Source organism: Phyllopteryx taeniolatus, chromosome 1 (genome assembly GCF_024500385.1).
Source record: "Phyllopteryx taeniolatus isolate TA_2022b chromosome 1, UOR_Ptae_1.2, whole genome shotgun sequence".
In the NCBI taxonomy this organism is placed as follows: domain Eukaryota; kingdom Metazoa; phylum Chordata; class Actinopteri; order Syngnathiformes; family Syngnathidae; genus Phyllopteryx; species Phyllopteryx taeniolatus.
Genome location: NC_084502.1, coordinates 38,935,043 through 39,079,221, shown reverse-complemented (window position 1 = coordinate 39,079,221; position 144,179 = coordinate 38,935,043). Strand labels below are relative to the sequence as shown.

The window sequence follows — 144,179 nt, the reverse complement described above, 5'->3', positions numbered from 1 at the left end:
TTAATGCTCTTTTTCGAGAGTCCAGTCAGAAGACCATTACAATAGACGAGTCTACTTGAGATACAAGCATGGATGAGCTTCTCCTGGTCTGCTTGACACATGAAAGCCTTCACTCTGGATATGTTCGTCAGATGGTAGAAGGCAGTTTTAGTAATTGATTTGATATGACTGTTGAAAGTCAGGTCGAAATCTATCAGAACACCAAGGTTTCGAGCTTGGTCTTTGGTTTTTAAAGCGAGTGAGTCCAGGTATTTACTAAGAGCAATCCTCTTTTCTTTATTGCCAAAAACAATGATCTAAGTTTTGTTGCGGTTTAATTGAAGAAAATTTTGGCTCATCCAGTTATCCGTTTTAGACAGTGACACAACACCTCAATTGAACTGTAGTCATCTGGAGACACTGCTAGACACTGACTGTTTATTTTTTTGTCAATGTCTTTATGTCTCAAAAGTGTTCTCTGTCAATTGACTGTCTGTTGTCGTACTAGAGCGGCTCCAACTACCGGAGACAAATTCCTTGTGTGGTTTTTGGACATACTTGGCAAATAAAGATGATTCTGATTCTGAGGTATAAACGTGTGTCATCTGCATAGCGATGATAGTCAAAATTAAAGCTCTGAAGAATTTTACCCAAGGGTAGCATATACAGGCTGAACAGGAGTGGTCCAAGAACTGACCGTTGAGGGACCCCATAGGTCATTGCCATTTGATGAGATTGAACACTTCCAATAGTTACAAAATAACTCCTTTCCTCCAGGTGGGACCTGAACCATTTAAGGACTGTTCCATTTAGTCCTACCCACGTTTCCAACCTGTTCAGCAGTATATTGTGAGCTACCATATCAAAGGCCGTACTGAGGTCCAACAAGACCAAAATTGACACATTTCCCGAGTCAGTATTCAACCTTATATCATTTAGCACTTTGATAAGAGCAGATTCCGTACTGTGATGAGTTCGGAAACCTGATTGAAATTTGTCAAAAAGTCCATTAAAGTTCAAGAAATTGCTGAGTTGATTAAAATAACTTTCTCAACAATCTTGGCTATGAAAGGGAGATTTGAGATGGGTCTATAGCTTGTTAACATGGAAGCGTCTAGCATTCTATTTTTTAGCAGAGGCTTAATGGCAGCTACTTTAAGAACTTTAGGAAACTCGCTTGACTTAAGTGAGCAATTGATTATTTGCTGAAAATCAGCTAGCACAGACTGTGCAATAGCTTTGAAAAAGTCAGATGGTATTGAGTCAAGACACCTCGTTGATGGTTTCAGCTGCTGAATTGTTTTCTCTACAGTTTCTTTGGTCAACTGTATCAAATTCTGACATGGTAAGAGAGTTTTTCCTGGGTGGCTTCAGATGTAGTATCATTTTATCACTTTGCTTATTTGTGCTCATATTTAACCTGATAGATTGTATTTTTTCACTAAAATAACAGGCAAATGCATTGCATTTATCTACTATTAGGTGTTCTGGAGCTATTTGATTCGGGGGGGGGGAGAGGGGGGGTGAGCTTGTCAACCACAGCAAACACTGTATTATCAAACGCTGCAGTTAGGTCCAGCAGGATAAGACACACATAGTCCCTGGAGTGGTTAGACATTAGAATGTATTTTACAACTTTTAACAAAGCTGACTGTGCTATGAAGTGTTCTAAAACCAGATTGAAAACCCTCTGGGAAATCAAGCTCATCCAGAAAATTGTTGATTGGGCACAACTTTTTCGAAGATTTCTTTTTAAATAAAAGGAAGATTGGAAATAGGTCAAAAGTTGGCGAGCACATTACAATCAAGAACAGGTTTTTTTAGCAGTGGCTGCACAAAGGCATGTTTAAAACTTTGCAGAGGACAGACTGCCATTAATAATAGTCAAAACCTATACTCGGGAAGGGCGGCACAGTTTACGACTGGTTAGCACATCTGCCTCACAGTTCTGAGGACCCGGGTTCAAATCCGGCCTCGCCTGTGTGGAGTTTGCATGTTCTCCCCGTGCCTGTGTGGGTTCTCTCCGGGTACTCCGGTTGGCATTCAGTAGTTTAGTTTGTCCTCCCACATCCCAAAAACATGCATGGTAGGTTGATGGAAGACTCTAAATTGTCCGAAGGTGTTAATGTGAGTGCGGATGGTTGTTTGTTTCTATGTGCCCTGCGATTGGCTGGCGGGGGGTTAAGGACAGAATCAATTATTTTAAATAACACGTGGGTTTTGGTACTTTTAACTGAATAGAATAAAAGAATGTTAAAAGTCTGTGGTCAACCATGTCAAATGCCTTTGACAGATTAATAAAAGTAAAATAAAAAGAGCTGCACACTTTTTTTAAATGAAGAGACTATAAAATCATCTAAAACTCTCAGTGTGGCAGTGATAGTATTATATTGTTTTCTGAAACTTGACTGAAATTTGGTTAAAATGTGATTGCAATTTAAGAATTAATTCACCTGATCACTGATTAGTTTCTCATAGATCCTTGCCAGAATATATATTTTTTTAGATTGTCTAACGTCAGATCTTCACCCTGTACCACGGGAAGTACAAATGCAGTTATACCAACTTTGGGAATTTCATTACAATCAAAATTTAAAATAAAAAAATCGGCCAATTCCTTGACCATATACATCCATCCATCCATTTTCTGAGCCGCTTCTCCTCACTAGGGTCGCGGGCGTGCTGGAGCCTATCCCAGCTGTCATCGGGCAGGAGGCGGGGTACACCCTGAACTGGTTGCCAGCCAATTGCAGGGCACATCGAAACAAACAACCATTCGCACTCACAGTCATGCCTACGGGCAATTTAGAGTCTCCAATTAATGCATGTTTTTGGGATGTGGGAGGAAACCGGAGTGCCCGGAGAAAACCCACGCAGGCACAGGGAGAACATGCAAACTCCACACAGGCGGGGCCGGGGATAGAACCCGGGTCCTCAGAACTGTGAGGCTGACGCTCTAACCAATCGACCACCGTGCCGCCTGACCATATACAGTAGTCAGCAATTCTAAGCATTTGGTGCACAGGATCTCCTAGTGGGAACAATGTTCTCTATATGTGTATGAAGGGTATCCGTTTCAATTTAAAAGTGGCCTCTTACACAAGTGAAATGCTCTTACAGGAACAAGTGAAACACTCTTACATACACTACAGAAATCCTTTATCATACTGGAATGTGCTCATACACTGGTAATATGCAAAAATTTGCGTTTCAGTAGTGTGCATGAGAGTGTTTCACCAGTCTGTGCAAGAGAGTTTCACTTGTGTGTTTGTACAAAAAAATAAAAAATAATCTGTTGTGTGTACGAGAGCGTTTCTGTGGTGTTTATGAGGAGTCATTCTGAACTGTCCCTGATGATCCCTCATAGGCATACCTTTGTGACAGTCAAGTCAAAGCACTCAAACTTTATTAAAAAAAATATCACTGTGGTCTGTGAGAATATTCTGGGGATCACCATGGCAACAGACATCCCAGTGCCACATGCACGAACATGCACATCGGCCTGACAATGTTCCAGTGTGTGCTGCTCTCAGACAATATCTCGTTGCTGTTTGCTAAATGTGGCAGGACGGAGAGACTACAGCGGTGATGCTTTTGTTCTCAAAAAGAGGAGCGCACTGCACCAGCAAGACGTTAATGAGACATTGTGAGATGTGGAAATTGGCTTTGTGTGTTGTTGGCAGCAATTCTGAATTACACACTTTTTTTTTGTGAAGCATTCTTTCTTACCCAGTTTTGTAACCAGTGCTACAGTGCTCCTTTGAGAGAATTCAACACATCGTTTGACCTTGCCTCTAGAGTGATGACTATAAGTGATATAATTAATACTTTACTCTGTGGCTGACATGTCTGGTAAGCTGTAAAGGAGCATTGGGCATGCGGTGAGAGACAGATTACATGATGTGTATTTGTCATGTCAGTTTTGCAAGCAAGTTTTTCTGTGTCCAAATGTGATCTCGTGACTAATGTAGGGAGAGCAGGCTGCTTGAACTGGTTGATTAGTTTTATTTGGACTCATCACAACAGTGAACTTATCTTCCTGTGCAAATCAGTCAAGGCCAGAGGTAGGTCGAGTAGCCAAAGGACAAACGTGTATTACTGCACTACCAGGTTGATGTTATTATCCTTATGTCTAAGGCATTAAATTGTATACAATAATTCTTGCCAAGAGGTAAACTAACTTACCCTAACTTACCGAACTTTCTAAATAGAGACACAAATTGACCAAGAATTATTGTATAAAATGTATTGCCTTAGACATAAGGACAATAACATCAACCTGGTAATGCAGTAATACACACGTTTGTCTTATGTGCAGCCAGCATGGGATTTGATTCCCACTCAGTGACTGTTTGTGTGAATGTGAATGTGGATGGTTGTCTGTTGCTATATGCTTCGGGTCTGACTGGCTACCAATACAGGATTTATTTTGCCTTTCGCCCAAAGTCAGTAGCACTTTTTTTATTATTGTGGATGTATTGGCGGCACGGTGAACGACTGGTTAGAGCGTCTGCCTCACAGTTCTGAGGACATGGATTCAATCCCCGCCTGTGTGGAGTTTGCATGTTCTCCCCGTGCCTGTGTGGGTTTTCTCCGGACACTCCGTTTTCCTCCCACATCCCAAAAGCATGCATGGTAGGTTAACTCTAAATTGCCCGTAGGTGTGAATGTGAGTGCGAATGGTTGTTTGTTTGAATGCGCCCTGCGATTGGCTGGCAACCAGTTCAGGGTGTACCCCGCCTCCTGCCCGATGATAGCTGGGATAGGCTCCAGCACGCCCGCGACCCTAGTGAGTAGAAGCGGTTCAGAAAATGGATGGATGACAAAAACCTTTAATAAAACACATTGTACTCACCCGTACTCATAAATGCGTATTATTTATAGACAAACTCCATCCTCTTTTGCTAACTGTGTTGGGTCTGAGCCAGCTACATACAGTAGTTGTTGAAGAGGCAAATAAATCCTTTACCAGGTTGAAACATTCCAGCCAGCTAAAAGCATTGTCTGACTTATTGTCACAATGTCTGGTGTGTCTTGAGTAAGTCCACCTTGAAAATGAATTTTTCACCATCATTTCCGTCATGCTCGTCATCTTGCTAAGCTGCTGGCTTCACGTCACGTTATGTAGGGAAAAGCCACTCGAGTAGCTCTAAACTAATCAGAGGACGGAAAAATTCTGACGCCAGCAAGCTGAGGCTGTTTATTGAATCTGAAATCTGATTGGTTCACATTGGTAAAAAAAAGAACAAGACACTTTTATTGTGTGTATTTGGCATCGGGCAGCAATCTTGGTTCTGAATCCCCTTGGAAGATTACATTCATAAGGCAACACACATAGAAGCTGAAATCTGATTGGACCAAAAAAAAAAAAAAATAAAGAAAATCAACCCTTAAAGACTGGAGGCTGCTGAGCCAAGACACAGGCAGTGAAATAAATACAAAAGACTGTTGGAAAGTATTATTATTAAGTATTATTGATTTTGACCAATATTTTGATAATTGCGAAAATGCCTTAATGAGGTTAAAAATTTTTGAAGTGATGCCTTGGGTTCTTGTAAATAAAGAAGGATATCATATGCGTAAAGACTGATTTTGTGTTCTGACACAGGAGAACAGATACCTTTAATATTATTGTTCTGCCGTGTTGCTATTGCTGTCATGTGTGTGTTCCGGGTTTTGTCTTCCCCCCCTGTTTCACACACACCTGCTCCTGTGAGCATCTTCACCACCTGTGCCTCGTTCACCCTAATTACCTATTGTATTTAACCTCGTGTCTCATTCCCTCTCGTTGCTAGTTCGTTGTACCTTGTCGTCGCGTTCCAGCATTCCTTGTTTCCACGTCATAGATTCACAGTAAGACTTGACCCTGTTCCGATTATCGACCTTGCCTCTTTGCCTCATGTTTTTGGATACTGTTGCCTCTCTTGGATTGCCTGCCTGTGTACCGACCTATGCCCGTCTATTAAACCTCTCTTTTTGGAAACTGTCCATTTGTTTTGGAGTCGTGCATTTTTGGGTCCTATCCTCTGTTCCGTTCATGACAATTGCCAGTGGTTCGATAACTAGTGCGAATAGCAGGGGCGAGAGTGGGCATCCTTGACTAGTTCCTCTTTGTAAAGTGAAATTTTGTGATGTGACCCCATTTGTGGTGACAGTTGCTTTGGGTGAGTTGTATAACGTTGCAATCCAGTTAATATATGAATCACTGAAGCCAAATTTGTGAAATACAGCAAAAAGGAAAGACCAGTTAACTTTGTCAAACGCTAGATCTGCGTCTAATGACGACAATTGTTTTTAGATTATTACGCTGAGACATATTTATTAGGTTTATCAGTCGCCTGACAATGTTAGTGGAGCTCTGTCCTTTAATAAAACCTGTTTGGTCACGATGTATTATCGACGGGAGAAGTTTTTCTAGTCTGTTGGCTAAAGCTTTAGAAATGATTTTGATATCCGTATTAATTAGTGACAGTGGTCGGTAATTAGCTGGATGAATGGGGTGTTTCCCTGGTTTCAGTAGTAGTTTTATTGCGGCTGTGGTCATATGGCTTCTAATTAGGCCTTAATCTTTTATCTCTATCACCGTTTTGAAAAATAGTGGTTCAAGTATAGACCATAAATGTTTATAGAACTCTGTGGAAAATCCATCATTGCCTGTTGGCATATCGCTTAAGGCCTTATGTAACTCTACGAGTGTTAATGGAGCATCTACAAACTATTTACTTTGTGAAGTTAATTTAGGGATGTTTAGGTTATAGAAAAAAGTTTCAATGTCATTTTTATTCGGCTTACTGTGGGATGAAGCTACTGTAGTAGCTGTACAATATATCATTAACATCCTGCGCTGATTGAGTAAATTTGCGATTTGAATCTTGTATGGTTGTAATTTGTGTTTTTTTTTTTTTGTTACGTTGACGTTGGTTTGCGAGAGATTTTCCTGATTCATAATGGGTCTCAACCAGTTCAGGGTGTACCCCGCCTCTCGCCCGAAGATAGCTGTGATAGGCTCAAGCACGTCCGCGGCCCTAGTGAGGATAAGCGGTACAGAAAATGAATGGAATGAACATAATTGTGCTCAAAATTAGTGTATCTTAGCTGTTGTAGTAGGAGCTCTGTTCTTTTCGATAATATGCAATCAAGTTGTTGTTTAGCATTATAAAGTTGGTTTCTAAGTAGGTCTGTCGGATTCATTGCATATTCTTCTGTGAGTTGTTTGATTCTAACCTCCAATTCACTTTCTTAATTATATATCGAACTCTGGATCTTTCAGTAGAGAAGTATTAAAGCACCAGGTTGGATAAGGTATCATGTTTGATTCAACTTTGAGGCAGAGAGAAATTGGAGCATGATCGCTGATTATTCATCCATCCATTTTCTGAACCGCTTCTCCTCACTAGGGTCGCGGGTGTGCTGGAGCCTATCCCAGCTGTCATCGGGCAGGAGGCGGGGTACACCCTGAACTGGTTGCCAGCCAATCGCAGGGCACATAGAAACAAACAACCATTCGCATTCACAGTCATGCCTACGGGCAATTTAGAGTCTCCAATTAATGCATGTTTTTGGGATGTGGGAGGAAACCGGAGTACCCGGAGAAAACCCACACAGACACGGGGAGAACATGCAAACTCCGCACAGGCGGGGACGGGGATTGATCCCCGCACCTCAGAACTGTGAGGCTGACGCTCTAACCAGTCGGCCGCCTTGCTGATTATTATTGGATGTATTTTGGAAGTACTTTTTTGAGCAACTGAGTTATTTGTAGGCGGCATGGTGGACGACGTGGACGACTGGTTAGAGCGTCTGCCTCACAGTTCTGAGGACCGGGGTTCAATCCCCGGCCCCGCCTGTGTTGAGTTTGCATGTTCTCCCCGTACCTGCGTGGGGTTTCTCCGGGCACTCCGGTTTCCTCCCACATCCCAAAAACATGCACGGTAGGTTAATTGACAACTCTAAATTGCCCGTAGGTGTGAATGTGAGTGCGAATGGTTGTTTGTTTGTATGTGCCCTGCGATTGGCTGGAAACCAGTTCAGGGTGTACCCCACCTCCTGCCCGATGCTAGCTGGGATAGACTCCAGCGCGCCCACTACACTAGTGAGGAAAAGCGGCTCAGAAAATGGATGGATTGATGGTAATCAAACATATGAGCACAACTGTGTGGTTTCTCATTTACTAAATAAAAGTAGGGCTGTAAATTTCAATATAAGAAGTAAATTAAAAGAATTAGGTGTTCAAATGCTTAAAAAAAAGTGCTTAACTTCAGAACATTCTTTGGAAAAAAGTAACAAAATACAAATAATACTTTGTTTTGATCATATGGGTAGAAGGAAAATAATGTATTGTAAAAACGCATTATACATAGGTAGAAGGGTTTTCAAGAATTTTGAGGTCAACATTGGGGGTGCGTATTATACATTGGTGCGCATTACACGTGAGAAATTACGGTAGCTGACACAAGATGTGAAAAAAGTGTGTGAATAAAAGCTGGCTCATCAATATTAGAGGCGCATACATTAAATGTGTATGATTTGTTAAATATAGTTGAATAAACAATTATGTATCGGCCTTCTGGGTCAATTATTGCGCTATTTAGCGTAAAAAGTATTACTGTATTATAAGGACAAAATGGGGAAAAACGTGTGTTGGTGGTCACCGGTGCTCAGGACAGGAGAGGACGTTCATATAAGGCTTGCTTGAGGTATGTTCACGTACGTTTAATACGAAACGGCTCACAAGCAGGCAACAAAACGTAATGAAGCCTAGCAAGCTAGTGCAAGCACTAACGGTTGTACGTAAACATGCCGCCGTTCTGCCGAATCATGCTCTAAAGTTTCGGTGTGGGTGAACTAATTTAATTACAATCAAGTAATTTAATTACAGTAAGTTAGCACAAATTTTTTTTTTTGTCATATTGTAATGTTGGTTTGACCTGACTGATTAGAATACAGGCAGCACGGTGGCCGACTGATTAGAGCGTCAGCCTCACAGTTCTGAGGGGTTCAATTCCCGGCTCCACCTGTGTGGAGTTTGCATGTTCTCCCCGTGCCTGCGTGGGTTTTCTCCGGGCACTCCGATTTCCTCCCACATCCCAAAAACATGCATTGATTGGAGACTCTAAATTGCCCGTAGGTGTGAATGTGAGTGCGATTGGTTGTTTGTTTGTATTTGCCTGCGATTGGCTGGCAAGCAGTTCAGGGTGTACCCCGCCTCCTGCCCGATGATAGCTGGGATAGGCTCCAGCACGCCCGCGACCCTAGTGAGGAGAAGCGGCTCAGTAAATGGATGGATGGATGGATGGATGGATGGATGATTAGAATACATGATCTGACTAGACCAGTGATTTCCAACCTTTATGGAGCTAAGGAACATATTTTACAATTGAACAATCTCACGGCACACCAACAAAATGTCACAAAAAGTGGTTACATTAATTACTGTATGTACTTCCTGTCATCTAATAGACCATTCATTTGTTCTGGCTGTCACTATGCCTCACTGGCATAAATAGATGAACAAAGATACATTATTTATTGTAAATATAATTTTTTGAGCAATTAAGTATACAAGTATATACAGTAAATTAACGGTTCATTTAAATAGTTCATTAATCCATCTTGTGATCGGATTGGTGATCAGTTATCTCTTTTCTAAACTCACTGATTGGTGATCGGTGATCGGCCCCAAAAATCCTGATCGTGTTAAGCCTAATGATCAGCCCCGCAATAAGAGGAAAAGAAGTGGATGAGGAGGAAATTAAGTCTCAGGGTTGCTAATCTGATGTTGCAGCGTACCCGGCAAAATTTCGTCTGGGAAATCTCGCTGACTCTCGCAGTGTCAGAGCATGTCGTTCCTCGCAGTGTTAAATTTGAGTGGTTATGTCATATTTAGTGTCGTTATACTGCATTATTTGAGACCCTTTAAGAAATTATTAGTGCAGTTGCATTCATGGCTATGACTCTGTTAACCTCACTAAAATGTGTGTGTGTGTGCGTGTGTGTGCGTGTGTGAGTGCGCTTGCTTGTGTTTGCGTCTGTTGCTTGTCTATTTTGATTTTGATTTACCTTTAATTATTATTTTGTACATTGGTGATTATACAGTATGTATGTGTTGAAAGGACCCGCCTGAAAATGAGATGATACATCCCAAGGGGCCATCCTTGAAATTCATAAATACATAAACAAATAATGCACAATATAAATATAAATGTTTTTATTTATAAAGGCAACAGTCCTAAAACCTAGCTGGGATAATAATCTGGCGATGAAGCTTCACTTTGTGTCGCTGCCCTTATTCTATGCCGCCAGTCAATGGTCCCGCTGCCAACGTTAGCTTTTTTAGCTTTGGCTATCATCTTGAGGCTGCCACCCGTCTTTTTTTTTTTTTTGTCCCGTTCGGCTGTTAGGTCAAACAGAAAGAAGGATCTGTATCTCTTTAATGGTGAAACAGTTCTACTGTGCCATTGTGGAGTTTTTAGGCTGCCACTTTGGTTCTTTGTATTCTGATTGATTTTTATTGAAAATTTCAGTTGGCCAGAACAACGTTTTAAGGGGGATTGACGGGAAAAAAAGGGGAGAGACAGTGAAAAGATAACTAAATAACCGCAAAGGACAGGGCATTAGTTGTAATAATGATGAGGAAAGTAAATCATTATATGCCTAGTACAATGACATATTACACTCAAGTGTTGTATGGGGCAGTAGTGCTACACCCTGTGAAGAAAGGACAGGACAATGTAGAACAGGACTGGACAGGACACGGACAAGAGGGGAAGCATGCAGGACAGAGGTAGCGGACCCGGTTGTACAACTGTTGTGTGGTGGGAGTGGCTATGTAAATTCTTAAAATCTTTAAAAAATAATGTGCAAGTGAGGGGATACCCAGGAAGTTCGCATAGTTATGAGTTGTTTATCATAATGAGTGAATGGCCCCACACCCAGCGAATAAGTCCCAGAGGTGGGTATCTGCAGACACATGCAGATGAATTGTCACTCTCGCATGCACAATAACCTTCAGAAGTGACTTGTAATTGCTGTCCCTGCAAGGCAGGGGCTGAGTACCCCACCCCACCCAGTCGAGGGGCGGGGCCAGGTCCAGGAGTCTACCCAGGAGTCCTTGGCCCGGCCCGGTGGACTGGACACCACCCACACCGAGGGACCCAGGGTGCTACACCAGCCCCACTGAGGCGCCCCAAAACTGGCTACCCAGAGGAGGCCGCTGGGGCCCAAAGCCACCGCCCCAGGCAACCCCTCCCCCCAACCGTCGCATGTGCCCCACCGCCGTCACCCCAGGAGAGCATCCCCCGCTTGGTGGAAAGGAGGGCGGATAGAGACGCCCGAGAGGGAAACAATAAGGGAGAACCCAGGAGAGCAGTGGTGGAGTGCATTCAAATCTGGAATGGCCCAAGAGGATGGGGGTGAGTGTAGAGCCTTCTGGGCACTGCTGACCCAAATCCAACCACCTCCCAGAAATCAGTGTATGTAGTGCTTTAAAAAATGCATTAAAAGTCCTGGGAGCAAGCAGGGGGGAACCGGGAACCAGCACTGACATACTGAATCCCAGTCCGACACCCGCATCCTCCTGACCAGCCCCCCAAGAAACCCTGAGTATGTGTGCACACCCGGATGTGATTAGTGCAAAAAATATTTACAGTGAATGGTGTGAGTGTGTGCTAAGTGAATGATTAAGCAGCATGGCTCCTGTAGGTTCAGCATGTTGGGTGAAGAAGGGTGACCAGCTATCTGTGTAAAAAAGTAATTGATTTTTTTCATCCCACAGGTATTTTTTCTAAAGCAATATATTCTATAATGAGATTTAACCAGTGATGAATATTGATAGATTCTTTTTCCAGTTTCGTAAAATTGTTTACTAACGAAACGAGTATTGATTGTGAATATTTATTTGGGTCGATTATGCTTAAGTCACCAAGTATGCACAATCTTTGGGAAAGTAGAACTCCGCCAGTTCAAATATATACCAGAGTTTCTGTGTAACCGAAGTCCAAAAGCATTGAGGTTGGTGTGCATTCCCATATATCATAAAAATAGGTGTCTGTGGTATTTTTAGTGCATATGTTAGATGAAGAGAAGCCCATTTTATGCATAGTGTATTGAGTAAAGTGTGTTCTATGGAGCACTTTATATTGTATAAGCTGTAAACCTTTTTCATTTTAAATTACATTTTTGTCATGCTAGACGTAAAAACTACTGGGTGATACACAAAATAACAAAACAAAATTAATGCAAATTAAATTAAATGGATAACCAGTTGGTCCCAGGCTGGTCAGAATGCAAAAAAAACATTGGAAGTTTTGTACAAACAAGTAATTAAAGTGATGGATAAAAAACCAAGGCACTATCATCACTGTGCAATTTTAAAAAAATAGTCTTCTAAACTGGGACAGTCTTCACATATTTGCAGATTTAAATTTGATTTATAAAGTACTACATGATTTGGCCCCAGCTCCTCTGGCTGAGTTCATCAGCCAAAGAAACAGCTCTGACCGTGTCACTCGAGGCTCTGTCAGAGGTGACTGTCTCATTCCTCTGCGCAGGAGCACTTTCAGTAAGTCAGCCTGGTCAGTGAGGAGCGCTGGTGAGTGGAACTCAGTACCTGAGGTTAAACTGCTTACAACATACAAGGCCTTAACAAAAAGGTGGCTAGTTAACACCTATAGCTGCCAACACTAAAAGACAAGTATGTTATGTTGTTTTTTTTGTTATGATCAAAAAAATTATGGTTTTATTCTCTCTTAATAGTATAGTTTGATTATGTATCCTGTATTATATTGTCTTGTAGATGTATTTTACTGCTTTGTTACATCATGGCCAGGGGACTACAGATGAAAACTAGCCTTCTGGCTAATTCTGGCTTTTTGAACCATGTGTACTTCATGTGTTTTATGAAATTGCATTGTCCCCTTTCAAAAATAAACTGATTACAGATTGTTATATATCTGCATTCAGTAATTTCGGTCAGCAGACATAGAAAAGTCTTCTTCCCATTTAGTGATTGGTAAGTGCATTGATTTTGTACTTGAGATTAATTTATAAACTTTTGAGAGTTTTTTTTATTTTTCTCTCCTTTGTGGGAGAAGCGTCACTATTTGCTTAACAAACTCAGGCAGTTGAAGGGTGCTCTGAAGTGTTGGAATTGTTTTTTTTGTGTGTTTTTTTTTTATTGCGGTTTTTAATCTATTGTATTGTATTATATCTTATTTGAAATTCTTGGAACAATTCATCGCGTGTCATAAAAATATTGTTAAGTAGTTGTTCTAGGTGGTCAATTCCACATTGTTCCTATGTGCTAAAATAAAGGGATATGTTGTTAATTTCGAAATCTGTATTGTGCCAGATTGGGGAGAGCATCCTGGGAGGTAATTGAGATTCTGTAGCTTCTAGACTTTTCCACCAATATGTTAAGGTGTAAGTGAATGTTCTTGAAACAGTAATGGCGTTTGAGACTTCCAGAAATAAATGGTAGTTTTTAGAGTTTGATGTTATTGGAGTCTATCTTCCCAATTTTCGCCAAGAATGATGCTCCTCATTGTGGTGCATTAATTTGATAAGGTATTGTAATTGGTTAGCTGCACAATAGTGTTTAAACTTGTTAGCATTTAGGCCTCCTTCCTGTTTATTTTTCTGAAGAGTGGATAAACTAATTCTATTTTTCTTATTCTTTGAGTAAAAATTTATTATGGCAGAATCTAAGGTTTGGAACCGTTTTAATGCGGTCTTAAAGTGAATCATTGAGAATAAATAGTTTATTTGAGGTAAGTTTTTTATTTGTTATTGTAGCTATTTTTCCCAGGAGTGATATAGTTGCTGTAAATTATTCTAGCGTTTTAAGTCAGAAGTCTTTCCAGACGTGGTGTGTGATTTAGACAGGTTAGCTCTGTGAGTTTTGGCGAAATATTAATACCTAAATACCTAATGTTTCCTATAGGAATGGGATGGATGGATGGATGGATGGATGGATGGATCTATTCATTACTCTCTCATCTAAGATTATTAGACATTCAGTATCTGGCTGTTAGGACGCAGTACAATTTTAAACTACTTTGAACTACAACCACAAATATGAACATATAGTTAGATGAATACCTTTCTGCACACAATAGAAAGAGTACTTGATACAACTCTTGCATTGGTTATTATATTGTGCAAATGGTCATAATGTGGTATTCGCTGTACATCTTTCCATTATTTTTATTTGAAGGAGAACTGTGATTTTAACTCTTTTCAAAGCTTGAAATGATTTGTTGTATGACAAAATAAAATATGCCACATTATACAAATGAATACTACATTCTCCTGGGACTTTATGCGTTTAATGGTTCAGGTCTGAAAGGCAATGGTGTTTGGATGTTTCTCATGGCGGAGCAGATGCGTGTATATGTACAGGATATGTGAATGTATGTATGAGTATGTGAGTCACGCACCACTATGCAGTCTCCTGGGCTTCAAGTTCTGATGCCCATCTCTCAGCGCTACTGCACACTGAACTCAGTGAACCCTCCGCTGTTTATACTCTACCCCTCCTCTACCCCTCTCTCCTTCTCTAGTTCTCATACACTCTCTCTCTTTCGTGCTTGTCTGTTCTCTGCAGCTTTCTTCATCTCCCTCCAACTCCCTGCTGTACAACGCTCATTCTCATGCACTCACGCTCTCTTGTGTTCTAATTTTTTTCTTGCTCAATCTCCCCTCTGTCTCTCTTCAGAACCATGACTCTATGTGTCTACCTCTGCAGTTCAAGACTTGTTCTGACTCAGACAGTCTATTATGCTAAGATTTCAGACACTCAGACAGTCTCTATGTTAGGCCTGTCTCGTTTAGCTGTTAGATGAAGCCAGCAAAAGAGGCAGACGAGAGAAGGAGGTGGCAGGAAGGAGAGAGAAAAGAAAGAGGATGTTGGTGCTTTTCACACCTGCAATCCAGTTCGAGATGCTATCCTCACTTCACATCCCCCAAATTCTCACTAGTGAGCTTGCCAATGCCATGATGGTCTTTCCAAATATGCACACACATACACACACACACACACACACACACACACACACCCATTCCATCAGACAGTAAAAAGTTGAACAGCTTTTGTGTCATCAGCACTCTGTTGCCCACACCGAGACCCTTCTGTTAGATACAACATTGTCCAAAGGCAGACTGGTAACAATGTGTCTCTTTTATCTGTCTGTGTGCAAGTCTGTGTCAGCGGATCTCAATGTTTTTGTGAATGGAAAACAGTGCTCGTGTGTGTGTGTGTGTGAATGTGTGTGTGTGTGTGTGTGCACTTGTGTGTGTTTGTGTGTGATGGTGGCATTGTAAGAAAGGACAGCGCTTCGCTCTTTCAGGAATTGTGACTCGTGATGATGTAACTTGACCCCTTCCCCAAAAACAGTAACATCATCTTTTGAGTTTTGAACTGCTTGCCTTGCACTTCTCGAGTGCATTGTAGGACTGCAAAATGCTATTAATAATCCTGGCTAAGCATGAGCCGAGTGTGAGCAAGTGTGCGTGTTGGCTTCAAAGTCCATTGAGCTGTGTAGAGGAGGTAATGTGCATCACATGGCATGCACCTCAAAAAATACATTCTGCTCTGGTAAAGAGTACCTTGCATGCGGATTTGAAATTTTGGAGAAGGTACAACATCCAGTAATGCACACGTGTGTGTGTGTGTGAATGTGTAGATTGTGCATTGATATTTATGTAAAAATCACAATCATGTAACCACATACTGTGTGTCACTTTAGCATGTTCCTGTTGCTCAATCATAAAGGATTCTCTTTGCTGAAAGAATTCAAATGAATCCATTTATTTCCCTGCTGTCATGCCTCATACTGAGACAGACCTGCCTTGATGGCATGGTTTCCTCACTGGGTGGTACACATTGGAAGCACAAGGCCTGCTCACGGATAGCGCAGATAACACCATCCGCGGCTAATCGCGGATCAAACCATCGGAGAGGAAAAAGCCCCTCCACTCCGTGCCTCATTCATAATTTACAGGAAGCAAATGAAGTTGGTACAGTGGGAGCAATCAAATATAGATGAGAGAAGGTCGGGGGGGGAGACAGAGAGAGAGAGAGATTAAGGGGAATAAAGAGATACTCACCTTGGATGCAGCAGGGCTTTAGCATGTCAGTGAACATGGCAGCAGCATTCAGCTACCTGTATGAGTATGGACACATGTGCTTGGCTTTCGAGGCCTGAATTCTCAGCTGAGGGTTAAAGCAATGACACCATCAACGTACATGCATCATGGACCACACCAGCAGTATTTATTCAGCATGGTAAATTTAGAGTCCCCCTGCGTGCGTGTACGTTTTTTTTTTGGTTTGTTTTTTTTCCTCTATGGCTGACTGCGCTGACTCACTCATAGCGAAACAGAATTCGGTCTCTTCACAAATGTCGAGAGACATTCATAACATCCCCTCAGCATGTTACTGCTCGCTCTGAAACCAGGATATCCAGTTGTTACAGATGCTGTGTTTCAGAATACTCTTTAATTCTCTTCTGTGTTAGTCTCACATAGGCCTTGAGTCTTTGCTCATTATAGCTGCAGTGCATGTGATTCACATGAAAACAGCTTCTAAGAATTATAATGAAATAATACAGTAGTTTTGATTCAAGTTTTTATTAATGCTGTCCCACAAAGCAAATGGTCTACATGGGATAAGATCACAAGATCCAAAAAGCTAAAAAAATACATAAACCATTGACTCTATATACAGTATATAATCGAACCTCGTTAGGAGGGACTAATAAGGGCGAGGGGTCATCCAACATAGCAAATTGTCCGTTACATTGAAGCGCTTCCTTTTTGAGGCCATATGCAATCATCTTACTGTACAGTACAAAATTATTGTTTTGAAGGTTTTTTTTGAAGGCCTAAAGCGCCAAGTACAGTACAAAGTTATTGTAAATAAATTAATTTTAAAAAAGCTTGAAAATGTTTGAAAGTTTCACATTTTATCCAAACATACCACGCAGGTGTCCTTGTTCATGGTGACATTCTTGATGTTCTATCGGGGTCCGTTATTAACGAGGTTCCAATGTACTTGTACTGTAGTTATTTTTTTATTATTATTATTATAATTATTATTATTATTATTATCCTTTACCATCATCCATCCATTTTTACCGATTTTCCTTGTGGGTGAGCTGGAGTTTGTCTCAGCTAGCTTTTGGGTAAGAGGTGATTTAGAGTTTTCATTTAAACTGGGAGGAAATCAGATAATCCAGAGAACTTGCAAACACCACACAGGATGGGCTGTGTGGTGTCGAGCCCAGTGCCCCTTGACTAGGAGGCGGATGCACTAACCAGTGTACTACTACACTACCATTACATTGTATTGTGAAAACACTGATCCAACAAAAAACATTGTGGAACATTATTAACCACATTTTATACATGGTAAATTCATAAAATGGCACTTTGGTTTTGTTGTTTTATGATTTTTGTATTAATTAACAGCCAGTTTTGGGAAAGTTCATTTTATACACAAACTACTTCAGAATTCAGTTTACCATTCCAAAAAAAACAACTATTTCAGTACATAGTTCAAAATTTTGAATTAGGAACTAAGTTGAACATTGCAAAAATCAAACACTTCACAGTTCTTTTTTGTTTTTTCTCAATATTTTGCTTTTATTTCCCTAAAAATGCTGGCATTTCATTTTCCCATTCTTTCCACCCATTCAGTCCACATTAGTAACCTTCTACAGCTTTCACCCAACAATCTAAAAAAAAATGAGGAAAAACTTGTTGCTTGAATAGTCTTAAATTTTTTTAAAATAAAAACAGGACTTTTGTTATTAATGTGCAAACAAAAACACGCAACACAGTATGACGGGGACGATGGTGAAAGGACTGATAACTTTGCATTCCTCGCTGCTCTGGCTGACTATCTTTTCTTTATCTGTTCTTATATTACAAAACAAAAGAATTTCCATATCATGACAGTATGATCGTACATAATTTTAACTAAGGTATTCAGATACAAAAAATAAATTGCATAGTAATCAGTTTTTACAATTATGTACTGTATGACAAAAGAACCACTGAAGAACATATCACTCCCATTTACGCAGTGTCCCTGACGCGTTCTCAAGCAGCAGCGACTTGCCTGACATGAATGGCGGTAGTGGCTGCGCTGAATCCAAATACAGCGTTTATCCACCGACGTATGAAGGCTCGTATATACTGTGTTCAGATCGGTTTGTCCTGGAAATCCCTAACAAAACCTGGCACTCTTGAATGAAAATGAGTTTTCGTTCGAAAACTGTTCTTTGACACCAATTCCGTTCATCGGGCAGAAATTAACTAAGTTCACTTGACGTTTGCACAAAATGTGGACAAGTTCATGAAGTTTTGTTCATTGAACTTGTTCAGGTACAACACTGTTAACAGCAGAACATATACAAACACCTACGCGGTCTTGCTTGTTTCTTGATCAGTTTCTTATATGTACAGCATTTGTCTAGCAGCTAAGCAATGTGGGAACCACCATCTTTTATTTTGAAGATGAAGACTCAACAATGTTTTTTCATCGCATTCTCTAGTTTGGGGACATCCCGGACAAACACAATGATATTTCCACTCGTTTAGAGCAGAGGTCACCGCAAGATGTGTGGGTTCTACACATCCATCAGCTGCCATCATTTCATTATGGATTATGTTTTTGAGAATAGCGTCTGTCAGCATCGTTGTCTCGATCTCTTTGTCACCTGCCTATTTTCTAAATGTCAGATATTGGAAACAACTCTTTCTGGGCCATCTGTATTGGATGTTTATGTGTTGGCCCGTGCATGCGTGTGCATCTGTGTGTGCAAGTGTGTGTGGGCAGAGAGGCTGTTTGATGTGAGTCAGATCTAAACCCAGGCTGGTTTCTCTCACATGTGTGGGACGCATCCAGATGGCTCGGCAGGACTGCACAAATGTCACTCTGATTGTGAGACGTCAGAAAATACAGGTAGTAGAGCTATTATGTGTGCTCATACAACATAGAAACACACATAAAAGGGGAATACATGAACATACCAATGGCAAAATTTTCCCATGAAGATATTTGTAAGATCAAGCAAAATCATGGTTTGGTTGTTCCAGTTAAAGTAAACATGACCTTGAGACAAACAACAGTATTTCATATTACTCTGAAAGAAACAATAAGTAAATATTTGACCACAGAATACCAGTTACACAATGATTTTGGATGGTACAGAGGTTTGTAATCATGGGGATGTCTGTCATTGCCATAGTTGACCCTGGATCGCCCACGTTTGTGAGCTGTATTTTAGTACTGGTTAAGCAGCCAGGACAATGGCCTGATTTTCTAAAGATTTGTGTGTGCCAAAATAGCTGCAACCTTCATTTAGCATGCAAAGAGACATGGAAAATGATCTACGAACCAGGTGCACACAGGATAAAAAGTCAGATACCAGGGAGTGGGAAAACCGTGACGTATAATACAGCTAGCCGCTAGTGTCGAATTATAACAAAAGAGCAGTTGATGATAAAAGAATACAATTTGATTTCTCAATTTTCTCATGTGAACTATCTCCAAAGTGAGACCTTTTTGGTCCCCTTATTGGGTAACAGAATATAAAATGCCAAGAGTGATCAGGACACACTAGTTTGCTTAAAAAAGCCATGAGGCCTCAGTGTGCAGAATTTCTCTCTATCTCTCTGTCTTGCCTGTCTTTATGTCTGTCTGTCTGAGTGTCTCTCTCTCTCTCTTAGACACATAGCTTAGCTTGAGACGCAGCAAGTGTGATTTACCAGGAAATAAATATGCTTCCCATATCCCAACAACACCAACATATTGTCAGGATCAGATGTTGGGTGTGGACGCGAGCATGCTGTGACACTTCGTTCTTTTCCCTTTTCCTTCGCCAGCAGCGGTAACTCGTAAGCCACTTGCGATTCACGCAGCTAAGTCTACACCAACTTGTCTGTCATGGATGATCTGAGCCCTCGCGACGAGCTGCCACTGAGGTGGAAACAAGCTGATTCTTCCACTCAACCGAGGATTTACTTGATTCGGCAGACACAGACCTGTCCTCCTCTCAATCGACAAGAAATTGTCAATTACACTTGACTTGCTTTGCGAAGAGATCGCCAAACTCAGAAAGAGCTTGGAATTCACGCAACAACAAGTGAAAGAACTACCGATTGGGAGGCCCTTGTTCAGGGAACCGACCACATCCCATCATTGCAAAGTTTGAACACTTTCAGCAAAAAGTGTTCGTAAAATCAAAAGATCGTGAGCTCAAAGGGACTTCGTTTGGAATGAATGACCAGTTCCCCAAGGAAATCAAAGAGAGGCGTAAAATCTTGTACCCGTTGATGAAGAATCACCGTGACAAAGGCAAACGAGCGTGGCTTGTTGTCGATAAGTTATATGTCGACGGCCAACTGTTTCGTGATGCCAACGTCACGCCCTGGCTCTTCTAGATAAGTACTTCTTTTGATATGTCGTCGTTATGAATTGTCAAAAGTGTATTGTAACTTGTGTCATTCTTTCCACTTTTGCTTTGTTAAACAAAAAAAAACGGAATCACGCATTCCACCAGCATGAATTCTTACTCCTATCTTTCTGCTTTCGTGCTCTGCTTGTTTCCACGCACACTAAACACACAAGTCACTCAAAACTCTTCTTGCGCACTACAAACAACCACCACACACCATATTATCCCCTTGTGACTGTTTTCTAAGTTCAGTGTTTGTTCGTTACCCTTCTATGTACCCTGGCTTTGCTGTACTCAAATATAGCATCTCTAACACCCTCTCTAAATAACATTTGTCAAAACAATACCAAAAAAAAACAACAACAAAGAATAGATAGTAGTCAATCTATTTAAAATTATGATACACGCACCCATTATATGTCACATTTAACTTTTGTGTCATGTAAAGTTAATGCCATTCGATCGCAGACAAAGAGAATTAAGATTATGGATTATATCACTTAATTTAAAACAGACCTCCTCCTATTACAAGAAAAACACCTTATTGAGTCCGAAGAAAAATGCCTCATTGACTCTAATTTCACTCAGGCTATCTCTGCCTTTTTTTTTTACAGGAGACAAAGAGGAGTCTCAATACTAGTCCATAAAAGACTACTTCTTATAATAAATAGTACAGTAGCAGATCCAGAAGGCCGATACATAAGTATACAGGCTACAATATTTAACAAACTCTACACAATTGTCAAGGTATACGCTTCTAATAAAGAGGATCCAGCCTTTTTTCACATGCTCTTTTCACAGCCATTCAAGATTCAAACGGCAACTGTACACAATCACCGCTAGAAATAAATGAAATATTTTACAATTATTATAGCAGCTTATACGTATCTTCGAAAAACCCAGACCAAAAACAAATGGAAACTTTAAGGATCTAAACATTCCTCAATTAAATACACAAATTAAAGACAGCCTTGATGTTCCTTTAACCATCACAGAATTACATAACGCATTAAAAAATATGCAATCGGGATGAGCGCCTGGGCCGGACGGAATCTCCGTTGAATTCATTAGATATTTCTGGTCAATACTAGCGGCTCTATTTTTCAGAACAGTCAAGGAGATAAAATGATAAAGGTCAAGTTAGTAGCCATATGAACACAGCTTCAATTAAATTATTACTAAAGTCAGGTAAAGACCCCATTCCCCCGGCTAATTATCGGCCCTTATCACTGATTACTGTAAATATCAAGATTATCTCGTAAACCGTTGCGGCGAGACTTGAAAAGGTATTCCCGTCGATAATCCACTATGACCAGACAGGCTTAATGAAAGTTAGAAGTTCCACAAATAATGCCAGACGTCTGTTAAATTTAATAAGCACATCACAGCGTAAAAATCTAAACGCAATCATCATGTCACTTGACACAGAGAAAGCTTTCAATAAAGTTAACTGGGCTTTCCTGTTTGCAGTACTTTGCAAATGTTGCTTTGGAGATTAATTTATACATTGGATAGCAACATTATACAATTGGCCGAAAGCGACAGTCACCACAAATAGGATTACATCACAAAGTTTTACTTTACAAAGAGGAACTAGACAAGGATGGCCACTCTCACCAATGCTATTTGCAATATTATTCGAACCTGTTGCTGCTATACGTCAGAATGCTAATATTAAAAGTATCTGCTTGCTGGTGACAGAACACAAAATCAATCTGTATGCTGATGATATTCTTCTTTATTTACAGGAACCCAAGTATTCTCTTCAGGCAGTCTTCAATCTCATTAAAACAGTTTCGCAAATATCAGATTACTCTATCAACTGGACAAAATCAACAATACTCTCAATAACAGCAAAATCATGGACTCCTGCAGATCAAATCCAAGATTACCCTATTTCTATAGGAAACATCAAGTATTTAGGTATTAATATTTCACCAAAACTCAAAGAGCTAACCAATCTAAATTACACACCACTTCTGGAAAAAATCTCATCTGATTTAAGACGCTGGAATAATTTACCTATATCACAATAAAAATGAAAACCTTATCTTAAATAAATTATTTATTCTCAAATATTCTATTTAAGACCACATTGAAATAGTTTCAAACCTTAGATTCTGCTGTAATAAATCTTTATTTAAAAATTAAAAATAAATAAATAAATAGAATGTCTATCCACTCTTCAGAAAAGTTAACAGCAGGGAGGCCTTAATGCTCCGAACTTTAAACACTATTATTTAGCTAACCAATTAAAATACCTCATCAAATGGTTGCAGCACAATGAGGAGTATTATTGTTGGCTAGAATTGGAACAAACCTGCAACAACATCAAACTCCCAAAACTATAAATGAAATATAAATTAAAAGCAGCAATAAAAAAAAAGAATACCAACACTCCAGAGCACACTCGAACTGCCGGAGTTTGTCAAGCAAATAGTGAAGCTTCTTCCGCAAAGTAAAAGAAATGTCTCAAAAGTTTATAAATTAATTTCATGCACTAAATCAATGCACGTACCAATCTCTAAATGGGAAGAAGACCTATCCATGTCCGCTTATATATAATACGTTTAGAATGACAAAAAAACACAAATTTACAGCTTATACAATATAAAGTGCTCCATATAACACACTTTACTCAATACACTATGCATAAAATGGGCTTCTCTCCATCTAATATATGCGCGCAATGCACCAAAAAATACCCCAGACACCTATTTGCTATATAGAAATGCACACCATCAATTTTCAGTTACACAAAAACTCTCTTATATTTTGAATTTCAGGATTCCACTTTCCCCAAGATTGTGCATACTTGGCGACTTAAGCATAATCAAACTCCCTAATAAATATTCACAATCATTACTCGTTGCATTAGCTACCACTAAGAAAACAATTCTATTAAACTGGAAAAACAAACAAGCTAAAGATCTTTGCCCACGTCTCGGGGGAGACAGGTGACCTTGAGTCCAAGTGGACCAAAAGGATGCAAATAGCTGTAGTGAGCACCTTTTTCCAGAAGAGACAGGAACATAGGGTGACCCACAAGAGCGGAGGTGGAAGCACGCCGGTGGATTACATCTTGTGCAGACGATGTAATCTGAAGGAGGTTACCGACTGTAAGGTAGTGGTAGGGGAGAGTGTGGCGAGACAGTATAGGATGGTGGTGTGTAAAATGACTCTGGTGGTGGGGAGGAAGATTAAGAAGACAAAGGCAGAGCAGAAAACCATGTGGTGGAAGCTGAGACAAGAAGAGTGTTGTGCGGCTTTACGGGAAGAGGTGAGACAGGCTTTCGGTCGACAGAAGAAGCTTCCAGAAGACTGGAGCACTACAGCCAAGGTGATCAGAGCGGCAGGCAGGAGAGTACTTGCTGTATCTTCTGGCAGGAAAGGAGAGACGGAGACTTGGTGGTGGAACCTCACAGGAATTGATGAATGACGTTAGCCCATAAAGTTAGTCCGTCAAAATATGTTCCTTCTATTAAAATATGTTTTTAGAGTAGATAAAGATATAATATAGACATTTATGCACCCTGTCACACAGTAGGAAACATTTATTGTAAACAATTTTAAAGTACTCGTCACCTTAAGAAACTGCACAAACAGACTTTAAATAAAAAAGCAATTTCCTGTTTAATAATAGTAACATTCATTTGACACAAGATGGCATCTTGCAAACGTAATTGTCACTTCTGCCTATGACACAGCCAGCAGGGGTTGAGGGGTGACGATTTGTCGTCCCAATTCTGAGGGCCAATTACCCCTTCCCCATTGCCCTTTGTTTGAAGGGCTGAGGGGAAGGGGTAAGACAAAGGGGAAGGGCTAAGGGGTGGAATTGGGACTGGCCCTAAAACCAGTGCAGAGGGCAAATCCACCAGGGGGTGCAGATTCCCCAAACTAACACAAGTGATTGATCCATCCATCCATTTTCAACACCACTTATCCTGGTTAGGGTCGCGGGACGCTGGAGCCCATCCCAGCTAACTTCGGGCAAAAGGCGGACTACACCCTGAACTGGTCACCAGTCAATCGCAGGGCACATATAGACACAGACAACCATTCGCACTCACATTCACACCGTCACTGAGTGGGAACTGAACCCACGCTGCCCGCACCAAAGTCAGGCAAGTGTACCGCTACACCACCAGTGACCCAGTGATTGATATGGTAATGTATTGTGGCTTTGCCTTTCCCAGTGTGTACCTCCGCCGTATGAGTGTGCGCGGGTATCTCAGCGTACATTCGGCTCTATCCATCCATCCATTTTCCGGACCGCTTATCCACACTAGGGTCGCTGGTGTGCTGGAACCTATATCAGCTGACTCCGAGCGAGAGGCGGGGTACACCCTGGACTGGTCGCCAGCCAATCACAGGGCACATACTGTATAGACAAACAACCATAGGCACTCACATTCAGACCTATGGGCAATTTAGAGTCTTCACTTAATTAACCTACCACGCATATTTTTGGAAACTGGCGTACCCAGAGAAAACCCACGCAGGCACGGGGAGAACATGCAAACTCCACACAGGGAGTCCAGATTTGAGCTGTGAGGCAGATGTGCTAACCAGTCGGCTACCGTGTCATTCGGCTGTAGTTATTTACAATTATGTACATGTTTTAACAGTTATATCATGTCATTACACACAGCATTTTTTTGTGGGCAACCATTCTGCCCTGTGCGAATGCATACTTTGCCCATGCCAATTACTGACACTGGTGACAGGTGGAGGTCGAGCAGAGCGTGTTTTTAGCGCATTTAGCAGACACGCCCACAGCATCCAACAGCTGGGTAATAGCCTCTATTTTTCATGGTTTTGGAGCATCATTTTATATACTTGCTGATTTTCATTTTTCTATTAATTCAAATTCAGCAGACTCCAGACCTCCTCTTTCATCTATAACCGCTTCATTAAACAAAGACCATCAATGTTTTTAATGTCTTATGTTTTATGGTTTGTCTTTTTTTATATGTATTTTTTGTGACAGGCCTCTTGGAAAAGTAATTTCATCCCTCTGTATGTTTCACATATATTGGGGATCGACAATAAATGCTACCATACCATACCATCACTAACTGTAATGCCCTGCTTTCTGGTCTTCCTGAAAAGAGCATCTCATATTTACAATTACAACACGTCAGCACGTGTCCTGACGAAGACCAGAAGGTAGGAGTATATTTTAAAAGCACTGCATTGGCTCCTGTGTCTTTCAGGATTGATTTTAAGTTTTTTTTTAAACTGTTTTTTAAATGTTTTAGTGGTCTTGGGCTTTTCTATCTCTCATAACTCCTTTTACCATATGGACTCCAGTGAGCTATGACATGCTCCAGCTCTTGGCGCCTGACTTTTAAAATGTCCGTACGCACAAAAGAGGGCGTGAAAGATGCATACGCAAGTTCCTGCGCCAAAGTTATGTGACCTGTAAAAACGACTAGACGGGGAAAGAAACTCTAACTGACCCGTATATATACGCACATTTTGGAAACAAGGCAATGTAGCGACTCACGAGGTGGTGAAGAGAAGCCATGCCTCTCACACAGCCCGTTTCAATATCAAAGCGGGACAGAAAATGGATGGATGGATTTCCTCTTCTCTCTGCTGAACTATCCGTTCACTGCAGCAGTGACCTCGTGCTTTCATTTGTTGTAGCGTTTCCAAAGCCTCCACTTCGTCGATAAGCATATTGACTTCTGTGTACGAGAATTTTCTTTATTTCCGAATTGGTTCTTCCGTGGCCGTGAATACACCCTTACAATACATTGGCCAGTCTCATTTATATTCATGACGTGATTTTGCTGCAGGATCTTCATCCACAGTTTCCTAAGTGGGACTGGGAATCGTCAAGGAAAATTCCCAACAGGTGTGCGTGTTGCAATAATTCCTGACAGGTGTGCGTAATATGCGTATTGATTCAAAATTTGCATTTGGAACGTGGCATGCGCGGGGGCGGGGGAGAGGAGGGCGGTGGTTGGCTGCTTCCTGGCGCTCAGCGACCGCTCTCAACTGGAATAAACGAAGGACACATTAAACCACCGCTTTTATTTTATTGGTTCACGTGTTATATTTTAAGACTGAACAGTGCTTTTCTGGTTTTGTCTCTTAGCCGTCTTAGTCTCTTACAGCACCACACTGAAAAAAGCTCTAAATTTTATCATCGGTTGTACATGATTGAAATGTTGTTAATTTACGTAATTTCCACTCCTGTTCTTGAAAATAATAAAATTATATTAAATACTTTTTAAGGACTTTCAGTGTAGTAGCGGTAACACTGTTGATGGTGTGCCTGTGTGGGAACACGTTTTGATATGATTTTGATCGTACGTCATTTTCAGCTTTTGTGTTTACCTACACTTTTAGTACGAATCCTACGCACGTTTTAATAAGTGAGGCCCATGCTTTTTTTAATTGATTTTAAGTTTCTTTAACTGGTTTTTAAATGTCTTGGGCAGCGGTTTGGACTTGAGTCACATGACTTGGACTCGTCATGCATTTGATAACTTTAGACTCAACTTGACAATATGTTAAAAGACTTACAAATAGACTTGGACTTGAACAGCAATGACTTGCGACTTCACTTGGACCTGAACCCATTGACTCGAAAAGATTTGATACTTTGACCAAAGCACTGAGAAACCAACACTTTGTTACTTTCTCTTTCCATAGCTATATGTGTAACTTAATGTTTTACTATGGGAAATATGATAGGTGACAACATACTGCTGAAGGTCTTAATAACCGACTGGTTAGAGCGTCAGCCTCACAGTTCTGAGGTGCGGGGTTCAATCCCCGTCCCCGCCTGTGTGGAGTTTGCATGTTCTCCCCGTGCCTGCGTGGGTTTTCTCCGGGCACTCCGGTTTCCTCCCACATCCCAAAAACATGCATGAATTGGAGACTCTAAATTGCCCGTAGGCATGACTGTGAGTGCGAATGGTTGTTTGTTCCTATGTGCCCTGCGATTGGCTGGAAACCAGTTCAGGGTGTACCCCGCCTCCTGCCCGATGACAGCTGGGATAGGCTCCAGCACGCCCGCGACCCTAGTGAGGAGAAGCGGCTCAGAAAATGGATGGATGGATAGGTCAAAGTGTCCCACATCATTACTGCCGCTAATGTGTAGTTAATTCTTATTATCTATTAACAGTTAACGCCCTGTTGGGCGCAGTCTTGAGGAATTGACCAACCGGTCATTCCTTCACACATTACCTAAAGTAATGGCTTCATTTAAAAAAAAAAAAAAGTACAATATAAATAAAAAATAAATAAGGTATACAGTCCGATGACTATTGTTAACAGACACCGAAACGACAATGACATTTTATGTAACAATAAGGATGTTAATTATTGCACACACACACACAAAATATTACACACTACATTAATATATTTGATATATTTCAAAATAATTTTTTATCAAAAATATGATAAACAAGTGCATTGAACCATTATGAGGAAGCTAGGTGGGTGATCAAAGTTTTTGCACCTTCAAGAAGTCGTTCTGAGCATCACAGACAGAGAGAGAGAGTCGTGATTGGTGCAGATTATAATTGACATGTTGGTGAAGGAAACAGGGGTGATGAAGAAGTGATGGGTAAGTACGGCATCCAGGAAGGGAACTTGGAGGGACAGATGGTGGTAGACTTTGCAAAAAGGATGCAAATAGCTGAAGTGAACACCTTTTTCCAGAAGAGACAGGAACATAGGGTGACCCACAATAGCGGAGGTGGAAGCAAGCCGGTGGATAAAATTTTGTGCAGACGATGTAATCTGAAGGAGATTACCGACTCTAAGGTAGTGGTAGGGGAGAGTGTGGCGAGACAGTATAGGATGGTGGTGTGTAAAATGACTCTGGTGGTGGGGAGGAAGATTAAGAAGACAAAGGCAGAGCAGAAAACCATGTGGTGGAAGCTGAGACAAGAAGAGTGTTGTGCGGCTTTACGGGAAGAGGTGAGACAGGCTTTCGGTAGACAGAAGGAGCTTCCAGAAGACTGGACCACTACAGCCAAGGTGATCAGAGAGGCAGGCAGGAGAGTACTTGCTGTATCTTCTGGCAGGAAAGGAGAGACAGAGACTTGGTGGTGGAACCTCACAGTATAGGAAATCATATAAGGAAAGAGGTTAGCTAAGAAGAAGTGGGACACCGAGAGGACCAAGGAGAGGAGAAGGAAATCCATTGAGATGCGACGTAGGGCAAAGGTAGACGTGGAAAAGGCCAAACAAGAGGCATATGATTACATGTATGCCAGGTTGTACACTAAAGAAGGAGAAAATGATCTCTCCAGGTTGGCCAGACAGAGGGAAAGATATGGGAAGGATGTTCAGCAGGTTAGGGTGATTAAGGATAGAGTTGGAAATGTGTTGACTGGTGCCAGTAGTGTGCTGGACAGATTGAAAGAATACTTTGAGGAATTGATGAATGAGGAAAATGACAGAGAGAAAAATGGAAAGGCAGTTGGTCCTGATGACATTCCTGTGGAGGTGTGGAAGCATCTAGGAGAGGTGGCTCTGGCTTGTTCAACAGAATTCTAGCAGGTGAGAAGATTCCTGAGGAATAGAGGAAAAGTGTGCTGGTGGCCATTTTTAAGAACAAAAGTGATGTGCAGAGCTGTGGGAACTGTAGAGGAATAAAGTTGATAAGCCACACAATGAAGTTATGGGAAAGAGTAGTGGAGGCTAGACTCAGTACAGAAGTGAGTATTTGCGGGCAACATTATGGTTTCATGCCTAGAAAGAGTACCACAGATGCATTATTTGCCTTGAGGATGTTGATGGAAAAGACAGAGAAGGTCAGAAGGATCTACATTGTGTCTTTATGGATCTAGAGAAAGCCTATGACAGAGTACCCAGAGAGGAACTGTGGTACTGCATGCGGAAGTCTGGAGTGGCAGAGAAGTATGTTAGAATACATGTGTTCCTTTCCCTAGTGTGCGTCCATGAGAGGTGAGTGGAACTGCCACTTCTGTGTTCATTATTAGTTTGGTGAAGTTAAGTCGTTCTGCTACCTGTTGAGTTGTGCTGTCTTAGCATTAGCGATTGTGAGCTAAATGCCTACTTGTCCTATTTAATGTGCCTTATTTTCTGTATAGTGTATAGTGATAAGCACATTAGTACCTTAAGTGAGTAATATCTCTCGTCAGTTAGTAATTGTCCTTTGTTTATCTCATTGCACCATCAACCTGCCTCCTTATTCCGCCACCTTGCCTTCACCCATCATTTGCTGCATCCTGGCCTTGAAGTACCACTCTGGCCGGTGCTCCAGCTTGCGTAAATTTGAACTGCCCTATTACGGTCATTATTCACACACCCGCTATCGACATAGCCTCCAAAACATTAATGGTCCTTCGAGCCGGATAGTACATCACACTCAAGCTAGACAAGATGGATGCTGCTTAGTTCGAAGCCTATGGCACACGTCCATGACACCACAGGCGCCTCCCCCTCCGTTACAAAGATTGTGAGATCGACCTGGATGGTCTCGGGTCTCAATAGTATGGACAGGCGACCACTAAGGGAGCGGCCGAGATGACCCCCCTTTCCTCCGAGTTCTCTACTCCCTCCTGCACGCAGCTGAGTCGGGATGCTGCCCTCCAGGAAAGTGGTGCATGCTACATCCCGAATAGTCCTTGGCCTGCCCCTGAGTAACCTACAGCTATGTCCATATGGAGAACATGAGAGGTTCCGTGGTCCAATAACCCCACTTCACACAGTCCTAGTCTCCAGAATGGAGTTGGAGGAAAGGAAAGGAAGGTCCAAGGAAGGTCCAACATGAAAGACACCTGCTACAGCAGTTCCAGCAGCGCATGATGGCAGACCTCCAGGAGTTAAAGGCATTCAGTACAGATAGCCAACAGTTGGTCTACGCTGCAAGAAGCCGCCCACAGTCCACTGAGGTACATGGCCGTTGTATAAATACATGTGAAGAGGAGGCTGTGGACAGGCCCCTACCGCCACCACCATGTGTAGAAGAGGAGATGAACCAATCTACAATCGAACACCTCAATCGATTAATTGGGGAATTACAAGCTACGAAGCATGAAACTTTGTCAACTTCTACCCATAATCCCCTCAGAGTAAACCAACCCATAGCTGCCCAGCAGGCTAACCTACTGCCGCCACCTGCCTGGCCTGCTGTGGCTCCATCTGTCATGGGTGTGTGTTATGGTTGTTGTCTTCCCACTGTCTCGTACATACCTGCTCCTGAGAGCATCTTCCCCACCTGTGCCTCGTTTACCCTAATTACCCCATGCATTTAACCTTGTGTCTCATTCTTTCTGGTCGCCAATTTGTTGCACCTTGCTGTCACGTTCCAGCATTCCTTGTTTCCAGGTCACTGACTCATAGTAAGCCTAGACCCTGTTCTGATTATTCACCTTGCTTTTTTGCCTCACGTTTTTTGGATACTGTTGCCTTTGCGGATTGCCTGCCTGTACCAACCTCTGCCCATTTATTAAACCTCTCTTTTTGAAACTGTCCATTGAATTGGAGTCGTGCATTTTGGGTCCTGTCCTTTGTTCCGTTCATGACAGAACGAACTGGCCAAAACATGGACCCAGCATACTCAGACCCGGTGCGTAAAGCCCTTCAAGCGCAGGGTCAACTCATCTCGAAGCAGAATGAGCAGCTTGCTGCCCTCCACCTTCATCTAAGGGAACTGTCAGAGCATCAGGACACTATGATGAGACAGGTGGCCTCACAGTTTGAAGTTCTAATGAATATGGTTCAGAAGAAGGCACCAGCTGGCACAGCACCCGATGCCACCACTGTACCACCATTTCCATGTGAATCAGTCACCATGCTGCCACCTTCCACCTCCGCTGCTGTCTGCCCATAGCTCTCTCGACTGGAGAGGTTCTCTGGAGATTCTGGGAATATTAAGGCATTCATCACTCAGTGCGAACTCCACTTTGAGCTGCAGGCAGCTGCCTTCCCCACCGAGCGGCCAAAGTTCGCGTTTGTTATTTCCCACCTGACTGGTCGTGCGGAAGCGTGGGCTACTGCTGAATGGAGCCGCAATTCTGGCGCGTGACATTCTTGGGCGTCTTTTGTAAAGACTATGGAGCAAGTTTTTCAGTATTCCACACCAGATCGTGAGGCAGCTCGCTCCCTTGTCACCTCACAACAAGGCAAGCGCAGGGTGTCAGATTACACGACTGAGTTTCGCATTCTAGCAGCTGAGAGTCAGTGGAATAACAGGCCACTACTCGATGCATTCTTTCAAGGACTATCCCCCGCCGTCAACGATCATTTGGTCCCGCTAGACCAGTCGACCGATTTGGACACACTCATCGCTTTCCCCATAAAGATCGACAAAAGGCTTTTGGATCGCGAGCTGGACAGAGATCGGCGGAAGGATGCGTCACCGCGCACTTGGAGGACGAGCCTCGGTGACCAGCCAAACCAAGCCAGATCCCCTGTTGCCAGTCTCAATCCACTGCCTAGCGTCACCACGGATGAACACATGCAACTGGGCAGGTTCTATCTCTCCCCTGAGGAACGTCAACGCCGGTTGAAGGAAGGGCGGTGCTTCCACTGTGGGCAGTTGGGTCATTCCGTGAGCAACTGTCATGTCAAAGTCGCCGGTGCCGGTAACAAGGGCACGGGAGCGGTGAGTCTAAATCTCATTAAGGAAGACTCTACCCATGTTCTTCCTAAAGTGACAATATGCTCTCCAGATCAAGAGATTCATACATCTGTATTTATTGACTCTGGTTCTGACGCAAATTTCCTTAACTCCCTCCTTGTTAGACCTATGCATCTTAGAACCTTTCAAGTAAGACGCCACCGCAACGCTTATGCAGCAGTTTTATGGTCAAGATCACTCACCACACCCAAACACTCACATTAACATTTCCTGATTCTCACTCGGAACGCATTAGTTTTCATGTTTTTGACGCTATGAATTATGACCTTATTTTAGGGAACCCTTGGTTGAAATTACATAAGCCCCACATTGACTGGTCCTCTGGGCATGTTATGTCATGGGGCACCAATTGCACCCAGAACTGTTTCAAACCTCCATGTAATGTTCAGGGATATGTTTCAAATGATATTCTACAGACCCCCATCTGGGGATCCCAACTTGTCTCAAGTGCCCACCTGTTACCATGACATTAAAGAAGTTCCAAGTCCAAAGCCAAAGCCCGTCCACCCCACAGACCTTATGACTGTGCAGTTGACTTGCTGCCTAGAACCACACCTCCAAGGGTGAGGTTGTTCTCTCTTTCAGGGCCGGAACACAAGCCTTTGAAGGAGTATGTGGAAGAATCACTGGCAGTCGGGATCATTCGTCCAACTTCATCCCCTGCGGGAGCAGGATTTTTCTTTGTGGACAAAAAGGACAAGACCCTGTGACCCTGTATCGATTACTGGGATCTCAACAAAATAACTGTGAAAAACAGGTACCCTCTTCCTCTCATCTCCAGCGCCTTTGAGTTCCTGGAGGGCACCAAGGTTTTCACCAAACTAGACTTAAGAAATACATATCATCTAGTCAGGGTAAGGGAAGGGGATGAATGGAAAACAGCATTCAGCACACCAACGGGACATTATGAGTATTTGGTCATGCTTTTTGGACTACCTAACGCTCCAGCTGTTTTCCAAAACTTTGTCAATGATGTCTTGCGTGACATGTTGAATGCATACGTGTTTGTATATTTGGACGATATTTTGATATTCTCCCCGGATGAGGAGACTCACATTATTCATGTCCGCTCTGTGTTGCAGCGGTTACTGCAGAATGAACTATATGTCAAGGCTGAGAAATGTGAGTTACACAAGGCGTCTGTTTCTTTTCTGGGTTTCGTGCTAGCTCAAGGTGAAATCAAAATGGACCCTTGCAAAGTTGATGCTGTGACTAATTGGCCCACTCCCACATCACGCAAGGATGTACAAAGGTTGTTAGGGTTCCCAAATTTATATTGGAAGTTCATTAGAAATTTCAATTCAATAGCCTCGCCTTTGCATGATCTTACCTCGGGAGTCCCCACTGGTTCTGCCTTCAAGGCCTCTTCCCCCCCCGTTTCGTGGACGGTGGCCCGTCTTCACGGTGAGGCGGCTGTTGTCGTCTCGTCGGAGGGAGGGGGCTGCAATATCTGGTGGACTGGGAGGGCTATGGGCCTGAGGAACGTTCATTGGTGCTGTCATGGCTGTGTGTTATGGTTGTTGTCGTCCCCCTGTCTCGTACACACCTGCTCCTGAGACCATCTTCCCCACCTGTGCCTCGTTTACCCTAATTACCCCATGCATTTAACCTCGTGTCTCATTCTTTCTGGTCGCCAGTTCGTTGTACCTTGTTGTCACGTTCCAGCATTCCTTGTTTCCACGTCACCGACTCATAGTAAGCCTAGACCATGTTCTGATTATTAACCTTGCATTTTTGCCTCACGTTTTTTGGATACTGTTGCCTTTGTGGATTGCCTACCTGTGTACCGACCTCTGCCCATTTATTAAACCTCTCTTTTTGAAACTGTCCATTGAATTGGAGTCGTGCATTTTGGTTCCTGTCCTTTGTTCCGTTCATGACACTATCAGCACCAAGGTTCACCTCCACAACCTACGAAGTGCCTCAAAACCCTCTGTCGTGCCACCTTCATCCAGCTCCACTTCCACCACCTGTGCAAACTCCTGTCTACATGCCAAGGCAGGCATCAACTACCACCTGGCCATCAACCCAGAGCATGAGCATGAATACTGCCTACCATGGACCCCGTCCAACTATTCCCAATCTCTGTCGTAGAGACCCTGGTGAGTTCGCTCACTTCAAGATTGCCCTAGAGAACATGTTACCTGCCAAAAGCTATGAACTGTTCAAGTACCAAGTCCTGCTAGATCACCTAAGTTGGAGGAAGCCAAACTCGTCACTGATGCTTACCTCCATTCCCTGCCTTCACAGCAGCTCCTATTGATTTAGCTGACCAGACTTACCCCATCGAGTCCCTCAAGAGGAAATATAGCACTTGTCAGACATCCCCCTTCGGTCTTTCAAGGGCATCAAACCCCTGCTGTTCATCGGCAGTGACCACCCACACCTAGTCACACCTAGTCACTCCCACTGCACCAGTGCGCATGGGGACCTCCTGGTGGTCCTGCTCTTCAAAGCCCCTCAAGTGTCCTTTGCCTGCCAACTAACCCTCAGCAGTGCCTGTTGAGCTCTGTAACACCTCAAGAAAGCGACTTGATGAAACATGTGGAGTGACTTTGGCAGACAGACCTCATACCACTGCAGAGTGGCAAAGCAGTGACACAAGGCAGGATGGCCATGAGCTTGTTGAACAAAAAAACCTGTGTGGAAGTCAATGGCGTGCTACATTATAGTACCCCTTTGCTTCGCCACACAGATGGCCTTCACGCCATCCCTGACACCGTCATGCCCACCTCGATAGGAGTAGAGAGGATTACTCCTTAAAGATCCAGAAAAGACCAAAGTGTACCGGGCAGAGATGGAGAAGTTGATCCAAGCAGGCTCTGTTGTCAAGATCAATCAGCGTGACCTGAACCAAGGAGACGAGTCATAGTACAGTCCCCACCACCTTGTCAGCCACAATGGAAAGCACCGCCTATTGTTCAACTGTTCATTCCAGCATCAAGGGCAGAACTTGAACGACTACCTCCTACCAGGGCCCACCCTAGGGGCATCACTGCTAGGAGTCCTCCTCCGATTCCGAGAGGTCCCGGTGGCTGTTAGTGAGACATCAAGTCCATGTTCCAGCAAGTCTGTCTTTTACCTCTCCTACGTTTTGTGTGGCATAACTTGTGCCAAGAGGAGCCGGTGGCGGTGTACGAGTCGCAAGTACGCCCCTTTGGCAGCCCTTGTTGCGCCATATTTGCCCTGCAATGGCACATGAGGGAACACAGCCAGCCTAATGATGAGGTAAGGACATCAATTGAACGATGCTTCCATGTTGATAACTGCCTCCAGAGTCTTCCCTCCATCACCACAGCAAGGGAACTGGTGGACAAGTTACGAACCCTCTTGTCCTCAGCTGGATTTGTTCTGCGTCAGAGGGCCAGTAACGAACCCAGCGTTATCAGTCACCTCCCCGAAGATGCTAGATCTAACAGCCCGAACTTTGGCTCACACACGACAAGCCGGACAGTCCTGAGTCAACCCTCGGTTTCATTTGGCACTTTTCCACTGACGTTTTGGGCTATAAACATCATCCAGTGCAGTATGGTGAGCCCATCATGCGCAACATCTATAAAGTGCTCGCCAGCCAGTATGACACCGTGGGCTTCATCCATCCATACACAACCCGAGACAAGATGCTGGTGAGAGGCTTCTGGGACAAGCCAAGAGGCTGGGATGACCCCCAGCTGCCTCCCGACCTCCTTCAGCAGTGGAAGAATTGGGAAGAAGAACTGCGTTTCCTCCCACAAATGCACTGCCCACGCCCATATCTACCAAAGAGATTCGCAACCTCAGTGAAAGGAATAGAGCTGCACATCTTCTGTGATGCGTCCGAGCAAGCCTATGGGGCATTGGCATACCTCAGGATGGTGGAAAATGATGATGGCTCAACTCACCTGGCCTTTGTGATGGCTCGATCCAGGGTCTCCCCATGACGCTTGCACTCAATGCCTCGCCTGGAGCTGTATGGCGTGCTGACTGGAGTGCAGATCGCAAAGTTACTTCATTTTTCGTCGGCACTCGTGTCGCCGAAATCCAAGAATTGACCCCTCAGTGCATATGGCGCTACCTTGACTCCCTACAGAACCCTGCAGATGACATCACCCGTGGCAAGGCACTCCAGGACCTAGTGCGCCCCAATCGTTGGAGCCAAGGTCCACCCTTCTTGTTGAAGGGACTACAACAGTGGCCAGCAGATCCTGTCGGTTTTCTGACAGACAATCCAGATCCCACTGAGCTCCGCAAGCCGACGTTCTATGGCATAGCTTCCGACTCAACTTACCCAGACCTGCTCCTCTTCACCTCGTGGAAGGAGCTGCTCCAAGTTACCGCCCAGAAGCTTCATGGGGCGGCTGCGGAGGATGATGGTATCAGTGCTGAGGTCTACCGCCAGGCCGAAAGACTAAGGATGGCCCAACAAGACAGTTAGTGAAGAGGCCCAACTTCTTCAGGCTGGCAAACCTGTCCTGCGCAGCAGCCGTCTTCTGAACCTGTCCCCAGAGTTTGACACCACTGCTGAGCTCATTCGAGCTGGTGGCCAGCTACGCAGGTCTGAAGAGCTGGCCTACAATAGCCTTCACCCAGTGGTACTCGACCTGTCAAATCCCGTGACGTGCCACCTCATCCAGGACTTTGACGCTTGGATGAAACATGCAGGCCCAGAACGTGTGAGATTCGCCGCACGTACTGGATCCAAATACTGGATCCTGAGGGGAAGAGAAGCCATCCGCCGCTTCCAAAGAACATGTGTGGAATGCCAACTGTGGAAAGCCAAACGCACTGTACCCAAAATGGCTGATCTTCCTGCAGCCCGGCTCCGTCTCTTCAATCTGGCGTTCTACTCTACCGGCTTCAGCCCATTCGAAGTCAAAAGAGAGATGGAGAATCCTGTTCACATGGCTCACGGTCAAGGTAGTGCAGTTATATATCCTAACGTCAATCGATTCCTTCCTGATGGCCCTCCATCGTTTCATTGCTCGAAGAGGAACCCCAGCCAAGCTCTACTCAGACCAAGGGACCAACTTCAAAGGTGGAGAAAGAGAGATGTGTGAGGCATTTGCAGCTATGTCACCCGATCTACAGAGGCTTCTGGCCCCGCATAGGATCCACTTCCACTACAATCCCCCTGCCACTCCTCACTTCAGGGGTGTGTGGGAGCGAGAGATTCGCTCTGTGAAGACTGCTCTGTATACCACAGTCGGAGCTCACCCACTGCAGGAAGAAGTCCTCCGCACTTTCGTCATCAAAGAGGAAGGAATCCTAAACTCCAAATCTTTGGGCTATTTTCCGTCGGACGTCAGTGACCCCGATCCTGTGACTCCCAACTGTGTGCTGATGGGGCGGCCACAACAACAACAGTCTTACAGATCTATGAACTGCGTACAACTTCAACATTATACAATATAATGTTACCGGAATTTGTGATGTTTATTATTTTGGAAAGCAACAATATATATCCCTATCAATATAGTAGTGCAACCACGAGCCACACATTTTATGTATTTATGTTTGATGTACTGTATTCAATATTTATGATATACAGTCATGATGTATTTATTTCAACATCATTTTGACTACATAACAAGACAGTACACTTTGCTTTTTCCCCCCCCTGAGTTTTGACTGTCTGACGTGAAAAGACTCACCTGTTCCTGTTTTAAGTCAATTGGGATTTAGAAAACAATTTCAATTTGCTAAACACTGGAATAATAAGGATATTAGGTTTTTTTTTCTTTTTTTTTTTTTTTTACATAAATACACAGGTATAAAATATACAATACAGTCATGGTCCCGTGAGGGGCCAGTGTTTTTAGCCATGACTGTATGTGATTATCATTATGTTTTTTTGTATCTAGAGTATCTTCAATACAACTGTGGTCAATTGAAAGGTTTTATGTGTTGCAGACATTCATTCAGGACCATGGCAAACATTTTCTGTGTTGGGGAAAAGGGTCAGGGTAAGGGGCAACAGCGATGTGGGACTGCCTCGTGGATGACTTCATGGCTGTGCCCACCACAGAGGAGTGGAAGAAAATTGCTGGGATATTTGAGCAGTGGTGGGATTTTCCTCTCTGTTGTGGAGCACAGGATGGCAAGCACGTGGTCTTCCAAGCCCCTGCCAACTCCGGATCCCAGTTATACAACTTAAGAGCCACCCACACATACGTCAAAATTCCTGCAATATTACTTTATCAGCACCAATATTATTGCACCTGTTTGTAAACACAAAGTCAACAGTTAATTTGCATATCATAATAAACATTGTCTGCTTGTATATAGTATTTTATCCATAATATATTGTATTTAATTGACACTGTAACACTACACTGTAAAATGTATGGACTGCATTTAGCAGGTAACCAAATAAAACTGTTTGTAGACGTTAGTAAAATACAGAAATAAACCTGACAACGACATGAGATCATGACATAAGGTAAAGCACATATGGTTGTTTATGTATGTAATAACTATTTTTGTGAGAAAAATGTAAAAGACAAAAATTAGTCAAATAGAGTGGATTGAAAAAAACGTTATAACTAAACATAGTATTAGTACATCTAGAATAAAATAAAAAAAAATTTAAAAAGTATAAAAGCCTGGAAATTTTGACACCTGGACATTATTGATCCAATTGGTCCAGATTTAGAGTAAATGTGCTTTGTTTATACATTTATGAATTTAATTTATGAATTAGACATTTTACATATTCCTTCCACTCTACTGACAAATCTTTTCAAGGAAGGAGTAATGCTTGTCATGAACAGCGTGTCCTCACGGTGAGGTCGTGATGGAGGAATGTTTGTATGCTCCTTCAGGAGATGGAGAAGATGCTCCTCAATCTCCTCCTCAATTCCTCTGCTCTGTTTACATTTTCCTGTATGAAATGGAAATGAAAATATATGAAACGGAAATGAAAATGTGATATAAAGCAGTTTGTAAAGTTTATATTTTTTTATTATTTCAATAATGCATTTTATTTTGGGTGCCTTTCATGTCACTTAATGTCACCTACACTGGGTTAAAACAATACAATATTAATACATTAACAATAAAATACAGCAAAATAGTCGTCAAGAATCAATAATAGATAAGTAGTAGTAGTAATAGTAGTATTAGTAGTAAGTGACTATAACCTAAAATATTGAAATTGAAGCCCAGACAAAAAAAATAATTAAAAAAACAACCCAAAAGGAAAAGTATGGAATACAGTACTACTCATTGTGAAAAGCATACCATAATTGGTTACACAGGTCGTACACTTGTACCCTATAAAATACAATCCAAATGTTTTGTGTACATACTCGAAGGCAGTCTTTGAGGTAGGGCAGGGTCTCCTTGACCCTCCTCCTGTTCCACCTCAAGTGTCCGATAAAGTTAATCTGTAAATAGAAATAAATAAAAGTGTACCTGTGTAATCAGGTGGCCAGTGGTTGTGCTAAAGCTTTGGCTAATGCTATTGCTATATTGGTTAACAGTTCGATAGCTGTAAAAAAGTAAATGAATAAATACACTTACCAGATATGCCAGCTTTCTTCATTCACAATATTCCAAGCCTGCTCCTTTCTTGCTCGGTCCCAGTACTGATAATATTTCGTGTCAAACAGCTCAGGGTGCCCACAGACTGCAACAATCACCTCTTCCATTTTCCTCTACTCAAGAACTGTACAGGATGCTATGTGTGACATAGTCCATTCACGACGCTGATTGGCTGTCACCACGCGAATGTCGTAGTTCAACTATCCCAACTCCGAGCGAACCTGTGAAGGAGGCATATTTTCGTGTGCCCGCCCCACTCGCGCCACTCAAACATTCTTACTCTTATGCGCCGGCCAGCACTGTCATGTGTGTGTGTTCCGGATTTTGTCCTCACACACCTGCTCCTGTGAGCATCTTCACCACCTGTGCCTCGTTCACCCTAATTACCCCTTGTATTTAACCTCGTGTCTCATTCCCTCTCGTTGCCAGTTCGTTGTACCTTGTCGTCGCGTTCCAGCATTCCTTGTTTCCACGTCACAGACTCACAGTAAGACTTGACCCTGTTCTGATTATCGACCTTGCCTCTTTGCCTCATGTTTTTGGATACTGTTGCCTTTCTTGGATTGCCTGCCTGTGTACCGACCTATGCCCGTCTATTAAACCTCTCTTTTTGGAAACTGTCCATTTGTTTTGGAGTCGTGCATTTTTGGGTCCTATCCTCTGTTCCGTTCATGACAAGCACGGATTCACGTCTATTCACGCGAACTGCATTGACTTTCTATGTAATCACGCCGCATGAAACGCCCAAAACGCGTCCAGTGTGAACGCAGCATAAGATTGTCCTTATTTGTAATTGTAAGTGGGAATGGAAATTTATTTCTGTTTGTCTACTGTGTATGTGTCCTACGATTGGCTGGCGTGCATTCCAGGCTGTACCCTGCCTCTCTCCCAAAGACAGCTGTGAGAGGATCCAGCACACCCGCTACCCTAATGAGGATAAGCGGTATAGAAAATGGATGGTTAGATGTATTATGGACTTTGTCCAAACGCACCATTCAGTCCAGCTGGGCTGCAGCAATTATCCCTTTCGTCATTGGCTGCAGAAAGTTTTGGTGAGCTTTCATGTTAAAATGACAATGAACCCTACCATTCCAAATGCGACTAATTACCAGACTGACCTACACATAGCGTTACATCAAACGATATTCTTCCAGTGACCGATGCTAAATGACAACTTCACCTCCGGTCTTTACAGGACTTTGTCGGTCACAATAACCATGGGAACAGCAATGAAAAAAAATCTCAGACGCATCAAACAGTGACACCTTACGCTGTCATGGAGAGACTCAGTTGAGAGGCACATCAAGTGTGAAAGCAAGAGTGAGAAGTTGTTGTTTATTTAATTTCCCGACCAGTCACCAGAGTGCCCTGTCAACCCCCTCTATTTGTCTAACTCTCACATAATATCTCACACGTATGCATGTAGAATATTTCCTTTGTCTCCGTCACACTATGGAGCAGTCTTGGAGCATAATATAGCTGCTATGTTGGAAGAACGCCTGTGTGTAATGCTCTCGCCTAGTACATTTAATTCTCCGATATTATTGGCCTTCCAGCAGCTCTGTAAGCCTCATACGGCTGCACCTGTTTTTCTAATACACATACAATTACGCTTTATATGTTCTCTTACGGTTTCCAGAGCTTATCTAATGACAACATTATTATCTGAGGAGGTGGTTGGCATGTGTGTGTGTGCACGTGTGTGCGTGCACCAAGTGAGTGGTGTTGCTGCCTTATCAAAAGCTGACTCTTGCTGCCAGCAGATTTCCTCTGAGGTGATCTGTTATAGTGACAGGACAGCAAGTATTTTTAGCCAGAGATAGGGCGTACAAGTAATGATGAGGGAAAGGCATGGCAACAACAAGGAAGCGAGAGGAAGAAGCAGAAATTTAAACCTAAACCATTTCAATCTTGCTGACTTGATGTTCTTCTGTCAGGTCACTGTTATGCAAACATCAATACGTATCCATTGTTTACAAGCTTGCACTCACTTTCATCGCATGTTTCTTCCCATGTTGATGTTAATATGTAACTGACAATTTATACGTTTGAAGGTATGGAAACATGCAACATTTGTAGAACATACCTTCTTGTTTTCGTGTGAATCAAGATGTAGCAAGGTTGGAGAAGAACATCTAACAGGTCAAGAATTTATTACCCTGCTCCGATTTTTAAAAAATTAATAAAAGACGTTATCCATCAACAGATTTAAAAGTTAAGGAGGCATTTGTTGTGTGCTCATACTAAGTGAGACACCAAGGCTATAAGGCAAGTGGAAGAACTGATCTACTTTCTGAGGGTTGAAACCAGTGTTGGCTAGTCAATAGAGGGCGCTAGGGCGCCGCCTTACCCCTCAGCTCACTCACCTTGATTGAATAAGATAATGTATTTTTAAAAAATTATATATATATATATATATATATATATATTCATTTATTTTAGATGAGAAGGATAAATAGTAAAGAATTAATAATGAGTAAAATTGTTTCTTTTATCTCCCGGTTTGGGTGCAAAAACCTTTACCCATGGGCATTGATTTTCAGCATCCACTGAGGAATTTACCCTCCCACCATAGAGCTGACATCACATTTGGCTATTGCTGATGGGCTTTCTCTGTAATGCTATGTTCAGACTGGATGCAAAATAAACTTTTGTGTCATGTTACTCGCATGAGTTTGATCGCGCGATTAATTTATACACACTGAATGCGCAGTCGCACCACATTGATATGCTATATCATATATGCTATGATATATATGCGGTCCTCTTCAAAGGGTCGTCAGTGCGCTCGCAACAAGTCCCCTGGCTGCTTCCTTTGATATTTTCTTTCTTCCTAGTTCTACTCCGCTTCCAGCCCTACAACTCTTACTGCCACCAATGGTGCGCTGTGAGCGACAACGGCAGCTACTGCGACGCCCCGTCGCCGCAGTTGGCCCTCTCCTCACCCTTTCTCCAAGCTGATTGCCTGTCGCGACGTGATTTGTGGCTTGATGTTCAAACTTCCCAACCTGAGCGAGTGAAGACGAAGAAGAAACAAATGTTTGCATGCTTGCCCCACTTGCGTCGCATCAAACGCGTCATATCGCCCGGCACATATTCATTCCAACTGCATTGACTTTATACGTCTGTAATCACGTCACGTGAATAGTTACATTTGTGTCCAGTGTGAATGCAGCATAAGTCAGACAAGCATTAGTTGCTAACTTGCTATTATGTGCGTGCGTGCATGTGTCATATTTGTTGTGGCAGGTCCGCCTGTAAACTAATGCAAGAAGTAAATGGACTGACCTTCATAAAGCAACAATCTCCAAAGCGCCCAAAGTTAATGCCTTTCATTCACCCATATAAACACACACACAGACACACACACTTAATTAATACGGAAGCAGAAAGGCACCAAAAACAACAGTTTTTTGTTAGTTTTTTTATTCCAATGATTACGTTTTCTCCTACATACAGTATCATTACAGTAACAGCGTTAGATACATTGGTAGCTGCAAACACTCATGCAAAATTTTGAAAACAATGCATTCTTCTAAATAGTAATATTAATATATCAATAATTATTTCCAGGGTGTGAGACCTTTTTGGTCCTCATATTGGGTAACAGGGTATAAAAGGGCAAGAGTGTTTGGTCAGGACACTAGTTTGCTTCATGAGTCAAAAGTCATGAGGCCTCAGTGTGCAGAATTTTGTTTCTCTCTCTCTCTCTCTCTCTCTCTCTCTCTCTCTCTCTCTACTCCCTCTGTCTCTCACTCTCTCTTGTTGCTCTCTCTCTCACACACGCATACACGCACACACACACACACGAACACACACACACACACACACACACACTGATGTCCTAATAGCGTCGGGCAAGGGTAGAGAAACTGGAGCTGAGGCAGAATGCTGACTCAGGGAACAAACCAGTGTGCGTGTGTTTGTGTGTGTGTGTGTACCTTTTGTGGTGGAGAGCTTCTGTTGCATTTACATGGGCAGACCCTTTGACCATCTTAGGCAATATGATACTTTTCACTTTGCGAGTAACCCTGGCCGTTCCTTTGTGCTCTCTCCAATCAGCCATTTTACCAGTGTGTCATAAAAAATGCACATCGCCCTGAGTTCTGCCACAATGCACCCAATGGGCTTTGCATGTTGTAGTGAGTGACTGTATTGGTGTGTGCGCGTGTGATATACTGGATACTACTGGTTCTGCAAACACACAGCCAAAATAGCAAACTAGAGAGGTGTGAAGTAAAAAAGGAAAGGACACTTTAGCAGAGGAGTAACTGACACGGGCTGAGTCACACACACACACACACAAGTAGGTACTGCAATGCTCACCAGACACTTCATGAGGTACAATGCCTGCGCTATCTAATGATATCCACCACATCTAATATTGCCTTCACAATGATAACGATAATAATTAACATTGATTAGTTTCAACACGGCACGGTGGCCGACTGGTTAGAGCGTCAGCCTCACAGTTCTGAGGATCTGGGTTCAATCCCCGGCCCCGCCTGTGTGGAGTTTGCATGTTCTCCCCGTGCCTGTGTGGGTTTTCTCCGGGTACTCCAGTTTCCTCCCACATCCCAAAAACATGCATGAATTGGGGACTCTAAATTGCCCGTAGGCATGACTGTGAGTGCGAATGGTTGTTTGTTTCTATGTGCCCTGCGATTGGCTGGCAACCAGTTCAGGGTGTACCCCGCCTCCTGCCCGATGACAGCTGGGATAGGCTCCAGCACGCCCGCGACCCTAGTGAGGAGAACCGGCTCAGAAAATGGATGGATGGATGGATAGTTTCAACACTATCAGAGAGGTATTGTTTATTATTGTGGTTGCAGTTTGTAAGGGTGAAGTAGTGCACTGTATCATACTGAGAGGTGTGCTGTATATGGATCATAAATTGTTGTGAAATAATCTCTGTTACTGCTGAGTGTGTGTTCTGGCTCTTGCGCTCTGATTTTGGCTCTCTATGGTTTCTCACTTTGTCATTCTGTTTATACCAACAAACAATACCCAATTATTGGCTTGACGAACTGCTTTATTTTCACCAGGCATTTTTTTTTACATACACTCCATGGGTTTTTTTTTCTTATGTTGAGCAGTTTTAAACATCAGTGAGCTCCATGGGACTCAACAAGGAGGGTTGGTTACTCCCGTAGCCTTTCTTGCTGTGCCTGGTGGGTAATAAAAATATTAAAATGCAAACTTTATAATGAATCATTATTCATCAATTAAAATGGCAAATTAGTCAGCAAAGAGAGTTCTATACTTTTGCTTATATGTAGCCTATAGGGTTAGAACCCCATCCTTTTTTTTCCTGATTCCACCATAAGCACAAATGCTAATTGTGTGAATGTTCTGTTTTTGGAGCCTATTCATATGGCAATCAATTAAGAAATGTGCAGAAATGTATAGACAGCTACGTTTTCCCACTTCTATTCACATCTCTGTGAGATTAGGGTGTTGTAGTAAGTTTGGAGAAGTGAAAATAGGAGAGAAAGAAGGAGAGAGGAAATGATACCAAAACGTTTGTCCGATGAGGCGCCTAATCATGACAAGAGCACATGCACGCATGTGAATTAGCACGTGCACACAACCACACATTCACAAAGAACACATCATGTGATCTGTCGATGAGGGCTGCAGTCACACCCTCCCACTCTCTTGTTTGATCACAATCTCCTTCCTGCTTTCCAGTCCAACTCGCTCAAGTAGAAATTTTCACAAGATGATGTTTGTGAAAATACTGATAGTCACATGTTTGGGCAACATATGCGAATACAAGATAACTCTTGGTTCTGTACATTAAACAATTCCGCGAGAACAACCCAATAATTTTGTCCATATATAAGTACAGTTTAGTGATTCCCCAAGTCGATGAATTGCTGTGTAATATGTAAAAACATCTTATAAATATTTATGTACAAGCAGAAGTGAGTACTCATTTTCTTTTCTTCTTCTTAGACTCCCCTGAGACCAACAAATTTGTCTGTTTTATCTACATTGTCTTTTTTTTTTTTTTTTTTTGCAGCATAGTTTGTTCTAACACTACAAACAACTCTGAACAATAACGTGAGCGGTGACCTGGTTTTGGTCCATGAATACTGTAGTCGACCAAAGCAGATAAGTGGTCACTATGCCAATGATATTGCTCTCCTTATTTCAAGACAGAGGACATAAAAACTATGACTTTGAAAAATATTTGAAAATGAGGACTCATCACACTACCATTTTCAACTTTGTATCAGGCCATCTTGGGCTAAGAGGCCACCGTATGTTAATTGTGAATACCAGGCAGCCCGAATTTTGGAGGGAAAATGGTATCACATTTAAACTTAATTGTGTGATCTTGTGAGCTGATTGGCCACCAATCCGGGCTCAACATCCCAGTTAAATCAAAATCGTCCAGGTAGAGTAACCCTGCTAAAAGTAGGATGACCTTTAATTAAGACAAAAAACATGTACAGTGGAACCTCGTTTTAACGGACTAATAGGTAGGGGTGTCTCGAGACGATCTTTGAGATTGGAAATCGGTCGGATGTCAGGAAAAAAAAATTAGTATAGGATAGGATTGGACTGGTTCAATAATCTCAGATGTTTACACGCTTACACAAGCAGTCCATTCCATGCGCCGCTCCAGAACTTCTATTCAGCAGCGCCCAGACGGCATGCAGAGCGCACGTGTTTACAACAGCAGGTTGCTAAGGTGCATAGTAGAACGCAATGAATGTTGCTTGCTTAAAGTCATTTATTGACACTCCAATTTAAGTTCACTGTAAAACGAAACTCACATAACAAAAGAAGTACATAACTACTGTTGCTGATTGTTGTTCTCTGTTGGAGTAATATCACTTCCCTAAAAGCCTTTTTTAACATTCCACACTATAAATTAAGTAAAGTATGTATTATTATTGCTGATATTGGACCGATATCAGTATCGGCCACAATTCAAAGCTGCAATATCGGTATCGGATTGGAAGTGAAAAATTTGGATCGGGACATCCCTACTAATATGGAGCAGGGTGGTCCTTTTAAGGCCATTGTTCGTTAAATTGAAGCACTTTTTTTTGTTGAAAGTTGTGGGGTTGAGTCAAGGGTTGCTTTCATGGACCGTGAAGTTAGCGTGCTTCCTTTTTTCACCTCCGTTATGACTGGATGCCATAGAAAAGGGCTTGACAAAAAAACAACTGTATAGCCTTCTGCACCAAAATCAGTATAGGATGCTTGAAAGACGAGACACTACGAGTGATCGAACAACAGCCATGGATATGAATTAGTATATACGACACACCCCTTTTGAGCTGTGTGCCTACGACGACGCTAAGCTAATGTCCATTAATTGCCTTTGATGCGAACGTTGCCCCTGCCAACATGGCCGTCAAGCAGGCACATCTGTTAGCCGGATCTCGTCTTCATATCTGTGACAACAGCAGCACAACCAGGAAATATGGGTACCAGTTTCTGTCTGTTGATTGTGCCAGCAAACAACAGTGGCCAATTGTGGAACCAATAGACTGTGAACTACAAAGGAGCGTTTTGTGTTCCAACTGGACACTATTTTCAGTCTGTTAAATCAGAAGTTTGTTAAAACGAGATTCCATTGTACAACCTATCAGGTGGAGTTTAAACATACTGTGTTCTTTATTCACACACTGTATAGTGCTGCAGCATTTTATTGTTCACGCCAGGGAATCAAACCTTTTTGCTGTTTTACTAATTTACAGAATAATTGTTTCACCTCAGTATTCCGTATGCTCACTTTATGTTGGAAATGTGGGGAAAGTACTCTGATTTTTTTTGTATATTATATAATAGTACTTTGCTGGAAGAGACAATGGTTTAAATGTCACATATTTTACCAAATCAACTTTTTCTAGTATTTGGGATGTTTTATTGGCTTTGTGGTGCCTCAGTAAACGTGAAATATGAAGTAAAATCAACCACGCATTCTTGAGTTCCAGATGTTTTTTTTGTTGAAAGGCCTGAAATCAGGTCATTAGAATTTTCCCAGCTTATCTACCTCACCAGCGAAACTCTCCGCCACCTCTCTGCTCCCGAGCCAGCACTGTCAACATAACAAACACGTGTGCTCTCACAAGTGGGTCTTCTACAATGGAGGCAACCAATCAGAGGAAAGGGGGCATTCTTAGTCAAATGTGGACAATGAGGATACAAAACTGGGTCAACCAGAAGTCGCTGTCAGAGGGGCCTTTTCTGGACACTCGTATGACAAAACCAAGGTGTTTTTTTTAAATGAGATTGACACATCTACTGAGTCTATGTTAGAGAGTGACTCTATGGAGGTCTAAATAGCCAAAATCTGTGATGTGTCTTGTCAAATAGGTTCTCGCGTAACTTTTGGCTTGCCAAGTGCACATGTTGTCCATCCCTAGTCTAATTGATTTGATGCTGGAGCTGGAATCTTGGCCCTGTAAGCTACTCCTGACCTAACCTGGCCTGGCCTGTCCACTCACTTCCAGCAACGATGACAAAGGTCACAGACATTTACTGACCTTTTATTAATTAGTTACAAAATTTGACACTGGATTTAATCATAGTGAATGAGGTACTGTGCGTGTTAAAAAATCCACATCAATAGTGTTGATTGTTTGTTCATTTTTCATGTGAGATTAAAAAGAAATTGTACACGTGAAATGGGAAGTGCATATGACTTACGTAGTTGCATAGGACATTCTTTTAGCCTGGTTTGACAATAAGAAGTGTAGTTGGTCTTTGTTTGGCCCAATAAAAAGAAGTGTTGCCTCTGTCACAACTGTGATGAATCCTAAACTCAACTACAGCTGGGAGTGCATTGCACCTGCTGCAACTTGTCAGTGCTTTCTCACATACAGTGCAGCGTGTTCTCAACAGGCGCACCTTTGCCTTCATCCCTCCGGGCCTGGGATTGGGCGATGAGGATAAGAGGCTGAGGTGTTACAACAAATAGCAAGAGCCACAGGGCCGGTCCATTCTGCATTCTGCTAAAGGGAGGTTAATGAGCCAATCCACTGGGCTGTCTGCCAAACATGAGCGTCAATGCCAAAGCTCTCACAATGAGCCTGCCTGTATTATCACTGAGCTCTCTCTAATTATACCCTCCATTGCAAGTAGGGGGAAAAAGTTAGCAAGTGTCAGGCAGCACTTGTAAAGGAACAAGGAAAGAGTGAGGTGAGGGGCGGGGTGGTGAGATCAAGCGAACCGGGGGAAGAGAATGCACTGATAGGGAGAAAGTGAGAGAGGGAGCAGGAGCAAGGGAGGGAGGGAGCAAAGAGGTGTTTAGCGAGTGAGAAGAAGGAGAGGCAGGGACAGGATGAAGAGAGGAAAGGCTGAGCAGTAGCGAGGAGGAAGACACAAAGTGGATATTTCTATGTGCCTGCTGCTGCCACCGCCAACCTGATCCAATGAGTGAACTCTCCAGTAGTAGATACATTCGGGCACCCGGCGAGGTATGTCACCAAATCACTTCTTCTGTGTGTGTTTGTGAAGTACAAGGCGAGTGAAACTGTGCCAGGAACTTTGAATGAGACGTACTGTTGTCTGTAGAGTGAGGCTGAATTATGTACAGTATGTGTCACTCTCACAAACATCAAATATTCTTTTTGAGTGCATGCGAGGATGAATGAACTCAAGTAAGATGGCACTTGTGTGTGTGTGTGTGTGTGTGTGTGCGTGCGTGTATGAATGTGTGCTATTCAGTAATGTAAGCAAGCACCTGCGTGTGTGTGTGTGCGTGTGTGTGTGTGTGTGTGTGTGTGTGTGTGTGCGCGCACGCTTGCGCGTGTGTCTATAGGCGCGTGGTGGGGAATAACCGAGAGAGTGTGAACAAGCTGGTGAGTGTGACTGATCCAGAGACAGCGAGAGAGAGAGAGAGAGAGAGAGAGGGAGGTGGAGGTGCATCACTCAGCCTGATCAGGACTTTCAGAATTAGAGCAGTGGGCTTAAATAGCCCTGGTCCAGAGATAGCAAGGGGCCCAAGAGGAGGTGTGTTTAAACTGGCAAAGTACAGCGATTGGTCAGGGTGGGACTATTTGCAGTCGAGTCAAAAGCAAGTCAAAAGCCTTAGCTTGAGAAAGAAGTAAGGGAGAGAAAGAAAGAAAATAGGAAGTGCAGTTGTTGCGACTGAGATCTTGTGCCAACATGTGCAGGTGCATCAGTAGGTGCATAAAGTTTGGAGGGGTAACAATAACCAAGAATCGGGTTTTTTTCCTAGAATGTGTGCGAACAATACATTGAACTTGAAATGCATGGTGCATGGAGGGAAAGTGAAAGGAATACAAAGTAGTGAAACTAGGAGATCTCTATCTGCATCTGTCAGTCAGACCTTAGAATTGTCAGTTCCCGCATCATTCTTTTGGGAGTTTTTGTGTGTTTGGCACCCAGCGAATTCCCCACTTCTCCCAACAATTATGGTGTCTATTTTTGCTGCGTGGGGGAATTTTTAACAGGTTCAAAGCCATCGGCGCACTATATCTTTCATGTGAGCTTTACAGCTTTTGACCTCGCTGACTTAATTCACTTGTTCCAATCATGAACATTATCTGTACAGTTGTGCTTGATGGTGCAGAGGAAATATTTCTCGAGGCGCATAATTACCAAGATTGACTCCCATTGTTCAACTCAATGATGATGAAAACGTGTTTTTGGTGAGAATTATTACTCGTGCGTAGGCTGAACGAGAGTTTTCTCAGATGTGTGTCTGCCCAGGAAACCTGTGAGGTTGAATGGCTGCTGGCTCTTTAAGAGGTCTATTTTTGTAGAGGCACACATGAGGCAGGCGGCCACGCACTGGAGGCAGCGGCACACAGATCGTAGTGTATGGGCCGTCCGCCTCACTTGTGTGACTCCGCACCACAAATCCTAGGAGACCGTAACCTTGTGACTAAGTGACTGCAAGAGTGAGTGATACAATTTTGAGCATGTGTTCTCTCAGCACAAGCTCAAACAGGAACATCATCAAAAGTCAAAGTTACAGGTTTTGCATCTGACAAGAGTCAGCTCCTTTTCAAGTGGATCTCTCTGAATCCTAAAAGTGATAATGAGTGGGAGCCTGTGATAAAAAGACAGCCTTTATGCACACTGTGCACAAGTGTGCCAACATTCCCACATATTTGTTTTGATATGCAGATAGCACCGAAAGAAATCTGAAACATTCATGCCCCCTTCTTAAAAACACATAATTCACCCTAGTTTACTCACACCCACACTCTCCACAAAAAGAAAGAGCACATCTCGGAATATTTTATACACTCAAGGTACGTACAGTGCTGTACGCCCACGTCCCAAAATACTTACACATTGTCGATATGTGGACTTAAAATAATCATCTCCTTATGCAATCTGCATGTTATATAATGCATGGCCTGTCATTATCACAGGGCTCCTTCACACCCTGCTGTGCTTCTCCACCTACCTTCCACACACACGGACAGACACACACGTGTGCGCACACACACACACACATATACACTACACTTTGTGTTGACAGTCATATACTCTACGATGGCACTCTCACCCACTTTGAGTGAGGAGAAAAGAAGGTGAAAAAGACAACTGAACATTTATGAATATGTGCAAATGTATCGTGTAGCTTGTTATTGGGGTTTAGGGTTATACATACTCTCTGTGTGTGTTGAAGTCGTTCACTTGTTCAAGGTCTTTTCGGCTTGACTGACTTAAAATATAATGTCTCTCATTGCTGCTCACAGTCACATTGGCTCAATCAATTCAACCTTTTAAATGGAAAAAATAGTCTTTCTCCATTCTTATAAGGGTTATTTGATCAATAACGGTCAAAACAAAAACAAAAAATCCAATTTAGCAATTTTTATGTGCCGCGCTTAAAGTCCTATTGTCAAAAAGTTATTGATGATTTAAAATTTTAGGCAATCATACCTGTAGTAAAGGCAATCCTTATTGACAAAGCAAATGGTGGTCTGCCATTGAAATACACTTCTTTTCTTTGTAACAATAAAGACAAAAGTGCATAACGGTAAAGACAGTTTCATAAAAATCATGGGAGTTGCACAAATTATGTGTGTTGCCCTTCAAATTCTGCGGATGCAAGTGCAAAATGATCCTAACTACTCGTTAAACCCCTTACACTCTTGCAATAGTTCCGACGCTTTCACAAATTCACACATACACTATTAATTCATATCTCAGAAATAACACCATTTATTTTGCTCTCTGCTATGGTGTGAATGCAAAATGGCTGCCTCATCCTTGCATTTCAGCTCACAGATCCCTGTGGTGTATTGCAACATAATGAGGCTCTCTCCCGTGACATAAATGCTAAAGACAACTTTGGTTTAAAAAAAAAAAAAAGGTTCGTATAACACCCCCCCCCCCCCCCAAAAAAAAGAAACTCTGAAGACACTAAGATGCTTTTGTGTTAGTTTTCATGGAGAAGGCATATTATGAAATATAAGAAAAGTCCTTTATATCCAAAAGTTTAATTAACATCTTCAGAAAACATGTTGCAACTCATGAAACTTCATTTTGGACACCTCATGGTAAAGACATTCTGGCATTTAAAGTTTGAAAAATGTGACTTAAGAATATTTTGTTTCCATAGAATCAATTATGGCCTTTTGATGGATAACAACTGTAGCGTTTATGGTTGACATAAGAATTTGCGCTTAATTTAGAAGGAAACGATGAGTTGGAAGCGGCGCCTGCGTCACTTCCGGGTTATCTTAATTTTAAATTACAGCGTTGTAAATCAAGATATTTGATAGATATGAGGGGCACCAGATCATATTTTTCCAAATTTAACTTGAGGTGAAATGACAACAAACCTTTATAATCAGTCTTTATAGGAAGGTGGCTACATTTTAGGAACTTTGAGTTCTAGACTAGAGGTTTCGTTCCGAGCCCAAACACACATAATCCATGCAAGTGGTGAATTTTATAGAAAGTTTAATAATAAAAAGGGTTTTCTACAGGATAAAACACAGACAAACACAAAACAAACAAGGTAACTACGAACATTGGCAAAGGAACGGTTTTGTGACGTGAGATGAGCAGAATGGGCGTGTAGTGAATGCGTATAGCTGAGGACTCCTGGTCTAGTTAATATAAACCCAAATATGCACTAATCCGGACTTTTAGTAGACCGCAATGTTGGACTTACGTGTCTGGAACACGTTAGAGGCAGGCGAGTCAGGCTCCCGAGTGTTCGGCCGGCCCGTTCCACACCGGGAACAGGTGGATTCGACGGAGTTGCGTTGCGTCCAGCTCCATTCCCTTAGACTGAGTTCGGGCCCCAAACGGGGTTGCTCGGAGCGCTTGCAACCACGCATCGTCCGATGTGTCCTTGCCACCTCGGGTGTAGTGGGCGTCCTGTCTGGTCGTCGGTGAGTGACCAAAGGAAGACTTCTCCAATAAGACTCCAAAAACTTCTCAACTCTTCTCAGCTCCGGCCCCTTTTATGGCCAGAGCGGGTCAAAAGGGGGGGGGGGGGGGGGTTTCATTGTTTCACACTCATCCTCTTTCATACCTGTAATGAATGTTTCAAATGGTATGTGGTGTGGAGAACATTACTATTTTCATGTGACATTTGTGGCGTGGGGTGAGACATTTCATCTGATTCAGTTAACAACAAATTTGACATTCAAGTTTGCAGCGATACAGTCACTAGTGGCGTTCATGTAAAGTTCTTAAAATATTGACTCCCACTCGAGTCACAGACTGTCTTATGAACCCACGTCTGTAGTGTTGTTCCGTCGCCCGTGGGTGTCGCTGTTGCCTGTTCCAACTCCCAAGTAGCAGCACCCAACAGGGTGGAGGCGTCTTTGTGGGTGCAATCCTTCAATTGGCGGGGCGTCCGGGGGCGAACTCAGCATCCGTCGGTCTCCGCTTTGAAGTACCAGGCAGACGTGATCCACTTAGCGTCGCCATGGCAAAGCAAATGTCTGTGTCTTGTTGAAGATAGTTTATTGTGTTAATCCATTTAGAGTCTGCGTGTGACTCTGGAGTTAACGTCTACCTCGCCGGGGAGTGGCGGTAGTGCGAGGCTGGGGTGCCGGATGGTATCTTTTGCATGGCATATCCGCGACTACTGCCAATAATTGAAATGCTCATATTAGTAAAATTAACAGATTTTTAAAAGGAAATCCAGTGGGCCATGTTTTTACCGCTATTGATCAAATTATATGAGAATGACCCGTGACTATAATTGAAACCTAATTTCAGAGGTTGGATGGTTCATATGTTTGTTCCCTTGTTGGGGATGGTGGTGGGGGTGCTGCATGGCCACTGTTCTCCAGCCAGGGGTCTTCCAGATGAAAGGGTTTGGAAGAATTGGCTGGACTCCTTAAAAGTGACAGATACAGCTATCCCTTAGAGAAGACACAGGTGGGCAGTTGTGATCACACAAATCCACGTGTGAAGTAAAGGTTTCTATATGCATTATATAGCTCACTCTCTACTGTTTCTTCGACCTTGGCTCCCTCACCCATGTGCCTCATCAAGCAACTTGCTTCCTCCTCCGCACCTCATATACAATACGGGTTCAGTGACCTTTCAACCCTGCCACCCACAGCTCACACCTACACTCAGCCAGATCAGCTCATATGCATGCTGCAGCTTCGTGTAGTTTTAGTTAATGTGTTCCCCTGTATGGACAAGGCAGACATACAAGTCACAATATATTGCACAGTATTGGTTTTGGTGTCACTGTACAGAAGAAGTAACATCTGAGACATTTTGTAGCTCCTATAGTGTCAATAAAAGATGCTCTTGCCTTCTGTACCCTTAAAATGCTTTTCAATTCCTTTCATTTAATTTTTTTATGTCACTGGCTAAAACATTCACACAATAAAACTTTATTTGACCTTTATCCAGGTTTCTCTTCTTTTAGTTTGCGATCATCAGTACATATGATCAAATGGTTCAATAATAAGTCTCTAGTGAAAGTGGTTGAAAAAATAACACATAAACGTGTCTGATTTGAGGTTCAGGGCTGTCTATTATACCACAGGCAATGAATATGAGCAGTGATGAAGGCATTCCAGACAGGCTCTGTGCAGACAGTCTAGACAGATTCTCTGTCAGTGAATGGCACTCCAGCTACCAACAAGAGACCTAGCTATGGTCCCTCCATGGAGTTGCCATCACTGTGCTCGCTTACTGCATGCTGACATTTTGCTGCTAAACCAGAAAACAAACCTAAGCCCACTTTGACTGACACTTTCCACGGGATAGTGACAAACGAAACAAATATTTAGTATGGAAACAAACACACGCACACACACACCTACACACACACACACACAGAGAGACACACACATTCATAGAGGCACTTATATTCTTTTTTACAAGCCGTACCCATCACATTCTCTATCCACTTCCCTCATGTAAACTACTGATCTCGTAGTGTAAGAGTACTCCTATCAATGCCTGGCGGTTGTGTTAGTCATGTCACAAGCTAGCGGAGAGGTGCTGGCTGAGAAAGTGTGCAGTAAAATTTGTGGAAGACAGAAGTTAAAAAGGTGTCACAAGTGTATCACCAAAAATACCCGTGATTGCAATTTTAGTTGGGCTTTTTTTCTTTAATATTGGGCCTATCAGTGCTTTTCATTTTTGAACATATACTGTATCTGATGTAGATGGCACACAGGACGAGAGCAATTACACTTGTACAAAGTGCAAGAATGAAACTACCCTCAGCATACATTTAAATGTCAATGAATAATAACAAGCTAACACCCACTTAAGAAAATGTCAGCCTCACAGTTTTGCAAAATACTTGTTAACTGTCATGTTGACATCTGCAAGAACGAGTGCATGTGCCCTGCATATTTGTTTTTATAGGGTCACTCACAAACACCATCGTTGTCTGTGGAGGATTAACAGGTGTACATTTCATAATTTTTTTGTTCTGCTTCAGCAAACTGGCTGACCCCTGTGCAATTAGATGAGTCTTATTTAACTGATACTGTGTAAAAGCCATCTTGAAAAGTCATCGTGGTCCTATTTATAACCTAAGGGCTACCAGGTTGCACCACTTCAAGGTGAGATTTTCTCCCAGAACTACAATAAGCCTGGCGTAGGCCGTACCTGTTAGGTTTGTCTAGGATTAACCCAACCTCACTCTCTCATCTGCATTACTCAAAAAATGTCCCCACTTACAGTATAACACACATTGACCACTTCAGTAGGTGGACCTGCACAATGTTTTTCACAGTGTGTCTGTTATTGTTTGTAGTGTGCATAGGCGTAGAACTAACTACATTGCATCATATTAAGGGATTTTGGAAATATTTTGTATTCTAACATTTTATATATTTGAAACACCTATCTTTCTGATGGTCCACCAAATATGGTGTTCGATAATAATAATAATAATAATAATAATAATAATAATAATAATAGTAATAGTAATAGTAATAATAATAATAATAATAATAATAATAATAATTTGTACTTGGCTACACCGGCTACAAAAGGAGAATTGTCCCAGTGAAACCAGTGAATGTATAACATAATACATGATTTATGTTTTATTTTGGTGCTACTTGTGGCTCCTGATATTTGCATCAAGGTGTCTGGAATGACTGTGCAGATTAACACAAAGAAAAATTTTGCTGTATGACTCAGTAGTCTTGCTTGTGCAGATTACCATGTGTGTGTGTGTGCGTGTGTGTGTGCGTTAATGTGTTTAGAGTAACTCTTGAGCCATAAACCCATCCTCATTGTGGTTGAGCCGGCTACGGGCTGGGCTTCCTGTCGAAGAATGGGTCAAATCTATCTTGTCCCTTTGCTTTCTTTTCCACTTTGTTACATTCAGCAACAAATTTCTGCTCTATCAGATGTCCATCACAAGAGATCCCTCGCATGGTCTCGAACGGGGTCAGATACCTGACTTAGCATTAATCATCTCTGCTCATCATCAACAAACAACCGTTCACACTCACATTCCCACTGATGGACAATTTCATCTTCAATAAACCTAACATGCATGTTTTTGGAATGTGGAAGAAAGCCAGAAAACCCTTAAAAAAATTTTTTTTTTAAAGTCCACATTGACACAGGGAGAATGTGCAAATTCCACACAACAGAGATTCAAACCCCGGACCTTAAAACTGTGAGGCAGACGGGCTAACCAACCAACAGCAATATAAAATGTTTTTATTACAATTAAAATAACCGGCTTGGAATGCGCACATGAAGTCTCACCAGTGTACTTGTCTTATTTTTATTTGGCACATCCATCGCTGTTATTTGAAGGGTGTAGTGTGACTCATTTGACCAGTTGACTTACTGTGACCCTGTGTGTGTGTGTGTGTTTGTGTGTGTACGTGTGTGTGTGTGTGTGTGTGTCTGTGTGTGTAGGTGTGTTCGGGGGCATGTGAGTGTGCGTGCTTGCAATGAATCAGCAAGGCAAAGCAAGTTAAATTAGTTAGAGCAAGAATTTCCACTAAAAACCTCAGCGGTGGTGCATGATGTGTTTTTCTTAAAAAGCTAAATTAGTGCTTAGTGTAATCTGGGGCATAGCCATCATTTCCAAAGTCGGAGGTGGGGTGGTGCAGTTGTTCAGGAATAAGTCAACTTTATGACCGAATGATCATCCTCTCGCATTCAACACCTCCTCTCCATAGTGTCCAAAGAACTAAACAATCAAACTGTCTAACTGTGGTTGATGTAAAACAGGATGACCGTAAAGTAGCCAGATAATTAAATGTCCAATGCAGAGCCGACCTTACCCAATGTGGCGCCCCAGGCGATATTTTATATGGCGCACCCCTCCTTTGGGGATTTGCATACGTTTAGGAAAGAAATTAAATGCCATTTTTTTAAAAACATTTTCTTTAATTTATAAGATAACATTTCACCCACTTTCAAATATGACATGTATTTATTCCTCATTTCACTACACTATCGTTACTGCCGAACAAAGGCGAGTGACTCGCTGTGATGCCCCCTGATGGGACAAACCAAAAGTTGTAAAAATGACCTCTTTTTTCAATTTTTCCTCCTTTTCTTCTTTCTTCCCTGTGCTCTGGACAGTTTATTTCATTTTTACATGTTTACAAAGGTCTCTAGGGTAACATCAATAAATTGTCCCTTCCCCCACGGAGAGTGAACAGGTACCAATCAGCCGGATGAGGAGGGGGTGGAGGAATGGTACTTATTTGGTTTTATAATTTGGAGTAATATTAATTAGGCATTGCTTAATATTTGAATCTGTGTTAGTTTTTCCATTTTAAGAGTTAATAGCCGTCAAGTTATTGTAAATGTGCAGCTTCCCCACTTGAAAGAGATTGAATCATTCCCTGAAGAGTTCATCTGTATTTATCTCAATGACCAGGCAATGGTTTCCTTTTTTCTCTTTTTATTTTGGCATTCAGTAGTTTAGGTTGACTGTTCATCAAGGAATGTGATTCCTTCCATTGGCCACTGGCCATTAGGTGCACTAAGTGTATTAGGTGCAATAGCATTCAAATTACATTTAAGATTAGGACAAAAACCTCAGAAAAAAAGAAAATACGCTATTGTAAATAACTAAGTAGTAACAGAAACATAATTCACGCATTTGTAATTACTATAACATCAAGCACAACCCTATGATTTACTCATGATCATATTTATCAACAATAAATATAATTAAAGCTGTCATTGGAGTTTTAACTTTTTAACTTAACATTAAATACAATATGTGCATGTTCTTATTGCCTTCTAATATGAAATATTTTACTGAAGGTTATATTCATCCATCCATCAATGTTCTGTACTGCTTGTCCTCATTAGGATCACAGGTGAGTTGGAGCCTATCCCAGCTGACTTGTGAGAGCCAGGGTAGACCCTGAACTAGTAACCAGAAGGTTTGATTTATTCAAATTATGTATTATTATTATTATTTATTATTTATTTTAATCACATTTGGGTTTCACATCAAAAGATGAATATGACACAAAAGTTCAGAATTCCAGATTTTATTTCATGGTATTTTACATCTAGATGTGTTAAACAACTCAGGACTGAGCACCTTTTGTTTGAAGCCACCCACTTTTCAAGTGAGCCAAATTATTGGAACATCTGACTGATGGGTGTTTCTAGTTGCTCAGGTGTTGCCTTTTAGATTGATTTCTTAAATATTAGATAGTGCTTGTTTTTGGCTTTGGGTTTCACCTGTAAAAAGTGCAATGGCTGTTAAGCAAGCATGAAGACCAGAGCGTTGTCTATGGGAGAAAAGCAAATCATTTTGAAGCTGAGAGAAGTAGGAAAATTGATCAGAGCCATTGCAAAAGCATTGGGCATAGCCAACAACAATTTGGAATGTCTGGAAAAAGAAAGAAACTACTGGTGTACTGAGCAACAGACATCAAACAGGTCGACCAAGGGTATCAACAGCAGTTGATGACACAAACATTGTGAGAGCTGTGAAGAAACACCCAAAGACAACAGTCAGTGACATTACTGCCAACCTCCACAGGGCAGGGGCGAAGGCATCACAATCCACTGTTCGAAGAAGACTTCGAGAGACAAAATATACAGGCCATACCACAAGATACAAACCACTCATCAAAGCAAAAAGAATCAGGAGGCCAGATTGGATTTTGCAAAGTACAGAGATGAGCCACAAAAGTTTTGGAGCAAAGTTTCATGGACTGATGAGACAAAGATTAATCTCTACCAAAGTGGTGGAAAGGCCAAAGTATGAAGAAAGAAAGGATCTGCGTATGATCCAAAACACACAAGCTCATCTGTGAAGAATGCAACAGTCTGGTGAAGTCAATGGGTCGCAGGCTTGATGCAGTTATTGCAAGGGTTATGCCACCAAACATTAGATGTTATTCACTTGAAGTTCATTGAATGATGTGTTCCAATACCTTTGCTCACATAAAAAGTGGGTGGCTTAACAAAAGGTGCTCTGTCCTGAATTGTTGAACACATCCAGATGTAAATACCATGAAATAAAAGCTGGAATTCTGAATGTTTGTATCATATTCATCTTTTGATCTCAAACCCAAATATCTTCAGTATACAACAAAAACAAAGGAATTGACCTTTCCATTCCAATACTTTTGGAAGGGACTGTAAGTCAATCCATGTGAAGCACTGTAAGTAAGCCGCTGCCCCACCCTGATCATAACATATTGTATTGCCAGTCTGTCAACTGAGCCAGTGAAAGCGAACAATCTCCTACTGTTATCCAGTCTCTTGATCATAAGTACTTCTTATCTTGTCTGTACTTCTTAGCGGTGTTTGTTTACATCCAGTTTGCTGTCAGCTGTGGCTTGGTGTGTCGCCTTTTAATGCTCCGGTGCAGGAATGATTTCCAAATACTTCACCCTGCTCCTCTTATTAATTAATCATTCATCTTAACTTTATTTCATTCCTCTTTGCTCACAGTAGAAACAGTTGGCTTGACATTAAGGGCTTTATTTCCATAGACTGACAAATGGTGACGTATCTTGATTTTCGTGCAAGTGCAAGGCTTGCTGGTGAGTTTGCCAATTTAGCAGACCTGTCTGTGCCACGATGGGTGAGGGTGTGTCCTTTGATATCCACCCAGTGCATGCAATCATTTGGTGGCTGAAAGTCAGTCTAAACTGAATGCCTGCTAAGACCACGTCAAACCTTTGGCAAAAAGGTAGACCACTGTTCTAACACGATTTTGGTGAATTTGATCGAGGTGCAGGCAGACAGATATACAAGCTCTGCGGACAAAAGTTGTGGATCAGACGTATTTCATTCATAAATATGTGAACAGCGGGCATCGAGCCCTCTGAATCATTGTAGAAATCTATTTATTGATGTCATCATTGTTATCCATCCATCCATCCCCTTTCTTCTGCTTATCCGAGGTCGCATCGCGAGAGCATTACCTTTAGCAGGGAGGGCCAGACTTCCCTCTCCCAAGCCACTTCCTCTATCTCTTCCGGGGGGATCCCGAGGCGTTCCGAGGCTAGCCGAGAGACGTAGTCTCTCCAGCGTGTCCTGGGTCATCCTCGGGGTCTCCTCCCGGTGGGACGTCCCCAGAACACCTCACTAGGGAGGTGTCAAGGAGGCATCTTAATCAGATTCCCGAACTACCTCATCTGGATCCTCTCAATGCGGAGGAGCAGCGACTCTGAGATCCTCCCGGATGACCGAGCTTCTCACCCTATCTTTAAGGGAGAGCCCGGACATGCTGCGGAGTTAACTCATTTCGGCCGCTTGTATCCGGGATCTTGTTCTTTCAGTCACGACCCACAGCTCGTGAAAAATAGGTGATGGTAGGAACATAGATCGACTGTCCCCATTCTCAGTTTGACAGGTCCTCTGCATGATTTTGAAAGCGGTTCATGATTTGAAATCAAACAGTACAAAATGTTGTATTGAACAATAAGCAACCCATCTGCCACGAACAAAGTTTAAACAATGATTCTATGCGTGAGAGTACAAAGTTGGTAGTGTTTTAAATTAATATTATTTTAAAAACCCATTTACTCAAATTTGTAGACAAGATTCAGGCTGGTGGGCGTGGTCTTCTCCAAGTCAGCACTCCCTTTTCCTCTGGCCACCCCTCCCCCTTCTTTTGTTCCCTTTTTGTCCTCGGGCACCTCCGGGTGCCATCACATGCGCGGACCCCCGCCTGTCACGGGCGGCAATGCCGTAAGGGCAGATCTCAAAAAATAGACTCCAGGTAAGAGGTCCGAACAATTTTAATTAAATGGCAGAGCATGTGATGGCGAGACATACGAAACTAAAGGAACTCACAACCAGAGAGAATCAAAAACAGATAACGCAGGGAGACACGATAAACGGTCCGTGTGGTATATTCGTATTGAGCCTAAATTTGGACAGCAGTCAGAGCGGCGGCAAACACGGGGCAAAAACGAGTGAATATTCCGACGCCCTTTCACGGTGCCCCCTAAAAAGGCTGATGATTACAATGCATGGCAGGTGCGTCACCGATGTCAACGCCCACCTTCGCTCACCCAGACACTGCAACACAAAGAAAAACAACTTGAAACACGGGGCCATGACACCGCCGCAACCAAGCAGGCGGCGTTTTTGTTTTTTCGAAGAAGTCGACCATGCGGCTCCGATCGCTTTCCCTAGCCACGATCGGTCGGCGGGGCCTCAACGAGAAGCTGCCGGCATCCCGCAGGGCCAGAGCTCGGCTCGCCACCAGGTCAACCGGCCGGGAAGTTATGAGCGCATCCCAAATGGGACAACAAATTCCCTTTCCTACTTCTTTTTATTTTTGTACATCTGTTTTTTCTTCAACCAAACCTTCTTCATTTCCACCAGAGGTCCGCAGGAAGACAACCCCAAAGACCAGCTGATCAGCGTTCGTAAGTCGACACTGCAATCCTTACTATGATGTACAACATCAGTGTGTAATAATTGTGGGGAAATTACTAGCTTCATACAAAATCCCAACTTTGCCTTCTCTCGCTCTGACTCAACGTATTAAACGCTCACACGCTCATTTAGTTTAGCCCAGCGACCACACACGATGTCCTCTTTTCCATTTTCGTACGCCTTATTTTCTTTCTTTCATTTACCCTTAGTGATATGTTCTTGTTGTAGTTTGTAGTTGTGTGTTTCATTAAATATACCATAAAATTCCACTCGTGGTCGTATTTTGTGTGTGTTCTGAATTTGAGTAAACCTCTGTAACCTAGGACTCAAAATGTCGTAGAGTGTAACAACCTACAGATCATGAGACTGATTTAAAAAGGTTTGTCGTCATTTCGCCCAAAGTTAAACTTGAAAAATTTGACGTGGTGCCTTTTTCGAGACATTAGTTTGATTTTAACAATCAATTCAAATTTTACGATAAACCGGAAGTAACGCAAACGTCACTCCCGGCTTATTACTTTATCCTACATTAATTACAATTCTTATTTCATACATAATCGCTACAGTGCAATATAAAAAAGAGTGAAAAATTAAGGGGGTCTGAATACTTTCCGTACAAACAACCATTCACACTCACATTCACAAATTAGAGTCTTCAATTAGCCCACTATGCATGATTTTGGAATGTGGGAGAAAACCGGAGTACCCAGAGAAAACCCACACAGACACAAGGAGAACATGCAAACTCCACACAGGGAGTCCGGATTTGAACCCGGGTCCTCAGAACTCTGAGGCAGATGTGCTAATCAGTCGGTCACCATGCCGCCTGAACAAGAAATAAACAGAATAATTCATCAAAGTAAGGGGGAAGAAAAAGTGTTGGGTGAAATCAGCTGAAGGCCGGAAGTGACTTAAACCATTGCCTTGTCTTATGGGACTTTATTTTAATGTTGGTTGTTATGGTTATGGTGATAGTTGGATAGCAGTATATTACTGGTGTAAAAGGTTTGAGAACCACTGGGCTACATTCAGCATGTAACAGTCCACTTACACTTGTTTGGAAAAATCTGGGGATTGTATCTGCAGAAAATTAATTGATAACAGTTATATTTTTGCATTCAAATATTACCAAGAACCTCTACATATTGCTGTATTTCCCAATACAGATTTTATTTTATTTTTTTACCAATGCTGTTAATTTAGGGCAGCTGTGGCATAAACCTTACATTGAGTCATGGTTTGATAACTTTGTTAAGGACGATATGTTGTACAGTAGTAAATAACCTACGATGAGCACCTCGCCTCCTCTTTCACTGACTGTGTTTATGCATCAGTTCTATGCCAGTTCGTGGAGATTTGATAGTCATTTGATAATGTTCTGTTCTATTTAATTTGACTGAAGAATTTAACTATTCCATGTGTTGGTACAAAATTATGCTTACATAGCAGAGGAGGGTTTTATTTTTACCATTAAACACTCACACTGTTCATCACTACGTTATTTTTGCTGTGTTAAAACGAACTAATTATGATTATTTCCCAAGCTTTGGTATTTTTCTTTTGGTCATCCATGTTCAGTCTTGGGTTTGTTGTCTTTACTGGACTGTTGACTTCCAGCATTCTATGAACTATGCTGCTGTCACCAATTTTGTTTAATTTTGTTAAGCCACAGCAGCCATGCCAAAGCACTTGTCTTGACTCAATCACAGAGGAAAATCATTGAGAGCTCTCCTGCGGCGCTACTGTAGGCGTGCGTGAGCCTGCACGTTTGTCATATCAAACTAAATGCATTCATCAAATGAGGCACTTTGTGCAGGACAAAGGATGCAAATTCAAATGAAAACTTCAGAGAAAGAGCAAAAGTGTGCATGCGTTATGGATGTCGAGTTTGCTTTTGAGTCATGAGCAGCAGAGAAAAGCGAAATCTGAGAATGTGTGTAGGATGAACCTCAAGCTACATCCTTCCCTGCGACATGGCCAAACGCGACTGAACTGTTGCAGAGTGAGTGGGGTTCTGCACCGTCGGTCACTAGTTTAGCTGAGATTCGAAATTTAAATTGCAGGTGAGGGGCTTCACAATGTCGCAGATGTAACGGCGAATCAAAAATGCAATGTTGTTTTACATGAGCTTTCACAGCAACAATTACATTTCCAGGTACAAAGCACCGCCACCAAGCCATACTAATACAGTAGATACAAAAAACGTGTACAGTGTTTAACAATAATACTGAACTATATATTTATAATTTCATATGTACCTGCTAAAAAGCGATAAAGCAATGCGTGGAGATTCTTTGGAGCCAGCATCTTCTCAAATAGCCACACTCTCTCTTTTGTTGTTCATTTCCTGTCTTTGTATGATCATACTATAGCTACAGCGGCCATGGCAGTTCACTACTTCCATGAAAATTACTCCAATTATGTTGTTTGTAGTTCGATAAAAAAAATATATATATATACAGTACAGTATATATACTGTTTATATGGTGCCTTAAAAAAATATTTCCCAATTAGAACACCAAGGGTCGCAGTTTTTCCTTTTCAGCAAGTTGGTTTTTGTGCGAGGGTCACTTGCCTGGTAAGTGGGTGTACAACATAGTATCAATTCCAACATCAGGATGAAATACAGCAAAGTATACAACCTTTTTTTTTTTATTATTATTTTTATAAGCACTAAGAAAATTACCTCGTTTTGCTTGCCAGGGGTGCTAATCCAGGATTCAAGACCTCAGGTTTGTTTTTTCTTTCTGTCCTGGATGATTTGTCGCTGGGTAATTTTTGTAGGCCAGCCAGTCCTGGGAAGGTTCCCCACTATTTCATGTTTTCTCCATTTGTGGCTCATGGCTCTCACCGTAGTTCACTGGAAATAGTTTTGTAACCCTTTCCAGATTGATAGGGTGTCAATTGGCAATTTGTTGCATCTTTTTAAAATATTTTGGCTTAATCTTGTCAGCAAGGTTCTATTTAATGGATTTCTTGATTTAACAGGTAATTAGGCTTGGGTGTGGTCAGTAAAAATGAACTCAGTTTTCCAAAAAATTGGATTAGCACCAGTTAATTCATGATTTAAAAAGGTTACATTTTCACAAAAGGCCAGGTAGCTTTGAATAGGATTTTTCTCCCTAATAAATAAAATAAAAAGGAAAAAAATGCATTTTATGTTTACTTGGGTTATCTTTGTCTGATATTTCTGCATCTGCATCTTTTTGCACAATTGTCAAAAAAATAAAAATAAAAAATTGTACCGGCATTACCAGATAACTAGAAACCCTTTATTGCTCAGTGACTGTTTTTCTCAATGTCTTTATGTCTCAAAAGTGTTCTGTCAATTGACTGTCTGTTGTTGTACTAGAGCGGCTCCAACTACCGAAGACAAATTCCTTGTGTGTTTTTTTTTCGGACATACTTGGCAAAAAAAGATGATTCTGATTGAGAGTCTGATTTACATTTGTTTTATGTTTGATGAAGTGTAATGCAGTTTCTGATATTGCCCAACAACATTTGTTGCAGTTTTTTGCAGAACCTGAAAAAACAAACAAAAAACAAAAAACAAGAATTTGAGAAGGGAGCAAGCACTTTTTCACGGCAGTGTATTTAATTGAAGTGAGTCATAATATTCTATCCTAATTACGCTGAATTGTAGCTACACTATACAAATATTGATTTGTATCGTAATTGGAGTGAATCACAGAAATATTGGACTGCTTTGGAATAGCTGTACACATATTGTACTACCATATCGATCTGCTGATGGAGATGCACCTACTTATTAAAAAGTGTGCAAAATTATTAAATGGATGGATAGATAACAGCGCATTGGTTAGTACGTGGCTGTGGGTTTGAATTTTGGCTCAGGCCTCAAAAATGGATGGATAAAATATACAAATGTACCCAACGTTGTGGCTGTGCAGCATTAAATGCAGCATCCTCGGCTGTCTGTGTATGCCTGTGTGTATGTGTGTGTGTATGTTTGTGTCCCTCAGAGTGATTAAAGCGAGTGGGCGGCAGCAGCAACTGGTCTGCCAATGTGGCTCTGCATAGCAGACATGTTTCTCACTGCTAGATATTACTCATTTCCTCAGTCGTTTGCGCACACACACACGCGCGCGTGTGAGCACACACACAACAGAGACAAATAGGGCTCTCAGTTATTTCCCTCGATTTTGCTGGCTCGCCAGTATCATTTCACACACAGAGATCAGAGGGTGGGTAGCTGTATGTGTAGTTGCTGAGATGTGCAGGTGTTGACAGTGGCAGTCTAGCGGCGTAAGGAGCTGAAGAGTGGGTTGACCCTCTGGGACGTTTGGGATATGAATGGCATGCTACGCTGGGATGTCTGCTCAGCCTGCACTAAGGTCAGTTTCTCGTCACTGCTCCATCCAGCGGGCTGCCTGCGCCCACATCAGGCTCGCGATGTAACTGATTGACAGCTCCACAGAGGCATGCTCCTGCAGGAAAAGCGGAATGATGTGGCGCTATTAAATACAAATATTTACCGGTAATCCTCATTTAAAACGATTCTCAGATTAGAGTACAAATTGTATTCATGCATATTTCTCCCAAGTAAGCAACATGGTTTCATGCTTTTTAAACCTCTTAGAATAAATTGCACAGTTTTCTAAAAACTTCAAAGTTGAATGTGAAAGAGTGTACAGTAGAACATTGCTATGATCAGTGAGGTTTGATATAGTTTAACACTCCCACAGCAAAGTGAGCAACTCTATATGCATGTGTATACAGTGTAGGAGTCTTCTTTCAGAAGACATTTCTCAGCAAACTCCTCCACATGCACCATATTCCTTCTTTGTTTTCACGTACTGTTTGGCAGGTTTCAACTACCGGTTGGTTTTTAATGGGGTTATCAGAAGGACAAGGATATTCATTTTTGGAGGAAAGACACCAGACTAATAGTTTAAGCAATATGGCTTTAACTGAAAGTGCTTTAGGTACACTAAAATATAGTTTAAAAGATGATGATAGGTGATTATTATTCATTCAATTTGACAATTTAGCTTTTTGCCTAAGATTTCTTTTTTGAAGTCTTGTCTATCCATCCAACCATACTCTAAACCATTTGTCCTGTTCAGGGTTGCAGGAGCTTGAGCCTGTCCCAGCTGACTTGGGGCGAAAGTCAGACTACACTCTGGACTGCTCACCAGTCAGTTGATGGACACATTCATGTATAGATACAGACAACCACTCACACTCGCATTCACAATGTCACCGAGTGGGAAATGAACCCACACTGACCTACAGAACAGGTATGTTTAGTGTTGCACCAAGTACCGATACCAGTACCGTACCAAGGTATTTTGATGTCAAAAATACCATGGTGCCAGTTTTTAGGACCGGTAGTTAAAAGACAAACAAAAACTTATGCGACAGCGCTTAATTAATATGGTGTCTTCAAGCCCAGTACCCAAAAAAGCCGACAGTCAGCCAATGACTGCCTGTCTTCCTGCAAGTTGAGTGAGCGTGACTGTGTGCGAGCCAGAAGAATGAAATGGCTTCAAACTGCCGACTTGCTCCTGTGTATAAGTTAGCACGCATTAGCGTTAGTCACCAGGACGTCACCTCAGAGAGTCCGCAGTTTACGAGGCTATTTGAGCAAAGTCAGTGTTATATGCAGTGGATTTTCCCATGCTGTTAGGGAAATTCTGCATTCGATGCACACGAGCGTCAGTGTTACCAGCGGGAAATCGATAGCATCGATATCATGAGATGACTTAGCGCGGGTGAGCGCCGCACGGAAGGCCAGCTTGAAGCGCTCCAACCCACATCCAGGCTACACTCGTCGTTGGAGACCACTTCGGAAATCAGGGAGTTCGAGAAGAGTAAAAATCCACCCGAATGCAAAAGGAAAAGCATCTATTATCTAAGTGGAGCAAAAAGGCCCACTCTCTGAGTGTCGTGGCTCCGGACGCAATGAAAAACAGCACTGCGCTGAATGGGTGCACAATGTATTGTTTACAATGGAAGAAATCAAATGCTGTCAAAGACAAGAATACTGCACACTAAAAGCGTAAATACAAAGCTTGAAAGCTTGAAATACACAGTGTTAAGTATGAGTAAAGTACAACTAAATATAGAAATAGGAATAATTAACTTCGTCATGGATAAAATATTACAAGGGTGGTCTAATGTTTTTTTTTTCATTACTGCATATATCATACATATACTGTATATACTGTAGATGTACAATTTTATATACATGCGAACACACATATTCATCATATAATATATATGATAATGCAGGCATTGATCTAATTATTTAAAACATTTTAAGAATAGGGTAATTCCATCATTACATAATTTTAAAAAATTGACATAAAGTTTTGAATTAATAAAAATAAATATAAAAGTATTTGAAGTTGTTCTGACAGTTTTTATTCCGTTGCTTTTTCTGTTGTTTTAAATTTTTGCTGTGGTTTCAGTACCGGTATCGAGGTACTTTATGCAGGTATATTATTGAAGTTGAAAACACCAATGTTTGATTGAATTGCATTTATTTAATATTATGTCCATCCATCCAAACATACTCTAATCCATTTGTTAGTTGATGGACACATATAGTACATGTATAGATAGACAACCACTATAGATAAAGACAACCACTATACACCCACACACACACACACAATTACTTTTAGCACAAAGGCCAAACTTTTAAGATGCATTAATGGGCCATTGTATTAAAAATAAACAATTACATTTTCCAAATTTTTGCTTCTGGTGTGACATTTAATCTCTCGATTGAGGGACTCTGCAAACATGTTAGAGGGAAGAATGAAACTACTGTATGAAATTGGTTGTTAAAATTACTTTGGCACCAAATGTCTGCGTACATCTGAGACACTGAATTTCACAACCACAGCGAAGTGCCAACTTTTCAGCTTTCCACTCAGATGCATAAACAGCTTGCTTGTCTCCAACACCTAATCTGTTTTTGGACCTCGTAACTCCATGAGCAACAGTTTACCCGCCGTTCTGTGGAATATCCCCGTCTCACCTCTCTAACTGACGAGATGCGTGAGCGGACGCAGTCGCCATGGTGATAGTGTGGCGAATTGTCAGATGGTGGTACTGTCGGTTGTTGTCGGGTGAGCGTGGGGCCAAGAAGCAGCGTGGCGTTGTGGCTGTGGGGATGGAGGGAACAGCTGACAAGACGGTCGTTGAAAGGAATCATTTTGATGCACTTTTTTCATGGAAGGAAAAGAATTAGTGGAGCTCCCCCGCACTTCTCACTGAATGAAACGAGACTGCAAAATCTGTGACACATTTTAGGCCTCAAACACACACAATAACCTCAACAAATAAACACATTCACAGATTCTCCCATATCCCGAGCAACATGGCATGCACTCACACAGTTCTCGCCTCTTTTGACAAATATTGAGTTGGCACAGACAGATACTCACTATCCACAACAACTGCTGCTGTCTCTGTCAGCTTTTGGGTGGGTGGTGACCAGCTTTGACTGTCACTGGGGGAGCAAGCACTGCCGGCTGTGGGAGTATTTGTGTGTCTGTTGCTGTCTGCGAGTGTGAAAGCGAAGGGCCAGGGGTGTGTTTGTGGGGAGAGTGCTGGGTTTGGAGAGAGGGGGGTGCTGGTAGTACACTTCTATATTATTCCTGCAGGTGTCATGGGGGTGCTACAAGAAAATGATATCAAAACACATCTCCATATTGCAATCATCACCAAAGAGTTAAGAGTTGAAAACTCTACTACAGTTGTGTGTGTGTGTGTGTGTGTGTGTGAGTGCATGCACACGTGCGTGCGTGCATGCGTTTGTGCTTATATGTGCTTAACACACAAAGAAATGCATCTGTTTGATTAGCTGTGAGGTGTATTTTTAGCCCACATGTGGGAGTAATGCGTTTGAATGAAATGAGTAAGTTGGGTAGTTTCAGTCCCACCACAGTGCACTCGGGTAATGACTAATTAGCGATGGTTATCAGAGTTTAAGTGCGAAGAGTTATGACCTTTTTAAATATGGAAATATCTGATGCCAGCATCAGATGGGCTGGCCATCTTCACATATATTTATGACATACAAAGTTGGGTAGTAATGTGCTACATGTACTCCGTTATATTTATGTAACTTTTGGTATAATTGTACTTGTCTGAGCAGTTTTAATGCCACTTTTTACTTTTTACTTTTTACTTTTACTTCAATATTCTTGTTCAGAAGAAGCATTTTACTCCGTTACATTGAGCTAAGTTCCACACGCTACTTTTAATTGTATCTATCTTTCATTACTTGTGCGATCTATTTGTTTTGGTTTGTCATGAAGACTTCCACCTTGGGAATCTGTTTCAGCAATCCAACATAACCAATTTGACGCCATTTCACCAATCAAATGGAGCCAGGCAGTCATATGACAGCACAGAAAGCCTCCGCGGCCCCTCCCACGCAGAAGCAAAGTTTTCAAAGTGACTCATTTACGTGAAGCATAAGCATGGCAGAAACAACGGAGGAAACAACGGCATGCGACACATATCACAGCCAATCTGTTTACTGTACTGACCACGAAAAACCATTTGTGTATGCCACAAAATGTCCAAATTTCAATCTATTTGAATTCCACTTCAAACTTGTGCTGTTTCATGAGTGTAAACAAAGAAAGTCAACTTAAGACCATTTCTTGTGGCTGAATTTGCCTGAATTTATGTAGTTTTACAAAGATTTTATGTATTATCGTTTTAGCTAAAGTGATGTTGTTGGGCAATGTCTGACTTTTTACAATCCTATTTTACTGTAAAACTTTTTCCATTTGAGGTTCATGCTCTGATTAAAACAAAAATAAATCAGAAGTTATTCACTACTTAATACTTGAGTAGTTTCTTTCACTGAATACTTATTCTTATACATTAATTATTTGGTGGACTACTTTTTACTGAGGTAACAATACTTTTACTTCAGTACAATTCTTGGCTACACAACCTGCCTCTGGTGACCTCTTCCTATCTCACCTATGTCCTCCTCTGTAGGTGAGTGTCTTCAATCCTGAAAAATCTACAGCGATCTAACAGCGATGCTGTGCCACAGCCTTCCCCTCTGTCTGTGCCCCTCATTCTCCCGTGAGGCCCATGTGACCTAGCCTACGCCCACACATAGGGGGCACCCACTGCCGCTGGAGCCCACCCATGAATCCCAGCCCTGACCGCGGCAAAGAGTGCCTCCCTCCCAAGAAGAGGGAGTCTCGGCAAGGGTCGTCAGAACACTACCTTCCCCCGACAGATGAATTCAAGCCCCCTGTGCCGTTTCGGAGTAGGACCAACGTAGGGCGAGGGGAGAGCAGCAGGGAGGTTGGGGAAAGGCAGCGAGCTCTAACTACCCCAAACCCGCATCTCCTACAAACTCCTCCGCCCCTACCTGCTCCAGCACCGCTGCACCTGCCGTGGCCCCTGAGCTACACTTCATCTGTGTCCCTTCCAGTCTTTCAAGGACATGTTGTGGAAAGGAGGGGCTCTGGCTCTCCTGCCTGGAGAGATGATCCCCTCTCAACACCACTGCCTCACCACTCCAGGTGGGCTTCGAGCTGAAGGGCCCCTTTCCTCCCCATCCTCCACTTGCTCTTTTAAGACTCCCTTCCCAGCAGATTCAAGAGAGATGTGGTCTTACATTAACAGCGGTCGACGAGATTACAGCTCCTCTCTCTTCTCCTCATCCTACTTGTTTGGCCATAGCTCTCTCTACCCTCACGAGCCAAGTTTAGTTGAAGCCAGACACAGATACTTGGGCAAGAGGCCCAATGGGCTGGAGGGGTCGGGCAGCAGGACTGCCTCCACTTCCAGGCCTTTGCTCACAGGGGATTACGGCCATGATAGCATCAGAACTAGACTCGAAACAAGTCCACAGAGCTCCCATAGTAATGGTGGGCGGAGACAGCAAGAAAATCTGACACCTCATGCTCAATCCGGGGCCCCATTTTTTTCAGACTTTCAAGCTCAGGAGGGCCATGAGCCACATTCCTCACTGCAGGACAGACATCGGCAAAGAATACCGACCAGCCCCCATCTTCTGGGACAAGACCCCAGGGCAGGTAAAGAGGGATTACTGGACACCGTGGGGGCCCCGTCAGCTGAAGCTCACATCTACTACTCTTTGGGATCTGTCTGCCAGCCGAGCCCTCAGACCTCCCAGTCCTGCTCACTCCACAGTCCCTCAGGAACACCACTGTATAACTTGCAAGTAGAGCCAGGCCCAAAGAAGTACAATCCAAGGAACTCCCCTAACTCACCGCAGGGTCTATTGAATAGCCATGACAGGTCCCAAAAAGACCATGACAGAGACCAAGTCAAAGACAGAGAAAAGACTGTGCATAGGGACAGGGAGCGAGGTAAAGACAAAGAGAAGCACCTGAAACATAACAGGGATCAAGTTCACACCTCACCCCCTACCCTTCACCCATCGCCCCCCGCGCTCCTACCTCACTTCACCAAGGGGTCGCTCATTGAGCTGGCCAGCGGGCAGTTGAAACAGGTGGAGGAGCTGCAGACAGAGGACTTCTTGAGGAGTGCAGATACGTCCCCAGAGTTCCATCTGAGCACCTGCACGGTGTTGCTCATTTCGCCCAGCAGTACACCGGGCGTCAGCCATCTGCAGGTCCACCTCACAGACCGCAACACTCAGGTAAGCAATCTCATTAAAAATAATCAAATTAGGTTGGCACTGTAAGGCTACTCTCAATCAAGCTTCTCCTGTTCAACTGAAATCCTGTAATGTACCAACAATTGCCAACTATATTTTAATTTGAATATCTGATCCATTTTGCCTTGACTAAGGAGTTACTGAAGGTCTTGGTGGAGTATCCATTCTTCGTCCAGGACCAAGGCTGGTCTTCTTGTTGCCCTCGGAGAACAACACAACTCTATGGCCTTCCCTGCCGCCAGCTTACAGAGGGAGATGTCTGCCTTGCTCTCACCCCCACACCCAAGCAACTCCACCGGACACATGTGCGTTACTCCTCCAGGGTCCAATGCACACAAAACCTTTCCAGGGCTGTGGCAGGAGGGTCGAGCAGCTCACACAGAGAGAAAATGCCACCTCCTCCGCCTCCTCCCCCTCTCTACCAACACCCGCCTCCTACTGGGCCTCCGCATACTCCGGCTGAAAAACCTCAGACTCAGGAGCTTGGGCGCCCTCGGAAACGGCGCTGGTCAGCCCCTGATGTCCTTCCCTCAACAGGAACTGATGAAAGCCTCCTGGATTTACCTCAAGGCTCCAAGCTGATGAAGTGGTAGTAGAAACTTGCACATGCACACGTTCACCAACAGTAAGCAGATGTATAAGCGCCATGTCTCTGTTGCTCCCACTAGAGTTTCAGGTATGGAAAAAAAGAACAATCAAAAATTACGGGTGTTCACACTGCTGCCCTAAGGCTTAAACATGTCTACTTGTTGCACCTCTCCTTCCCCCTCTTTTGTTTTCCTTTCCTTTCCTTAGCAGTGAAAGGAGCAGCCACTGAAAGATGTCTGAGTGGCTTCTTGCAGACACACTGAAGACATTAGTGAGACAATCAAGTACTCGTCTGTGTTCACTCTGTTTATGTAACAGTCATCCCATACACATACGTACCGACAGTGGGTCCTGCAGGGTATCAATTTCAATCAGTGTTATGAAAGTAAGCGCTATTCATACATTGCAGATATATATATATATATAAAGATATGAACAAAAAATGTTACTAAATATCTTACACGTGTACAGTGAGTATGCTAAACAGATTTAATGCAATTTTGTCCAGATATGTAGTGTTCGACTTTTTTTCTTGCTTCTCAACCATTGTGTATGCGTCAGTCTGGGCAGGCAAGATGAATGTATGAGCGCAAGCAACTCTTTGCCTTCTTCAAATCTTATCACCTTCAACGAGTTGTTTGTCAAGGCATTACTCTCCAATATGTTCTTAACATTATCTCTCAGAAGAGATGGGAGAACACTAAGGAAAACTGCGTATGAGACAATCATGCCCACATGGACAGATGTGTACCATAGCCTACACACTGATTTCCATTAAAAGCTGAATGGTGGAAAGAGTGCAGTAAGATAGAAGAGTAATGGTGCTAATAACACGTTGGAGCATGATGCGTTGTGGATATGCTCAACCCCTGTTTACTGTACACTTGTGTTTTCCATTTCATTGTTACGTACTGTATACAGTATGTCTGAAAGCAGGGAAAATGATGAAAGTATTTTAAACTCTGATACGGGTATCTGCTCTGATTCAGCAGTCTTTCACTTTAGTTTTTGTGACAAAAGCATCCTTGTAAATTATTCCTTCTCAATGTCATAGCTACAAAATGTATATTTTTTAAAATTGTGAATCTGTTCTATGATGTACGCTAGAAATAAATGGAAAAAAAGCTTCGTAGATTTAATTATCACTTGTGATTTATTCAAAGCACTTGCTCAAATCAGTCTTGCAGAACAATTGCTGTTTAACAACTTTTGTTCGGTCACAAAAATACAGTATGTTGTCTGACTGAAAGGCAATGTAAAAACTCTATGGCGTACAGCAGAACCTCGCAGTCATACACAAGTTGCTGACCTCTAATTGTAAGGCATTAGAATTGTGTTGTTCTTTTCATAAGAAAAAAATGGAACTCAACGATCACTTTAATGACACATGATGGACACAGTTGACAAACGTGCACATGGTGGATTTCTGTTTGGAAGGTGAGTCACTTCATAACGCTTAATTCATCCCACTGTTTAACACACACATTTTGACTTTGAAATGGGGAGTTTACGATTTCCGCTTCAATTTTCCTTCTGTGACTGCATTTGAATTACATATTACAAAAAAGTCAAAGCGTTCAACACACCATTTTCAACATTCATTCATTCATCTTCCGTACTGCTTATCGTCACTAGGGTCGCGGTTACTCTCGCGCCTATCCCAGCTAACTGCGGGCATGAGTCGGGGTACACCCTGAACTGGTTGCCAGCTAATCGCAGGGCACACATAAACAATCAACATTCACACCTACGGGCAATTTAGAGTCTTCAATCAACCTACCATGCATGTTTTTGGGATGTGAGAGGAAACCGGAGTACCCGGAGAAAACCCACGCAGGCACGGGGAGAACATGCAAACTCCACACAGCTGAGGCCAGATTTGAACCCCGGTCCCCAGTACTGTGAGGCAGATATTCTAACCACTGTGCCGCCCATTTTCAACATTTTGGTTGAATTTCAAATTGTTTGACCCATGACTTAAAGACTAAAATAAAAAATTAAAATACACTGAAAACAAAGAAATTTAATCAAACTTTCATTTCCCTTACAAAATCCTGTTGTGATTATACTGTATCTTTCATGACAGTGAAAGGAGAAATAAACCTTTGAGTGGGTTATGTTGGCCCCCCTGCAGGATAATTGACTTTCTGACTTTCTTTCCCTTTACCTGTGACAGGACCGACATTATTTTCCTTCATCTCCTCCAAGCTGAACTTTTGCAGCTGATCCACTGCAAACATGGGCAGCACCTGGGCAGTGCAAAAGGTTAGCGTTAAACAGAATCGGGGTTGCAGCGACCTCTACTGGTACGCCTAGGTACGACAACTAATTTCGAGTTACAGGGTTGTCTGAATGCAAGACTGCTTTCCTTAAAAATATTATTTTTTAACTATTATTTAACTATTTATACTATTTTCAAAAGGCAAAAATTTAATGAAATAATAAAAATACACAAGCGAAAAGAAAAGGATTTCTCAAGTAATTAGTCAAATCACGACATCTGAATTTTGACCTACCTGTACCATGACAAGCTTCTTGGTTTTAGGGGTGTTTGAGTCTGGGTACTCCTCTCCAAAGCAGAGTTCAATTCTATAATTGGGTGTTGTTCCCTTTCCTTGTAAACAGCTCTGAAGATCTGTAGACATATTTCTGGAGGTTTTGTTTTCTCATATGCCGCAATCCAACAGTTTATGTTATATAATTTATAAGGATGTAGAACAACCTGTCTTTCCATGACAACATCATGTTTTTAGCAAGGTGGGCTTCAATGAATCCAGAGGCATTGCAAGGTTTTGACGTTTTGGGGTGGCTTAGCCTATACAAAATTTTTTTTTTTAATTGTGTTGCCCCCAAAACCAATCGTCGACAAGGGGGATGACCATTTTCTAAACGAGAAAAGGGATATGGCTGTACTTGCTCGTATAATAAATAGTACATAATAGTGAATGTTACTTTGCGTTGACCGGGAGGGGGGGGGGCTGAGGATAGGTTTTAGGGGGGCTAAGACAATAAAATTCATTCATTTTCCATCTGCGTGCTGGACCCTATCCTAGCTATCTTCAGGCGAGAGGCGGCGTACACCCTAAACTTCACACTCACATTCACACCTATGGGCAATTTAGAGTCTTCAATTAACCTACCATGCATGGTTTTGGATTGTGGGAGGAAACCGGAGTACCCACGCAGGCACGGGGAGAATATGCAAAGAACATGCAAACTCCACATAGACGAGGCCGGATTTGAACCCGGGGGTCCTCAGAACTGTGAGGCAGATGTGCTAACCAGTCGTCCACATAATCCTAACCCCCATTAACACATAATACCAAATAATTGTTTTGGGGTCCCCCTAAAATAGGCCTAGCAACGCCACTGAATGAATCTTTTTAAGTGGAAAACCAAGTTCAATTACCATTGAGAAATGTTGATGTATCGAGCAATTTGACAGTCTTCCCCCGCTCCAGTTTGTTTGGTCTGTCAGTGTGTGGGGCCATGGGACCACTCCAGTACACTCTGCCCTGGCAGAAGCGCTTGATGAAAAGCCCGTCAGGGGCAACCCATAAGAGTACACCCCTTTCCAGATGGCAGAGAAGTCGGTTTATAGCTTCCACTATGCATGACGGCATGTGTATGCCATTTGGGGAAGGGAAGGAGAGCTGTTGCGTGGTGCAGGGCCCATATATACGCTCACTTCCTAAAGGGATACGACCCTGCAGGATGAAGCACCCGTCTGCGCTCTTGGTGGTACAGTTCACCACCCGTTGGCCTTGGTACAACAGTGCCACCTGCATTCGAAAATCTGTGAACAGAACATGCAAATCAGCAGGTTGTTCAGTGATATGTGCACTTTGTTTTTTTCCCCAGCTTTTCTTACCTGTTATGGTATGTACAGTGGTGCAGAAGGTCAATGAAGCAGAGTGCTGAGAGGGACTTGTTTTCCCAGTCAGCTCAGAATACATATGTTCCATCTCTAGATCATCTAGGTTACAGTGGAAAAAATTCATCAACACTTTGTTTCGCTCAATCTAGTCTCTGTAGTCTCTCTCTATGCCCAATTATATGAACCAACCATATTAGCCGATATGCTTAAGAAAATCAGCTTGAACCATGCAAACATGTAATAAATTTGTCCCTCTTGTGGATGACACACGTTACCACATCATCATTGCAGCAGACGACTAACAAAAAGTAGACCTGAAAAGTAGTACAGGAAGTTAACGAGTTACGACGCACTCGACCTACGACGTTTCGACTTTACAACGCCCGTGCCTCGTCCGCCATTTTGTCCCAGCACCATAGTGTTTCTGCTTAGCTAGTGCATAGTGCTTTGCTTGTCTGTGTTTGTGCGCCGGGAGTATCTTTGCCTTTTTCGCCCTCCTTTTTTCACACTCAGCAGTAATGGTAAGTACAGCATCTTATTTTTTTATTTTAATGTATTTTAGTTTTTTTACACAAAGTGTTAACCTTTCCTTCTACGGTCACCTGACCGTGATCGAGAGACGCAGGGGAGACGCCTTCTCCTGTGCCGAGGTTGTCCTCCTCAGGGTTAACTCCCTTCTCTTGTTGCACAGCTGAGCTGGGTGGCGGCAACAATAACTCACTCACACATCGATGCACACGCCCACACACACTGAGCTTGCTGTCACAATCACGTGGGACAATACCCATAACAGAAGTATTTCGACGTTAATTTCGACTATAACGGTGAAATCCGAGTTTCGCGGACATACGGGTTACGTCGCCAATATTTGGGCCAAATTTGAGCTGTTTTCCCTCCTTCCAATCAAAGTCAGCAAAGGCTCTGCCTTTAAAAGATTATCCAGACCGATTATCCTGTGGTGTGGGGTGTTTTAAGAGTGATTTTTCCACCCCGATCAGCCTGGAAAATGGTCAAAGCTGACAATCTTAATTCTTAAACCTGGTCAATATTTATAGAATCTTTATTTGTGGTTAACATCGAGTTTGGCCGATCCACTACCACTATGTGATTGGGATGTGAAACAGAACGACAGCTAATTAGGAAACTCACTGGAGCTTGCCCTATTGACGGACACAAACAGAGGAACAACTGGTTTTGTTAAATGTTTCTATAACTCTCTCCCAAGTCATTCACCACAAGAAAAATTAAAATGAGATGAGCTTGGCACTGCAATGTTGTTATCACAGACGCTAACTGTTAGCCTAGCTTCTTCTATTTCGTCTTCTACTACTGTGGTGCGGGGTGTCTTGAGCACTCCACACATTATAAGAGCAGTTAGCACACACATGCCAATATTTTCTTCTTTATGCGTGTTCTCTCAGATTTAAAAAATATGTTCAAAATCGGTACGCGTGTACACCCAGCTTTAGACATACTGTATCTGACCAATGCCAAAGATACCAAGACAGAAAAAAACAGAATACAATCATTTGCAAATCATGTTCGACCTATATTTAATTGAATACACTACAAAGACAAGGTAATTAATGTTCAAACTTTATTGTTTTTAGCAAATAATCATTAACTTAGAATTTTATGACTGCAACACATTCCAAAGAAGCTGGCACAGGGTCATGTTTACCACTGTGTTACATCACCTTTTCTTTTAACAACATTCAATAAACGTTTGGGAACTGAGGACACCAATTGTTGAAGCTTTGTAGGTGGAATTCTTACCCATTCTTGCTTGAAGTACAGCTTTAGCTGTTCAACAGGGTCTTCGTTGTCATATTTTACGCTTCATAATGCGCCACACATTTTCAATGGGAGACAGGTCTGGACTGCAGGCAGGCCAGTCTAGTACCCACACTCTTTTACTACGAGGCCACGCTGTTGTAACACGTGCAGAATGTGGTTTGGCATTGTCTTGCTGAAATAACCAGTGGCGTCTATGAAAAAGTCGTTGCTTGGATGGCAGCATATGTTTCTCCAAAACCTGTATGTACCTTTCAGCATTAATGGTGCCTTCACAGATGTGTAAGTTACCCGTGCCATTGGCACTAACACAGCCCCATACCATCACAGATGCTGGCTTTTGAACATAGCAGTCCGGATGGTTCTTTTCCTCTTTGGCCCGGAGGACGATGTACACAATTTCCAAAAACAATTTGAAATGTGGACTCGTCGGACCACAGAACACTTTTCCAATTTGCATCTTAGATGAAATTGGGCCCAGAGAAGCCGGCTGCGTTTCTGGGTGTTGTTGATAAATGGCTTTTGCTTTGCTTAGTAGAGTTTCAAGTTGCACTTGCGGATGTAGCGCCGAACTGTATTTACTGACATTGGTTTTCTGAAGTGTTCCTGAGCCCATGTGGTGATATCCTTTACACGTTGATGTCGTTTTTTGATGCAGTGCTGCCAGAGGGATCGAAGGTCACGGACATTCAATGTTGGTTTTCGGCCTTGCCGCTTACATGCAGTGATTTCTCCAGATTCTCTGAACCTTTTGAACGATATTATGGACCGTAGCTGATGAAATCCCTAAATTCCTAGCAATTGTCCGTTGAGGAACATTGTCCTTAAACTATTCGGCTATTTTCTCATGCACTTGTTCACAAAGAGGTGAACCTCGCCCCATCTTTGCTTGTGAATGACTGAGCAATTAAGGGAAGCTCTTTTTATACCCAATCATGGCACCCACCTGTTCCCAATTAGCCTGGGATGTTCCAAACAGGTGTTTGATGAGCATTCCTCAACTTTCAGTCTTTTTTTGCCACCTGTCCCAGCTTTTTTGGAATGTGTTGCAGCCATAAAAATCTAAGTTATTGATTATTTGCTAAAAACAATAAGGTTGATCAGTTTGAACATTATCTTGTCTTTGTAGTGTATTCAATTAAATATAGGTTGAACATAATTTGCAAATCAATGTATTCTGTTTTTGTTTGTTTAACACAACGTCCCAACTTCATTGGAATTGGGGTTGTATTACGACACCACTGCATCCCGTCTTTTACAATCACTGGGCTTTATGTTGTCAGATCAAACACTGTCGGAGAGGCGGAACCAGAAAATGTGTCACCGGTCAACACGATCAGATACACTCGTTATCATGGCGACAATAACAACAATGGATCGCGCCAATGTATTGTGTGGGGAAAAGAAGAACTAAACGTGTGGTGGTCGTCACTGGTGCTCAGGAGTCACATGCGCCAGCAGGCGATGCGCCAGTCAATACGCAATCCTATTGGTCGTCAAGGTGCGCTTTTGGAGAGTTGTTTGTCACACTACACGGAAGATATCCCAAAAAAAATCAAACATGCTGGACTTTTCGTTTTGGCGTCGTAGGGCTATCGTAGGGCCAAATCGTTGGTCGTGGATTATGTCACACTACAAGACATTTCTGACAAAATATGTCGGGCTCGATCTGGGAAATCGCCCGCGATAGCTAATCGGGCCAATAGCGGGGCTAAAATCCTTTCGTCTGATCTAGGCATTACCCACCTATTAATGGACACCTTTCCAACTCAAACTGTGGTAGCTTTGTGTATTTTTGTATGGCTAGTTGTAGTTTTAACATTGAAACTCTTACTGGGTTCTTTTTGTTCTTGTTCTTCTTCTTCTGGCTCTTCTTCGCAAGCATGAAATGATTCCTTCTTGACAAAAACAAAAAAACAGGTTCAAACAGTTAAATCAGTAAAATGTCTTCAGTAGAGCAAAAATAAGGAGCATGTGCCTTACAATATGATCTATTGGACAAGGTGGGGCAAGAATCTTTTCAAATCTTTTTTTTTTTATTTTCTCTGACACAAACTTGTCCCTGCAAGAATTGTCGCTGGCAAATCATTGCACATCATTCCAAATGAAGAGAACACAATAGAACCAAACACAGGGATTGTTGCTATTTTTGTGCCATGGTAGTTATTTTCACCAAGACTAACCTGTTTTTCTTGGAAACCAGGGCTCCTTGGCGATGTCCTAAATTGGATGATCATGTGGTCCTTTTTTATTTGTGGAGACTCTGTAAATCAATCAAACCAATGAAAAGGAGCTCCTCATATACAGTAAGTACTCAGATATCCATTCATCCATCCATCCTTCCTCTTCCGCTTATCCGAGGTCGGATTGAGGGGGCAGTTTCGGCTTAGCTCCTTCTTCACCACAACGGACCGATACAAAGTCCGCATGACTGCAGACGCTGCACTGATGCGCTTGTCGATCTCCAATTCCATTTTTCCCTCACTCGTGAACAAGACTCCAAGATACTTGAACTCCTCCACTTGGAGCAGGAGGTCATCCCCAACCTGGAGAGGGCACGCCACCCTTTTCCGACTGAGGACCATGGGCTCAGATTTGGAGGTGTTGATTCTCATCCCAGCCGCTTCACACTCGGCTGCGAACTGCTCCAATGAGAGTTGAAGATCACGGATTGATGAAGCCTTGACTTCCTGTATTAAGCTTGTAACCTTTTATTTTGAAGGGTAACTCAGCATTTTGGCACAAAAAGTAACTTCACACGGCACCGGTGATTTATTTTATTTTTTTCATGGATGGAACCAAATGCTATAAAACACTGATTCATTTCCCTACCCACCGATGAGGCACAGGGTTCGTGTTTGTGATACTGTGAGACGTTTATGCGAATTTTGTCCAAATTCATTGTGATGTAAAGTTGCTATGGTGAAGTTTGGCCATTCATTTTAACAAAGTTAAGACACTTTTGTTCGCCGCCACCGGAAATATGCACGCTCTTCTTTGTTGGTTTTCGCCACTTCTTCAGGGTGGGTGGACTGTAGAAATCGAAACTGGGAACCGAAATTTTTTAATTTGAATGATTCCGGGAGAACGGGAACGTTCGTCCTGGTTCCAATCCCAACCCTTACCCCAGACTCTGCTTCCTCATGGGAAGGCGTGTCGGTGGAATTGAGGAGGTCTTTGAAGTATTCTCCCCACGACTCACAACTTCCCGAGTCGAGATCAGCAGCGTCCCATCGCCACTACACACAGTGTTGATGGTGCACCGCTTCCCCCTCCTGAGACGCCAGATGGTGGACCAGAATTTCCTCGAAACCTTCCGTGCGTCTTTCTCCATGGCCTCACCGAACTCCTCCCACGCCCGGGTTTTTGCTTCAGCGACCACTAAAGCTGCGTTCTGCTTGGCCCGCCGGTACCCATCAGCTGCCTCAGGCCTGATAGGACTCCTTCAGCTTGACGGCATCCCTTCCCGCTGGTGTCCACCAACGGGTTCGGGGATTGCCGCCACGACAGGCACCGACCACCTTACGGCCACAGCTCCGGTCGGCCCCCTCAGCAATGGAGATGCGGAAAATAGTGCACTCAGGTTCCATGTCTCCCGTTTCCCCCGAGACGTGGGTGAAGTTCTGCCGGAGTTGGGATTTGAAACTCCTTCTGACAGGGGATTCTGCTAGACGTTCCCAGCAGACCCTCACAATACGTTTGGGCCTGCCAGATCGGAACGGCATCTTCCCTCCAGCATTGGAGCTAACTCACCACCAGGTGTTGATCAGTTGACAGCTCTGCCCCTCTCTTCACCCGAGTGTCCAAGACATGCGGCCGCAAGTCCGATGACACGACCACAAAGTCGAGAACTGAACTGCGACCTAGGGTATCCTGCTGCCAAGTGCATATGTGGACACCCTTATGCTTGAACACGGTGTTCATTACGGACAATCCGTGTTGAGCACAGAAGTCCAATAACATAACACCACTCAGGTTCTGATCGAGGGGGGGGGGGGGGGGGGGGCGTTACTCCCAATGACGCCCTTCTAGGTCTCAATGTCATTGCCCACATGAGCATTAAAGTCCCCCAGCAGAACGATGGAGTCCCCAGCGGGAGCGCTCTCCAGCACCCCCTCCAAGGACTCCAAAAAGTGTGGGTACTCTGAAATGCTGCTTGGTGCATAGGCACAAACAACAGTCAGGACCCGTCCCCCCACCCGAAGGCGGAGGGAGGTTACCCTCTCGTCAACTGGGGTGAACTCCAATGTACAGGTGCCAAGCCGTGGGGCAATAAGTATACCCACACCTGCTCGGCGCCTCCCACCCTGGGCAACTCCAGAGTGGAAGAGAGTCCAACCCCTCACAAGAGGACATGTACCAGAGCCCAAGCCGTATGTGGAGGCGAGCCCGACTATATCTACTCAGAACTTCTCTACCTCACACACCGGCTCGGGCTCCTTCCCTGCCAGAGAGGTGACATTCCACGTCCCTAGAGCCAGCTTCTGTAGGCGGGGATCGGATCGCCAAGGTCCTTGCCTTCGGCCACCACCCAGCTCGCACTGCACCCAACTTCTGTGGCCCCTCCCACAGGTGGTGAGCCCTTGGGAAGGGGGACCCACGTTACCTTTTTGGGCTGTGCCTGGCCGGGCCCCACGGGTGCAGGCCCAGCCACTAGGCGCTCGTCTTCAAGCTCCGCCTCCAGGCCTGGCTCCGTGGGGGGTGGGGTGGGGGGGCGTGACCAGCATCCGGGCAAGGGAAAACATCTTCCTGGATTTTTTAACATCATAGGGGTTTTTGGAGCCGTGCTTTGTCTGGTCTCTCAACTAGGACCTGTTTGCCATGGGTGACCCTGCCAGGGGCATAAAGCCCCAGACAACTTAATTGCTCGGATCATTGGGACACACAAACCCCTCCACCACGATAAGGTGACGGCTCAAGGAGGGGTAGTCAGATACGATTTCAAATATTGCAAATCCAAATATTCTTCTTACCAACTTGGGAAGCATCTGTGCTGTCTTGCCGGATGCGATAAACTTTATAAGGCTCAGAGATGTCCAGCTGGCTGCGTTCATGGACCACTTGGAAGTCTGTGCTCTTGTTCAGTGCGCACCGCAGACGGGTCTTCCACACAGTGGGGTTTCCCTTGTCCTGCCCCTCCCTGTGTTTGCCCTTGTGCAAGGTCCAGGCCTGAACCATCAGGTAGACATGTGGACAAAATACACTTGGCAATTGGTCTCTCAATAATTCAAATGAGTTCCATTTTCAGTAGAACATTTTTGAGCTGTCAAGCACAGTGATTTTTATTTTATTCTTCAAGTACATCTAAACGTTAACTGTATTGTTTGGATTTGCCATAGCAGAAGTGCAACATGTATCATCAGATTTTCTTTCAGACAATTTCAGGCATATTTTTGATTGATGTTATCAGGGTTTCATAAACTCAAAGTACTTAAATCAAGACTAAATATACACATGACATGTTCCATCTGCCATCCTGTGGCATCTATAGGCAAGTATAAACCTTTTTAGCAGCGGCATTAATTACTCATAAATTTATGCTTTTTGCGGCAGCTCTCCATCCTTTATGTCTACTGTACTTTTGGCAGGCTCAAATTATGTCAGTGACTGGGTCACCAACCAATCGCAGGGCACATAGACAAACAACCATTCCCACTCAAGTTGATGCCTATGGGCAATTTAGTCTTTCATTAACCTAGGAGACATTAATTATTTAACTTAGCTTTTCGAACATGGGCGAACATGCAAACGCCGCACAGAAAGGCCAGAGCCCACATTTGAACCCCCAACTTCAGAACTGTGGCGGATGTGCTAACCTCTCAGACACCCCAGGCTATACCATCGATCTTGTCTATTTGTGTAACAACCAATGTAACCCTATTTAGCTTATTATGCACATTCAGATGTTGAATTGACATTGGTATATTAGTAGTAGTAGTACAACTCCAATTCCAATGAAGTTGGGACGTTGTATTAAACATAAATAAAAACAGAATACAATGATTTGCAAATCATGTTCAACCTATATTTATTTGAAGACACTACAAAGACAAGACATTTCATGTTGAAACTGATAAACTTTATTGTTTTTAGCAAATAATCATTAACTTAGAATTGTATGGCTGCAGCACGTTCCAAAAAAGCTGGGACAGGGTCATGGTTACCACTGTGTTACATCACCTTTTCTTTTAACAACATTCAATAAACGTTTGGGAACTGAGGACACCAATTGTTGAAGCTTTGTAGGTGGAATTCTTACCCATTCTTACTTAATGTACAGTTTCAGCTGTACAACAGTCCGGGGTCTCCGTTGTCGTATTTGTAGTCTATTCAATTAAATATAGGTTGAACATGATTTGCAAATCAATGTATTCTGTTTTTATTTATGTTTAAGACATCGTCCCAACTTCATTGGAATTGGGGTTGTAGTTGTTGCAAAAATAAATAATAACTGCAAAATAGAATATTTTAAATAAGACATTGACTGTACTTTCAAAGTCAGTTCTTCATTATTTCCTGCTGTTAATATTTAGTATATGTACTAACAGGTCATTCTGTAGTCTTTTGGTTATAACTATCGAACTTAAAAAGACAACAACTATTCAAATAAAGGGGAAATTATTGAAGCAGAACAGCATGCTAATAGTTGGGCCATGAGTAAAAGAAGCTGAAAGGTGACCTTGAAGAGAGCAGCATCATCCGTCGGCTTGTAGTCCTTTTTGGCTGCGTGCTTCCAGGGAATCCTGAACATGGTTTTGTCCCGGTCCTCCCAACACAAACCCTCATACGCGCCACTCTCCACCTGAGCTATGAGCCACTCTTTCAAATACGTCTTGGGCCCTTCGTCCATCTTCATCAAACGATTCCGAGTCCAGCTCGCTCCAACGAACTAACCGGCTACCAGAACTGCAGTATTTCAAGGCAGGGCTCAGTCGACCCAAAGCAAAGCAAATTCAAGATGCTCAGACAACGAAAGCACAAAGTAAAGTACACCACTGCACGCGTCTTGTGTAACAGAAAGCGAAAGTTTAGCGCCTGCTGCATACTTTCGGTTTCCCAAGTCACACAAACTGCCTTTTAATCCTTCGCAACATACACAGGCAGGGGCGACTTTTCAGGAGGCGCAGTACGTGTATTATTTTAAACGAGATTATAGCATTCGACACTCATCCTGCAACTAATATCTAGTTGCAGGATTCGAAAAAATAAAATAAATCCATGAAAAGTTGTTTTATTTGTTAATGTGCGGTAGAACTGGGAGTCACACTCACCATAAAGATGCAAAGGTAGCAATAAAAGTGTGCTGGGTGCCATCCTCAGAGCATGAGGGGGGGGAGGGATCATACCAACCGAAATTGACACGCGTGTATTGTACATTATTCAGCCATGAGCAGTATGTAGTGATGTTTGGCCTTCAGGGGGCAGTGTGGATTTGTTTTCTTCAGAACCGTATATAAATCACTTTAAATACGGCTCTGGGTTTCCTGCTTCTAGCTGCTACAAACTGACGGCTATATCGTGACAATTTGGATTTTTGAAAGCTTTTTTTCTTGTTTTTGTTTTGTTTTGAAAGACACATTAAGTAATCATGCCCTAAAAGAGTATTACAATGTTATTCTTCATTTGAACTTGAACGACTCACAATAGGCCCTCAATGACGTTAATGTTCTATCTATGAAATCAACCCTATTTCTCTATTTAGCCCAACTTTTAGCATACTGCGGTTTAAGTCCTTCAGTGATAAAAGCCTGCTTTCTTTATTTTGAGATAAGGATTATACATTGATAAGTGCTGTCCTTAACATATTAGTACACATTTTGGCATAAGTGTCACACAATGATAGCATATCGGGAGGATTTTCGTCATCCCTCTTTCGCGATCAGCGCCTATTAATTTTTGAATGAAATTCAACACAAGGAAGCAGAGTAAACGTTAAATCTCTTTCTTTTTTTTATACCTTTATAATCACTTTTAGGAGTACTGCTGTATGTCAAGGCTAAAATATACCACATAAAGCAGTATACTCATTAGCCATAATATAGTATTAGGTACATAATCTAAAATTACCCACTTCATGAGGTGCATCAAAAATCTGCCTTAAAAAAAATTACAACGATGATAAGTTTTGATTCAAAATGTCATGATGAGCGGTGTAACTAATATTTTGTCAATAGCTAAACAGGGCAACCTACAAATGACAGTTAGACACCACAACGCTGCAAACTACAACTACCAAAATAATCATACTGTTCAGAAAGAAAATATCTCCCTTACAGATATTTTCTTATTACAATGTAAAATTCATGAGGTTGATAAACATACACACACACACACTCATCACATCTGCAAAAAAGGGCCTGTTGTAGCTAGTGGAGATGCAAGTGTAATTAAGTCATTTCTTGTTGGATTTTCCCACTTAATTCTGCTGTTTATGCACATTAAACACCATGCCTAAAGGAGGTTTATGTTGTGTTTTGTAGCAGTTTGTCACACTGAGACATGCTGTATCTTTGACAGCTCCCAAATAAGTACACCATCTTGAATATGACAGCTTTTATTACAGCAGAGAACCTGAACATGTCAGTGGCACAAAACGCTGCTCGCACAACCCCCACTCCACGCCGTTCCCCCTCCTCCTTCAGACATTTTGTGAAAACATCTTTCAAGTTTATGTAGCAGCTTCCACTGATTAAATAAGTCACCACTTCCATGACAAGTGTGCGGATATTCAAGTCAGAGTCATTGTATGTTTATGCCTCCAGGCATTTTCGATACTGCTTGTCCTCATTAGGGTCGTGGGTGAGCTGGAGTCAAGCTCAGCTGACATCAGACAAGATACATCCGAGACTTTATTTTTCCCTTAAAGTTCTTTTTGTCGGAAAGAAAGCAGTCAGCGTCACAAACAAACAAACCTGACTGACATCTCAGGAAATAAATACAGTTTTTGCTTGGTTTGACAACATTATTTACATATTATTTATACAGTTCATTAAGTCCTAACTTGCATCCAGGTTCTCTCGTAAGAAATAGACATCTACAGCAAAAGAAGGAAGTAACACAACTGAAAATAAACAAGATTGTTGATGGAGAACGAATACACGGCTTAAAATGTCTTGTATACACAGTAGAAAGCACAAATGTGTGCGTGTGTGCATGCGTGCATATGTGTCTGTGTGCGTGTGTTTGTGTAATCTAAAATTACATTTCAGCCACACAACACTGTTTACTTGGAAACAACCCTGAAGAAGAAGCAAGGGCTTTTTGCACACAGGAAATTGTCTTGGACCGCATTTGCTTGTGCTAAAAGTTGTCAGGTTTGTGAATGTGTGTGTGTGTGTGTGTGTCTGTGTCTGTGTGTGCCAGTATGTGACAAGGTGACCAGCGTCTAGTGGCAGCCGCAGGCTCTGACAACCATGTTGCGGTACTTTTTGAGGATGACATTGGAGCTGTCGTCAAAGTAGAGCACTGAGATGGCGTGGAGCTGCGTGGGAGCACAACAAGGCTTTGGAACCGTGTCCGGGTTGATGAAGTGAACCTGCGTGAGCCAGGAGAAGAAAAATGTAAACAAACAAACAAAAAAAGGTGGTAATCTTGCGAAGGATTTGGTGTAAAACTCAATTCGACAATTTGTCTTGACAGTTGATGAGACTCTAAAGCTTTCACGAGATTACTCACGAGTGTTTGCACAATGGCGTGGTTTGTGGCGTTCATATAGGAGTTGAGTGGGAAGGCGCACTCTCCCTCACAGTAGTACGCTGCGTATCCTTCAGGGGCGATGATCCAGTCCTGGGCATGGGGCAGGAGTTTGATATACAAATGAGACACAGAGGGTGGCCGAGATGTGATATTCGATGTGGGGGGCTCGTACCTGCCACCCGAGATCTCGGAAGCTGACGTACAACTCGTGCTTCTTGCACGCCTGCTTCTGATCAGTGCTGCTGTTCTCTGAGCAAGAAGAGGGGGGGACATTTGTCATCCTCCAATAACAATTCGGCCCAACTGACACAGTGCAGATCCAAACAACAGTCAACAGTCGCTATCGGAAATCCCCTCCAGATATAGCGGCGTTTTGCTAACAGGCCACCCTGGCTCAGAGGTCATGTTGCGGTGCCTTTGAGTTTCAGCACATATGCAACCATTGTTCCCTCGCTTTTCTTTTCATCTGTGTAACTTTTAACCACACGCATGTTGCAGAGCAATAGTTACTAGTGGTCAAACTCGCCCCATAAAACCTCATTTGTTGTTCATATTGACAGTAACGAATGACTAGCGAATCACAATCAAATCAGTACTCCTTGTACCTTATCATGTCTGGATCAACTTTCTCCCATTCAATCTGCTGCAGTCGCACCCTCCAATGATGGCTCCTTTTTGGCTTTTGTTGGGGCGCTTCCATATTATTCGTGCAGCTCATTGGAGCTAGGCTAAGTGCAGGCCTCCTTTGAGCTCGTTTTATTTTTTATTTTTGTTAAAACAAACTATGGAGATCTCAGTGAAGCTCCAGTGCATACATGTGCAGAAGCTATGCACACGAAGGCGACAGGGCAGCGCCCATAAACAACACAATCTCTTGTCAGAATAAAGAACTATGGTATGTTATTCTTTGACTCGTTTTGATTCTAATGTGCAAGTTATGATTCAGGATGCATCTTTTCTTGGGGATTTGCGAGTGCGTCCGAATCACAACTGATTCGTTCATAGCTCTAATAGTTAATGTAACTTTCAAATGGCTCACTCCCTCTTTCTCCTGTTCCGGTGACCCCAGCACCCCCGTGCTGCATTTCTGCCCAAGAAGGCTCCAAGTTGTCAGTGATCACGAGTGACTGGTTCTCATCATCCACTTAAGAGGACGCGAGTCCAAAAAGCCCCAAACAGGCTCATGTGTTTGTGGCCCCGGTTGCCCCGCAGCACACCCCAGATGTGCTCTACCATAAAAGCCTTTTACTTCCTCGTAGGGAACATGGGCCCAACTGCTCTGGTAATGCTTGTGTAAATAAACATAGGCGGCCGAAGGATACTCGAAGCTCTGGCATTACGGTCTAATGTTTCAGCAATTCGCATAAACACGAACCTCTCGCACCTCCAATGAAAGTTCATGAATATGGACTGCATGCTTTGTTGGACTTAAATCTCACTATTGTCTGTTATGCATAAATATGACTGCTATGATGTCATTTTGTTTTTCGAGTTCAAAAACTTAAATTCATAAATGGACAAACTGATTCCTGGCAGGCCTCTTGGCAGATAGACTGTAAGATATGATGTTGCCAAACTTGTCAGGCAGCTGGACTGGTGATTACAGACGTTTGTAATCTCACAAATCAATGTTGCCAAGCTTTATTTGGGGCCAGTCAAACAATAGGGCTGACCAATCAGTGTCCTTTTCAGTTTTGAGCTTAGTTTGAATGTGATTAAACAAGTGATTGCTACCTTGGAAACAATTGTGGCCCCCAAAGAGTTTATTGTGGTTGTTGTCATAGTACCTGTATGTTTTTTTATTTTATTTTAAGTAATATAAGAGTAAGGAGCACTCACTTTTTTGCATGTAACATTCACATGTTATGTGTAATTTATGCCTCCTGAACACAGTTTTGTCGATTACCTGCAATATTGGCCACTCGCAGGGCCTCTTGGCTCTTGGCCCCTTTGGAGCGATTGGGGTTACGCTGCTTGGCACCTCCTTGTGCTGATCGAATGCTTCGCAGGTGCACCTCGGTGGCTTTGAAGAAGGCCACCATGAATGGCTGTTTGTTCTGCGGCCCACTCCGACCTATCAGTCCTGCCGCACGAGGGTTTATACTGTCTCCTATAGAGGGCGACACAGCGAAGAGTACTGTAGTTCTTGAGTCATGTCACAGACATGGGAACTATTTGAATTAATAGAAACATTGACTAAAACCACTTCCTTTAAAATAATTCTCTGGAAATTCCTCTCCCCCATAGGCGTTTCTAGCCCATTTTCAAGCACCTCTAAATCGAAACTTAATACCGCTAAAATTCGATTTTAGCGATTTTTTTATTTTAGAATTTTTTTTTACCCTATTTCCTTTTTAAACAAGCTAGACAAGTGTATAACCATGCAGTAGATTACTTGGTTAAAACAATGAAAGTACAGCACCCCCCGCACCTCAAAAGTGGTTTGCTCCTCCCAATCCCTCCCACCGCTCTCCGACTGGAATCTAAGCGAGCTGTCTGCACAAAGCAAAAAAATGCCTTCCAGTGATATACAGTCGTGGTGGATGTACCTGGTTTAACCCAGGACATGTGGAACATTTCTTAACTTCTACCACTCAATACCAACACATATGATCATTACTATTCCTTATTTTTGCTGCAGTCATATGTCACTTATGTTGTTAGATATGAGTTAGCTGATTTTTTGTTTTTTTTTTGAGCGAGGAAACATTTCAGGCGGTCTGAGATAGTACCACCGTCGTCTATTTAAATTGGAATGACAGAAGCTAGCTGTTGTGTCATATGCATGTCTTAATATTAAAGCCAAGGTGCTACTGACAAGCTAATTGACTGGGTGCCCATGAACATTATAACCAGGGGTTCGCATAACAATTTTCATCTGATTCTCAAATGAGCATCAGAGGTTTTTGCTTTGTGCTCATTTTTTTCATGACCCACTGACCTCAGTGGATGAACTTACAGTATGTCCGTTTGTCGATATACGTTACTTACTTATTTTCTGTACAAATAAAGGCTAGCATTTTTTTTTTAAACGGCCTTATAGTTCTTTTTTTCCCCTTTAGGTCATTTTGCATATGCTTTACAATTTATTAGTTTTAGTCTGAGCCAGTTCACAGATGGTAAACAGCCTGTACATACATACAAGCATTTTCAGAGCGCATGCGCACCTGCACCTCACTGAGGATAACTCCTATTAGGACACAGAAAGGAGGAGCAAAGGGAGGATTTTATATATTATTCGTCAAAGTATTCACAAAAGTCAATTGGTGTTATTGTTTTACATTTTGTAAGTTACATTTCATATAAAAGTCCCCCCAAAAAAACAAGTCCCTTTTTTGTTATTTTTCGTACTCACTATAGGAGACTGGCTCACTCCAGAAAAAATGTATACTGTTAATAAATATGTAGAGGAGCTACATCAAAATGAGATGTACTTTTCTCAGAAATTGGTATGGTTACAATATGTTAGTTTTATAAATCCAAACCATTACTCTTTTTGCTGTGGCTCAATATTGAAATACCCTTTATCAGATTTGCTGGTTTAGTCACATACTTTCCCAAAGGTGTTATACTTCTCTTTCATAAAATGTAGGAATGAAATTACGTTGAAATTGACAAAAGAGGGAAATTGTCTCGCCTAGCACCCCTAAACCTCTGATCCTATGGTGAACATCGAGGCTTCCACTTCTTCTTTATGTGCTCTGTGTGGGTGTGTTGGCAAACACGTGTGTGGCCCCGTGCTTGCACAAAAGAATGTGCGTCTGATCGCCATTTGGTGGTAAATCGAGGCTCCTGGTTGTCGCTGCCGGCAGACCGTCTTGTGTGCCTGTCTGCACACGCTCACCCGTAAACCGCTCATAGGGACTTCAACACACACTCATAGTTGCAGCATTCTCTCCCTAACATGAAAGCGTCTGTTTTCCTCGCCAAGCATGTAACATCCTGCCAACCTGTGAGAGATCATGTGGTTAATCACACTTTTCTAATCAACGCTGTTTGTTGACAATGTTTTCCAAAGACTAACAATCGAGCCTGGCAATGACAACTTCGAGCAGTCATATTCTCCAGAATGTGATAACATGACATACTTCCTGGAAGCACGCTAATCATGCTGCTGGTATGATGGAAGGTAGTGTCTGATTGAGTTTATTTTCATAATAATTCACCTTCTGGAAACTAAAGTGTAAAGTGTGACACTCTTTTGTTGCCCCTGCACCATATTGTACATGTGATTCATTAGATTGGGTTCACCTATCATGGATTATAAAAAAATCTTTTAAAAAAGTCGACAAACCCCTGTTTAAACGCTTTTCTGTGATCTAAAAAAAAATTAACCCCGGATAAATCATTTCAAAACTTTTTCCACCATTAATGTGACCTGTAAGCTGTACAACTCAATTGGAAAAAAGGGAAATCTTTTTGAGAGGGGAAGTAAAAATAAATAACTGAGCTTATGCGGTTGCACTAGTGTGCACACCCTCTTATAACTGGGATGTGGCTGTTTTCATAAGCAACCATTCACATTCAAACATGTTAAATAGGAGTCACCACACACATGGCAACATTTAACGTGGCTCTGATTAATCACATAAATTTCAGATGATCTAATAGGTCTTTGAAATATAGGTTTGGAGTTGTTGTTTTTTTTTTTTGGGGGGGGGGGGGGGGGGGGAGCGGGGTGGGCATGGTTGTGTTTGCATCAAACAGTCATTTTGGAATTCCAGTATGGCCAAAAAGTTCAACCTTATTTCCATCGGACCGTAACACATTTCCCCACACGTTTTGTGAGATTTGGTGATGGTCTTTATCTATTTCAAGCAGATCTGTAAAGTTTTAAAGTCAGTTGTTAAGATGTTATGATGTGAGATCATCAACCAGTATGAGTGTTGACATGGTTGTAGCAGTCGTAAGTAGAATGACAATAACAGAGTCAGAAAAGTGGCGGTTTTGATCATCAGGCCCCCGAGGAAATAGGAAATACAGTGCTCCCCCAAAATAATGCGGTTCACCGACCACGACCCCGCTGTATTATTTTGAGAACATACTGTATCTATTTGTCTATCAAGGAATTCCACGCTATATTGCGGAAGCGTTTTTTTTTTTTTTAACAGCTTTTTTTACATTACCGTATTTTCAAGACCATAAGGCGCACTTAAAGCGGCGCGCCTTATGTGTGCACCGAGTTCCAAAATCTGTAAATGTTGTTGTGTGACTTTAATGAGCGCTCCGTTTGACTGACTGGGAGCATTTCCTGCCGACACGCTGCTTATATAGAGGAAAGGCGGACGTGACTGAAGACAGCATGCGGACGTTAAAGGGGGAAGGGTGCGCGTGACAGAGGAGGCTAAAGACACGCACCCAGTATGTATATAGTTCCGGTATGTGCATCGGTTTGGCCCCTGAAAATGGCACCTACGAAGAGACACGCTTACGAAGCACAGTTTAAACTGCAAGCTATTAGTTACGCGTAGGAACATGGGAATCGAGCAGCCGCGAGAGAATTCAAGATCAACGAATTCATGGTTTCATCGCATTCAGCGGACACGCCACAGCGTTTTAGAGCGTACTCAACGGCTTGATATTTCACGATTTTGAAGGCTCATTTACTTGGATTTTTTTTTTTAATCATTCAAATATGGCAGGGTTGTTAACAAAAATCTTCTCTGTTGTGTGTCAAAAAAGAAGGCATATTTAATTTCACTTAACAAGGACTTTAAATCTTATTAAAGCGTGTGCAAGGGGTAAAACCCGAGATCGGGACTGGCGTTAACTCATGTTGACTCAAGTCACCTGAAGTTGACTCGCATTGACTCGAGTCAGTTTTGATGACTTGTGACTTGATTTGACTAAGAACTTGATCTGAAAAAAAGCTCAGACTTGAGACTCAATTTGACTTGACAGACCTGACTGTAGTTCATTTTTATATGTTTGGTTTGAAGATAAAATGTCGGAAAAGGGTGGGTCGGGAATGAAATCCTGCCCCAAGTGGAGGAGTTCAAGTATCTTGGGGTCTTGTGAGGGAAGAATGGAACGGGAGATCGACAGGCGGATCGGTGCAGCGTATGCAGTGATGTTGTGGTAAAGAAGGAGCTAAGCCGAAAGGCAAAGCTCTCGATTCACCGGTCGATCTACGTTCCTACCCCACCTATGGTCACGAGCTGTGGGTCGTGATCGAAAGAACAAGATCCCGGATATAAGCGGCCGAAATGAGTTTCCTCCACAGGGTGTCCGGGCTCTCCCTTGGAGATAGGGTGAGAAGCTCGGTCATCCGGGAAGATCTCAGACTAGAGCCGCTGCTCCTCCACATCGAGAGGAGCCAGATGAGGTGGCTGGGGCATCTGATTTGGATGCCTCCCGGACGCCTCTCTGGTGAGATGTTCCGGGCATGTCCCAACGGGAGGAGACCCCGGGGACGACCCAGGACATGCTGGAGAGACTTCATCCTTCGGTTGGCCTGGGAACACCTCGGGATCCCCCCGGAAGAGATGGATGAAGTGGCTGGGGAGAGGGAAGTCTGGGTGTCCCTGCTAAAGCTACTGCCCCTGCGACCCGACCTCGGATAAGCGGTAGAAAATGGTTGGATGGATCGATGAAGATAAAATGTAAAATGCATTCGGCAATAATATAACATACTGGTATGCGAGCGCCCTGACTGGAGGATTAGCTTGTCAATGAGTTAAACCCGGAGCAATGAAGTAGCCCGCCCTCTCATATCAGACAGACGGCATCGATATGTTGACCAGGCGGGAGGTGTGCCAAGAGTTACTGAGAAGTATGTCTTTAAAAACTACAAGTACAATCTAAAACGGTGAAGTTCGGAATGTACAAATTTTTCACCAAACATAACAGACATGCAAATCACAACATTATACTTTGTTCGTCATTTGAAGGCCCATTCTGTGTAGTTAATTTGTTAGCCTGTTCCTAAACTCTGTCAGTACCAAGAGTTAGTTAACGTTAGCTTAGGGGCTTTTCCACATTTGCATTTTATTTTAATGATCCATCCATTTTATTTATCCTCACTAGGGTCGCGGGCTGCTGGAGCCTATCCCAGGAGGGAGGCGGAGTATACCCTGAACCGGTCGCCATCCAATCGCAGGGCACATAGAGACAAACAACCATTCGCATTCACATTCACACCTACGGGACATTTAGAGTCTCCAATCAACCTACCCCGCATGTTTTTGGGATGTGGGAGGAAACTGGAGTACCCGGAGAAAACCCACACAGGCACGGGGAGAACATGCAAACTCCACACAGGCGGGGCTGGGATTTGAATCACGGTCCCCAGAACTGTGAGGCAGATGTGCTAACCAGTCGTCCACCGTGCCGTTATTTATTTATTCATTCATTCAAAAAGACAAGTTTTTCTAATGTCCTGGCATTCAGGCGATTACATTTTTTAAATGCAGGTTCTCCAGCTTTAGAGAACATCCATTCACATGTCTTTTGAGGACATATTATTCACCATGTGATACGAACATTGTACTGTTTATACAACCCCAATTGCAATGAAGTTGGGATGTTGTGTTAAACATAAATAAAAACAGAATACAATGATTTGCAAATCATGTTCAACCTATAATTTAATTGAGTACACGACAAAGACAAAATATTTAATGTTCTAACTGATAAATTTGATTGTTTTTTTGCAAATAATTATTAACTTAGAATTTTATGGCTGCAACACGTTCCAAAAAAGCTGGGACAGGTGGCAAAAAAGACTAAGAAAGTTGAGGAATGCTCATAAAACACCTGTTTGGACCATCCCACAGGTGAACAGGCTAATTGGGAACAGGTGGGTGCCATGATTGGGTATAAAAGGAGCTTCCCTGAATTGCTCAATCATTCAGAAGCAAAGATGGGGCGAGGTTCACCTCTTTGTGAACAAGTGCGTGAGAAAATTGTCAAACAGTTTAAGGACATTGTTCCTCAACATACAATTGCAAGGAATTTAGGGATTTCATCATCTACGGTCCATAATATAATCAAAATGTTCAGAGAATCTGGAGAAATCACTGCATGTAAGCGGCAGGCCGAAAACCAACATTGAATGCCCGTGACCTTCAATCGGCGGCACTGCATCAAAAACCGACATCAATGTGTAAAGGATATCACCACATGGCCTCAGGAACACTTCAGAAAACCAAAGTCAGTAAATACAGTTTGGCGCTACATCCGTAAGTGCAACTTGAAACTCTGCTATGCAAAGCAAAAGCCATTTATCAACAACACTCAGAAACGCCACGGGCTTCTCCGGGCCCGAGCTCATCTAAGATGGACTGATGCAAAGTGGAAAAGTGTTCTGTGGTCCGACGAGTCCACATTTCAAATTGTTTTTGGAAATTGTGGATGTTCTGTCCTCCAGGCCAAGAGGAAAAGAACCATCCGGACTGTTATGGACGCAAAGTACAAAAGCCAGCATCTGTGATGGTATGGGGCTGTGTTAGTCCCAATGGCATGGGTAACTTACACATCTGTGAAGGCACCATTAATGCTGAAAGGTACATACAGGTTTTGGAGAAACATGCTGCCATCCAAGCAACGTCTTTTTCATGGACACCCCTGCTTATTTCAGCAAGACAATGCCAAACCACATTCTGCACGTGTTACATCAGCGTGGCTTCGTAGTAAAAGAGTGCGGGTACTCGACTGGCCTGCCTGCAGTCCAGACCTGTCTCCCATTGAAAATGTGTGGCGCATTATGAAGCGTAAAATATGACAACAGAGACCCCGGACTGTTGAACAGCTGAAGCTGTACATCAAGCAAGAATGGGTAAGAATTCCACCGACAAAGCTTCAACAATTATTGACCTCAGTTCCCAAACGTTTATTGAATGTTGTTAAAAGAAAAGGTGATGTAACACAGTGGTAAACATGACCCTGTCCCAGCTTTTTTGGAACGTGTTGCAGTCATAAAATTCTAAGTTAATGATTATTTGCTAAAAACAATAAAGTTTATCAGTTTGAACATTAATTACCTTTTCTTTGTAGTGTATTCAATTAAATATAGGTCGAACATGATTTGAAAATCATTGTATTCTGTTTTTATTTATGTTTAACACAACTTAATTGGAATTGGGGTTGTATATGTATTTACTTCTATTTTACTTTGTTTTACTCTGCTCTCTGCAGGCAGGTCAGCATTGCAAATAACCTACTTTTCCTGGAGAACTTTCAATGAATAAATAAAAAATACATGACTTCATGGACAGCTCTTAGTGAGTTTAAATACAGCAATGAGACGTATTTGGTATTTGTACATGTGTTTGCGTGAGAAAAATAAAAACAGATTGTACATTGCAAATATTTATTTGTGCACTTACAAACACATACTAAAAGCCGGGTTTCATGTCCTTTTCTTGCACAATGGCAAACGTGGCATTTTTACACAGGCTGGAGGAGCTCTTGCCTGGAAAGGTTTTTTATTTTTGATACCCCGTGACTGATTGGATTGGACCATCAGAGGGTCCCCGCTGGCCAACCTCACGCCCCTCAGCCTCGGCCGAGAAAGACACACATGCTTGCTCGGGCTCAGACTGCTGCTCCTTAGCGGAACCGAGTCAGCCAGTGGTGGACCTTGCTGCCGGGGCGGTGGCAGATCTTGCCACAGGCCCGTGGCGGCAGTGAAGTCCGCAACCGCAATGTCCGCCGCCACCACGCTCGATCGGTGATTTGAAGTTTTGCTTTTCAATGTATTTTAAACCTCTCATTTCGAGCCATGCGAAATGCAGCATCCAGTAATGGTGGTTCTGTGAATAAAAAAGTAAACGCCTACAGAGGTCTGTCAACCAATCAACGTTCGTCAGCACAACTCACCCCCTCAAAGAGTTCTTGGTAGCTCTAGGAAGACCCTACCCACTTGGAAGAACTACAGTAATTAATCCAGGGCGAACCTTCTGTACCCTGGTAGTTTTTTTTTTCGGTGGGGACACAGGGGAAACTGAAAGGTGCCTCTTTTTTAGCTCAATACAAATACAAAGTTCAGGGTAGCTGATGTGAAAAGAAGACACTGACAAAAAGAGTTATGATAAATGTAATTATGGTTTGAAACAGTGAATTAACAATTGAGGGAACAAAATAGTAATGTTTTCAAAATGGAACAATTTTAAGTTAAAAACAGTTCTCTAAATACATATGTTTTTGTTTTTTTTAGTAAATTTGACTTTAAAATAGCAATTGGAATAAATATAGTCTTAAAATTAATGAGAATTTAATTTAAAAACAGCATGATATTTAAAATTAATGTATAAATGTATTAATGACAAGATAAAATATTAAAAAACGGCACTTATGATGATATAATAACAATAATATTAACAATAATAATCACCATCATCATCATCATCATAATAATAGACTTAATATTGAAATAAGCACAAAACATCAAAATATGTCTTTCTTTTCAAGTTCCCCGGTTACGGACGCTTGTGACACTCACTGTTTGTGCCCTCCAGAGCCAACTGGAGACCCAGATTTCTTCCTGGGTTGAGGACCCAGTGGTTGCTGGTGGCCGTCACATCGAAAACCAGCCAGCCCTCCTCTGCGGCCCAGATGACTCGTGAGTCCAGGAGAAAAAGGTCAGACTCTCTGGGCAGAACACAGAAGATTAGAGTGTGACAACCAAAACGATCACAAGGAGCAGCAGAGGGATTTGAAGGAGTTTCAAGCAAAGAGGGATGTCACGAGGATAGAGCAGGGGGCGCTCCAAATGGCGAGGCCCGGGGGAACACTTCATTTCTTTGATTGACAATAATGGCTTTTTAAAAGACTGGTCCATTCATACACTCCACACAGTCCATCACTAGCTGAAGTTTTGTGGCAATGAGAGCAATAAAGTCAAAAAGAGGAATGACAGCGAAAGTCAGAATGAAAGCTAGAAGGAAGAAAATAGCTGTGAAAAAAATATGTAAGAAAAATAGTAGAAAGACTGGTAGTAGTAGAAGAGTTAAATGCCATTCATGTATCCCGACCTATTTTCTAACCAGGCAGATAGTATGTCACAGAACTCTGATTCATTCATGTAGACTAGCCTGCAACTGTTTTGTTCTCTAGGACGCTTTGGTAGTGTTTGCAGAAAGCAGGTCGATGACCTAAGTGGCCGCTTTTGATAGTCTGCATACTGAATGTGTGGTTCTCCTTGAGAAGCTTTGAGATCATTGCTGTAATCTATGCGTTCTTTCTTTTTTTTTAACTAAAAGGTAGAGGATGCAGTTTTCAAACATCTAGCAAGATTTGAATGTAGCCGCACTTCACTGCCAGTCCCTGCCCACTCTTGTCTCTGCCCAAAGAAATACCCCAGCTCACTAACGCACGCATACGACAGCTACATTGCTAGCATGGTTTAATCATGATGGAGTATTGATAAACACGAAATGTTACAGTGATTGCAGCCATATGCAGCTGTGCACGTACAGTATAGAACACCACTGTTACATACTGTATGTTTACCTTTGATTAGTCTTGAGAGCTGCCCAATTCCTTCTTTTTAACTTTTTTTGCTAACTGGAGTGAAATAATTCGGTCAACAAACTAGAATAGTCCCCTTTGGGAAAGTCTACATGTGGGTGGGGGTGTGCATGAGAAAATTATTGATAGACCATTTGATCAGGCCTCCTGTCTCTACAGTCTCAGATTAGCAAGTTTTCCCCACACCGAGTCGGTTTTGAAATAATAATTAAAATTAAATTAGAGGCATTAGGCCTGTCACAATAATTACTATATCGACTTATCTTTCGATAAATAAAATGGACACGATAGTTTTTCCGGACTCGATAAATTGTCAATGTTGTGCAGATCACACAGTAAGTTAACAGGGTTGGACGGCTGTGTCATTACCCGGTAGTGGACTCATGAAACGCCAGCGGACCGGTACACTATTGCCGGTGTTGGCTCCGTCCGATACTCCACTGCCTTGCTCCAAGGCAAGCACGTAGATTCACAAAACAGACTCTCTTCAGGGAAAGTTAACTGTTTGTTGTCACGAGCTAACGATCTAGCCTGCGAGCAAACAAGCTTGCGAGTTGAGCTCAACAGCTCGCTCCACGTCATTTAAAACATCAGCGCTTCTCTACGCGTTGTTGTTATGTGTTAGTCCCCAATTAATACAAACAAAGGAACGTTAATTGTTCATTAAGCATAACCTCAGTGGCACACGTTATTCAGCCAGTAGTTGACGACAGCAAACGTCAATGTATATTTCATTGACAAGTGAAGGGCTCGTTTTCAGCGGACCAACCACACATAGCCGGGTTTACATGGAGGCTTTTTTGTCATTCTGATTAAAATCATTCCGATTGTCCAATCTCTGGTCAACTGTTTACATGTGACGTGATATATTCCGAGCGAGTGTATACATGATGTACACTACATTTAATCGGAACAGCCGTGTGACATGCGCACTTCTTTGTGAACATTACATCATTGGTCATGATGGAGGTCCGTCATCTATTCAGCACAGTAGTTGGGATTGTTTTTATACATTAATTAAAAAAAAAAAAAAACAACGCTTGATTATAAGTGGTTAACAACAAGATCTCCGTCGCATACGAGCCCCGTCGGGAACCGCCATATTTAAGCCATGTGTAAACAAATGACGTCACTTTGGATTTACGTTGAAACGAAGCATGTGCAGACAGAGCTTTTTCCTTCTCTGAATGGCGAAAATTTACTTCTGAACAGTTTGGCAAAAGGAATATTCCACCCCTGTGAAACCGAATGAAATTCCATCCACATTCAGCCTGTTTATTACGATTGAGGTTTTTATCTGGAGCATTTTCATTCAGTTTGGGCTTCTAAACCGATTTTAATTGAAATAGAAGGCTCCATGTACACCAGGCTTGTCTTGCAGCTCTTTATTCATTATTTCAGACCCAGACCCAAGGGGATCCATATCACAGAGTAAAGAAAAACAATTTAATAGAGAAACAAGAAAGAAAATATTTGGTCATACAGATATTTTTAACATAGATGACAAAAAGTGTTTTTTTTAAACTCCTTTTTAAAGTTGCTAATCCTACTTTTATGTTTTTACATTTTAACAATGTATTCATCACCTAGAAAGATGGAGCACCAGAAGATTAAGAAAAGAAAAATTCAATAATGACAATAATGCATGTTGATATGACCCGTTGATATGACGTCAGTCTCTACTGTATATTTGTACCAGAGGTGGGACCAAGTCATTGCTTTGTAAGTCACAAGTAAGTCTCAAGTCCCTTAAGTCCCGAGTCAAGTTACAAGTTGAGACAGGCAAGTCTTGAGTCAAGTGCAAGCCCTAGACTTTGACTTGCGACTTGGCTTTGAGTTCAAAGTCTAGGACTCGCGACTTCCCTTGAATTGACTTGCTCTTTGTTCATACTAGTACATACCATAACACATTTTGACACAAAACCAAAACTATTTACCTGTCAGAATGTTCCTCCAGCACTTGGTAGATGCTGATGCGAAAAGTTTCATTATCAAAACGTTCATGAATGAAGTCTTTATAAATACGAAACTCAGCAGCAGTGACCGCCTCGCCCTCAGGAATCTGGGACAGGTCAAATCGGAATTCTCGATGATGCCGCCGCACTGGCAGGAATTCCTTGTCATGCTCCACTGCAAGAAGGAAACAAAGATTCAGAGATTGTTGATAGGTGACCCATCATTGCATCACATGGAGATAAGGAATTTTGTTTGACAGTTTATGACAGTTATTGGGAGTGGCACGGTGAGCGACTGGTTGGCACATCCGCCTCACAGTTCTGAGGACCTGGGTTCAAATCCGGCCTGCCTGTGTGGAGTTTCCATCTTCTCCCCGTGACTGCGTGGGTTTTCTCCGGGTACTCCGGTTTCCTCCCACATCCCAAAAACACGCATGGTAGGTTAATTGAAGATTCTAAATTGCCCATAGGTGTGAAAGTGAGTGCGAATGGTTGTTTGTTTCTATGTGCCCTGCGATTGGCTACCAACCAGTTCAGGGGGTACCCCGCCTCTCGCCCACAATTCACTGGAATAGGCTCCAGCATAACCGTGACCTTAGTGAGGATAAGCAGTGTGGAAAATGGATGGATGACAGTTACTGGTTATAATTAGTTCATTGTTGCTGTTCAGATGCTGGTGATTGCCACATTAATCACTATCAGCTCTCCCAGCTAACATGCATATTAGGCGTATATAGCTGTCAATGAGTTAAGCACACATGCAGAATGCACATTGTCTTGATGATCGGGGCCTTATTAAGCAGCATCTGGTGATGTTCCCCCCCTCAACCCCAAGAGAGTCATCCACTCCAACCCTCATCTGGTTCTCTTGAGTCGAGAATCCATGTTTGGACTATCCATCCATCCATCCATTTTCAACACCGCTTATCCTGGTTAGGGTCACGGTGCACTGGAGCCTATCCCAGCCAATCGCAATTCCTGTTATCGTGCTGTGTACAACACAAATGGATATGTGCTATACAATGTCATTTTAAATCACAATATATTAAGGTTAGTTTGTGTCCTGGGCAGATTTCACATGAAATTTGAGTCTTGAGCTAAAAAATGAGCACAGTTGAAAATGTTTAATTTAGTTTAACATGAAACACTTTTTCGGCGGCACTGTGACCTACTGGTTATAGCGTAGCCTCACAGTTCTGAGGACCCGGGTTCAATCCCCGGCCCCGCCTGTGTGGAGTTTGCATGTTCTCCCCGTGCCTGCGTGGGTTTTCTCCGGGCACTCCGGTTTCCTCCCACATCCCAAAAACATGCATTAATTGGAGACTCTAAATTGCCCGTAGGCATGACTGTGAGTGTGAATGGTTGTTTGTTTCTATGTGCCCTGCGATTGGCTGGCAACCAGTTCAGGGTGTACCCCGCCTCCTGCCCGATGACAGCTGGGATAGGCTCCAGCACGCCCGCGACCCTAGTGAGGAGAAGCGGCTCAGAAAATGGATGGATGGATGGATGAAACACTGTTTAGTGGGAGTAAGAGACAGTTATAAAATAAAGGAATAAAGGAATAAAAATATGATTGAAGGACAAATACAGATGAAGAATGAAATATACTTGAAAATGAGACCTTAAGACAGAATCACCAAGGGTCAGTGAAAAAAATGTGTTTTTCATATATGAGAAGCCTCAACACCTCCAATGTTGTTTGCGATGCTTGTAACAAAATATTCTGCATATTAAAATTATCCTCAAAAATTCTGCCAGTAGGTGTTTAACATTTGCAGTACATTCATTTGCAAAGTATCAAAAAATAAATAAATATTCCCCATTTAACTTTCCCTATCGCCTGATCTTTTGCTTGACCGCCTCTCTGTTGATTCAAGCTCCACCCATTAAATATTCTTTACTACTCAATGACTTCCTTGGCAAAACACGTGCAGAAAAAACACAGCGGGATTTATTTTTCAAACTGACATCACACTCACGCTCAGGCACATAAACACCCCAGCTTAAAGAGAATTTCTGATGACACCGCATGTTCTAAAGCAGCTGTTACCGATATGAATGCGGCATGATGTCAGTATTACGCATGTTCCACTACACATGCCTGACACATGCCTGTGCAGAGTTGTTTTACTCTCTGTGCACCTGCTGCTCCCTCTGAGCTGGTTGCTATGATGTTATTCCATCCAGCAGACTCTACATCCCGTTTCTTTTGTCTCTCATAAATAGGTCAGCATTAGTCGGACTCAAAGAGACTCTAAATGTGTATTTGCACCTAAAAGACTGTCTCCACCTCAAATATCAACATCTATCATCAAGAGTGGCTATGAAAAGTCTACACACCCCAGCTGAAATGTCAGATTTTTCTTGATATAAAAAAATAGCCCGATAAAGAATTTTAAAAATTTCTTAATCTTTTCGAGTGGGGAAATAAAGATAAACAAATTAAATAATGTGGTTGCACAACTGTGCACACTCTTAACTTGGACGTGGCTGTGTTCACAATTAACCAATCACATTAAAACTCATGTTAAATACACCTACAACAATTTAAAGTCCCTCTGCCTCTGATTAACTCTGAATACATTTCAATTGTTCAAAAAGAAACTTTTTTTCATTTGAGTTATACAGGAAATATATGAATATATTAATATTGGAAAAAGTTTTTAAATGTATATTCTCTCTCTCTCGCTCTGTCTCTCTCTCTCTCTCTCTCTCTCTCTCTCTCTCTCTCTCTCTCTCTCTCTCTCTCTATATATATATATATATATACATATGTATGTATGTATACATGCATACACATACATATATACAGCGGCTGACATAAGTATTTAACACGTCAGCATTTTTCTCACAAAATAGATTGACATGAAAATTTCACCGAGCTTTGACATGCAAGGAGGTCTAAATCGTACTTCATTCGAAAATGGGGGAATAGTTTACTGTGCAGTGCACTCACATCACCATAACTGAGAAGTACTTGTTTATATGTTCATTTCTTTTGACTCTTCATCCTCCCCAGTTGTAGATGTGTACATAACGTAGGGCATCCTTACTGTAATTTGCCTATTGCAACAAATAAAAGTATGGAACATGGAATAGGTTACAGTTTTGCAGACCCACCTCACAGTTCTGAGGTTTGGCGTTCGAATCCTGGCTCTGGCCTTCTTGTATAGCGTTTGCACGTCCTCTCTATGCTTGCGTGTGTTTCATACTCAGTTTTTCTCCCAAAATTCCCAAAATTCCAAAAACATGCATGTTACAGGGAGGTTGATAAGAAACTAAATTGTCCATAGGTGTAAATATGAGTGGGAAGGGTTCTTTGGCTATATAGTATGCGCCCTGCGATTTGCTGGCAACCAGTCCAGGGTGTAACCTGCCTGTCAACCAGTCAGCTGAGATAGGCTCAAGCTCACCCACAATCCAAGTGAGGATAAGCAGTATAGAAAACGGATGGGTGGAATTGGTTGCAGGAGTTGTGTGGATTTGCTTCCTTGGAACAGCCAAGGTGCCCTTAACAAGGATCCAAACCCACCTCATCACGGAATCTCTGGATCTTTTTTTTCAATTATTGTGAAAACTAATACAGTACATGCAATGTCACACCAGAAGCAAAGGTAGGAGATCCAATTTTCCTCTACACTTTTTCAACATTGTGGTGCTGATTTATTTGCCGAAAGTAAGTCAGAAAAATAAAAGGAGACAACAAAAAGCTCACAGCTTTAATTATATATTGGGATCTCTGTTCCCTGGTTTCCCCAGCACAGGTGCACTCCCTTTGAGAAGAAGCCACTTGGGATTTTCAGCTCCAAAAGCAGCCGAGCCGCCCTCTCACCTCTAGAACAGCTGAATTCTCTGAAGTCTCTGAAAGAGACATGGCTTTTGCATCTCCACAAATGTCAAGGTATGAGTTTGTGTAGTTTGAGACAGCGTTAGATGTGAGCAGAGATATAGCCTATCCGCATACCTGCTCTGACAATAACAGTAGCATCAATAGATGTGGGAGCCACACTTTAAGAAACATTAATGACTTCCCGTCAGAGGAAGTGTTTAGCCATTGCACCGCCTGTGCTACAAACACACACGCATGCACACCACAAACAAGGTAAAGATACCCACTCCTACGTGTCGAGGGTCCACATCTTGCACACACATGCATAAAGTACCAAAAAGTAGTGTCTGTGAAGCAGACAACCTTGTGCGTCACAGCACAGTTAGACAATCATTATGGGTTTCTGTAATCCATAATTACAGATGCAACAACAAATGTATCTGCACGTGCACACACTCACGAATACACAAAGTACACACACACACACACAGAGTGAGATACTTTCATCATTTAGTCTGGTGTCTGATTTGCTTTTTATACAAGCTGCTGATTAAGCGGCATGAGCCCACATCATTGGACATGACCCAGCCACATGTGTGGCACAGTAAAGATAATAAATGGTGAATTCATGGTCCAAATTCAATTCCAGATGTAAATGCACCTGGAAAGCACAGTGCCAAGTAATCTTCGTCAAGATACCAACAAGTGAGTTCTATCATCAACGTCCAACGTGTTTCTTCTAAGGACCTGTATGTCCATCACAAATTGGGCTGTAACGATACACCAAAGGATTTGATTAGTATCTCGATTATTATATGATATTTTTATCCATCCATCCATCCATTTTCTGAGCCGCTTCTCCTCACTAGGGTCGCGGGCGTGCTGGAGCCTATCCCAGCTGTCATCGGACAGGAGGCGGGGTACACCCTGAACTGGTTGCCAGCCAATCGCAGGGCACATAGGAACAAACAACCATTCGCACTCACAGTCATGCCTACGGGCAATTTAGAGTCTCCAATTCATGCATGTTTTTGGGATGTGGGAGGAAACCGGAGTACCCGGAGAAAACCCACGCAGGCACGGGGAGAACATGCAAACTCCACACAGGCGGGGCCGGGGATTGAACCCGGGTCCTCAGAACTGTGAGGCTGACGCTCTAACCAGTCGGCCACAAATAAATATAGTATTATTATAATATAATATTATTATGATATAGATATTATAATATACAGTGGAATCTCTTGTTACGAATTGAATTTGTTCCGTGAACCCATTTTCGAACCAAAACATTTGCAAACTAAGGTTATGTTTCCCATTGAAATGAATGGAAATGCAATTAATCCATTCCAGTGGCAGAACAACACTATATTTACCTTCTTCCAATTGTCTGCTTAAAATTAAATACTGTGCAGTATAGAAATGGGTGAAAACACAATTTATGATGATGAAATAACAGTTGCTTCGCTAGCAAATCACTGTGCAGTGTCTTAGCCTTTTTGGGAATAGTAATGTTTATGTTGACTGTGGTTACTGCTTGCCTTAAATGGCCACCAAGTCACGCAATGGAGCTCAGATTTTGTGATGCATTGGGGGATGTGGTGGCCATTTTAGGTAAAAAACTAAGACACCTGAAGCACAGAGCCACTGATATTTATGTAGCATGAGAAAAATGCCATACCAAGACTGTTCAGAAACCAAAAGGTGTGTAAACCGAGGTAATTTTACTTCAAATATAACTGTACAGTTGATAAAGATTTCATGGTAGAGACTGTTTGACGATAGAATTATTTATGTTGTTTCCCATGGAAAAAAATAAAAATTTGAGGTCAACCAGCATCTCAAAATGGACTATATTCTACCTTTAAGGTTCCACTTTCCAGAAAAAGGAATGCTAAAATAATCCACAAAGATATGTGGTAATGGTACATCCATTGGAGTTTAAAGCAAAATGTTGACTGGTTCTCATCTTCAGTCAGTGAGACTAACTTTGAGAGGCACATTAGTTATTAAGTTAAGTTATTGATGACACATGAGCTGTTTGTTTTGTATTAACTTTATAATAATACAAATATCGACTATAGTCAATGTAGAATTTTCTGTCCTTTCCCTTTTTCCTGGCTCACCCCTCCCTTGTCTTACCCAAGACCCAAGAAGCATCCCAGACACCTCGGCCTCCGGAGCAACAGCAGACAGATCTGACGGTTCACATTAGCCCAAGTGTCTGCTCAACACCATCACACCCCTCAATAGCACCTTGAACACTTCCGCTGCATGGCAGGGGTCCAGGGGGGATCCCACCCCTGCCACTGCTGCACTTTGGCTTAGTCGTCACCCCCTCACTCTTTTAATGCTTTCCGATCCCTAGAGATGTCTGTTCCACAACATCCCCGTGGAGTTCATTAAGTCCAACAATACAGCTGATTCCCACAAGATCAGTTATCTACATTTGATCAGCCAAATGTAGATAATTTTCTGATGGCCGGAACTGGAACATTCACAAGCCATGCGCATTTGATTGACACAATATAACGATGCGCCTCTTTCTTCCTCTCAGTTGCCTTGACAATGTTTTAATTACAGTCCAGGGAAAAACTTGTAGTCATAGTTTCCAAGAGCTTGGGGAAGAAATAGGGATTGCATAGAAGGGACAAGTTGCTCAAGATGTTTATCCTATAAAGCTTAAAGAGGGTTTGATCTCTGGGCTAACCACAGTAGGGCGATTACTATGTCAAGAAACTTCCTGCCCACTGCTGACTACTGATGACATCATGCCTGTGTGATGTATTTATACTGGTAAAAGGTCAACAGAGTTTCACGTTAGAACTTTGTCACACTTGACAATCATAAATTAACTCGCTGCAGCATGTGTGCGTGTATTCACATAAGCGCATGCACGTGTGTGTGTCCGCCTGAGGGCGTGCACGTGTCACTTCAACTGCATGTGTGCAAGTTGAGGCAGTAACCACAGGAAGAAGAGTCTTTTACTTGTGGTCAAACCAAACCTTTATGAGTTCTCTAGCCTGCAGGCCGTCTGCGGATCACAGGTTTTGGCCTTTCTTGTCTCTCAGCGCAGTCATCAAACATACTTTCCCTCTGCAGCCATAAAGCATAGTGCGAGATTCCACCTCATGCTTCACTGGGCATCACTGACCAAAGATTTACGGTACACTCCATATGTAACAGCCTGGAACTTAGAGAACTTGTTGGGCTGCTGCTTGTTTGAAGACGGTCAAGTGCAAACATGTCTCTATTACCCTGACTGATATTTGCAAAAAAATAAAAAATTATGGAATTACGTCCTCTTAGTTCTTTGTCTCTGTTAACCGTACATGTTCTAGGTTATGGGTTTGTATTGCATTTGTAATGCGTCTCACGCTGAAAATAATGGCAACATTTTGGAGAGATGTGGACTCGAGTCACGTGACTTGGACTTGAGTCAGATTCGAGTCATGAATTTGATTACTTTAGACTCGACTTGACAATATGTTAAAAGACTTGCAACTCGACTTGGACATGAACAGCCATTTTTTACCTAATGATGTTGTGATCCGAATTATTAGTTTGTGTGCACTACAGCCAATGTTATTAATCCATCCATCAATCCATTTTCTTTCGCTTATCCGAGGTCGGGTTGCGAGGGCAGTAGCTTTAGCAGGGAAGGAGGTGCTAATTCTCATCCCAGCCGCTTCACACTGGGCTGTGAACAGCTCCAGTGAGACCAAGGGACACGATCAAATGCTTCCAAGTCCACAAAACACATGTAGACTGGTTGGGCGAATTCCCATGCACCCTCGAGGACCCTGGCGAGGGTGTAGACCTGGTCCACTGTTCCACGGCCAGGACGAAAACCACACTTCTCCTCCTGAATCTGAGATTAGACTTCGCGAAGGACCCTCCGCTCCAGCATCCCTGAATTGACCTTACCAGGAAGGCTGAGGAGTGTAATCCCCCTGTAGTTGGAACACACCCTCTGGTCCCCCTTTTTCCAGAGGCACTGTCCCTGAAGTCCATGCGATGTTGCAGAGGCGTGTCAACCAGGACAGCCCCACAACATCCAGAGCCTTTAGGAACTCTGGGCGAATCTCATCTACCCCCGGGGCGCTGCCACCGAGGAGCTTTTTAACCACCTCTGTGACCTCAACCCCAGAGATAGGAGAGCTCACCTCAGAGACCCCAGAATCTGCTTCCTCATGGGAAGGCGTGTTGGTGAAATTGAGGAGGTCTTCGAAGTATTCTCTCCACCGACTCACAACGTCGCAAGTCTAGGTCAGCAGTGCCCCATCCTCACTATACACAGTGTTGATGGTGCAGTGCTTCCCCATCCTGAGACGCCAGATTATGATATTATTTGGCCAAAATAAATTACAAATATTTTTATATTGAACATGCTCGTGCTGAAGGTGGACGGCGACCGATGTCAAATGTTGGATCAGGCAGTGTTAGCTAGCTAGCCTGCTAGCTTTTTTGCTTGGGAAAGGAAGCAGAGGTCCCAGACAGCGAGGATTTACGGCCCCAGACATGCAAACCAACCCGGGTTATACCTTTGCCCACTGTATGCTATGGATCCTGATTGAAGTGACTATTTAAACAAAAAAGAAAACCTTCTGGAGGGAGAAACGACAGCTTCCATAAGCACTCAGCCATAATCCATTGCAGGGCAGTGCTGAGGCAACACTTCTTCATAAAACTAACACTAAACACTCAAAGTACTCGTCAAATAAAGTTTCCCTAAGTGGTTTGTTATTTCAGGTAGTGATAATCTATGTCTAAGGGTCCATTTCCCTGTGTAAGATTTATTTATATGTATGTACTGTATATATAAAAAAATTTATATGTATATATATATATATAATTTTTGTTTTTTAACGACAAACAACTTTTATTGTGTTGCTTTCGTTTCTTGGCAATGTGGATTTGCAAATTAGCTAAATATTTAGTTCAACCAGAAACATTTAGATTTTAGATGTGTGTGTGTGTGTGTGTGTGTAACACTTAGATTATATATTATAATTTAGATTTAGATTTAAGTTTTATATTTAAGATTTTATATTTAGATATATAACATTTAGATTTAGTTTTTATATTTAAATTTACATTTAAAATTTGGATTTAAGATTTATAGTTAGATATACTGTTTATTTAACATATACATTTCATATTTATGTTTACATTTACATTTAACATTTTAATATTTAGGTGTAATATTTAATATTTTGATTTAACTATTTAAGTTGACAAAAAATGTTCTAAATGTGCAAAAAAGTGGCTCTCGAAAATTCACACCAGTTTTTTTTTAAACACTGTTTGAAGCCAAATGTGACAAAATGTTGCTGTTATTTTCAGCATGAACCGCTTTGCAAATTGCACCCCATACTAGGTTGCCCAATCTGTTCTACATTATGGCCTTCAGACTTAACCAGGGAAAGATGTTTTGCAGAACGTTATAATGGATAAAGATGTCTACCTGCTTATTGTATCTTTGATCTGTTTGCATGATCTGTGTCCATGAAAAAGACGTTGCTTGGATGGCAGCATGTTTCTCCAACACCTGTATGTACCTTTCAGCATTAATGGTGCCTTCACAGATGTGTAAGTTACCCATGCCATTGGCACTAACAGCCCCATACCATCACAGATGCTGGCTTTTGAACTTTTCATCCATAACAGTCCGGATGGTTCTTTTCCTCTTTGGCCCGGAGGACATGACGTCTACAATTTCCAAAAACAATTTGAAATGTGGACTCGTCTGACCACAGAACACTTTTCCACTTTGCATCAGTCCATCTTAGATTAAATCGGGCCCAGAGAAGCGGGCGGCGTTTCTGGGTGTTGTTGATAAATGGCTTTTGGTTAGCATCGTAGTTTCAAGTTGCACTACCGGATGTAACGCCGAACAATATTTACTGACATTGGTTTTCTGAAGTGTTCCTGTGCCCATGTGGTGTTATCCTTTACACATTGATGTCGGTTTTTGATGCAGAGGCCGCCTGAGGGATCGAAGGTGACGGCATTCAATGTTGGTTTTCGGCCTTGCCGCTTACATGCAGTGATTTCTCCAGATTCTCTGAACCTTTTGATGATATTATGGACTGTAGATGATGAAATCCCTAAATTCCTATTTTCTCACACGCTTGTTCAAAAGAGGTGAACCTCGTCCTATCTTTGCTTGTGAATGACTGAGCAATTAAGGAAAGCTCCTTTTATACCAAATAATGGCACCCACCTGTTCCCAATTAGGCTGTTCACCTGTGGGATGTTCCAAAAAGGTGTTTGATGATCATTCCTCAACTTTCTCAGTCTTTTTTGCCACCTGTCCCAGCTTTTTGGGAATATGTTGCAGCCATAAAATTCTAAGTTAATGATTATTTGCTAAAAACAATAAAGTTTATCAGTTTGAACATTAAATATCTTGTCTTTGTAGTGTATGCAATTAAATATTGGTTGAACATGATTTGCAAATGATTGTATTCTGTTTTTTTTTATGTTTAACACAACGTCCCAACTTCATTGGAATTGGGATTGTAGTTGACATTTGGGAGAATTTCCATGTTAGGATATAACGGTAATAGTGTGAATATTAGGTATTACAGATTTTATTTATTTGAAAAATTTAAAACATGTATATAGGAAATGTAACAAACAAATGAACATACATATATATGAAACAGAAATAACAATATAATGTTAAAAATAACATAAACACATTTAAATACAGTATCTACATTTTAACTGGAAAGTTGTAAAAACCTATATATATATATATATATATATATATATATATATATATATATATATATATATATATATATACCTCATGTCGTTTTTGTTCATATTCCTCAAAAACGAACTTTATAATTGCATTTTGTGAAAGTTGTCATTTTGGTACTCTGCTTGTATGTATGGAGTTTTGTGTGCTGTTGTAGAAGACGTTTGTCTTGTTGCGTCCCTGTGGAGGAAAAGGCGTCCAGTTATTTATAACACTGACCAGACCTCATCTGTGTTTAGTAAACCCGATATCGAACGAGGACATTTAAATACGAAGCTAACGGCTTCACAACGGTGCTTAACTACCGTAAAAGGAAAGTGAACGTCACCGTATACTTAGAAGCGACATTACTAGCCACCCTACATTAGCTGCGTAGCTTCTGACTGTGACTTAGCTGTCTCATAAATCTTTCTCGGAGTTCATAAAATGCAGTACATTGCAGTGAAGTCCGTTTTATGTAAATTTGTCACCGTAGTCTGACGGTAGACTAGCGATGTGCGAGCTTGTCATAACGAGACGTTTACCAACAATTCCCAAATCCATCCATCCATTTTCTGAGCCGCTTCTCCTCACTAGGGTCGCGGGCGTGCTGGAGCCTATCCCAGCTGTCATCGGGCAGGAGGCGGGGTACACCCTGAACTGGTTGCCAGCCAATCGCAGGGCACATCGAAACAAACAACCATTCGCACTCACAGTCATGCCTACGGGCAATTTAGAGTCTCCAATTAATGCATGTTTTTGGGATGTGGGAGGAAACCGGAGTGCCCGGAGAAAACCCACGCAGGCACGGGGAGAACATGCAAACTCCACACAGGCGGGGACGGGGATTGAACCCCGCACCTCAGAACTGTGAGGCTGACGCTCTAACCAGTCGGCCACCGTGCCGCCAATTCCCAAATCATAAATGATATTTACGTTGTCATGAGTATGAATATCAATAATCAATCACTTACATTTACTTCCTTGAATCACTGATGGTGTCGTGGTACACTCGCCTGACTTTGGTGCGGGCAGCGTGGGATCAGTTCCCACTCAGTGACGGTGTGAATGTGAGTGCGAATGGTTGTCCACGTCTATATGTGCCCTGCGACTGACTGGCGACCTGTTCAGGGTGTCGTCCGCCTTTCGCCCGAAGTCAGCTAGGATAGGCTCCAGGATTTATTTCCTTGTCCATTCCACCATCTTGTAAGCAAGCTCTTCGGCTGTCAGCGGGGCGGAGTGCCATACCCATCGCTTTCAAGTGAGCTCCCCGACCACACTTGGGGTACGGTCGGAAATATACTCCAATAGCGCTCCGACACTCCGGAATGTTTGGAAACTCAGAGCGTTGTTCGAGTGTGCCGTTCGGGTATTCAGAGAGTCAGAGTCTGAGAGTGCTGTAGCGCACTCCCGTTGCTCTGACTGAGGAGACAGGGTGGCCGAGCATCAGGCAGGGCGAGATGTTCACAGGAAGAACTGACAAATTCAATATGGCGGACGCACCGAGTAGTATTCCTGCCTGCTCTGCCTCTCCAAACACTGCAATCTCAGAGCGCAGTGAGAGCGTCGGATTGAATTTCCGAACGTACCCTTGGTTTCAAGGGCTATACACCCCTTTGTCTTAGCCCTTCCCCCTAGGAATTCACATACCCCTTCGTTCTCATGTACACGCAAAACCAAGGGATAAAATGAAGGGGAAGGGCTAAGTGTACTGTAACTGCTTTGTGCTCAAGGCAAACAGCTACTTTGTAAATAAACACAATGAAGTTCAGCCTCTGGCTGTAGACATCCTGGCTCGCGATATGTTTTTGGTGATATGGCAATAAATCAAACTCGCTCTCGTTTGTTTTTTATAGCATAATAATTCAGCCTGATAATGTAATTTGTTACAGTTGTACTTGTCTGCATCTTTTAAATTCCTAAAAAGAAAAGAACAGTGCCAACTTGCCTAGTTATACTGTAGGTGACATTCTGTGGCTGTATTTTGTGAAATTGTAATTTATAATTTTATCATATTTATTTTTGTACACGCAGCTGTAATGTTCATGCCTTAATAAGGTGTTGGCATGTGTAGTTATGTTTAGAAATATATTGTCACTGTCAGGAGGAAAGCTCCTATGTCCACATTTTATATTTTTTCACATATCAATACTAATGGTCATTTCCCATGTGAGTCTGTTATTTTTACAAATTATTGAATAAGATAAAGTTTTGAATATGTTATTTTTGTTGAAAAAAATGTCCCAGACAGCTGCACGGTGGACGATTGGTTAGAGTGTCAGCCTCACAGTTCTGAGGACCGGGGTTCAATCCCCGGCCCGCCTGTGTGGAGTTTGCATATTCTCCACGTGCCTGCGTGGGTTTTCTCCGGGTTTTCCTCCCACATCCCAAAAACATGCTTGGTATGTTAATTGGCAACTCTAAATTCCCCGTAGGTGTGAATGTGAGTGCGAATGGTTGTTTGTTTGTATGTGCCCTACGATTGGCTGGCAACCAGTTCAGGGTGTACCCCGCCTCCTGCCTGATGATAGCTGGGATAGGCTCCAGCACGTCCGCGACCCTAGTGAGGAGAAGCGGCTCAGAAAATGGATGGATGGAAATGTCCCAGACAAACGGCTGTGGTGTCCTTGAGCAAGACACCGATACCCTGTACTGCTCCCTGGGCGCTTAAGCTGCCCCCTGCTCCAGTGTGTTCCACTAACAAGTGTGTGTGTTCACTGTGATGGGTAAAATGCTGTGACACTCATATATTTAAATCGGGTGCTGTCCATTTCTTCTGATCATCCTTGAGATGGTTCTATAGGTTCATTGGAGTCCAGCTGTGTTTGATCATACTGATTGGACTTGATTAGGAAAGCCACACACCTGTCGATATAAGACCTTACAGTTCACGGTGCATGTCAGAGCAAATGAGAATCATGAGGTCAAAGGAACTGCCTGAAGCGTCCATTTTTTTGCAGCCCTCGGCATATGGTAAGAATAAAATTTTACATGGCCCGTAACGTTATTGAAAAAAAAAAAAAAAAAAAAGGTGGAGGGAGCAGCATACAAATGGTGGGTGTCAAAAGCAGTGGGATTCCATCCATCTATTTTCTGTACCGCTTATCCTCACTGGGGTCGCAGGCGTGTTGGAGCCTATCCCAGCTATCTTCGGGCGAGAGGCGGGGTACACCCTGAACTGGTCGCCAGCCAATTGCAGGGGACATAGAAACAAGCAATCCTTCGCACTCACATTCACACCTATGGGCAATTTAGAATCTTCAATCAACCTACCACGCATGTTTTTGGGATGTGGGAGAAAACCGGAGTACCCGGAGAAAACCCACGCAAGCACGGGGAGAACATGCAAACTCCACACAGGCAAGGGTGGGATTTGAACCCCGGTCCTTAGAACTGTGAGGCAGATGTGCTAACCAGTCTACCACCGTGCCACCAACAGTGGGATTGCCACACCAAAATCCTCAATGGTTGCAACACCCCTGAAACTTCTTTTTCTAATACATTGGTTTCATACAGAGCTTTTTCTAGATATGCAAATAAACTATTTACAACTAAAATAGAAACAAAATTGTCTCCATAACGCCCAGGTGAACAACGATAATTCCATGTCAGAAGCCAAAACGGTTTCCTCCACTTTCTGCTCCATGCCAAGGTCCAATTTGTGAAAATATCACATATTTAAAAAGTTTCAGGTTATTACAGTTTGCTGCTGTTTTGGTTCTTAATCGGAAGTCGGTTGCTGATAAGTGCTGGGGTGGCTCTGCTCTAGTGGATACAGGGCAGTTGGGGTACCCCAAAACACTGAAAAATCCTAAACTATTTGCCTGTCACCTTTGACAGATTGCTGTGACATAGACGTTTTTTAAAATAACTAATATATAATTGCTTGATGGACTGGTTTTAGCATGTTTAATAAAGTCAAAGAATCTCAAAGTGGCCCTTGTATCCACAGATTTTTCTGTATATGGCCCTGGAGTAAAACGTTTGGACATCCCTTCTTACCGTGTCTTATTGTACATTCATATTTTGTGTTAGTAATTAAAAGCTGATGTTTCAAATCATGGATGGGCTCAAATTAAGTAAATTACTAACAATCTGGTTGAATTACAGTGGATGTGTATAAGTCATAATTGACAGCAAACTGCACTAACAGCCCATGCTGTTACAGTGAATAAAAAGAGAAATATAAAACTGATTCTTGAGAATACTACACCGACCAAACCAGACTGTCTGGAACAGGTATCTCAGACAGCAATGGCTGGCCCTATTATGAGTATGAGTATGATGATATTTGTGTGATTGATCACGCAGCAAAGATAGCTGCTAATGCTAATGCTAATGCAACAAGCCCCACCAGTGATCGGCAAACTAGTATCTTATTATCTTCTTGCCATGGTGAAGGGAAAATTAATACTCAAGCTCTCAAACTAAAAAAATAGTTAATATATTGTAAGGGATATTTTTAGATGGTGAATGGCTCAAAAAAGCTAGCCAAGAACGAACGCCCCCACTGCCTCCCTTTTGCTTTTGTAAGCTAACGTGATGTCAAGCAATGCTGTACCCAGAATGCAATGCGCCATACAATGTTGAATTATTGCGATAATTAACATTCTTGTTAGGTTAATTCTTGTCGTTTCTGTGTTTGTGCTACCATTAGCTCGTTGAATGTGTTCTTTATTTAACTGTCACATTTATGGTTGATTTATGTTGCACTGTGTTTTTTAAGGGTGTATTCACACCTGCCATATTTGGTCCACTTTATACGTTTCCCCCTTGGTCCGGAACCTTTGTGCAGGTGTGAATAAACACAAGCAAATTCTGGTGTGCACCAAACAGCGACCTACTTTTTGAGGTGCTCTCGATCCGCTTCCAAATGGACTCAGTGTGGTTCGTTTGTGGTGGGTTTGTGATGGAAATATGAATCGGCCTCGATCCGACTTGACAACTCAATATCCCATGCCTTATCACGATAGTGAATGCTGTATGCCATACCTGATGTGCTGTCTTCAATATCAAAGACAACCCTCCGACAGCGCATACAAACATCAACCAATAGGACTGCAGCTTGCAACGGCGCTCGCCATTGTCAACATTTATTCACGCGCACAAACCAATGTTTACCGAAGCTTCAGAGTATGATTCAACAGAACGTTGGCATGTTTACGTGTAACCTTTAGTGGAAGCATAACATAACGTTATGTTGCCTGCTCGCGAACTGTTTTAAAAGTACATGAACATACTGTACCTCAAGCTCTCCTTGAATGGACAGTCCAAAACGTCCCCTCCCAAGCACCCAATGACAACACCCCATTTTTTCCTCTTTTTGTTTTTTTCCAACATAATACATTGCCACGGTCCACTGTTGTTGTTGTCATCATGGTAACAGTTGTAGCACAACTTTTGCTGAATGAGCAGTTCTTTGTTATGTTAATGAGCCTGTATTATATTAACTGGAGGCTTAACAGAGGAATGTCAGGTTACACCGTCCTTGCAGCGTGTACTTCCGGGTCTGTGTTCATTATTTTCTGTCCAATGGGAACAACGATTGTCACACACCCAACGATAAAAATAAAGCCCGCTTTTGGTCCGGACGAAACAAGCAGACCAATGGACTTTCCTGGTGTGAATACACCCTAAGAAACCGTGTATTCAGTTTGTATGTGAGATATTGACTTCCCGGTCAATTCTGCTAACCACAATAGACCGACAGGATGTCCACATTTTAAGCAAGCCTCAGAAATTCTTGAGACTATATATTTTCTCAGTACAAGGTGAGTTACTCTTTGAGAACATTAATATTATGTTGATACAGAGCAGACTAGCCAAAATAACCCAATTTGACCCAGTTATAATTTGGCCAGCTGTGGGTCGTGTCCGGAAGAACAAGATCCCAGATACAAGCGGCCGAAATGAGTTTCCTCCGCAGGGTGTTTGGGCTCTCCCTTAGAGATAGGGTGAGAAGCTCGGTCTACCGGGAGGATCTCAGAGTAGACCTGCTGCTCCTCCACATTGAGAGGAGCCAGATGAGGTGGCTCGGGCATCTGATTCGGATGCCTCCCGGACGCCTCCCCGGTTAGGTGTTCTGGGCACGTCCCACCAGGAGGAGACCCCAGGGACAACCCAGGACACACTGGAGAGACTACGTCTTTCGACTGGCCTCGGAACGCCTCGGGAGCCCCCCCGGAAGAGCTGGATGAAGTGGCTGGGGAGAGGGAAGTCTGGGCGTCCCTGTTAAAGCTACTACCCCCACGACCCCACCTCGGAAAAGCGGTAGAAAATGGATGGATGGATAATTTGGCAGATTATCTGCTGTAAAAAGGCCAATGCCAATATGTCTCAAAATGCCGAATATCAGCCTCAATATTCGTCCCAGCCAATAATCGGTATATCACTCGCAACATTCCTAATGCATGTATTTCAAAACAGCCCCTACTTCGAAAAAGTGTGACAATGCCAGAGAGGAAAGCGTGCCGAAGTGCAGGTTAAACTCCGACAATGCGGATTTTGAACGCTGCTTCTGTCGAGCCCCCTCGAAAATATACGCTCTCTACCTAACAAAATAGATGAGCTTCATCTCCTCACAAAGACCAGTAAAGAGTTTGCATGTTCTGCTGCCCTCTGCTTGAGGCTTCAGGCCACTTGGCTTTGTGAATGCATTCCCAATGACACCGTACTGCTTTCCGGTTTGGAACTAAATCAAACGGACCTCGACACGAAGCTTTCGGGGAAAACAAAAGTTTGCGGAATATGCTTCTACATCAATGAAAAATGGTGTACTGATGTCACAGAGCTCAGCACACATTGCACCCCGGACTTGGAGTCACTGTTTTTGAACTGTAAGAAATCAGCTAACAAAAGAAATCAACATTGCAAAGAGAACTTATGCAGCTGGGAAACCAGGTTTGCTGCTAATGACTCTACATCAGTTTGTTGAGGATTACAATCACTGACCAATTACAATAAACAATTAGAATAAAGGACTAGCTGACAACTTGAATACCTTTACTGCAGATATGAAAACCATTGACCATTCACAAACATAATGTGAAACGTGTCTTTAAACAACAGATCAACAAAGTGGCAGGCCCGGACAGTGGGTTCCCCTTCTGCTTGAAAGTCTGCACGGACAACTCGTCCCGGTTTTCACAAAGATCTTCAATAGAACTTTGAAATTGTGTGAATTCCGATCCTGCCTCAAATGCTCCACCATCATCACAGTCCCCAAGAAACCTGCAATTTCAGGACTGAATGACTACAGACCTGTCGCTCTGACATCTCTGGTCATGAAGTCGTGCTGGACCACCTCAATCGCGTCACAGCAGCCAAGCTGGACCCCCTGCTGTTTGTCTATCGAGCAAACAGGTCTGTGGATGATGCAGACAATATGGGACTGCACTTCCTCCTGGAACACCTTGACAGCACAGGTACCTATGTGAGGATCCTGTTCTAGGACTTCAGCACTGCATTCAACACCAGCATCCCCGAACTCCTCTCCTCCAAGCTTCTCCAGCTCAACGTCTCGCCTGCCGTCTGCCATTGGATTCACGGCTTCCTAATAGGCAGGACACAGCAGATGGAGCTGAACACGCCCAAGACGGTAGGAACTTCAGGAAACATCCTCCATGAAAGCTGCCCCTCCTGCTGGCCAACTGCCCTTTGTCAACCGTCGAGACCTGCAAGTTCCTGGAAATTACAGTTTCTCAGGACCTGAAGTGGGAGACCAACATCAACTCATCCTCAAAAAGGCCGAGCAGAGGATGTAGTTCCTCAGAATCAGAATCATCTTTATTTGCCAAGTATGTCCAAAAAAAACACACAAAGAATTTGTCTCCGGTAGTTGGAGCCGCTCTAGTACGACAACAGACAGTCAATTGACAGAGAACACTTTTGAGACATAAAGACATTGACAAAAAACAGTCACTGAATGTCTCCAAAGACGAACGAAAAACACAAAAACAAAAACAGTACTAGAGAGTGCGTAACCGAGGCGACCACACTGGTAGGTGCCATCTTGGAAACCTACGCCATCCTACGGCCTCTGAGGAAGCATGGCCTGCTACAGGAGCTGCTGAGGCCGTTCGAAACAGTGGTCACTGAATCGGTTCTGTGTTCATCCATCACAATCTAGTTTGGTCCGACCACAAAGAAGGACAAAATCAGACTGCAATGGACAGTCAAGGCTGCCAAAAAAATTATCTGTACCCATCTACCCACTCTTGAGGACTTGCACGCTGCCAGGACTAAAACAAGGGCATACAATATACTCCTGGACCCTCCACATCCCAGTCACCATCTGTTCCGTACGGTAGGCACTAACGAACAATGTAAACTAAAAAGTCAAGCATGGCAAAGATGCAATTTTTGGCACTTTTCAAGTACACTACCAAAAGTGAATATGGTCCAAATAAAACTGTGATATCGTATATGTTCTAAACACAGAAAATCACATTGGGGGACTTGGTGTATATGCGTTCAAAATGTTCACTGTATCCCATTCCGTCCATCCATTCTTTTTACTGCTTATCCTCACCAGGGTTGCGGGCTGCTGGAGCCTATCCCAGCAATCTTCGGGCGGGAGGCGGGGTACACCCTGAACCAGTCGGCAGCCAATCGCAGAGCACATAGAAACAAACAACCATTCGCACTCACATTCACACCTACGGGCAATTTAGAGTCTTCAATCAACCGACCATGCATGTTTTTGGGATGTGAACCCCGGCCCCCAGAACTGTGAGGGAGATGTGGTAACCAGTTGTCCACCGTGCCGGCCTGTATCCCATTGGAATACAGGAAGTCCTCGATTTACGAACGAGTTCCGTTCCTACGCTGGCAACGTAACACGAATTTCCGCGTAAGTCGGATTTCACCATTAACGTCGAAATTTACAGCGAAATACTTCTGTTACGGGTATTGTCCCACGTGATTGTGACAGCAAGCTCAATGTGTGTGGGCGTGTGTGTCGACGTGCGAGTGAGACGGGACTGCGCAGGCGTCGTCCGGCGGGACTGTGAAGGAGGAAGGAGTGCGCCAGCGCGAGTGTGTACAGTAGCAAGTGTAGTGACGGCGACCGGGGAAGAGTAGCGATTAGCGGAGTACCCGTTGACGTTGAATGTGCAGAAGAGCTAATAAAGCCATTAAAGCAGCAAATCTGTGCTTTGTGCCTTTATTGTTGCCACCACCCAGCTCAGCTGTGCAACGAGGGAAGGGAATTAACCCCTGCGTCTCCCAACCACGGTCAGGTGACCGTAGCAGGAAAGGTTAACACTTCGTATAAAGAAACTAAAGTACAGTAAAATAAAAAAATAATGTACTTACCATTACTGCTGAGAGTGTGAAAAAAGGAGGGCAAAAAAGGCAAAAATACTCCCGCCGCACAAAAACGGACAAGCACTATGCAGTAGCTAAGCAGAAACACTATGGCGCTGGGACAAAATGGCGGACGAGGCACGGGCGTCGTAAAGTCGAAACGTCGTAGGTCGAGTGCGTCGTAACTCGAGTGCATCGTAACTCAAGGACTTCCTGTACATTAATCATACAAAGCATGTAGAGGACTGGTTCAGATCATCAGGATGTTGCTTCGGGATGCAGAAGGACATCTTGGCCAAGGAGCAAAGTGAATGTAAAGGTCCATAATACAAGGTTGTGGCCGCTTCTTCTTCTTCTTTTCCTTTCGGCTTGTCCCTTTAAGGGTCGCCACAGCGCGTCATCCTTTTCCATGTAAGCCTATCTTCTGCATCCTCCTCTCAAACACCAACTGCCCCCATGTCTTCCCTCACGACATCCATCAACCTTCTCTTTGGTCTTCTTCTAGCTCTCTTGCCTGGCTGCTCCATCCTCATCATCCTTCTACCAATATACTCACTATTTCTCCTCTGGACGTGTCCAAACCATCAAAGTCTGCTCTCTATAACTTTGTCTCCAAAACATCGAACCTTGGCTGTCCCTCTGATGAGCTCATTTCTAATTTTATCCAACCTGGTCACTCCGAGAGCGAACCTCAACATCTTCATTTCCGCCACCTCCAGCTCTGCTTCCTGTTGTCTCTTCAGTCCCACTGTCTCTAATCCGTACATCATTGCTGGCCTCACCACTGTTTTATAAAGTTTGTCCTTCATCCTAGCAGAGACTCCTCTGTCACATAACACAGCTGACACCTTCCTTCACCCGTTCCAACCTGCTTGGACTCGTTTCTTCACTTCCTGACCACACTCACCATTGCTCTGGATGGTTGACCCCAAGTATTTAAAGTCCTCCACCCTTGCTATCTCTTCTCCCTGTAGCCTCACTCTTCCCCCACCACCCCTCTCATCCATGCACATATATTATGTCTTACTTCGGCTAATTTTCATTCCTCTGCTTTCCAGTGCATGCCTCCATCTTTCTAGCTGTTCCTCCACCTGCTCCCTGCTTTCACTGCAGATCACAATGTCATCTGCAAACATCACGGTCCATGGGGATTCCAGTCTAACCTCATCTGTCAGCCTATCCATCACCACTGCAAACAGGAAGGGGCTCCCTGATGCAGTCCCACCTCCACCTTAAATTCGTCTGTCAGACCTACAGCACACCTCACTACTGTTCTGCTGCCCTCGTACATGTCCTGTATTATTCTAACATACTTCTCTGCCACTCCAGACTTCCGCATGCAGTACCACAGTTCCTCTCTGGGTACTCTGTAATAGGCTTTCTCTAGATCTACAAAGATCTATAATGTAGCTCCTTCTGACCTCTGTACTTTCCCATCAACATCCTCAAGGCAAATAATGCATCTGTGGTACTCTTTCTTGGCATGAAACCATACTGTTGAGTCAACAATCTAGCCTCCACTAATCTTTCCCATAACTTCATTGTGTGGCTCATCAACTTTATTCCTCAGTAGTTCCCACCGCTCTGCACATCACCCTTGTTCTTAAAAATGAGCACCAGGACACTTTTCCTCCATTCCTCAGGCATCTTCTCACGCACTAGAATTCTATTGAACAAGCTGGTCAAAAACTCCACAGCCACCTCTCCTAGATGCTTCCATACAGCCACAGGAATGTCATCAGGACCAACTGCCTTTCCTTTCCATCATCCTCTTTAATGCCTTTCTAACTTCCCCCTTACTAATCATTGCCACGTCCTGGTCCACCACACTTGCCTCTTCTACTCTCCCTTCTCTCTCATTTTCCTCATTCATCAACTCCTCGAAGTGTTCTTTCCATCTATCTAGCACACTACTGGCACCAGTCAACATATTTCCATCTCTATCCTTAATCACCCTAACCTGCTGGACATCCTTCCCATCTCTATCCCTCTGTCTGGCCAGCCTGTATAGATCCTTTTCTCCTTCTTTAGTGTCCAACCTGCCATACATGTCATCATATGCCTCTTGTTTGGCCTTTGCCACCTCTACCTTTGCCCTGTGTCGCATCTCAATGTATTCCTTTCGCCTCTCCTCGGTCCTCTCAGTGTCCCACTTCTTCTTAGCTAACCTTTTTCCTTGTATGATTTCCTGTACTGTGAGGTTCCACTACCAAGTCTCCTTCTCTCCTTTCCTGCCAGAAGATACACCAAGTACTCTCCTGCCTACCTCTCTGATCACCTTGCCTGCAGTGGTCCAGTCTTCTGGAAGCTCCTCCTGTTCAGCGAGAGCCTGTCTCAACTCTTCCCGAAAAGCTGCACAACACTTGTCCTGTCTCGGCTTCCACCACATGGTTCTCTGCTTTGCCTATGTCTTCCTAATCTTCCTCCCCACCACCAGAGTCATCTTACACACCACCATCCTATGCTGTCGAGCCACACTCTCCCCTACCACTACCTTGCAGTCAGTAACCTCCTTCAGATTACATCGTTTGCACAAGATGTAATCCACCAGCGTGCTTCTACCTCCGCTCTTGTAGGTCACCCTATGTTCCTGCCTCTTTAGGAAAAAAGTGTTCACTGTAGCCATTTGCATCCTTTTTGCAAAGTCTACCACCATCTGTCCCTCCAAGTTCCTTTCTTGGATACCGTACTTACCCATCACTTCTTCATCACCCCTATTTCCTTCACCAACATGTCCATTACAATCTGCACCAATCACGATTCTCTCTGTCTGGGATGCTCAGAACTACTTCGTCTAGCTCCTTCCAGAATTTCTCTTTCACCTCAAGGTCACATCCTACCTGTGGGGCATAGCCACTAATCACATTATACATAACACCCTCAATTTCAAGTTTCAGCCTCATCACTCGATCAGATACTCTTTTCACCTCTAAGACATTCTTAGCCAACTCTTCTTTTAAAATAACCCGACTCCATTTCTCTTCCCATCTACACCATGATAAAATAATTGAAAACCTGCCCCTTAACTTCTAGCCTTACTGCCTTTCCACCTGGTCTCCTGGACACACAATATATCAACCTTTCCCTTAATCATCATGTTAACCAACTCCCGATTTTCCTATTCAAAGTGGTGGTCTCAAAATGGAAGAACAGAAAACTCATGTTCAAGTGGTCACTGATGGTGTAGTGATTCACTCGCCGGACTTCTATGGAGACAGCGTGGGTTCAACTCCCATTCAGTGCCTGTGTGAAATTTCCTTTTTGTCTACTCCTGCATATAAGTACCTTGGGATATGTGTCCAGGGTATAGTTTGTCTTTTGCCTGAACTCAGCTCCCCCCAACTCTGAACGCTAACACAAGATTCATGGTTTGTCCACATTATCGTAGATCTTTTTAATTATTTGACATAATCCACAGTACCAAAACAGAATTTCTTGTTTTTGTGTTTGTACAACGTAATTATAACAAATTGATGGTGTCTCTTGTCAATTAGTTCAAGGGTTGCTGAAACCAACTCCCCCACTAGACTACACTCGTGTGTGCGTGTGTGTTTGTGTGTGTGTGTGTGTGTGTGTGTGTGTGTTGTGTGTGGTATACTGTGGTGCCACTGTTTGTATGTTTTGAAAAATTTGTTTTGAAAAAGGCATTTTAGCTTAATTTTGTACAGAACTCAAGATTAACTATTAGGTTCATAATTTTTGTTATTGGGTTATCAGTAGTTTACAAAAAATCCCACACAATTATTCCACAGTAAGGCAACACTCTCGGTGTCCACTGTCTGCAGGGTTGGCTGAAAAAGAACCCTAAACATTTTGAATAAGATGGAACACAACAGGCAGGGTCCAACATTCAACTTTTTTGAGTGGTGGCCCTGTAGGGTCACCATGAGCCAAGTTGTGGTGGCCCCGTCAGAACCGGTACTGGCTCCATATCTTCATGATATCATATGAAAAGTATGAAGTATGAATGAAAAGTATGCAGTATGAATGAATGTAAGTATTTCATATTTAGCATCTTTATACTGTATTATTTAAGCCTTCGGGTAGTATAAAATCTCATTAAATATTTATTAACATTTGACATCCCAACCACTAATACTGGAAAAGTTGCAAAATGGAAGATCAAAGCCCAGTGATTTGATTATGTATTGTGACATAAGTGATCAGATGGACCGTTGATTGTAATTAACTGGAATTAATAAAATGCTTTCACTCCCATCATTCTTCTTGATATACAGTATGTCAGCTTTTATAGATGAACCACACAGGTTGAGTATGAGGGTTACAAACGACAACACAAATATTCAAGGACAAGCATCTACCTGTTACATGGTCCAAGTGATCTAAGAACCAAACGTGTAACTACAGTAAAGAGTTAGCGCCTCTGAAAAATACTGCAATACTGAATTTAAAATACTGATACTTGATAATGCAGCCGGCGGCACGGTGACCGACTGGTTAGCACATCCGCCTCACAGTTCTGAGGTTCAAATCTAACCTTCCTGTACGGAGTTTGAATGTTCTCCCCGTGCCTGCGTGGGTTTTCTCCAGGTACTCGGGTTTCATCCCACATTCCCAAAACATGCATGCTATGTTAATTGAAGACTCTAAATTGCCTGTAGGTGTGAATGTGAGTGCGAATGGTTGTTTTTCTTCAGTATTCGTGACCTGTGATTTGCTTGTGACCAGTTCAGGGTGTACCCCGCCTCTCGCCATAAGTCAGCTGAGTTAGGTACCAGTACGCCCGCGACCTTACTAAGGATAAGCGGTTGAGCGAATGGATGGACGGATAATGCAGCCTTGAATCTGTCTTTTTGCCTTATAGTCATTCTGAAATTATTTTCTCACTTCGAGAGGATGAGTCACCTGGACGGTCTGGTGCATTACTCTTGCTGCTTTTGTTCTTATTAATCACTCTAAAGTCACAAAGATTGCACTGTGTTGCTACAGCAATAGTGTCTTTGCAGGAAATGAGAGTTGGAAATAGGAAAAGGAAGTGGTCACATATGACACAAGCATTTTTGCAATGTCAATATGCTTGCATCTCAGCCTCCACCTTAAGCTCACTTTCACACACATAATAAATATGTCTCTGTGTTTTAAGCTAGCAATTGTTTGATAGTTCGAGAACCAGCCTGCTGCTGCAAAAGTCATACAAATAGAGTTTATACAACATACATTTATTGTGTTTTACAAAAATACGGCAACAATATTTATAATTTCATATGTACCTGTGGATGATATAGATATGCGCACATTTTCCATCGCCAAAATGCACGAGAGCAGTGAATGGTGGAAATTGAAGAAGCCCCTCAATTATCCACATGTACTCGGTCCTTTGTAAAAAGCAAATAGTACTAGTTAAGTTAGCTGGCTGTGAACGTGGCAAAGTACAGATCCAGACTTTATTTATTTGGTTATCTTGTTCAAGCCATTGCTTACGAGAAGAATTTAACCTAGCATGCAAAAAATGGTAAACCAATGGTAAAATGGTTTGAACGATTTAATTGGACAAAATAAAAAAAATTAAAAATAAAAAAAAAAAAAGAAATGTGTGTGCAAGAATGTGTCGATTTCATTGTATATATTTGTTAAATTTGTACTGGCTCGGTCGGGTTAGAATCTGTAAGCTACGTGGTTGCCCGGCAGAGTTCCCTGTGACCCCAGGCCATCGGGCCACCGTTAATGTCGGCTCCTGATACTGTAGGTCAACTGTACATGGTCATTTTAAGCTATTTTCAGTTTACGCACAACCCAATCCAGAGACATGGGGTCAAGGGTCAAATTTATGTTTTCGGTTGTTTTTTCGTTACTCCGCATACTTTGCTCACTGCTAATTTATGTTGAATTGGATCTTTCAAATCAAACCAAACCTTAATTCGAAACTAAAGTAAACAAAATACCCATGGTAAAATTAACTAAAAACTAAAGTAAAGAAACAAAATATTTGCTTAAAGATTAAAAAAATAAATAAATAGCCTTCCCCTATATAGGTTATGGGTGACCAATGAAACATTTCCTCACCATAACATAAAAACACTTAATGCTGCTTTTGCACGCTTTGATCTGGCCAACAGAGTCTGGTCAGTATTACGGGGCTTCCGCTAAGGCAACGTTCTGGGAGGAGCTCGAACACACATCGCACAGTGCTGGTAACTGAGCAGGAAAAGTAGCTGAACTCGTGTTTTATTCTGCACAAACACATAAATGCAAAAGCACATCCTGTTCCCACATGAAAAGGGGATAAAAAGTGCCGGATTTGCTTTGAAGGAACACAGTTGCTTTTCTGATATTACGCCTTGCTTTCCACGTGACCTGATCCCTGTTACCACCAAAGTAGAGCTGCTCTATCAGCTTTTGCTTGGTACTCATTGAAGTGCAGGGGAGTTTGATATGCTGTTGGTCACTGATAAACCAAGGCCATAGTAACCCAGATGAAAGAAAAGTGGGAAAATCGATGTAAATAAAGATGTACTGCATCTTGTGCACTTAAAAAAAAAAAAAAACAAACAAACTTACATGTTCTGTTAAGGACAAATGATTCCAGTTTACTGCAAAATGGGCGCTGCGGGACGGCAATATAATCAAAATGAGCCCGACATTCCTGGCAATGAATGAGCTGTGGCCATCATAGCAACAAAGTTAGAACGCCCACTGCTTCATGCATCCGGGCTTTTGGACACCTTGCTGCATTGTGAAGTCCCACCCACCCAAGTGTTTCATCAGTCCTCCCAGCGAGTGCCGTAGCTTGGCCAAGAGCAATGAGAAGCTGCTGCACACTCACCCAAGATGTCATTTTGCACTCCGGGGTTCAACAGGTGAATGTCAGCGATCCAGAGCAGAATTTTTCCTGGAACTGTTTTGGAAGCCGCCACAGATGCAAGATTATTTTTCTTTGTTGCTGGTATTGATTTATCCACCAGCCCACCATATAATATATCAAATCACGGGGGGGCATTAAAAGGAATGACCTGACAGGAAGGCATGGCTATCTCTACCAACTGTAACATTCCACTGGCTCTGCTCACTCCCCTGTCTTCACAAGGCAGTAGAACATGCCCTGAATAACACTAATTAGCTCCAGGAACATTCCTTTTGGGCATCCTAAAAGTGCAAGCATGTTTCGTTCCAAGCCCACACGTTTAAACGCATATACTTTTAGTTGAATTTGGAGAGGTCCAGAAGTGAACTGACAAAGCCAACCAATGCTGTCCATAGCAAGATGCATTCACTGTGGAATGACGCGCCTTCAGCACTTGCTTGTGTATTCTGCGTAAAATTGAAGAACTCAGAGTTGACCCGCAGCCAGAACATTTGGATAGATAGACTAAAATATGTGTGTGTATTTATGAGGGTGGGAAAGTGAGAAATCAAGAGTGTGTGTGTTTGGGGTTCATAGAAAGTGTGTGGATGTGTGCGAGAAAGAGGTGGGGAGTGGAAAAACACACAAAAGAAAGTGTTGAAATGTTTTGTGTCTGATCGCACAGGAGGCTTAAACCTCTGGAGGTGAGGGCCAGAGCTGGTGCTTGGAGACTAAATACAACAAAACCCATCTGGGACTCTATGTTAAATAACTGAGCCAGTGCTGATAATCAATACTGTTTGTTCAGGAAGGAAACGAGGGACATTTGGTGTCATATGGTCTTGCGTGCAGGATGAATTGGAGACAGGGCCAGACGTGATGGAGGAGGTTGCAATGAGGGACTCAGAAAATATCAAGTTTCTCTGCACAGCTGCTCGGGCCTGGAGACAGTGGGAAACATCTATATTAACCTCTGCTCCACATGCAGCCCACTGCGGAGGAATGCAAGGAGAAAAAGGCACATAGGTGGGGAAAGAGTATGAATACATGCCTATGGTATGATTGGAGCGTGCAGTCCTGAGAGCTGGTGACACAATGCTGATGAAAGGCCCAAAACCTCTATGAAATCTCAAGAAATTCATAATAGTTATGAATGTTCCTGCATGGCTCTTTTAACAGCTTCATGCTGCAGGAATAACAGGCAGACATCCAAGTGCAGACTCCTAAGGGAGTGAAGAGATGATATGGTGCCGCGCCAGGTGGTGCCCTGTCAGGTCACCAAGGTAACGCAGAAGCTACCTGCCGAGCAGAAGTTATTCACGGCCTCTCTGTCACCACACACTACAATCATTTCAGAATGAATTCAGCTATGCAAAATAGCACTTTGCAATAATAGCAAAGAAGTGCAAGAACATTTTAGATATTTTTTTCGGGTCCTTTTTTGCAAAACATATCACATCTGGCAATGATTACAGCAGCACAACATAGATGCTATTGTGTGATGACATGATCCATGATGATGACAAACTATTACTTTCTAAAAGGCTTGTTCTGAAAAACAAATCACCCACTGAGCGTACAGACACACAAGCTGCTTTCGTTTGTCAAGATCCCAAAACACAGAAACTTACTAGCAATGCCACACACATACATGTAAACATAACGAGCAATTACAGATTAAAGCTACAATATACATTATGTACTGAACCACATTCAGTTCACATTGAGGCATATACACAATACAAAATGTACAGTTTGAGGCTTTTTGAGCGTAAATCCTGGTGGATAACAGCTTAATAGGAAAATGTTTATAACAAACAATATAATAAAATCAGCTTCATCATCTCTTCAGATATTAAATGACAAATGATGACAAACATGACTGATGACTACATACACACTTAAGTATGTACTAAAATATAGAATATGAATGTGTTGCAGTAAAAGGCTGTAACACTCACCAATCACCACTCCCCCTCCCACGTAAACACAGGTGACCATGTTGGTTCTGTTTCGGTCATCCAGGATAAAAATTGCAGATACAAGTCATACTACTTAAGTATGACTCTGCAAGGAAATGTACTGTATCTCGGCATTTAAAATCTGAACTGAGTATGAAAGAGCATAACCAGACCCAAAGTAAATGAACTACAGTGCACTGTCTCAGCAGCACAGGCCAAAAGTCCTACAAAGTGTAATTTGTTATGGAGGAAATGCTTAATAAATACTGAATTTTGCCTGAGCACTAATGCTCCCATAGACGGCTGTGATTACTTTAAATACTAAGTAATTACAGACAGACCGACTGATAGATAGATATGTCAGCAATAATTGATTTTGATTATGAGCTGTATGCAAATAATGAATCTGAACCCAAATACATTTTTTGAACATGGACATCATTCTTGACAGCTTCTGCTAAAATGAAATTTGAATTGTTGAAATAAATCTGCCGTTTTACGAGATGTCTGTATGTGGCACCGCAGAGGTATGCTTTGCAAACGCCCTCCTTTAGCTTCATGTGCAACAAGCATGACGTATTTGGGTGGCCCAGGCTGCGTGCGTAGTGCTGTGCATTCTAAACGTATGCTGTAAGCCATTTACACAGCTGGCCTTTCAAATGGAGGTGACTCAGCGAGAGGACGTCCCTGGATGGGGGGTCTGTCCCAAAGCCCCCACCAACTCTAGCTGGCCTCTCACGCAAGCAGACAAGAAAGAATTCTAGCTCCTCTGGGTGACAATCCAAAACATTATATGGAAGAACAACTAGGATTTTGAGGAATATACTTTTGTATTATTGTAAGTAAATACAGTTTCATTGGTCTCGTCAGTGTATTTAGCCTGACACTAATAGTATAAACCAGTGCATTAAAAGAGGCTTTTCAGGAAAGAGTAGGCTAATGCACCTTGGCACAGAGGCCTTGGAGACTTGCAGAGAGCCTAGGCAGTTTTTCAAATAAAAGCCACACTCATTCTTCTCTCAGGCAACCTAAATAAAAATAAAAACCACAATGAGCAAATGTGGAAAGGAAGGAATTTGGAGAGGAAATGGACAATCCATCTGATTCTCCCTTATGCTCATGTGAAGGCAAAGAAATCAAGTGTACCTGCTGCTTTCAATCAAGCTGTCAGGAAACTGATGATACCACAAGGGGCAACAGAACTCAGTTGGCAGATGCAACACATAAAGGAGGACAGAATTTGTGCCTAAATAATCACAGCATAGCCAGACAGTTTCAAAGGTTCAGAGTGACTTACTGATTAACTCTTTAATATATGAATTATAATCGAATGTGACCATTGACACATTTAAGAATCACCATCGAGTGCAAGCGCCTCTCATCTGTCTCTCTCCTCCGAAAGCTCCTTTCTTCCCCGTCGCCTTGCCGCATTCACCCTTGGCTGCACACTTTGCGAGGCCTTTTGACTTTCGGAGTCTTTGTGGTCAAATCCATCTGTGTTGCAGCCTGTCGAAAATAGTCACAATGCAGCAGCTCCCACTGTAATTACACAGTGCAGCGGAGGAGCCAGTGTCACCTCCCTCTCTCCTGCCAAGACGCTCCGACAATGATCTTTCCAGGAGTGTAATAGTGCAACTCTAAACTGCGCTTCAATGAGTTTACGTTGACTTACGAACGTTTTACTTTGCACAGAAGTCCTTCTTGCATTCGATACATATCGTCTTAGCATACTGATTCATTGTGTGACCTCCTGATTCAATTGAGCACGGCTCATAGTTGAATGCCATTGTCTTGGGTACTCATAGGGGCGCCTCTGAACCAGACTTTGAAGGGAGCACCCGCTGCACTTTGATCCCATTGTGCTGTTGAGTCTTTCATTCTTTAGATAACACGTGGTGGACATAGCAGCGCCAGCACCTGAGCATTAGCTGTTGCACAGCTGTTAAAGACAGAAGCGTGCAAACCGCATTTTGCGACAGTAATTCTGCTCTCCTCCAGTGTACACCGCACAAAAATATGTTTGAGGGGTAGCACGAGGAAAGTGATCAGTCAAGCTGCTGATTTCGCTCCATATCCAGACTTGGGGGGGGTCATTACTTGTTTGTGGAATCGGAACTGACACAACATTTAGTGGCCTGGCTGCAACCATCACGGAAATGTTTCTTTCACGACGCATGCACGGAACTGATTTCTTGTGTTACGCTTAAAAAGTAAACACACCAAGAGGCGATTATGTGAGGAGAAGACATCCTACCTAGATTAACAAAGCTCATGACCATGTCTGCATCATTCAGGAAGTTGTTGTCTTGCAGGCTGGCGATGGGGGGTGCCTGCGTGGTGAAGATGGGCTTGTAGGGATATGAGTACCTGTCCTCGTCTCCCTCCGTGGACATGGCGTTGTACAGGTCCAACATGAACATTGGGGCAGAGTTGTGCTTGCCGTGGAGGTGGGGTCGCGGCCGGTGAGGCAGCCCCAGGATGGATAGGATCTCCCGCTGCATCTCCCTGCGCTCCTGGCTCCTCAGTCGGCGGTGGATGAAGCTGGAGTGGAACTCGTTGTCCACGGAAAAGTTTGTAAAAGCCGTGTCGGCCACGACGCAGTAACTCCAAATCAAGAGCAGAGCGGGAGCGCGTCTGTCCAAAAGCGGTGCCATAGCAAACAATGCCGTGCGTAAAGGTATTGGACGCCGTACGTTGCCAAACGCTCCAAAATGGTTATTGCCCTTTTAGCAATCGTGTTCTATCCTGAATCAGCTGCCCTCATATTGATGGAAATTCTCCCGAATGGAACATTAACTTCGACTCTTCCTCCTTTCAATGACGTGTTATCAGGCGCGCGTGGTCATCTGTCGCTCGTCCTCCTCACAACCTGAGTTGGTGCAGACCAGTGGAAGCTGGCGCCTTTAACCAGGAGAGAACAACTTTTGCACGGAGCTGTGATGGGAGGAGCAGGAGAAAGAGATAAAGAGGGTGGCAGCTGAATGAAGACGTGGGATTTGGATTTGTACAGTACTGTATCTGCGTTTGTAATTTGTATTTGCGCTGTAATTTTACACAATGTTGTGATCATTGCACTTGAGTGAAAGTTGGTGAAAACGGCATTGTATTAACTAATGACGTTGGCATTACGTATGTTCTTTCACTTGTTATAATAACAAATGGAACATGGTATGTTTTGAATAATTCTGGTAATTTAATGGCGTTGGTCCCCCTTTTTAAGACCTTGGCCCTTTTGCGGATATGTCCATTTTAATTGCGCCATACAGCTTGCTTTGTGGCATCAAACTCATATTTGACCATATCCAAACTTTCTACTCTACTGTGGCAGGAAGTTTGGGACAAAGGCAGTGGTGAACAGCCCCAGATTTACAAAGGAGGGTTGCAGATGTTTGGCAGCTGCTTCCACACTCCATCTGCCCCCAGTGCCCCAGCACCTCTTAAACACCAAACTTTTAAGGAGCGCCGCTGACCCTCTCGTGAGTTCTGTTCTCACTGACACAGTTGAATGTATTTCAGATGGCTGTTGCAGGACTAAACTCCTAAAACATTAGAGAGTGGAGTTTCAAAGGCTCCTCTTGAGATGTTTTAGGGCTGCAGCTCGCCAGAAGATTTTTATGACAATAAAATTAGAACTTCAATCGCACAGCAAGCAGGGCTGCCAGAGAGCTTTAGCTGTGATTGTAAACAGAGGGGGCGGCCAGAGAGGGTCTTCAAGTCCTGTCTACTTGGCTCACCTTCCCACCCTCTCAATACGGCTCTTCTTTTAGTCCTCAGAAAATGATTTGCTTCTCCTTTTCCAGTCAGTTTAAAATGGCTGAAAGACTATATGGTTCATCCTCACTCATTTTGTTCATTTGTTCTTCAATTTGCTTTGAATAGTTGTTCAGAAGTAGCGTACCTCATATAAACAGTTTTATCCAGTACCACCAAATGGCTGCAGATGTTTGAAGAGTACACACAGGACTTCGAGTGTCTTGCTATGTTATTCATATTTGTTTCACTCTCATTAACATTTGTTCTCGTGCTCTCCCTTTTCGTGTTGGCTTGTTGAGGTCAAACCTCTAACTGCCCCCAGTCTTTGGCTTAGTTTTTGCCAAGCCAGGAGATGACAATCATGGATGGGACAAAAAGAACAGACCTCCCTTTGTTTGCGACTCACCAAGCCTGGTGACATTCACAGTAAACAGTGGGCACGAGGCTCAGGCTAGACTGAGTGAGCCTCACTGAGATGTCCTTGACAAGGGGACAGAAAGCAGAAAAGCAGAGGAAACTGCGTTTGAAGCTTCTATCAACAACCCTCAAAACACTGCGTACAGCTGGATTAGACCGGAGTCTCCTCTGTCACAAACTGTCTTTTCGGCTGTGGGGAGACACTATCTTGCAAGACATCACACAAATTGACAACAGACATGTTTCTTTTCAGGCAGTCATCATTTTACTCACAGAACTGAAGTTATCTCATTACTTATCAGCACAGCGTTGTCTAGAAAGGAGAGGCTGCTGGCTGGATGTTGTGCTTGTTCACTCAACGAGCGTGTTCATCTGTGAGTGCTTTACCAATCTTTATTCACTGTTTGGCCTTTTATTTGCCACTATTTGCCATAGTTCCAATCAAAGTTTCTCTTGCATGCTCTACTTGCAGACGCTATATTGTTCCCCGCTATTAAATTTGGTTTTTTGTAGCTATCACTATCAACTTAATTATTTCAATAGACCACAACAAACAGGATTTGGAGAGAAAACAAAGTACACAAATAATATTTATGAGTAACATAACCTAAAGTTATATGTTCCAGCATCATGTCTTCTAATTTTTCCACCTCTTGCTGTCTTAATACCCTTCATAAACACACAAGGTAAAGTAATTTCATCATGTCCAGGCTACATGACCTTAAATGTATTTCTAAATTGATTTCTCATGTTAATATTAATGGAAAGTATTACATTGCATGGGAGTAATTTCATTATGTCCCGACACTGCAAAATCATCGGTTGCAGATGATTAAAATGTGGTTAAACTGACGTGATTTTTTAAAATTACATCATTTGCAACATGTTAATCAAGTGCAAACAATGTTCAAATTAAGTCAATTAAAACAACTTTCTATTCAATGTAGTACCCCACTTAGCTCTGTAAATATGTTTTTAAATTTGCTTTCCCAAAATGTATTGAACCCAAATGTATTATAACACAACACATTTGCACTAAACAGAGAAACAAAATTCCGTACTCAAAACTATATATGTATTTTCGGGTTGTATATATTTTTATTATTTATTTTAACATTTAACCGTTAAACAGCATCCTCAGAATTTCATTTTGACACTGAGAAATGGCACAAATAAATACAATTGTCTGCTACTTCACAAGTTAAAATGACAGAAATAAAATCAATATGAAAGAGATCAGTAAAAATCAGAATCAGAATCATCTTTATTTGCCAAGTATGTCCAAAAAACACTTGTTTCAAAAAATTTGTCTCCGGTAGTTGGAGCCGCTCTCGTACGACAACAGACAGTCAATTGACAGAGAACACTTTTGAGACATAAAGACATTGACAAAAAACAGTCACTGAGCAATAAAGGGTTGCTAGTTATCTGGTAATACCGGTAAAAAAAAAAATGGTTTGACAATTGTGCAAAAAGATGCAGAGTCCTCTAGCACTTACAGCAGTTCGAAAGACTAATATTGCAATAGTCCGGTGCAATGACCATTGTGCAAAGGGCGCCGAGACTTCAACCGAGTAGTGCGATAATCTGGGACAATGTTGATTGTGCAAATGTTGCAGATACTCCTCAGTCAGTGTGCAAATGGAGCAGATGCTTCTCTGGCATGGGTGGCCAGTATTGGTCAACAACAGATATGCAAATAGTGCACCGTGGCAAGACTACTACAGTGAGTGCATGAGTAATGTATAATTGGCCCCACAGAGAAACTCAAGTCAAAAAATTGCCAGCATGTTGTTGAAAATAAATATATAAATCAAATATTAAGAATACATTATACAATTGCACAAAATAAAGCATACAATTATACAAAAATAAATTCTTACTAAACTAAATTATTCCAAAAATACAAGTTGCAGTATTAATTTCTACTTAACTCACAAACGGCAAATTCATGTAAAAATTAAACAATGGGAACTTTTGTTAAACGTTTTTCTGTTGGCAGCGCATTTTACGAGCAGACTGATTTCAAGACACGTGCTCTGTTGCAGAGTTTACTACCCTCCATGTCCATAATAATCGTTGCACACCCTCAAAGGTGTAACGGGGTATCTGAAATTTAGTGCATAAATGAGTCCAAAAAGCAAAGCAACGGGTAGTGCTACACTACAACTCCGACATGCAGAGTCATCACTGGAGGCATGTTCTTTGAGGACATAAATGCCCATTGTTGTGTCTTCAATGGCCTCAGTGACAACACTGTCATCCAATCCCTACAAAAAAGAAACAAGGTTAAAACTCTTTCACTGCCATTGATGGCTGTTGAATTCGAACATCCATGTTAACATGGAGGCCTGGCAGTAAATGTTTAAAAAATTAAATTAACCAAAATTATTAACCAAAGCCGGCACGGTGGATGACTGGTTAGAGCGTCAGCCTCACAGTTCTGAGGACCTGGGTTCAATCCCCGGCCCCGCCTGTGTGGAGTTTGCATGTTCTCCCCGTGCCTGCATGGGTTTTCTCCGGGCACTCCGGTTTCCTCCCACATCCCAAAAACATGCGTGGTAGGTTGATTGAAGACTCTAAATTGCCCGTAGGTGTGAATGTGAGTGTGATTGGTTGTTTGTTTATATGTGCCCTGCGATTGGCTGGCGACCAGTTCAGGGTGTACCCCGCCTCCTGCCCGATGACAGCTGGGATAGGCTCCAGCACGCCCGCGACCCTAGTGAGGAGAAGCGGCTCAGAAGATGGATGGATATTAACCAAAGCCAAAAGAACTCCACTTACTTTTTTGACATTCTTCTACATTCACATTTTTCATCTGATTCAGACCATTCTAATTTCAACGTATTCCAAAAATTCACGCCATTCCGGTTTTTCTAAAAATGTCATAGTTTCACCCACAAAATCCCCATTCATTCCCAAAGGCACATTAAACAATACACATTCACATCGTTCCCATTCAAAATTCTAAATGTTGATTTTCAACATTCCAAAAATTCCCACACATCAAAAATTCCACAATTTCCACTGACTTCCTCACCAACAAAATTCCCATTTTATGGCATATTCGTTCCCTCCTCCTTCAACATTTATCAACCTATTCAAACCATTACAACGACAAAATATTTTCCACATTCCAAAAATTCCCACACACACCAAAAATTTCACGATTATTCAAAAGTTTCCACATTTTACACCAACAAAATTGCTATTTTAGGACATATTCTACATCATACGCTCCTCTGTCAACATTTCTTGAATGATTCAAACCATTCCAACGACAGAATATTTTCCACATGCCCCAAATTCCATCCATCCATCCATCCATATTCTGAGCCGCTTATCCTCACAACTAAAATCTCATACACTATCATCCCTTGTCCCTTTTATGACACCATTAACTCCCATTATATTTTTCAATATGCTGTAAATCCGATGTGTTATAATGCTTTTCCTATGAATACTGAATGAATCCTAGCATTGGGGAGTGAAAGACAAAATCCATCCATCCATCCATTTTCTGAGCCGCTTCTCCTCACTAGGGTCACGGGCGTGCTGGAGCCTATCCCAGCTATGGGACCAGAGACCAAATAATTATTTGCCAAGCTGCTTATCTCCTATTTGTAATAACTTAGATATTACACCATGGTGCCATTTTAAAGTTTAACTTAAAGCTTAAAAAAAGTCTTAACAACCTAAATTAAGTACAATGGGAAGCACTTCCAAAATACCATCCATCCATCCATTTTCTGAGCCGCTTATCCTCACTCGGGCCGTGGGCGTGCTGGAGCCTATCCCAGCTATCATCGGGCAGGAGGCGGGGTACACCCTGAACTGGTTGCCAGCCAATCGCAGCGCACATGCAAACAAACAACCATTCGCACTCACATTCACACCTACGGGCAATTTAGAGTCGTCAATTAACCTACCATGCATATTTTTTGGAATGTGGGAGGAAACCGGAGTGCCCAGAGAAAACCCACACAGGCACGGGGAGAACATGCAAACTCCACACAGGCGGGGCCGGGGATTGAATTTAGGTCCTCAGACGCTCTAACCAGTCGTCCACCGTGCCGCCTTCCAAAATACCTTTAGTTTAATTATTTAACTCTGTCGAAACACCAAATCTATATATTTACTACCATCCATGTCCATAATAATGTTTTACACCACCTCGAAGGTGTAATATATATTCATCCATCCATCCATTAATTTTCTGTACCGCTTATCCTCACTAGGGCCGTGGGCGTGCTGGAGCCCATCCCAGCTATCTTCGGGCGAGAGGCCGGGCACACCCTGAACTGGTCATCAGCCAATCGCAGGGCACATATAAACAAACAACCATTCGCAGTCACATTCACAATTACAGGCAATTTAAAGTCTTCAATCAACCTACCACACATGTTTTTGGGATGTGCGAGGAAACCGGAGTACCCGGAGAAAACGGGCTCAGGCACGGGGAGAACATGCAAACTCTACACAGGAGGATGGAGGGAGGACCGGGATTTGAAACCCAGTCCTCAGAACTGTGAGGCGGATGTTCTAACCAGTCTTTCACCGTTCCATCCCGTAAAATATTTATAGACAGACAGACAGATAGACAGATAGACAGATAGATAGATAGATAGATAGATAGATAGATAGATAGATAGATAGATAACAGCCGCCATGAAATCGTACAACGAGTTAAAGAATTTTATACAAACCTACACAGTGACCCTCAATGAATGAGTACTGAAAAGCTTGAAGCAGACACAGTTCCATGGATCCTGAATGAAGAGTTTGAAAGCGCTATTAGTTCACTTCAGCCCGGAAAAGCTTGTGGTCTGGATACAATTTCTGCTGAACTGCTTAAAGCAGACGGCAACAAACTTAATAAGATCCTTGTAAAGCTATTTCAACACTGCTTGGACTTGCAAGAAGTATCGGCGACATGGAGAGATGCAGATATCATTTGCTACATAAATCAGGTAATAAAATGGACCGAAGAAATTATGGGCCTATAAGCCTGCTCTCAACGATCAATAAAGTCTTCTCAAAGATATTGGACAAACGAATTGGAATCAAACTCAATGAAGTACAGCCGATAGAACAAGTGGGTTTTTGTGGCAGTTTTAATACTATGGACCACATAGAGACAGTTCAACAAATAATCGAATGACACAATGAGTACGAAATGCGTCTGTGTGTAGCCTTCATCGACTATGAAAAAGCATTTGACTCACCACCACTTCGATACTTTAGGCGCTGGTAAGTCAAGGGATAGACCCAACCTATATCAACATTCAACAATCAATATACAATGATTCTTCTGGTTCAATATGAATTGAAGATGAAAGAGTGCAAATAAGGCTAAGAAAAGGCTTCAGCCAAGGTGACACACTGTCTCCGAAACTATTTACAGCTTAAATATTCAAAAAGTTCAATTGGGAAAAAGAAGGACTAAAAATAACAGCGCGTATTTGAGCCATCTCCATTTTGTAGACGACATAATTTTATTCTTCTACGATGCTAAACAGTTACAGCGTCGTATTCAGGAATTAGACTTAGAAAGCTATCGCTCAAAATGAACAAAAAACAAAACGTAGGTCATGTTCAATTGTTACTGTCCACAAAAAGATGTCAAAATGGACGACTATGTTCACGACGGCGGCACGTTGGACGACTGGTTAAAGCGTCTGCCTCACAGTTCTGAGGACCGAGGTTCAATCCCCGGCCCCGTTTGTGTGGAGTTTGCATGTTCTCCCCGTGCCTGCATGGGTTTTTTCCGGGCACTCTGGTTTCCTCCCACATCCCAAAAACATGCATGGTAGGTTAATTGAAGCCTCTAAATTGCCCGTAGGTGTGAATGTGAGTGCGAATGGTTGTTTGTTTATGTGTGCACTGCGATTGGTTGGCAACCAGTTCAAGGTGTACCCCGCCTCCTGCCCGAAGATAGCTGGGATAGACTCCAGCAAACCCGCGACCCTTGTGAGGATAAGCGGCTCAGAAAATGGATGGATGGATGTCCACGACGCCGTCGACAACTACATCTATTTAGGTCAACTTGTAACAATGGATGGAAATACAAGCACTCAAGTTGAATGCCGCATAAAGCTTGCCTGGCAGGCTTATGGAAGGCATTGTGTTATATTCAAGAACAATCTTCCCATTTGCTTGAAAAGAAAAGTTTTCAATCAATGTATTTTACCAGTCCTCACTTACGGTAGTGAAACTTGGACTACAAATGCCAAAGTTATAAAAGGCTCAGTGTAACCTAAAGGAATATGGAACGCCAAATGTTGAAAATGAGCACTTGCGACAAGAAAAGATGCAGTTGGATAAGACACCAGATGCGAATTACCAACGTCATTCTAAAAAAAAAAAGTGAAAAAGTGCCCGAAGAGCTGACAAAAGGTGGACCACAGAAACTATCAATTGGATACCACTGAGCACAAAGCGGCCAAGTAGAGGGATAGATGAAATGATTAAATATATATGTATGTATATTTTACTTTTATATTTTTTTCCCAGGGTTATTCAGGTGTTATATTCAGGGTTTTGACATAAACACATAAGATAAATATGGTAGCACTTACCACTTTTGGGCTTTTCTGAATGCAAAAATGTTCTTGTGGAGAAAATGTATAAGTTAGTGAGATGAACCAAATGGACTAATTTTTTATATTAGTAAAGACCACAACCAAATATAACTAAAACACAAAGGGATGCAGCAAAACTCACACAATATGTTCCATGTGCATTCCCTCATACAGCGCTAACTTCGTTTGCTCCATACATCACGTATTCCATATACAGATACATATATTTTTGTCTTTTGTTCTAAATTAGCCCTGAGCATGACTCCAAAGTCAGTGAAATGTGTTTTTATATCAAGTATCACAACGAAGTCTTGGACCTCTAGACTGAATGCTTTCGTTTTCTCCTTTATCCCACCATAATTCCATGCCTTAGGCATTGCTGCCATCGAGGGGTACGGACAGCACACAACACTCAACAATGTGAGCCAAAATAAAAACAAAATATATATTTGCTCATGGTGAAAATGTTGCACAGTAGATACAAGTTGCCTAATATCACCTTTTAGCATTGTTTCAACCACACAATGCTAAAAGAGCATTTTATTTTTGCCGGTAACTAAACTAGCAGCTAAACTAGCTAGCAGATATGCTAGTGCTGGCTAACGTTACTTAATACTTGCTGCCTGTGACGAAAAAGAGAAAAATAAACGCACACATTCTGTTACCTTCAATATGCGACGAAGATTCAATAGAGATGTACTATTTGAAAACCAACATGAAGCAATTTGATGAATTTACCTTTTCACCATCAGGAGCTTATCTCTGTCGAAAAAGGCTCAAAAATTACTGCCAACCTTGGTGATTTTGTGGGCGTTTGCAATCCAGTTCTGGCCGGTTTTCAGGATACGTTCCATTCCAGTCGGTCACCAAACACAATTAAAATGTTTTAAATTAATACAATACAAATACATAGTTTTAATTTTGTTCAGAATCAGTTCGACTTTACATGATAAAAGCATTTTTGCAAGAGGAATGTGAATAGATTGATTCACTTGATTCAATGTGGTAAATTAAAACTCCTGCTGTTTCCCTTTTCTTCCCCCAGCGTACTTTGTTTAAAGACAGCTGTGTATCTATTACACAGTGACACAAGGTAACATCACAAGCTATTTGGTTTGAAGCATTTTCTGATGATGCACTGTCCGGTAGTGTATTGATGGCCTTGGAGCAAGCGATCAGAGATAAGATTAATATTTATTTCATGTGTTGCCTTAGAGAACAGCAGGCGGCAGTCCTTTGAAGACCTGTGGACCAAGGAAGGTGGATGAGGTCCATTTGAGTGGGTGGAAGAAGGGGGGTTCTAAGCAAGTAGACCCACAGTCGATACAGTAAAACTTTATTTGGGATAAACTAAACCCTAAATAAGGGCCTAATCAAGGAGTCTAAGTACAAGGACAGTAGAAGATGGAAACAGTTTTTCTTTACCAGTCTTCTGTTGTCTGTCCCAGTTGTCTTTGCCTAACTCTTTGGTGCAACAATGCTTTGCAACGGTAAATGTTTCCATTAGTGTGTGTTGCATTTCCAGGGGCCAAATGAACATATGAAACACAGCTGTGAGGCAGGCACAAGAAAGGGGGTGGGAATATGGAAGAATTCTAATATCCCATTTAGGTTTCATGTTAGATCTATGCCAGTTCTAGTATTTAATTTAATGTTACATGGTTTTGAAATCCAGATGCTTAAAATCCCTTTGTCTAATCTATTAAATTATTAATATTTGCTGCTTATATGGGTCAAAGACTTAACAGCTCAACGAAACTAAACTGAATGAAAACACACTGCTAATAGTTTTGGGGAATTCTCAATTTCCGTTTTGGAATCAAACTGAACCTTTATCCCCTTATTTATGAGATTTCCACAATGGCTAAGTTTGTATCACTGTAACAAATGAGTTCCATGATAGCGTGATTATCTTATTAGAAATATTGCAATTGCAGTCAGTTTCAGTTTATTTTTGAAAGGGGACAATGCAATTTCATAAAACACATGAAGTACACATGGTTAAAAAAGCCAGAATTAGCCAGAAGGCTAGTTTTCATCTGTAGTCCCCTGGCCATGATGTAAAAAAGCAGTAAAATACATCTACAAGACAATATAATACAGGATACATAATCAAACTATACTATTAAGAGAGAATAAAACCATAATTTTTTTGATCATAACAAAAAGACAACATAACATACTTGTCTTTTAGTGTTGGCAGCTATAGGTGTTAACTAGCCACATTTTCAGTTTTTTTGTGAAGGCCTTGTATGTTGTAAGCAGTTTAACCTCCTTAGGTAAATCACAGTCATTCTGTGATGTGTTTTTGCCAGTATCTGGTATGTCCTTTTGTTTGTCCATTTGCCAGCAGCCTAATATGGCATGCGGGAACACCATGGTGATCTGATTCATGGCTCTCAACAGTCCACACTAACTTATCCATTGTGTCACTGACGGCGTGTGATATGGTTCCAGTTATACTTACCCTGAATGCCAGACTTACCTTTAGCCATTGCATGATGTTACCACTCAGGCACCTGTGTCATCAGTTTGACACTGGAGTGCTCTCCACACCCAGCCACATGCTTATCAGCAGGCTTTACCAAGGTGTCAGGTCCTGATAAAGGTCTGTCCACTTGCATGGACCTCTATGGGCAAAGGTCCTATTTAGATTCTTTTCTCTTCACTGAGAGGCCTTGCCCCTTTGACTCTTTCTTTTATCACTTCCTAAGTGTGTCCTGACCTGTCAACCAGAGAGGACCCCGGGTTACCAGTCAGACCCTCTTTAGGGTATACTGGACTGAGGAGCCATTAGAGGCGGCATCATCAGACTGGCCAAAAGATGATGAGAAACAGAGCAGCCAGAGAGCCTAAAGAAAGGTA

At 42.6% G+C, this 144,179-nt stretch overlaps 4 protein-coding genes and 1 long non-coding RNA gene across 12 annotated transcripts in view; 3 read left to right on the top strand and 2 right to left on the bottom strand.

The window, feature by feature from the left end:
* Positions 1 to 40,034: 40,034 nt before the first annotated feature.
* Positions 40,035 to 43,012, top strand: LOC133487713 (uncharacterized). Its single transcript, XR_009791429.1, has 3 exons — positions 40,035 to 40,084; positions 40,467 to 40,649; positions 42,435 to 43,012. It is a non-coding gene; the product is annotated as an uncharacterized LOC133487713 (long non-coding RNA).
* An 18,105-nt stretch (positions 43,013 to 61,117) lies between these two features.
* zmp:0000000926 (uncharacterized) lies at positions 61,118 to 74,263 on the top strand. The gene is given in 4 exon segments (XM_061794706.1): positions 61,118 to 61,877; positions 70,879 to 71,421; positions 71,423 to 72,523; positions 72,676 to 74,263. Coding segments are annotated over 3 exon segments (1,947 nt in total). The 5' UTR covers positions 61,118 to 61,877; positions 70,879 to 71,034; the 3' UTR covers positions 73,135 to 74,263.
* irf10 (interferon regulatory factor 10) lies at positions 74,260 to 86,157 on the bottom strand. Of its 3 annotated transcripts, none has more exons than XM_061794741.1 (8): positions 86,072 to 86,157; positions 83,774 to 83,969; positions 80,984 to 81,063; positions 80,635 to 80,698; positions 77,001 to 77,105; positions 76,539 to 76,925; positions 75,646 to 75,764; positions 74,260 to 75,378 (listed from the first exon to the last, which is right to left on the bottom strand). In XM_061794741.1, exons 1-8 carry the CDS (start codon positions 86,072 to 86,074, stop codon positions 75,244 to 75,246), a joined length of 1,089 nt encoding a protein of 362 aa, XP_061650725.1. In that variant the 5' UTR covers positions 86,075 to 86,157; the 3' UTR covers positions 74,260 to 75,243. The 3 variants fall into 3 exon arrangements, with proteins under 3 accessions (XP_061650725.1, XP_061650705.1, XP_061650716.1); XM_061794721.1 differs by lacking the exon at positions 86,072 to 86,157 and adding an exon at positions 85,480 to 86,035; XM_061794732.1 differs by lacking the exon at positions 86,072 to 86,157 and adding an exon at positions 85,480 to 86,034 and having other exon boundaries at positions 80,635 to 80,695.
* Positions 86,158 to 87,338: 1,181 nt separating this feature from the next.
* Positions 87,339 to 133,451, bottom strand: bmp7b (bone morphogenetic protein 7b). Its single transcript, XM_061794636.1, has 7 exons — positions 132,818 to 133,451; positions 101,903 to 102,095; positions 98,938 to 99,086; positions 90,403 to 90,606; positions 88,669 to 88,745; positions 88,476 to 88,586; positions 87,339 to 88,335 (listed from the first exon to the last, which is right to left on the bottom strand). Exons 1-7 carry the CDS (start codon positions 133,215 to 133,217, stop codon positions 88,186 to 88,188), a joined length of 1,284 nt encoding a protein of 427 aa, XP_061650620.1. The 5' UTR covers positions 133,218 to 133,451; the 3' UTR covers positions 87,339 to 88,185.
* An 8,231-nt stretch (positions 133,452 to 141,682) lies between these two features.
* Positions 141,683 to 144,179, top strand: part of spo11 (SPO11 initiator of meiotic double stranded breaks) — a 19,810-nt gene continuing 17,313 nt past the window's right edge. For 5 of the 6 annotated variants that reach the window (XM_061794668.1, XM_061794694.1, XM_061794677.1 and 2 more), the window contains exons 1-3: positions 141,683 to 141,734; positions 142,360 to 142,407; positions 142,530 to 144,179. The exon at positions 142,530 to 144,179 is cut by the window's right edge and continues 2,120 nt beyond it. The gene's annotated coding sequence lies outside the window, so the exon portion shown is untranslated. The remainder of the gene's footprint in view (positions 141,735 to 142,359; positions 142,408 to 142,529) is intronic. The other variant, XM_061794659.1, reaches the window with a different exon arrangement.

Excerpts from the sequence above, each read along its gene's own strand:
- irf10 (XM_061794721.1), bottom strand. The coding sequence starts at position 85,656 with ATGAAGATGGACGAAGGGCCCAAGACGTATTTGAAAGAGTGGCTCATA. Across the intron at positions 75,765-76,538 it reads TACATCAACATTTCTCAATG|ATCTTCAGAGCTGTTTACAA; the intron begins GTAATTGAACTT and ends ATATGTCTACAG. Across the intron at positions 75,379-75,645 it reads AGAAGCTTGTCATGGTACAG|GTGCTGCCCATGTTTGCAGT; the intron begins GTAGGTCAAAAT and ends TGCACTGCCCAG.
- bmp7b (XM_061794636.1), bottom strand. The coding sequence starts at position 133,217 with ATGGCACCGCTTTTGGACAGACGCGCTCCCGCTCTGCTCTTGATTTGG. Across the intron at positions 102,096-132,817 it reads CATGAGCTTTGTTAATCTAG|TGGAGCATGACAAGGAATTC; the intron begins GTAGGATGTCTT and ends TCCTTCTTGCAG. Across the intron at positions 88,336-88,475 it reads ACGCCATTGTGCAAACACTC|GTTCACTTCATCAACCCGGA; the intron begins GTGAGTAATCTC and ends TGGCTCACGCAG.